General features: G+C 36.5%; 2 protein-coding genes across 2 annotated transcripts; one reads left to right on the top strand and one right to left on the bottom strand.

Moving 5' to 3' along the window:
• Positions 1–35846: 35846 nt before the first annotated feature.
• Positions 35847–45827, top strand: LOC114357224 (uncharacterized). Its single transcript, XM_028310741.1, has 5 exons — positions 35847–35915; positions 37689–37880; positions 39348–39492; positions 44795–44928; positions 45357–45827. The coding sequence occupies exons 1-5, from the start codon at positions 35859–35861 to the stop codon at positions 45570–45572; spliced, it is 744 nt and encodes a 247-aa protein (XP_028166542.1). The 5' UTR covers positions 35847–35858; the 3' UTR covers positions 45573–45827.
• Positions 45828–54901: 9074 nt separating this feature from the next.
• Positions 54902–122390, bottom strand: LOC114357243 (uncharacterized). The gene is made up of 19 exons (XM_028310766.1): positions 122381–122390; positions 121938–121967; positions 121502–121604; positions 108438–108552; positions 100892–101018; positions 69654–69767; positions 68205–68320; positions 66267–66370; positions 65517–65602; positions 63573–63669; positions 62623–62845; positions 61027–61111; positions 59796–59966; positions 59440–59598; positions 58123–58240; positions 57865–57929; positions 56348–57580; positions 55571–55923; positions 54902–54937 (listed from the first exon to the last, which is right to left on the bottom strand). Exons 1-19 carry the CDS (start codon positions 122388–122390, stop codon positions 54902–54904), a joined length of 3345 nt encoding a protein of 1114 aa, XP_028166567.1.
• Positions 122391–144179: the final 21789 nt, after the last annotated feature.

Raw genomic sequence — 144179 nt, 5'->3', positions numbered from 1 at the left:
AATCAGGGGTATAATTCTGTAGCAATACCACCAATGTAACATTGTCGCATTTTTGCCGGTTACATTACTATGCACAGCGCAAACATGGCTCGGAACGTCCAATGAGGTGGCATACGTGATCCGAATGATGGCCAGGGGACATTAAACTTTCTTTTGTTTAACTGGCACTGCCTTAATGACCCATTTCCTTTGTGGATAATTGTAATCCGTGATGCTACAGCTCCATATTAAGGAAGATGCTCGGCGGGATTTAATTGGATTTTTTTTCGGAGTAAGGTCAGATTCATTTTGAATACACGAGCGCTAGGTAAAGAATCAATTGCTACAGAGACAGTTGAAATGATCCTCGGTGTGCCCGTATCTCATGCAAATGACGCTCGTCCAATACACGCCCTAAATCAATCTGAAGTCCCTTTAAAATGAATGTGCTGGTGCAGTGCAGTAATCAGCATGCACGAAGTACGTGTATATGGTTTTAGGCGTGAAAAGGTAACACAGAAAGAGTTACTTTCACAGACGGATCACTTCTATAATAATTTTTTTTTTAAACTATTATGTTGCATTTTTTACTATAAAATTATCACTTCACGGGATTTATTGCAACAATATCTATTTTAACCGAGCCGAAACGTCGGGAGGGTAAATATTATTTACCGTTAAAATAGATATTGTTGCAATAAATCCCGTGAAGTGATAATTCTATAATAAAGTCTCGTGTCACAGTGTTTATAACAAAACTCCGAAACGGCTTGACCGATTCTTGTATATATTCAGTCAGTTGAGTAAAATCGGCTGAGAATAGAACCTGAACTATTTTTCATACCCCTTTAACATACGAGTAGTATCGTATGTGATAAGGGGTTTTTCACGCGTACGAAGTCGCGGGCAGACCTAGTATTAGTATTATGTAATCACAATGAACTACAGCTCATCAATCTATACATTTTCATTTCAAATAGGTGTTCTATTATAACTGCTTAAGGTGCCTGTTTACCTTGACGAGCCGTCGGCTGTACCATTCATAATTGGCAGATGATATCCGAGGCGGTACAGGTCCATTGTCTCGCGGCAAGTTGCGATAAGCTGGAGTTGGCCCAACCAATGAATAGCGACTGTACTAATCAAGTTTAAACTTTTACCTGATAGTGGCTGAATTGTGGCTGTATTTTGAACTTTATTGAGATAACATAAGATTGTACCAAACCATACCAATGAAAAAATTTTACTCTATACCGGTTGCAGGGTTATACCGTGAGAACTTTTGATCATGGATAACACTGATAACGGGTGCCGTTTTGGGAATGGTAATAATGCTTGGAAAATTAATACCATAACATCCGATAAATAAATCCAAGACAGTAAAAAACACTTCCTAATGAAGGCGCAAACCCAAAAAGTAATGAATACTCTAAACAAATTAGAGACGTCACAGTTTCTTATTGCTTAAAAATTCTTCAAGGAAATCGTTTTGACAGCTCATATTTTCCAGAAAATTGTTAAGGGAGATATTAGTGCCAGCTTGTAGAACATTGTATTTGAACACCATGAGTTTTCCCATAAAAACTTTTTACGTAATAAAAGGATTGAATTATTAAACCAGGGTTTCTAAACCCCACTTTAGCGGTGCTAGTGTTAAAACAGCGTATAAACTGTGCAAAGTTTACGACACGTCCCTGTCCTGGTTTTAGAGTATAAAACGTATGTGTAACTATCCGACAAGATGCAGTTAACGAAAAAAGGATAAAAGCAGCACTTGGTGTAAAATAAGCTTCAAGGTATTATGTGTGACTGCTCTCTCTCTCAAGTTATGAAGTGGTTCTGCTCTAAGGCTAAGAAAAGCTGTGCCACATGACCGCACATGAAAATGCATAGGTGCACAGACCGCATTTACAATTTTAAAATTGTCAGTTGATGGGAGTAGAGAAACTAAATGTAAATTACTACCGTATAATTATATGCACAAGCTAACAATGACACGCAACTTGACTGACACTGTGACACTGTGCACAAACAATATTTGACAGAAAAAAATTGCGCAACATGTTGTCCTTAAAATATAGCCTACTAAGCACTTGACTCTAAGAAGCGAAGCGAATATCATTGCCATTCCATCTAAATCTTTGTTTCCTATATTAGAAACAATGGTGCTAATGCAAAAATAGCACAGTATAAACACTGTATAACCAAATAAACTCACGAGTTGACGTTTCGACGCTGCGCTGTTCTAAATAATCCGTTAGGTTTTCTCATTTCACCGATTCCAGATAGAAATGGCCAGAAAAGGTCACTTTATGACACCGAAATAGCAAACTATTTGGGCTACACGAATCCACCGTCCTATAATCCTAACATATTTGTAGGAAGAAGTTTCAGATCTGGAAAGGTTCTATGCTATTGCTTAGTTTCCTAGGCTTTTGCCAAAAATGTGAATAGTTATTGGGGAATATAATATTGCAGAGTCCTACGTGGTCTATCACTGAGGTCAAAACCATGGTGTAAGTATTATGATACACCATAGGCATCTGACATCTCTCTTAACATGCCCTTCGGAGCATAGAAAAATGTTTTCGAGTAAGTTGATTAAACCTGCAATGTGTTAACAATTAGTCCGGGAACAACCAAAGTATTTTTTTATTTTCTCGCTTATCTAGAAATAGAACCCTGGGCTTCTATTTGTAAGGGATTTTACCATCTTAATCTATACGATACTAAACTCACACAACGATCACATTATTCTCTACAGCTGAGGATTCTAAAAGCATTTGTTTTTTTACATCCTAACTACAACCGGCTCCAAAACTTTCTACGTATGCTAAAAATTCTAAAACTCTCCACATATTTGCATCTAACTGTATCAAACTGTATAATCCTATATACCAAATGCTAGTACATACATCACGCTCATAGGATTCGTTGGAAATCCACTGTTTGCGCCTAAAACTGACGAGAGAAGCTTTTCGCTGTTTACACTCATATTTCATGTTTTTTTAGCGCGAACCATTTTAAAAGGCCATGTTTCACTGCCAGCTTTGATATGTGGCTTATATTTCAGGAAAACATCGCTGCGAATGCCATTATGGCGTTTGTAGGCTTGTAGATAGGATGGTAATGTTTTTTTATATAATAAAGCAAAGCTAAAATTCAAATCTTTCATTAGTATGCCCTTTTCAGGTCACTTTTATACTTGTCCTAAATATAGCTCACACTATCACTTAATATTATTAAACGGTTTAACCAATTCATCTATTGGGCCCTAATAAGTAAATGTATGTGACTAGTTTTAGTAATACATAGACTAGTCTAACGTATTGGCATATTGTTTTTTTACGCAAAGAATTCTAGTTTTAATCCTGAATGAGCCGCTATACCTAACATTAATGAATCCAAACACCATAATATTTTGGCTTTCAAATAAGTCAAACAAACAATCTCCCTACAAAAGTATTTAAAAATAATAATCTAAGGCAGGTAATTAATACATTTTCAAGTAACAACTATAATAATATTAGAGCAAATTATCTTAAAAATGATTAATTTGATGGTCTACAGCTGACAGAAACACTGCCTCTTATAGAAACTCACGTCCCTTACAGGCTGGATATTATCTTTGTTCGAAGAAATGTAGGTCGCTGAAAATATTTACAGCGTGCGTGCTGTGTTACTTTGTTGCAAGACCAGAAGGAAAATGGGTTAATCAAATTTATTTTATGGGATAGCGAACACACCACAGCTGTGTTAAAACTAAGGACGGTCCTTAACATTACCAGTATTACAAAAACAACGCTCAAAATGAAATTCCATTTCAGTTACATATTTTGTCCTAGCTAGAGTACATATTATCTCAATCAGTCCAGCCGTTTCACGTCAATAGTTACGATAAAACATGAAATAACAGTTAATTACGAAGTTTGATCAAAATCGGTTCAGTAGTTTCAGAGTTTATCCCTAACATGCATTGAGACACGAGATTTTATAAAGTATAAAATTTTCAATAAAACTAAATACCTAATGCGCAATGCAATTCAAAATCCACTAAGCTAGACCGACGCAGTCATAAAAAATAAACTAACTAATAAACGGCAAGTCACAAAATTATAGTCATAAATAACGGACTGTTAACTTTATTACCATAACAGCATTCAATTAACTTTCAGTTAAATAAACGAGTTATTTCGCGGTAATACTCATGACTGGGAAACGTTCGAGAAGGTCTTCGCCGAAAACAAGTAGGTATCTAACATGTTTATCCGTACTAACTTTCTACGGAAATTGCTTACAGTTTTAGATACCTACTTTTATACGTGGAAAATACATTTTTCTCTGAATAGCAACTAACTTTTCTTCATCTTGATAAAGACAACAATTTTAATATGTCTTTCTAGTCAATACAATTATTTTTTCTAAACTCATTTGTTGAAACATATTTTGCACCAGATCCTACACTACTTATAGACAAAATATTCTTCCTATGTCTATTGAAGAGAGTTATTTTCTAGTAAATAATACCCCAATTTCAGGGTAAATTTACTTAGCAAGGGTAAATCCACGCAGGCTAAAGACAAATCAGTCTTTCAAACTTAGGAACCGCTTCTTTTTCAAATTTGTTATTTAAAACAATCGCTGCTTGTGAATTATTCATGAGATTCCTTGAAAATTTGCGTCCCTCATTACGAAATTATATTGCGAAGCGTAAAGGTGAGCATAGACTAGAGCATTTCTATGTAATGTAACGTTCTTTCGAATGGTAGGTACAACTTAATAGGGAAAAGCTCAGTTTTCTGGGGGCGTAGTGTGAGTTTACGTCAAGCGCATTCGATATCGACTGCGTAAAAAAGTGACATTAAATGTGCAGCACCCCTACAAACTTAAACCGCTTCGGCATGAATGAGCCGGCTCGACCGGAGTGATACCACGGCCTCACAGAAAACCGGCGTGAAGCAGCGCTTGCGCTGTGTTTCGCCGAGTGAGTGAGGGTACCGGAGGCCCAATTGGGGGGGAAAGGGATTTAAAAGGTTAACTTGGTTATATTTATTTATTTTATTTATTATTCATTATTGAGCAATTACATATTTGATCCAAATAGCGTCCTAAATCCTCTTTAGGTTTGTCTAGACGCTATTTAGGTCGGCAGCGCACTTGTGACTTCACTGATGTTGCGGGTAAACATGGGCGACGGCAATTGCTTACCATCAGGTGATCCGTCTGCTCGTTTGCCTCCAGTCACATAAAAAAAAATTCAAGAACTAAAATATACATAATATTTTTAATGTAGTCGATATCGAATGCGTTTGATGTAAACTCGCACTACACCCCCTGTTCTATTGATGGCTCGGTGCTCTTTTCGGCGTAGATGATGCTTGCAGCGTGAGCATTGTCCGTAACACTTCGTTGTACCTTTCGTTCACTTTTTATTGAAATGTGTATTTATAATTGTGTATCGCCCGCGCTCGTGCAGAGGCTCGATGAAATATTAGTACACCAATACGCTCGCTGGTTTGTACAATTAGGTTGTAACAAAACGGCGAGCATTTTCAACGGTTAGCCCTTGAAAGAGCGATACACTAGAACATAAAGAGCGGCTCCTTGTTCCGTTACCAGTAATAGCTCTAGCTAGTCTATACTCACCTTTAAGAAAATTATGTTGCGAAGTCTAACCTTAGTTTTAATTACCAACAATTTGCATAGTCGCTACTTTCTTGCGTTAAATAACTTTAGATTTATTTAAAACGCTTTCATCAAATCCTTTTTATTTAAATCACTAATGAGCTCCTGTTTTTCTCGAGTATCTTTTTTGAAAAATAAATTCCTTTTTAACTTGATGTTGTACGAGTATAACATAATTTGAAAACTTGTTTAGTTTTTAGAAAATAGGTATTACGTTGTAAATCTTGTAAAAAATATTCTCGTTTTTATTCTTACTCATATTATAAAAAACGCTAAAGTAGATTTTTAATTATGAAAATTACTGTATTTTTTTGAAATTACAAATTAAGAATAGCCTTTTAGAGTAAGTACTAGTAAATATCGCAATACCCGGAAAAGATAACAACGAAACAAAAACTTTGATAAAACAAAACAGAACATTGAACAAATGAATTAAGTTTTGTTTGAAAATATTGCTCAAATCATTTCTTAATCTGTTGAAATAATTCGCTATTATCTGACACTGCATACTGTAAACTAAGTAGTATCCAATGCTTACGCCAATGACACGAAATCTTGCCGGCTCCAAAGAAATGGACCAAACATTTTATACGTTTTGGGATCATAATTATTATGCCTTGAATAAAAAATAACATTGTTGAAAGTCTCCAATTTAATCCAAATCATAAACCTTCCACAGAAATATTATACCTTGATTTTTTAGAATCCAGCAGAGATGTAAACAAACACTTTCATACACAATTACACCATAATCACTTACGTGTTCATAATATCATACACATTAATTAACAAGCCCATGAAACCAACTTTATTTTCACGTTTATACAAGTTTGAAATCAATCTTTGAAACAAATTATTTTAGCAAAATACGTGGACGATGAAAATTTGTGACATTGTCAAATTGACTTGACGTTTAAAATCATGTGTTATCTCCATATTGTCTATGACTTGTCTCTGACACATCAGTGCCGTAACCTGTGAGTCATAGACAATAATCTGTAAATTTAATCGATATTATTTTAAGTATTCACTTATTCCGATTACTGATTAATTTTAAATAAAAAATATACGATACTTTGTTTAGTTTTCCAGCGATAACTTTGACAATATTGGAGATATAGCCTGACCAGGAACATAAAAACCCTCGCCATGTTGCGGAAAACTAATGGTAACTACTAATTTCTTTTAATGGCAACAGTCAGTCAGTTTATTGCTGTCAAAGTGTAAACAAACTTTATTTTAAATGTGCGCAATTGATTTTGTGAATTAAATTGCTAAAATCTTTTTATAGTCGTGAAAGAAAAGTGGTTTGCATTGTGTCAAAGTATATGTGGAAGAGAAATACTAAGGGTTCGGACAATATTTTCATTGAATAATGTTTCCGACAAAGGTTGTCAAATTGACTGACATGTTTATCGTATAGTACAGTCCACTATGAAAATTAGCTGTGTTAAAATTGTTTCAACAACCTATTTTAAAGATTTTTGTCACTTTCTAAGTGTTGAATTTTATGGAATTGGGAAAGAAATACCGAGTTTAAAGCGTTCATGAGCAGACATTGCAGTTGAATATTCAAGTTCTGAATTTGATTATTGATGAATAATAAAATAAATCGTACTATCTCGATTGATGGTTTCATTTAATTTATTTAAACCAGGTTACCTATAATAATATTTTTTCGTTAATTTATGAAAATAACAAATTAGCCCGTAATTCTGAATCCTGATACATAAAGTTAGTCTATTAATTTAACACAGGACACAGGTACGACTGTACTCAGTGTTGCTCTATCAAATGCAATTGACGCGCCTCTATGCCAGGGTTTTTATGTTCCTGGTCAGGCTATAACGTAAATTTATTTTTCTACTTTTAGTGTTTACTTTTTCGGAGTCAGTTTAATTTTTAGTCAGTTTTATTTAAACGAGATTTTTTACTTTTTTATGCAATTATGCTTACGTATTGTTCCATTGTTTATTTTTAAGAAAATAAAAAACTTCTTTCAATGAGGGTTTTCGCGATTGAAAAATCCGCCAGATGGCAATACGTAGACGCGAGGTCCAAATGCTGCATGATTGGTTATTTTTGACATGACATTGACAGATATGTCAAAATCCACCAATCACGCAGCAAGCAACAGCAAGCAACAGAAGTTTAATAACTTTACGGATATCATTGATTGTTTTACTGTCCAGTGTGCTTTTTGATTACATCTGTGCATACAGTTTGTTTCCTGTTCTCGAAAATTTCATGATCAGTTCACATTCAATGTTGCGACTTTGTTGCATATTTTTAGTATTTTGACGATCACCCGGCGATGATACGCAAGTACTACAACATTTCACTTCGCGATTAACGAGAGGTTTTGTCGCATCACTAGTTCACAGACTAAAAATATTTTTATGTCAGTTGGCCATATTTGATGACATTTCTGCTGATTTCTAAAAAATTAGACTGTAGTAGAAGTGGTATTTAATTTAATTTTACTTCGTTCACCCAGGTTCACATGTCAATGGCGTTATCGTTGTGATTCATTGCCTACTCGTAATAATGGAATATTCTGAATTCAAAAATCGTAACGAGTTCAATGACTCGTGAAAACGCGCGACTACAAATGGCAATGCCAGATTTTGTATGGAAAGTGGCGTCTTTTTTTTTTCGCGCGGCCATCGACCAAACTTTGTTTTTTGATTACAAAATAGTGAAATAAACCAAACTTACTATGGCATGTATACCTCTAAACGCAGTCTGAACTGAGTTACGAGCATTAGAAGTTTGATGATTTTCATACTAGATTTGCTTTTTGTGCGCAAGTTTTGTAAGAAATTGCAACAAAATATCCCCAGTAAATACTGAAGACTCAGGGGGTAATTTTATCATTTGATGAATTTTATACTGATGGTGAAAAACACCTACTCCAACAGGACCATCCTGGTGATGTTTTGAAGCATCGCAATATAAATGATGCCAATCAAACCAGTTATTTTCTAATACTAGATTGAACTTTGTATTAGCATATCTGTCCATCTTAGATATATTAATATCGAAGTAAATATTAAGGGATAATACTAATGAATCATAATCTGAAGAGAATATTGGGAGATAAAGTGATCTATGAGTAGGTGCTTGAAGAGATTTAAATTTTTGAAAGCTAATTATCAGACACGGAGGATTTTTATGTGTCCAATACGGAGAAGATTGAATATATTCGGATAAAGTTAGTAATCTGTGATAAAGGGGGTGTTGGGATAATTGCAAAGCACGAAATAAAAATTTATCACTAAGAAACTGTCGCCGGAGTCTTAAAGGAGGATCCACGCATTCTAGTTGTAAAGCATTATTGGGACTTGATTTCATTGCACCTACCACAGTGCGTAGTGCTTTTGTTTGAATGACGTCTAGTTTTCGTAGACCAACAACGCTGCATGGTTCCAGGAATTGCGTTCCATAATCAAGAATGCTTCTGATAATTGCATTATAGAGAAGTTTTAGTGAAANCATGTATACCTCTAAACGCAGTCTGAACTGAGTTACGAGCATTAGAAGTTTGATGATTTTCATACTAGATTTGCTTTTTGTGCGCAAGTTTTGTAAGAAATTGCAACAAAATATTGCGCTATTTTTTTGTTGCGCTGATTCTGCTCCATACTGATGTCTGGAGCCTTTAATGGATGGTACTGTTTGTTTATACATACAATCTCACTATTTTGTTGCAATTTCTTACAAAACTTTGCGCGCAAAAAGCAAATCTAGTATGAAAATCATTAAACTTCTAATGCTCGTAACTCAGTTCAGACTGAGTTTAGAGGTATACATGTCATAGTAAGTTTGGTTTATTATACTATTTTGTAATCAAAAAACAAAGTTTGGTGGATGGCCGCGCGAAAAAAAAAGACGCCAATTTCCGGCATTGTCTTTTGTTTCTATTTTTTTTTTCAACTTACTTTATGTCCTTGCCGCCGATTTCTTTTTACCCGACTACGGCAAAGCAAAAGGAGGGTTATGATTTTTGACAGGCTATGTATGTATGTATGTTCATGTGTACCCTCGTAACTTCTAAACTACTTATCAGAATTCGAGAAATGACATATCATTAGAAGCGTCTTAATTGTCCGCTGGTTATAGGCTATATGGGGTTTCACAAAATCTAATGTGGCGCCCTCTAGCGGACAAAACATACAGAGTAAAAAAATAAAGTTAAGATAAATATGCCGTGTTTGGTATCATTTGAAAGCGCTTTACTTGTACATTTTGAATATATATAATTTTACTAGCATTTGCTTGTGACTTTACCTGTATTCATGGGCTAATTGAATATAATTCACATCTTTTCGTTCATAGCTTCTTTACTACTTATTAGTTCATCAATTTAACTTTTGTTAATATTATGCGCCACAAATACACTTTATCACCAAAATAGTACAAATAATAAAAAGTAAAAAAACTAAAACCCAACTACGACAAAAATACATATACCTACCTACCGTAGCACTTTGACAACGTGTGACTGCGGTTTTCCAAACATGAAAATTACTATGCAACTACATTAGCAACTTTGTTCAGTTTAGTATTCTGAAAATCTTGTTTTATACTTTTTCAGCGTCGTTTTTTGTCGTAGTTGGGTTTTAGTTTTTTGTCATAGAAGTGGGCTTTGTATTTTTTATTTAAAACAGTGTTACTTATGCATACGGCTTTTACTTGGAATCTTAAAATAGGGCAATTGCGAAGCGGGAAGGCTTATTTCGTAAATTCCTATCGAGAAACTCCCTGTGTATTACACAGGGAGGCTTCTAGTTACACAGTGTGTAACTAGAAGCCAACATAAAAAGAATAAAGTGGTCTACACATACTCTCTATCACCTAATTTCCACACTGAAGCTTTTATAGAAAACCATTAACCAGGTGCAAACCTACGTCTGCACAACACATAAAACGTAAGTAGAACAGTCCACACAATATCCACTATAAACCTTTCAAAGGATCCGCTTGCAACGCGTAAACATAAGTGCCTAATAAATCTCCTTAGATAAAAGGTGGAAACTAGTTATTGGGACAATCTTGGCTGTTTATAGTGACTACATTGTTAGTGATATAAAAGTGTATGTATCTTTTCAGCCTTTTTATGGTAAACTCATGGTAAGCAGTGTTAGGTGTGCTCGCTAGCGACTACGTAAAAAAATGACATTAAATATATGATAGATTGTACAGCGCCCCTAGCGGCTACTTTCAAGAACTAAAATCTTCATAGAATGTTTTGACGCACTCTCTAGCGAGCACACCTAACGTAAACTCATGGTAGGCACACTGGTCTTTTTACCCGTCTGCATAAAAAGAGGTAATGCTTTGTCTAAGCTGTTTTGCTGTGAAACTTTTCCACAGTGGAATATTGAGAAAGCCGTCTCATGAAAACGAAACCTTTCATTGATTGAGACAATAACCTTGGGAAAGTTTGTGAATTGCTATAGAAATCAACGCTCTACCTTGAATAATGTTTTACAAAAGTGTTTTGAGTTGGTACTAGAGTACTACCTATGGAAATAAAAAATGAAAACTCCTTTTCAGGAACAAAAAAGAATCATTATCAATAGAGCAATATAAAAAAATTAATTAATATAACTCCATCGACTCTTAAGTATTAAAAAGACTATGTTTAGTTGATTTGATTAAAATATGACGCCTTTACAACCTTCCACTTGCCATTAGAAAAGTCATAGAGAATAACGACCACATGTTACAATCCAACTAGCACTCAAAAGAGAGTGGAAAGGGTCAGCTCATCTAAACTCAGCCTATAAAGTCGAGTGTGCAATAAATCCGCTTGATAAAAAGGTGGCAACACTTTATCGACTGACGGTTCAACGAAATCCGGAGAATTCCCGAGTTTTCGTGTGAAATTCACGGCGTTTTCCGAACTTGTCGATGTAACTGCAGTTGAGTTGAAATAATTGAACTAATGCATGAATTCTCAATGGATTCAGTTTTGTTTGAATAACGTTGGATTTGTATAGGTACTATAGGTTTCACGATTTTTTTATTCAGAATAAAAAATCGCCTCAAAAATTAAGAACAGATTATGATATGGAGTAAATTTACCCAACGCTAAGTCATTTAAATAGGTACACAATCTTCGTATGTGTATAATTTTCAAAGAATTTAAAGTCTAAAGTACGGCCAACAATAAGCGATACCAAATGTAAACAAACCTAATGTCATTGTCATTTGGAATAGCAGGGGTTTGACTTTGACATAATATTTTGGCGGGAGAACGAGACATAACGACAAAATACACAACATGGGAAGAGACAGAATGGATTGTCAGTTCGACAGTCGAATCGACCTTTTGTATCGCTGCTAGTTGGCCATACTTTACATAGTAGAACAGGTTGTGCATTACTATAAGCTCGCACAAAAGTATAAAAACAAAAATTAATGCTCCAAGGATTATCATAAGCACTCAAGTTTCATAGCACAGCGTTTATCTCAACTCTTTTTCATTGCACTCGACTACTAAAGATACACTAGCCTTGAGTGTTATTATTTTCATAACAAGTTAAACTTTACAAGCGCCACTGAAACTTTCAGATAAAGTTATAAAGAAACTAAGACGAGAATCCTTGTATTTCATAAGCGCATAGTTAAAACTTTACCCATTTTTGCTTAAAGCTTGCAGCTTCAACTAGTCGGGCAGTTCTGATCCTGCGGTTTAGAAATTGTACTCATTAGTGGTACCCATTTCTCTGGGACTGCCCTAACTTTTCATGTAGGTAAGGTCAGTTGGAAATCCTCTTTTCTATGTTACGTAGGTAGTAACTCGTTGTTACTTTTTGTCAATACTGGCTGAACACAATTTCTTTTTTATTCAAACCTTACGATGATTTTCGAATCATAGGACGTAAGATTTGAATTATTAGGAAAATTATTTTGTTTTAATCGAAAAAAATCATAAAGGTGACGTTAAAAAAATAAAGAAAAAAATACGGAATTATTACTGGCTGCAAATAGGTTAACATTTTATCGACTACAAATAAATAATAGAGACATATTGTTTTTGTCCGAACCTATCAAATTATCTACTTGATTAATATCAGTGAAGGCGACAGTCAATTTCGAGCAGTATAAATCAAAGTCAGTGGGCGGAAATTACCATTCCTGAATCGATATTTTAAATATTAAACTAAGTATCACCAGTAGGGTGGTCCTTATTTTTCGACTTTTGAATTATCCCCGGGGCACTTTCTCATTCGATTATATACCTCTAAATATGAAATTAGCTTTTTTTGTTTTTTTTTTAGTTAAGATTTAGAGGTCGACCAGCTGTCAAAATATTTACAAAAGCTTTGAACATAAGACGGGACAGGAACAGAGAGCTCGTAAATAGACCTTAATTATTCGCACTTAGAGGCGGTTTTAATCATAGTATTTAATCATCGTAAGCGCAACCCCGCATTCCCTGAAATGGAACGGCACACCCTTGTTTTTAACTCTAACAAGAGTACATAGAGTCCATTTCTGATTACACCCTTGGGAAAAGACATCGTCAGAGGAATATGCGTGTGTGGTGCTCGGTAATCCAAAGTCGTAACGTCTACTTTGGCGTGGCAAGGATTGTATAAGGCTAAAACTGACATGTACCTTGTTTGCGATAGTTGCTGCAATTTAAGTTGGTATGTTGCTTCGTTCCAGCTTTTATCTGTGGGTTTTAACACTGATCGGCGTGAAAGAGGATTTGATCGTCTGGCGAACGTGCAGGAATTCGCTTTATTTGGCAGATCAAGGTTAGAAAGTCACGATGTTTACTTTGTTAGTAGCAAATAACTATTGCTAGACTAGCTATTATGTGGGTATAATATGTAGAGCTAGATGACCCTGAAGAAATTATGATATGCTGAGAAAACAATGTATTAGGCAGACACTTTCCTACTCAAATAAACTTACTTACGAAATAGATGCTCAACAAATAGAAAAATTTGTACAAGTAAGTAGCTCACTGTAAATAAGAATCTAGTTTTCTCAAACAAAGTTAGCTCTCAAACTAAATTGCAGTATTATAATAATTACCTTAGGAAATATGATGCAAAATCTAACCAACATTTTCTAGCAAAAATCAGCTTAAAGACGTTTGAAGCTGCACTATTATGTTTTATAATAACGACATGAATGCACTCAGAGTACGCTCCACTATCGAAAATAGTTTCAGTAACGACTTCTCGACATTTTCTGTAGTCGTACCTAAACGCTGGATTTCTTCGCTAGACATTTTAATGGTAATAAAACTAGAATGAGCGTTGTTTCCTCAATTTCAGCACTAAAACTTGAGCTTTCGTAGCATTTAAGACTTACGATTTCACTTAATCTTAACATTTTTAAGTTTTGCTGAAAACATTTTGATATTAAAAAAAGCAATAAAAAAAAGTTTGGATGTCTTAATAAAGGAAACAAATGAGCATCACATTGAATGGTTAATTCTTTTTAGCCCCGAAATATAGAACAAAGCCCGCAACGCGCATAACAATAGACGGTTATAAGCCAAAATGTTGTACAATTTAAAATTAAATTTTCTGGCGTGCTGTTATAGCTGTCCAGAAGTATAGCATATTCCCCTAACAACAACGAAAAGGTGGAACTTTTCAAATAAAGTCGAGGGTACACGTAGCAACTCTCAGAAGGTTAGAGATCAAGTAGGTGGTATTCAATAATGGCTTTTAGCCATTGGACAGAAGAGTCAAAAGTTAAGGTGCTTCTGAAGGCACATTGAAGATATTGAAAATGCCTGGTGAGCGAACGTCACCGATCGCAATGGGATCGGATGAATTTCTTCGCATGCAGACTTACAAAGAAAGAATGTAACCTTCGGGAAGCCGAGAAAAGCGGTTTTGTTCTTTTGTAGCTGATTCCTTTGCTACAAAGACATAAAATAGTGTAAAATACTGCTACAAGAAAACAATAGGAACTGAAATTGAAATGAACGCCTGAAATATACGACTGAATACTCAGTAGAGTGTGGTAGAGTTTTATTGAATTCTTGACTATGTTCAACCATTGTTTGTTCTTATGGGAAAACTTTGCACTTTAACCGTAACATATACAGGGTGGAATTTTGTAATGCCACCTGGAGGGAAAGTACCTACTCTTAATATTGTAGATAGATTTTTTTTCTCAAAGAAAACATTCCTTTATTTTTGAAAAGAAATAGAACTGCATTCATAGATTTTCAAAAATTTGCTTGCCACACCCGGGAATCGAACCAACTAAAACCTGTTAAAAATGACACCCTGTATTTTTATTACATCGATCGTTAGGGTTAAGTATAAGGATGAAATCTCCCTAACAATCTTGATAAATCAAATGAAAGGAAAACCATGAAATCTTAAATTATTTTAATTATGTTACAGAAAATCGTATGGCATGGTAGTGAATTTTCGAAAAAAAATCGAAAATTTTTGAATGCAGTTCTCTTTCTTTTCAAAAATAAAGGAATGTTTTCTTTCAATAAAATTTTCTATCTAAAGTATTAAGAGTACTTTCCCTCCAGGTGGCATTACAAAATTCCACCCTGTATACCAACCTAGGTATTTAATAATGTCGAGATTTTTAAAATCAGTAATTTAAAACTGATAAGGTGTACATGCTAAAACAAGCAAATCTTACGTCATGTTTTTGCATCATCACCATCTCTTAAAATCTTAACTTGACAAAAAGATAAACTTAACGCGTTTAAAAAAAATATGGCTTTGCATTTTCAATAATACGTTACAGCTTATAGAACCCGGGCCATGATACCGGGACGAACGTTCAGAAGCATCCTTTGTTTTATTTAGGGACGTAAATTCTCGGTATGTATAAAACGCAGGAGGTGAAATACTAAACCAAAACTATCTCCCCAGCTAGAGTAATCTGCGTAAAACAGACTCCATCTGTACTATCGTTAGATCCCTCGTAAAGCATATGGAAATGGGAGGAAATTTAGCACCAGTGCTGGATAGAATAGAAAACTGCAGGTTGAGTAAAAGTAAATGTCATATTTTTATAACTGCTGGATATGTTATATTACGTTGGGGCAGAAAAGTTCTCGAGTGGCGACCACGGGCTGGAAGACGTAGCGTGGGCAGGCCTCCTACTAGGTGGACCGACGATATCGTAAAGGTCGCGGGAAGAGCCTGGATGCGGGCAGCGCAGGACCGTGCATTGTGGAAAACCTTGGAGGAGGCCTTTGTCCAGCAGTGGACGTCATTTGGCTGAAACGAACGAACGAACAATGTTACATTTGCAAAAAAAACCTTAAGTTCTACTAAGATGCAATTAAGATACAGCTACAATTTATGAACTACGTACCTATACATATAGATTTAATATTTACAAATAAAAAATATGTCCTAAATCGCTGTCCAAACAACACGACATGGTATCCAGAATGCTGGCTGCATTTCCGCGCTTTGTAGAAAAACTATTTAAATATGAAACTAGGTACTACAGCCACTTCTCAAAGTACACAATAAATTGACGTGCTGTCGTCTGTATAAAAAAAAAATATGCCTAAAACAACACCTAGTCCTATTCTTGTATCATACTGTATTACGAAGTACTACTGTATCATACTGTATTAATACAATAAAGCAAGTTCTTTATGTCAAAGTTCATATTACAATCCAAAGTAAATCCAGGTGTACACAATGTCACGAAACAAAAGTTGCAGCACTAAAGAGAACTATAATACTTGAAAGCTAAAAACTTAATCCCGTGAAATATATAGCTGAAAGCGCTTGCCCGCTGTAATTCAAAGGTGCAGCTAAATTAAAATCTCATCAGCCGAGTCTTAAACCCCTCAAGTCCTTTGTAATGCCAAACTAATCTCGCTAGAGGAAGAATAGTACAATATTACATTTCTCTAAGGCAGCCTCAATTTTTTATCGTCTTTCAGCTTGACTTGGCGGAGTAAACACAATTCGAACGCGGTTTCTCAAAAATCTTTTAATTACCTGGTACGGCTGGTACTAGCACATAAATGTATACTTTTGCCTTTGATCTTTGCTTCTCTTATGATTACAAAACAAATGACGAGAAAATCCTGGTATCAAGACTTTAAGATGTCTGACAAGGCTTAACAGGACTGACGTATCCGCATGCCTTTTGAAGTACGGAAATTAGTCCTTTTCAATTTGTTCCTCTTGAATATTAAAGCCCATTATCTTTGTAACATGCTTATATCATTATTATGCATCAGTATATAATTTTTTTATTAGTATCATCAGAATGAGAGCCAGAAAAGTACTTATCAACGAAAAAGTACTCAAACGTAGAAACATGGTACTTTAGACGTACTTTAGTAAAATAAAACCAGATAAAACACTTAAGCTAAAAGTTCGCGATCTTAAAGGAGTTTTATGTAAGTAGTACCTACCTACAAATAGTAACTATTACCCACGGATCTAGCTAGCTTCATGGTTCGAAGTTAGGTCCTACTTAGCGTTTGCTCGTACCTACCTACCAGATTTTCAAGGACTGCGAGTATTATGTAATGTTCTATGTAGTTCAAGTTGTTTCGAAAAAAGGAATAATTTTCTTATCTAAATGCTAGCTTTTAGTACAGGGCTTCACTAGCTTAAGAGAAAGCCTTATAAACTGAACTGAAAATTAGCCTATTTAAACTTTAGATCTGGAAGTTTTTGTAGCTTGTTTTCAACGCGGTCGATAAATTTAGGCACATGCAAAGCAAAAGTAGATAATTATTTTAGTTTCTTGCATACTTGTGGTTGGGATTAAAATTAATACATAATTCAACATAATACAAAGGGTTGAAAATAACCTTCTAGTTTTTAATGAGGAGTCTGCTTTAATAACAACATGCATGTCCTAGCAGCCTTTAATAAAGCCTTTTATTATGTTTTGTTATGAGGTATTGCTTGATGACTGTCTTTTAATAAAATGAGTGATTAAAAAGCTTTCCACGGTGGCCTCAATTCACACGTCCATAGAAATATAGATAAATGTAGGTGCAAATAAACACACTCACTACATGTACTGTACTGTACATGTACTGTGTTTTGTACATTTTTGTTACAAAATAGCTCTTATATCAACTACATAAGATTGCACAGTATTTAGCTGATGTACTGGTGTTCGAACTCACAATATCCTCCTCGTTTTTATTAACTTAAATATTCCCAATAACCCCTAATGAGCACAGAACAAACATTGTACCAAATTGGAGTAAACAAGTACAGGCCACTTTGTAACAGCGCCGTTTTGTACTGCAGAAACAGACTGGGACATAAAAAGCTATTTGAGAGATCAATGAAAGATACAATTTTAGTGTTCATCTGGCAAAATTACGGGCCTTAAATAAATACATTAAATAAATTAACTCTACAATGTAAAATTGTTGCGTATTCCTTTTGTGAGTCAATAAAAAGCATTTTATTTAGAGACAGGGAAGTATTACATTTTATAAAGAATTATCACATTAGAGAGTATATTTACTGAATTTACTATTAACGACTGTAAAGAGTAAAATTGCTAAGTATTTACGTATACAACCAGAACTAACAATGCGCATTATCACAAGGAAATACAAAGTTAAGCGGCGGACCGATGTTTTATCAAAAAGAACACGGCGAATACGTGACTCGCGGTAATGTGTACTGTGGGGCGGTGCATCCTTATTCATCCCAGCCTTGGTTACGAGCGGGTGCGGCGCGAATAACTACAAGATGGTATTGTGTAAGATATGAGATGAAGCGATTTATTAAATTCCTTTAAAGGAACAATTTTACTGTAAAAGATTTTATCCAATAGAACACGGCGAATACGTGACTCGTGGTAATGTGGACTGTGGGGCGGTGCATCCTTATTCATCCCAGCCTTGGTTACGAGCGGGCGCGGCGCGAATAACTACGAGATGGTATTGTGTAAGACGGGAGATGAACCGATTTCTAGTCTATAATGCAAACGCCATAGTTATTTTTCAGTTTCTACCACTGAAACGTAACGTGTGCGAGACGAGCCCTACAAGAGACATAACCTATGCTAAGGTAGGCCTTTTTGCGGTCTAGCACATAATAAAAATACTCAAGTAATACGCCTCGTCACATTATCTGAGCAACGCTACCGCTTGCCATTTACACTGAAAAGCTTTGTTCTTTAAATGCAACAGCGGGAGCAACATAACAAAACTTTATGACGTCATATATTCGGTATTTGTGAGTATCGCCTCGTCTTCTGACGAGCACAGATTCGTATTCCGCTACATTTCCGAAGTCATAAGTATAAAGTTATTATTGTTTTCGCATTTATTTCAAAAGTAGCGACGTCTTTTACAAAGAAGTTCAAAAAAAGCACTGATAAGTTACCAACTATGTCAGGTGAAACTAGACAAAAATACAGCTAATAATAATAACGAAATATTTATCAATTAGAAACAGATTAGACAGCGCGTACTTAATAATTAACGTGCCAATAAAAACACTCGCCCAACGCGGCGTTTCAGCGAAATAACGACAAAAAACTCGATTAATCCATACTTCGAAGAGGAACGCTCCGCATAGAACCTAAGTATTGTCCCAAAACAATGACAAAATATTTCTATAGGGAAAAATGTTCAGCGCCGCGAAACAATGACTTTGCAGAAACAAAACACGGCCGAATAAAATTAATGAATGACACTGCAGATATCTTTGTACAATCTTTTCCAATTGGAAATCTTTACTTAGATTGATGTAAGTGATTACATTATTATCAGCAATTGGATTGAAGGCTATGCTTTTATTGGATAGAACAGACCATTTAACCGATGACTCTATGGCACATTTTTCTGAAAAACTACATTTAGTAACGTTGAAATGCCAACTAGTTTCCAACGAATGGTATTTAATATTTTGATACTTTGAAATCAATAATTCTTTATACGAAACACAACATCAAGTCCTAATTAATACATAAATGTATAGTGAATCACGTTTTCACACTCTACATATTACTCGTACCTCCTTAAAATTATACCTTTTATAAAACTTGACATAACAATAAACTCATTCAAGCGCTCCATATAAAATATTTGTATACCTGGATAACGCTACAATTCCTAGCTCTGAGCTGACTTGTATAATGTCCCATGAACATTAAAATTTTATTCATTCACAGCACAGAGATTTGCTTTAACTCCGCTTAATAACTTAATACCTAACTAAACAATACCATTGTTTATTACAAAAATAGTGCGGCAAACGCCTTTGTGGGAACTTTATTGTTTCTGAGCCAAAGCCGCTTGCGGTTAGAAAGACTACTGATGCATTTAATATTAGACTTTAATGCGGGAGGTTTAGAATGTGATTTAGGTTGGTTGTAACAAGAGAAGCTTTGTGTCCAGACGAGTGAGCCTTTTGAGCAGGTGGGCTATTGGTTACTGGCTTCCGTGTGACGTATTTGCGTTTAAAATTATCCGCCTTGACTTGTTGGGAAATACAAAAGTAATTCAATGATCCTTGAATCAAGAAAATGTATACGACGAAAGCTCTTTCTATTTTCCTGGGGAAGTATTCTGACGAAATGTTTATCAAAATAGAGAATGTGAGTACCTAACTCACATTTTTTGATTATAATAGAAAATTATTTGTTTGCGATAACCCCAATGGTTAAGGTTGAAATGCCTAGAGGTCACTGGTTTGATCCCCGTCATTCGTTACTCTTGAGAGTCATAAGTTACACAAACCATTTTACTGATCATGTTTATTGTTCAATGCAAACATCAGTCACTCATTCATACTTACTCATTCGTTCCTTTTTGACATTCTATTCTATTGGAGAGAATCGGACGGATTGCTCGTTGGAGTCTATAACCTCCACCCCAAAATTGTTTGTAATCATTTAACGTGTGTCCTGAGGCAATAAACACAATTTAGAATTCACCAAAGTGTTTCCATAAACATTTATTTTTAAATTACTTTAAAAACTGTTTCTATTACAAAGTTATTTCTAAGTAACATCCAATAAACACTTTTAACAGCATCGCTGTGTAAATATTTGATCTGCAGTTGACTTTTCAAGTGCAGAATCCAATCGTAGCCAGTCCCGTGCAGGCCCGATCAATCACAACTGTAATATTATATCGATAACTAGCTACATCGACTGCTTTGTATTGATAACTAACCCGAGCTCACTTTTCGTATCCAATTTATTTGCCAAGGCCGTCCTGAGCATTTAAATTAAATTTACTACTTTAAGCTCAATTTATTTGACAAAATGGTTTTATTTAGAAATCATTTTTTTATTATTCAAACTTCATTAAAAACCGTTTAGCCGGCGAACAGCTGTTTATCGTAAAAATTAAAAAAGTTAGTGGTGGTCAGTCACATTTGGTGAAGGTCGCGGGAAGCGCCTGGACGCGGGTAACACAGGACCGACCGTTGTGGAAATCCTTAGGGAAAGCCTTTGTCCAGCTGTGGACGTTATTTGCTTAAAACGAACCCACAAACGTTTGCCAGTTACATACAATTTGCTACTTACAAATAGGTAAGTATTTGCTTCAATAGTAAGGTTAGGTAACTCAGAGTTCAAGGATGCCATAACTTATTGCTCGATTACGTCTAGCCAATGATTGACACATTCAATTTATTGCTCTGTATAGACTCCTACATTCAATAGCATACGATTATTACCTCATTTTCAATATTTGAAACGAAAAAAAATTTTGATCCATCAAGAAGTGTTGAGTTCAATCAGTCTGATTGACGGTTAAAGCCCAAGGATCAACGTAAAAACACTTTTTACTTCGAATTTAAACATTAAAGTTTCAAATTGATTTATTCGATGTGGTAATCCGGCGTTAATGTTTTATGGCGCACCGAATTGACCACTAAAGCCTTTTTACGGCAATAATGAAATTGAAAAATAAAAAGTTCTCACTTGAGTTCCTGGTGGTAGAGAATGAAAAAATAAAAGCTTTATTTTACTGAGAAACAAGAAAGCACTTCTTTTAAATCTGCGAATTTATTATCAATTCAAGTGTCGACGTGAGTCGGTAATAAATGCTTCTTCTATACTGTAACTGTGTTCGTATACTTATACTTTTTGATTTCTATTTCGACAGTTAACGAATATGGACAACTACATCAAGCTAAGTTACGAGTAGGTAGGTACCTACTTACTCAGTAATAAACGTAATAGCTTGCTTGATCTACGATCTTACAGAATTACAATTTCAAAACACCTGACGTTTTTTTTTGTTACTTAAAGCATACCGTCTTGCTATTTAAAGCCCTCTATTGAACAAAGAGTAAGTTTCGCGTTTGCGAATGCAATAACTCAAATGGAAAGCAGTATAATCTTACAAAGCTGAAACAAAACTATCAACTTCCAACAAGGTAACACTACCCGCTAAAAAGATAACGAAGTGAAACTAAGTCCGTTCCGCTTTGTGTTCCTGATACCCAACATTATCCTATTGCAATTAATCCTGACAGTGGCTAACTCCTCTGCCAATAGACAGGGTTCCTCTGCGAAACAGCTAAAACCGTTTTTACGGAGTCCTAGCCTAGGGTTGCCAGCAAATTAATTTAATTAACCGCGTCTCTCCATGGCAAACGTATTCCTAACGACGATTGCTTCTAGACCAGCTTATCTTTCTTATTTTGTTTTTGTTTTATTATTTCTATTTACATTTATTCTTAGATTATTTGTCGGTGAGTGGTATGGATTAGTAGCGAACTTGTAAGGTATTACGATTACTCGTCCTTTGAATAAAAATACTTATGAAACAATTTATCCCACATTCTATGTTTAGCACTTGACTGACGAGCACTTTACTTACTACCCAATATTATCTACGTTTTTCTCTAAATTCCTTCTGCTAAGTTTCACAATAATCAAACTAATTAGTAGACGAAATAGAAAGTCAAAGAATATTGAGTTCAAATTCAACGAGCTTAAAGATCTTTGCCTCCAATGTTGCCACGGTCAGTCTACTCGCTATTTCACCCACATTTTCGGGTGAACTGGATCGTTGGCAACCCTGCTCAGCTTAGCCTAAGTGCAGATAAGGCGAAAGATTAACTTTGCGCTTTCACAATTCAGCCGGGCTAGTGGCGTTAGGATTTCGTGCAAAATTAAAGGGTGGCTCTGGTGCAGAGAACTGATGGATGAAGGGAATTGTGCCAAGGTTGTTAGGTGCTCTACTTTCAAAAGAGCGAGGGGAGTTTCTGAGCAGGATTAGAGAAATGAGATAGTATAACTTATACATTGCGGTTTTTAGATATGTATGTGAAATATGTTAACAGTAAAACTTAACAATGAACTCAAAATTACTAACCCGAATTCAATATCATTTTTTTTCCGCTTAAAACTAAAATAAATTTTCGTTTTTCTGGATACAAATTCTTTGATAGAAGTTTTAATCGAAAAACACCTTTGGTCCATAATCTCCTAGCTCCTGTATATTTTAGGTTAGGCCAGTAGAATTAAACACAAAAATTGATTAAATCGGAAATAATTCCTACAAAAGATTTTTTTGCTTTAATGGCTTCATTGGTTGCCCATTAAGATTCTCCTAAGTTTTCGACTTCGACGAAGTTGTGCTTATTTGGTGGGGGCCCCCGAAAGGGGCGTTTTTTCGGTTTTCCGGTTATACCGCGTATTTGTATTTGGTAGAGCATACATTTATTCAAATAGACCCGATTCATCTTCCTTTAGCAATATGTTTAGAATGCTAAATTGCTCAGCATCATACCGATATTTCCTCGGTGTAAGCTATAATATTTCATCTTATAAAGAACTATTACATTACTCCACAACAGTGCTGGTAACATGAAAAGTCTGTTCGCACTTTCTCTCCCTCAGTTTTAAGTAGCCCTTGTAATGCATTTTTCATCCACTTTCACCGGGTAAGTCGGGGAATTCCTCACAAGGAAATATACAGTCGGAATAAAATCATCTTCTACCCGAGAGAAATGCACAGCGAATTCTTTTTAGTTAATATACTATTGTAAGATGAATTTCAAGTGGAGAGCTGGCGACGGTTTTTGTCTATCAGATGAATTTATTCCGCGTGACATTTTATTTCACACATTTTTAAGCAATTTTTACTTATTGAAAGTAGTTAGGTACCTATTTTAAACCTACAATAATACAAATAGGCTAATATGGACTTTTAATAATAATATGCTGATAAACAATTCACTTAATTTTAATAAGGATACCGAATCTAAACTATCTTTTAATTAATGTATTTGATGATTAATTTTATCAATGTTAGGGATGGATTTTCCTTTTTCAATTCCTGACGGATTTCAGTTGAAGAATTAGTAAGGTACTACGTAGAAAGTAGATTTTCTTTCTCCTTAGAAACTTATGGGTCCAAACTGAACGAAATCGACAATAACTTGAAAATAGAGATATATTTCTTCGATTCCGTTCAAAAGGCATTGTGGTCTAAATATTTGATAAACGTCTCAAACCAACTTCACCTTCACCTACTAATTTACTCGTAAAATACAGAAAATATTATATTCTGCAGCCATTTTGTGTGAAAAATTGAGTCTGATGTCTGTTGTATGCTCTGAGACGTTGATTTATACCAGAGGGAGGGAGGCGTTCGTCGCCATGTGTCGAGACACGGTGATTTCGCCGGAATTTATCACTGAAATGTACCAGATTATATTAAAACATAATTCACACCTTCAAGAGTTTGAAATTTTGTGGAATTGAATTCTGCTGTAGACATAAATGGTGAAAAATCGTTTGTGACTGCAGTTGAAAATCGGTCACTGTTATGCAGTTAAAAAATTTAGGGTTAGTTGCACCACCTAACTTTGACCGTAACTATAACGATAACCGGTTTAATTACGGTCAAAGTTAGGTTTTATGTAAGGAGTTTGACAGATTTTTGACGTTTGTCAAAGTTAAAGTAAGATGGTGCAACCCAGCCAGTGTTTTGTTTTAGGAGTAATTTACTACGAGCTGGGACATGAAATTTTCGGTAAACGTCTGTTTTAGTTTTAAATAATTTTAGGATTGTCTGTGTAGTATTGAAACACAACCTAAGATGACAATTAGACCAGAATTGAAATCCTTCTCGAGTCTTCACAATAACTTAAAATAGCAAGAATCCTCTGTTTCGCGCCTAATATTTATCTACCCAACGTGGAAATGATGCCAGTGTATTTTTTCCTAGGTAAAAAATACAGCTAAATCGCAGCCTAGACTCTCCGGCCCAGATTTATTGCGTATAGGTGTCGAGCTGTCGGCTCATATGTCCTTATCAAAGTGAAACATTTTTTAGCTGCCCGGTGGGACCAAGACTGTTTCTGTGTGTATTTTTAGACTAAATTACAATTTTTTTTTGTTGGCAACCGGCGGCCATCGGCAATTTGTTACATTTTTCACGTATAAAAACCACAAAGATTTCGATCGGTCTTTTGACGCTAGTAACAATCAGTTTATAGGTTTTTTTAACAAGATTTTTTTTAAAGAATGTAGCATACATCATGAATTTATTAATATAACCTGGGATTCCCATTCAGATAACTGCTTTTAAGGCAACTCGATAAATACTCTGTTTTTATAAGCTCCAGAGATAAAAGTCTCCTTTTAGCTTTTTTGGAATTTTCTTCGTTTCAATCGGCATCAAGTTAAAAAAACAACTCTGACTTGATCCAAGGTTATACCCAATTCGTTTGACCTTTCCCGTTTGAAAATCTAATCCCACTCTCACCTAATTCAAGGTAATTTAGTCGCGAATTAATATACTCAATGCTTAGAAATTCTGCTAATTACTGGCTCTTTTGCCACACTTGTTAATGAAATCGCTTGAGATATCTCAAGGATACTCGAAAAGCAATCACATTGAGGTTGAGGTAGATAACGGTACATCAAGCATAGCACTATAACCTCATAAGTATTATTATTTACAAGCGGCCGCCCGCGACTTCGTACGCGTGGATCCCGTTTTACCCCCTTAGAGGTGGAGTTTCGTAAAATCCTTTCTTAGCGGATGCCTACGTCATAACATCTACTGCATGCCAAATTTCAACTCAATCCGTCCAGTGGTTTGGGCTGTGCGTTGATAGATCACTATGTCAGTCAGTCACCTTTGAGTTATATATTTAGATAATAGGGGCTATTTTGCAGAAAAAAGGTGTGTGCTTTTGTCAGTTACAATTGATATCATTACGTTTAAGTTGGACAGGTAAAGAAGGTATTTGCCTAAAATACGCCATACTTTTTGTGGAACATAAATACTTAGGGACATATACCAGTACGATGCTTAAAACTCAGGTTCTTTAAATATAGATTGAAACCCATCATAGGGCAGAAACTATGGCTGAGAATGAATCTAGTTTTAGCGTTGCTTTATAATAGGATCCTTTTAGGGAGAGACCTTTAGCTCACTGGATTTTATCTATCATATTCAGCAGTTCACTTATGATTTATCGAAATACCCTTATTTTAAGAAGTCATAGCCTAAGAACAGCTTATTCAGTTTCTTTGCTCGTTTCTTAGTCATAAAAGTCACCCTTACGTGTTATCCATACGAGAAATGATTTTCCAATATTCCTAAAACCTACGCTTATAAAAAGTCGTAAGAGGATCCTATTAGTGACGAAAGATCTCAAAATTAGAAATTGACAGAAAATAAAACTACAGTAAGAGACTCTACGAAACTAAAAACAGTAGTTATAGACTACAGCAAGTCAACCTTTCCAAATGTGTCGTTCTTTTTTTTTAATGCTTTTACACCTGATGAAACTCATATTCAAGGAATCTAATCACACACATATTATGCAGCCATATTAATACGAGGCATTTAACATACATTTTTACGAAAAAATTTATAACAAATCATGCGAAACCACGCCGTCAAGAGAATAAACAAAACACGACCAAGTAACGTCACAAATGCTCCTAATTAAGGCTGAGTTGCACCACCTAACTTTGAGGGTAACTATAACGATAACCGGTGTATTTTGTACGGAGTTTGACAGATTTTTGACGTGTGTCAAAGTTAAAGTAAGATGGTGCAACCCAGCCTATTTATCTCTATCTTCGATCTTCTTTTAAATCTCTTTTTCCTGCAGTTAGCGACCACATTCCTAGCTTCTCTGTTCTTATGCAACGCTTTCAGTTTTCAGTTCAACTCGTATTTCTAAAACCATTAGGCACTTGCGGTCTCCCGGATTAAGCGTGCGCTCAGGCAAACAGCCGACTATAAAGGAACCGGTTTAACTTAGATTAGAATTCCGCAAATACTAATGTCTAAGCCTTACATTAAGGCACGTCTATTGTACCATAGTTCTACTTAGTTCTAAACAAACGCTTCACTAATAAACGAAAAACAAACATGTTGCTAATTTTAGAATATAATGTACCTAATCAACTAAAAGCCTCACTACTCGTATGTCGTCATACTCGTAGATTTAGGTAGAGTAGTTAAAGTCAAAGTCAAAGTCAAAATTTCTTTATTTGTTTAGACTAATAAATAGTTCTTACAAATCGTCATTTTGCTCTTAAGATTAATTTTTATGAATTTATAAATTTAATGATTAAATATCGGAGTATACTTGGCCATTGACCAGCAGTGGACGTCATTCGGCTGAAACCAATGAACAAAGTGTATTCTAAAAAGGTTCAAAATAAGTTGCGATTGAAACTGAAGAAGCGTGAGAGAAGAGAGTACTAGGTCACAGGTAGGTACAGTCAGCGTCAAATATTTCGTGACACCCAAAGTGGCCAATAAGTTAATAACGCAACTTTATTTCAATGAGGGCTATCGTTTTTATACTTAACAGTTGGCACCCCTGGCGATTGACAGGACCTTACTCTACAGTGGCGCCATCTTGATGAGTGCAAATGCGATAGTCCCCCTACCACTTTAGCACTCACCAGATGGTGCCACTGTCCTCGCTACTAGCAAGTGACAGGACCTTACTCTACAGTGGCGCAAACTGGTGAGCGCTAAAACGATAGCCCTCATTGTAACAAAGACGCGTTGTGAACTTATTGACTGACTACTTTGAGTGTAGCGAACTATTTGACGCTGACTGTACCTATTCTGAAGTATCGAGGTGATATCGAGGTGAAGTATACAGGTTACCTAAGTGGACCTGGTCGTTAGGGGCGTATAAATACCTACCTATCATAGCCCTTTTGGTACGGCTTTCCGATACGTTTACCAAGCTGCGGCTTCTGCCCGAAAACACGTATCATCCAAACTCCACGCGTACCAAAACCCGTAAAAGCCGTGTTTATTCGAACTAAATGTACTAGACCAAGGCTATTAAATAAAAAAAGATAATTTTAATTATTTAATATTACAAGGGTTCATGAAGGTTTCGGATTTAAAGTAATGTTATGTCACTGTTAATTAGTTTTCAGCGTTTGTGAGATTTATGAGGGTTCGTTTTTATTCATATCTTGATTACTTTAAAGCTTCAACTAAACCGACCATAGGCTAATGACAGGACGTGCGACTAATGACAGGAAGCGCGACCAATGACAAGACGTGCGACCAATGACAGGACACGCGACCAATGAAAGGACGCGCGACCTGTCATTGGCCTATGATCGCGTCGGCGATGGCGATCTGCACGCGTTGGTTTGGTTAAAGCTTAAAAGTTGAACGATGCTATACTCCAAGATTTTGCAATCACTCGTCAATCGTTCGTACACACGCAATCACACGTAATGTTTATGCCATATGCCATTACACTATACGAAATATCGGGAAAATCTAACTTCGCTTTTACAATTCATGCATAAATCGTTTATGAAACAGTCATAAAGTTGAAAACCGAGAGTGGCGAGAGCAGTGATGTATAGAAATTGTTGTCGATAGTTTTCACCGAATAGAGGCGATTTTACTCAATGTGGTGTGAATCTGGATAGGATTAAACGGAACTATTCCCACCTCTCGTCCCCACCGCTGCATGTCCTGTGTAGCTATTATTTACAGCTTGACCGCCAGTAAAAACTCAACCTGTTTATGATTAGTATGAAACACGAATGAAACGATTTACTTGTAGGTATATTCATAATGTAAAACGGCAAGGGAAGGAATTCCCTTCATACTCCAGTATTCCTCCTCGATAGCTTGACCACTACAGCTATGATACTCCTGGATTTTTTATTTCGTGTTCGTTTGACGTTAAAAACGGGGATTGTTGATAAGAACAAATTTTATCTTTGCGGACATCTACGGCTAAATTACAGAGCGAAACGCGCTTCCACATTTCACTGCGAACCAAAATGCCAAAAATACGCAGCTCTTGTGGTCACCACAACCTATGATACACCCTATGGTCACCCGTCATCCGCGTTGCAATAGAGGAAAGTCGAACCTTAACTTCGAACTCTTCCTATGTTCTTCTGATTAATTTCATTGCGGGTTCAAGAACAATTAACTTTCCCAAGGGACAAACTTGGCCTTCACTGGTTGGGTTTTTATTGGCGGTCAAGCTGTCCTGCGCCGCTCGCACGCAGGCGCCTCCCGCGACCTTCACCAGATCGTCGGTCCACCTAGTGGGAGGCCTGCCTACGCTACGACTTCCGGCTCGACGCAGGACCGGTCTTTGTGGAAATTCTTGGGGGAGGCCTTTGTCCAGCAGTGGTCGTCTTTCGGCTGAAACGAACAAGCTGTAGATCCTGTTTCTGGCTACACAGGAGTTGAAGCGGAGGAACGAGAGGTGGGAATAGTCCCGTAACCTATGCTACAATTACCTCAAAAGGCGAGATCAAGTTGATCGTAGACTCAGTTCAATTTAATCGATATAGACTTTTGGAAGCTTTATGCCCCACACGGCACACCGACAGTGGTATTGCCAACTTAATCTGGATAACTCGTTCAACAAACTTTGGGATCACGTTCAGAGTGCAGACATTGTATACAAATGGCATTATTGCACTTTGTATTTCAAATCTATGTTATCTTAACTGCGTCCTAACTCCGTGATTTACTATGGGAGTATTAGTTTATAGGTTAATTTATGGTTTCAACTTCTTTTAGTAATGTAGTGTTCATAGATTAAAATTTAGTGAAACGAAGATTTTAGGTCAGGTTTTAAACGATGCCGTAAAAACGTATAGATTGATGAACTAGCGAGTGTACTTTGCCAGGTAAGTTCCCAAGCTTGTCAAGGTGGAATAAATTATCTTACAGGAGCTACATGTAACAAGGACTATTCATATTTTTATTCTAAAAAACAATGATACAAAATAACAATGGTGACCTACACATATACCGCATTGACTCGTCTTCCATTTCTCAAATAAAATATATTCACGCTCCAACCATTCTTCAGTGCGAAACACAGTGGTAGTGAATTTATTCATTCCATTTAAAGCAGTCCAGTTTTATTAAAAGCGGTATTTGCTTAGCCGACTGTATAATATCTAATGCTTGGGAGCCGAGAGTTCTTAGGTGATTGCATTTTCAAGTACTCGTTGCTAATAGAGTTAATTTTAATTTTATGCTTTCTTACCGCTATATTTTACGAGGTCATTTTGCAGTTGGTTTATCTAGGTCTTTAATAAAGGGCATAAAACATAAGATAGTTAAGTATAACTTCAACGGCCAACTAATATCAGTACTGCAAAACATCGTTAAAGATTGGGGTTTTTTATCTTTTTTTTTTCTGCAGTAAATGGCCCTATAAGTACTCTATTCATAAGATACTGCACTATTATTTGCATAGCCCTTTAAATCTGCAATTTCGACTTCAATTTACTTCAGTTGCGACCTGAAAATGTGCCATAAATCAAAGAATGGCCAATCCAGTAAACGTCGATTCAGAAACTCGTCCAACTTTATCATTGCCTATTAGTTTTTAAAGTTAGTCTGTGTATTCGGATAATGAAAATTCAAATTCAAATTCCTCAGTATAACACTTGTGTTTTCTGCAATCACAAAGCGTGTTAGCACAAAATATGTTCAAGTAAATTCCAGCTGGTACAAAGCGAGGCCACGAATAAAAAACTAAATAAAACTGAGCTTAATTGCCTGCTGCTGTATACCACAGTTTGTTTTTGTTTGCTATTTAAATCAGGATGTGCTGAATTGTGAATTGAAATATGCTTTCATTTCCCTTACATACTTTTTTTAAGGGATTCGCGCTGGTAGCTTGAAGAGCTTTTCCAGCTTCACCGGGCAGAGTGGCGAGTACAGATGGTACTCTAGCCGTTTGGCGATCGTCGGTGCGCGTGCCGCCGAAGCCCAGGCTCGTCCGCGTAGGTCGCAGACCGACGTTTCGAGATCGGGCCGTATCGAGCGCATAAGGCGCCCGATCAGTGGGGAACCCGAAGTCCAGCCTACGGCGGGCTCACTCTAGTGGGCCCGATCGAGGGGACTACGGACGCGGCCTGAGGGCGCCACACGGTAGGCTCGGACCTCGGCTCCCTTACATATTATATGTAGTATAGTAGTGACCTTTAGGGTACTTTTAGGGTCAGGCATTAAGTATTTATTTCAACCTGACTTCAATTACGGATATGATGAATAGAGAAAGCATAATTATTTCAGTGCTTTCATTTTCTTTAACACTAAAGTGCTAACTTTTAAGTGCACATTGTTAATTTAGCTCGGGAGTTCCGTAAGAAGATAATTTTAAGCATTAAGAACAAACTTATGGAGATATGAGGGCGCGTATATTATGCGATAACCGTGAGCTCGTGGGTTAATTTGTAGCTCCATACTCTTGAAATATTGTTGTAGTAAAACAATATGACAAAATTGTCCCTTAAATACGACCAAAAACGTAGGTATTCATGTCAAAGCGACAAACCTCAAAACAATTAGACTGGACAGCAATAATAGGCTGAAAGCTGATGGAATTCCTAGCATAGACCTGTCTGATGCGTAGTCACTATTCCGCAAACAATGCGGTTTTAACTGTCTTCATTTCATTCTTGTGTGAATGTGATAGAAAGAGAGGGATGTTGTGAAACTGTCTTGCAAGGTAGACCACTGATCACTGCAGCGTTTGTGTATGTGTACCAGAATAGTTTTAGTGCTAGAAATCGTTTGCAAAGTGACGTTGTTGCAGTTGGTTAAAATGCAAAGTCATTAAGCATTAGTTTAAGCAAAAGTACTTTTGAACTTTATAATTGATTGACCATTAAAAAACATATCAATACTTATATTGAATAGCACTACATAGGTTTAAGTGACATCTCTTCTATATACAGGGTGTTAGGTAAATGGGTATATGAGCCGACACTAGCCCATGTTAACATGGGCATATAAATGATATGGTGAAGTCAGAAAATTGATATCTTCATTTTAATTATTTTAATTTTCATAAAAATCGGATTTTATAAAATTTATTTTGTATGAAAATTTAAAAAAATAAAATGATGATATCAAATTTCTGACTTCACCATACCATTTATATGCCCACGTTAACATGGGCTAGTGTCGGCTCATATAGGTACCCATTTACCTAACACCCAGTATAGAGTATATTGAGGTCATGCCAATTAAGCCAATCAGAGGTAGAAACATTAATTTCCTCAATTTGATTCCTCCCGCCTGAATCGTCTGAGCATTCCGCTAAACTAATTTCCTAAAGTTATATGACAATATCATAGTTATTAATCAAAATTAGTACCGTATATAATTTTCGCATACTGCCCGTTATTGTCAACTGATTACACTGTAATCTAACCAGCCATTGATTGCTGACACCCCGTGGCAGCGGCCGATAATCGCTGCAATTTCATTAACGTAGTTACAAACAGATCGAGCTAAGCGAGCTAACCGCGTAATTACAAACTGTTAATCGAATGCACAGCCCGTGGTAGACTTTGGCTATGCGCAATTATGTGTTTTGCAACAGTAACTAAATTGGGTAGGAAGGGAAAAAAATGGTGCTTTTTGTATTGCTCTATAATTTTGTATTCAATTGAATGTAAGATCTTAAGCTCCTGTTATATTTAAAACTGAAAGCAACAAAGACCCAAATGCGATATTTATTATGTATGTAGAACCTACATGAGTATTTACAGTTTGACCTTTGAGCTATGCTTTTACTTAAATATATCCATCACCAAGACCAAAATGTATGCCATTTGATTGAACTCAGTTTTAAATTCAATTAAATGACCAGGATCTGATTTAACTACAAAAATTAAAGCCAGACTCAAAAGGAATAATCATACCGCTTTTCCAAATCCAATGTCATCGAATAAGAGCGTTCGCGCCAAACACATTCAGAAACTCTAGATGCAATTCGTTCCTTTTCGTTATCCGCACTTTCTTTGAGTAGTTTCGGAAACAAGTTTGCATAGAAACGGTTTAAACTGAAAAGCTAGATTGCGAGAAAAAGAAATGAGAGACGGTAAGTGAGAAATATATTATTTACCCTTTTTGGATAAAAAACCAGCTTCAACACAAAATTCACTCTCTCGTAATGACTAAAACCTTTTTAAAAACAACTTTTTATCAGATATCTGGAAAAGCACTAAATGTTGAATGACCTAAATTGGATTTGGGTCATTTATAGGCGTGGGAAAATAACAATGAATACGTTTTAATTTTTATTTATTTGTAGAACTCATCCCGCTACACCAGGCAGAATAATTCAGTTCAGTTGTGTCCTACTCGTACAGTCATAGCAAAAAGAGGATCGTAAAATTTATTTTCCATTCACACAAGCGTGGGTTTACGTGTGTTCTCAATCGGTGTTAGTTTTAATATTCCCTTTACTATGTTACAGCTGATCTGATAATCCATTTGAGTGGTTTTTTTCTATGTACTTTTTGTAATAAGTGTAAAATCCCTGGACTTTCAGATAGTGAAACAATCGTTACCTACAGATCAGATATGCTTAGTTTCGTGATTGCTGTGTTAGGTATTAGATAACTACTTAAATAACTTTAACTCTATCACTTTCGGGACAATAAAGTGGACCAGTGTTCAGAAGAAGCAGCGCAAGAATCTCAGTCACCTTTGTCAGCCGCTTTTTCAAAGGTTTACAATAAGCAGTACTAGTGCCTGGATGCAAGCGGCGCAGGACCGATCTTTGTGGTGATCCTTGGAGGAGGCCTTTATGTCGATTTTTAGGACTATTAGCTTCATACATTACAGGTGAACTATATCAACGTTATAATAACAGATAGTGTAGAGAGAATTTTACTACTATCGACCGACGTGACTACGAAAGAGAATAAGAGATTACTCTAAATTGGAAACACCATCAACCACAACACGTTACGTAAAAGCCTGTATTCCCACTTATAGATTTTCAGTGAAACTAAAACGTAGATTAGTGGGGATTACGACACAGAGGCGTCTACGAGGAGACCTTGCGGCTTACTTAGACGCCGTCTAATCGACTCATCAATCTAACTAATCCGACAGTCAATACAGGATTACCTAATTAATAGAAAATTTTGGGCGAAATTACTATCTTGATTTAGTTAGCTCTTTTTAATTTGTCAGCTGGTTGAATCTAGATTCAAATAATGTATAATCATTTTACGCAGCTTACTGGGATGTCCACCCACAAGGTGGACCGACGACCTGATAAAGGTCGGGAAGGGATGCAGGCCGCTACCAACCGTGCGATGTGGTTAAGCCATTGGAGGAGGCCTATGTTCAGCAGTGGACGTCCTGTGGCTGAAATGATGATGATGATAATAATTTTACAACTGTGCAAGAAAGTTTGATTTCTTTTAAGCACCACCCAAAATGTGAGACTTTTATCCCAACTAATATTATAAATGCGAAAGTAACTCTGTCTGTCTGTCTGTCTGTCTGTCTGTCTGTCTGTCTGTCTGTCTGTCTGTTACGCTTTCCCGCTTAAACCTCGCAACCGATTTTGATGAAATTTGGCATAGAGATAGTTTGAGTCCCGGGAAAGAACATAGGATAGTTTTTATCCCGGTTTTTGAAACAGGGACGCGCGCGATAAAGTTTTTCTGTGACAGACAAAATTCCACGCGGGCGAAGCCGCGGGCGGAAAGCTAGTATCCAATAAAATCTGTTCAAACATAGTTAAATATTGCAGTAACTTAAATCACAATTATGTCATGCATTTTTAAGGCATGGACTTAATATTAGTCAATGCTTTAGAGGATAGCTAAACTTTGAAAGAGAACTAATAGCGACCTCTTCAATGATAAATTAAGAGCAGCATTTAATCTTAAAAGTTACCAATTATGAGAGAATACTTGCTGTATTGAACAGATGGCTCTGGAATCTAAGGAAAATCTGTTTTTTACAATAAATTGTATTATATTAAGTTTGTTTTTTTTTTAGTTTTTTTAGACGTTTACTTGTCTTTTCATCTTTGAGGGCTTGAATATTAAATACATGATAATATTTCACCAATATAATTCATAACAAAATATTTAACTGTGTCGCTATTGTCACTAACGATCATGAATGAATGGCAGGTACATTCATAGTTTTCCTATATTATTGTCAACATTAGTCGTACTCTATAATGTTTTGAAATAATACATTTAGTTCTGTGGTTCCGTAGCACGTTATAATAATTTTGCCTAGAACGAAAAATATCTAATTCCTGCTGCAAAAATGTCCGTAGCGACCCCTATGGATTTCCCCGGGATACTCCTGAAAAGGCGTGGAGTATTGGTTCAATGCATTGCTCATAGATGGCGCTTTCATAGGGTGGGTTTTCTTTCAGCGGGACTTCATTCATTTTATTTTTTGCACAAATAATATAATCTAACTTGTTTCTGTGCCATAATCTTTTTAATGTTATCAGATTAAACACTGTTAGTTAGTTTTTAACTTAATTATAAACCGAAACCTTTGTTATTTATGGCTTCAAATATTTTTGAGGACAATACACTTTCTTACAATGTTTTAATCGAAATTGAACGGACCATTTTCGTAGTTTATTTTCTCTTCTAGCATCTCAATAAAATATATTTTTATATTATTTAGCCCGTCTCACTCGCGCACCGCGGAACACTAAAACCGCATGACGCTAACTGAAAACAATTTAACACCGATCATAAACTGCATCAATGCGGCTGCCACAGTCATCATATCGGCAGTCGCATTTTGAACAAACATAACAAACCGTGTTTCGACTTGTTCAAATCTAAACAAACCTCGTACCAAACATCCAGTCGCTCTACTGTTAGCGTGCAGGCAACACGGGTGGTGATCAAAAAGAAAAATAAAAGGTTTTGTTTTGAAAATGCTGAACGCAACATGCTGATATGGGAAGTGAAAGCAAAGCAGGGAGATGAGTCGCTACGCCATATTCGCCGTTCTCTCCATTTTCACTGTTGTGACGTTGCAAGTAAGTTCCCTTTGTGCGATTGTGCTGTTCAACAAATAGTTGCCTCAAGCAGTTCATTGCTGACTAAAGTTATTTTTATTTAAGAGCAGTTTTACCCATTTTTCGCGCGTAAAAACGTGTTTTTAATACAATATCATTGATTTTTTTTTTAACTAACGAGAAACGAAGGATTTAAAATACGGTACTTATTTGAAATGTTATTTTTTTATTAGTTTTAGCTGTGCGTGACATCTCAATCAGTCGGCATTATCGAATCTTTTCAAACATTTTCAAAACTTAATTCATATTTTTGTTATTACAATTATTATTTATACATTCATATTGCTAAACAAATCAAACGATTTGAAAACTCATGATTGTCTGAGTGCTGTCAATAAACGGATCATTTTTTTTTTTCTAAATTGAAGAGCAAGTACAATCTATGCATGATTGATGAAGCACACTAAAAGATTTTACCTAGGCATATAGGTAATAAATGCCTTCGCTGGAAAAAAAAAACGCAGACCATGCGTAAATATATCGAATGATGAACAGATTTCATGCTTAACGAAGTGGGCGCGCTCTACAAAAACCAGCAATAACAAACTCTGGTACAAACTGCATTACGTTTAAAAATCTAAAACAATATATTCAACAACTTTGACTGCAACTCTAATTAGCGCGGTTTTTCAAAGGAAGTTTCGCCACGAACCATAAATAAAATAAGTTTTTCTACGAAAAGTCCAAGGAACAATTTATTTTTGCAAGGAAATGTTTTGTCACCACTTTTCCTCTTTATGGTTTTACCTTTAAAATCTTTGGTCGTAAAGTTTTTGCCGCCCTACTAAGCATTTTTGTATTCTCTAAAACGTTTATAGGGAAAATTTAGCCCATCAAACGTCGCCCAGGGCGGCATTTGCCACGCTCAATTTAACAAATCATTAATTAAAGATTTAAGAGTTGTTGGAACTTCGTTCTTATTTATGTTTTTGAAATTATACAAATATTTTATTAGCTTATCGCTTTAATTGCCAATTAGTGAAGGTATTCATGACTACTTTAGTTAATAGGCTAGCTTAATTTAATGGGTCTTAAGTTTGGTATGAAATACTAGGTCCAATCGGAATGTGACACCTGAATATTCCGGGCTGGTGTCAACTGCAAAGCATTGCGAACATTATCAACCGCAGTCGCAGTATCACGAGAAAACTACACTGAACAGATTCATGCCAATGTTTAGTCCAAATATTGCAACAAAATCAATCAAAGACTTGAATTTATTCTTGAGTTTGATTTAAGTTTTTGCCATTTTAGTTTCACTGTCTGTACATAAAGATATTTACTGAGTAATTTAAGAATGAAAAGAAATATTTCAAGCTTATGTGCTACGAGTATTTAGCAAGAGCTGACTGAAAATCAGTGTTTTGCTCTTTTTAGGGCACTGATCTCTTTACTATGCAGCAGCACTCATCAGAGTAACGCAGGAAACATTATTCTAATCCTAACCAATACTTTCGTTTTTTATATTGGTTTCGGTGTTTGCTTAGCGCTCCAGCACACGACGCCGCCGCTGCGCCGCCGCCGCGCGCCTTTGCACTGCACTGTTCATACGCGCTGCGCCGCGCCGCCACCGCGCCGCCACCGCGCCGTCAAAGCATAATTTCGCCTGCGGCGCGGCGCGCCAGCGGCGCGGCGGCGGCGTCGTATGCAGGAGTGCTTATTATGTATATTCACTAATTGTATGTTAAAGTGTTTGCAAAAAATAATTTATTTATACAATTTTATCTTTCGTAGACTACAGATTTCCAAGACAACCTAATAAATGGCTACCGTGCCCTCATTGCGGACATCCAAGTGCGGACCCAAAAGTCTAGGGAAGACATGGACACGCTGGTCTCGCAGATCAAGCTGCTTATGAAGAACGAAGCTGACAAAGCTATCAACTACATGACAGTGTATTTGGAGCAGATATCTTTATATTTCCAGGTAAGATAATGTATAAGTCATCATGAAATTGTGAACTCCGTCGGTTTATAATATAATGCGTGATATTGTAAACTAACAGTGGTTAGGTTAGTTTAGATCAGTCTTTCCCAAAGTGGGCGATAACACCCCCTTGTGGGCGCTGCAGGCNCTATTTTTCTTTCTTTTTATTAACCTTCAAGCGGGCGCGCGGCGTCGAATCGACCGCGCCTAACACATTTTCGTTCATAACTTTTTTTTTACTTGTTACACATATTTCTCATTTTTAGTAGCCTGTCACTTGCTCATTGTGAGTGAAATAAAGAGCTTACCTCAGCTCTCCGCGCTTTTCCCAAACCATGGCTTGCTATTGTTTCAGTCGCGGCGCCGGCGTCGAAAGCACGCCACGCGCCTGTCGTCGAAAAGGTTACGCGCGACTCTCTATGCGATATAACATTTCTTCGGCTATCACCCAATATTATTGAATTAAGCTTGCAATACTCTTTTTTCTTATTAAATAAGTCGTAGACTGCTAGTACAAAGTGAAATAACAGAAGCATTACTAAGAAAAGATGAAAAAGAGAGTGAATCGGAGCTGAGAGACCAAGCTAAACTGAACCAAAATTATAAAATTATGTTTTATCATTATTTTGCCATTTTTATCGTTTTTACCAGGTATATAAACCATTCTGAGGTATTTTAAAAGATTTTGTGTTCCAAAATTGGTTTTTGATCCAAATTATATTTGCGTTATGTTAATTGATTAAATAATTGTTTCTTTAACTTAATTAAAATTATTTATGACTTTAATACAATCACAATATATCGGCGTACAAAATAATAAATGATTATTGGAAAACAAGTGCTTTATTTCTCTACTAGACCCTATAGGTCTTTTCGTTTACGCGCGACCGCTGCCGTTACAAAAGACCGCGCGCCCGCTTGAAGGTTAAAGGGGGGCGGTAAGAGACCCAGAAAAAAAATCGGAACGTTGTGTAGAGGCTTGGGAGGCGTCATCTACTAGGAGGACTCTTAGATACCGACTGAGCTCGACTCTTGACTACAAAAATGGGGGGCGCTAAAAAATAATTTATTCTCAAAGTGGGCAGTAGACTAAATAAGTTTGGGAACCGCTGGTTTAGATTGTAATCTAACTACATCAGATTATAATTTAACGGTATTCACAATTTAACGGTGACATAATATATAGGAAATCAATTACACAATTAAGTATATAATTGACTAGATGCTAGTACATACTTAACATTCATATAAAGCATAAAAGTTATTTTTTTAAATTACAAAAAAAATGCTAGGGAAATTGGAGTAATGAACTAACTTCACTAGATAGTAATGTTTCATTTATAACATAATAATATGGTCTGCATAATACCCAACAAATGAGCATCGTATATTATTAAGTAGAATCTTAAATGAAAAATCTGACAATCGGTTCAAATTTTCATGAATGAAAATGCCTATTTGTTTCAGGTAATAATCCACGACAGAAAGCCACGCAACGGCACATACTGCAAAGAGAGCATAGTGAAGTTACTTGGCGAAAACCTGCAGCTGGCAGACGAGAATGTGACCCTATGCCTCGCCTTGGGGTACCAGAGAGTACAGAGATTACCAGGTAATAAAAAAAACTCATAGGGGCTTTTGCAAGCATTTGTGAGGAAACCGACACTCGATTATACAAAGCGACAAACTTTAAGCTGCAGAGTTGCATCATCTTATTTTAACAGTAACTATAACGATAACCAGTGTTTTTTGTATGGATTTTGACAGACTTTTGACGTTTCCTAAAGATAAAGTAAGATGACCCAACCTAAGAAACTTTACGTATGCGTATTACGCTTTGATCTAAAATATTTAGTAGACTTTTGGTATTATTATTTTTATGCAAACATTTGTGGCTTAAAAGCTTTTTAAATGTATAATCTGGTTATTTATACCAAGATGATAAAACTGTAATAATCAAAGTTTTTTCATTTTCGCGAGAAAGTAAGATTTTAAACATTTTGTACTCCATACCATATAATTAGTTTTTTTACTGTCGATTATAAAAAAGCATTATCGTTACGATCCGATAAAAATACATAGACACAAGGAAACGTACCCACCATTGTAATAGATAACAAAAGGACATTGTCAGAAACCGCCTAAAAAACCGCCCAAAAACATTAACCCATCATAATTATTTTCTATTTTTTTTAATACATTAAGCACCCTTTCATTCTAATGGACACTTAAGCATTGAAAAATTAAATAAATAAGTCTTTTAACGTTTATTCTATAATACTATTACAACTTCCGGACGTTTTGGTGCGTGGCATNTATTCTATAATACTATTACAACTTCCGGACGTTTTGGTGCGTGGCATGGTCTAAAACCTATCAAGTTCCATAATTTTTGCCGATAAAATCTGTACGAGGCATTACCGTACTTATTGGGGTTAGTCCCAACGGCCCCGGTGGATCTGCCCCGTCAACGGGGTGGATGGGAAAAAGTGTTTCAACGTCCCCGGTAGTCATAGTCTTAGCGTTCAACGGGGTGGTTGGAACACATCAAGTGTCAACCACCCCGGTATATCGTTTAACGGGGCGGATGGATCAAATCAAGTTTCAACCACCCCGGTATTTCACTAATCGTGGCGGATGACACAGATCTAAAAGGTTCCACTTCGGTATTGCATACCGAAAATAAAACCTGGTAATAAAATCTATACTTATAATAAATCTGTAGAGAGGTCAATTCTGTACATGAAATATATTTTCAAAATAACTATCAGGGGGTGATTAGTGATCGATACTGATGCCAAAAATGCAATCAGTAAAATTTTTGTCTGTCTGTCTGTCTGTCTGTATGTTCCTTATAGAAACAAAAACTACTCGACGGATTTTAACGAAACTTGGTACAATTATTCTTCATACTCCTGGGCAGGTTATAGTCTGTTATTTCACTTTGTACTAGCAGTCTACGACTTATTTAATAAGAAAAAAGAGTATTGCAAGCTTAATTCAATAATATTGGGTGATAGCCGAAGAAATGTTATATCGCATAGAGAGTCGCGCGTAACCTTTTCGACGACAGGCGCGTGGCGTGCTTTCGACGCCGGCGCCGCGACTGAAACAATAGCAAGCCATGGTTTGGGAAAAGCGCGGAGAGCTGAGGTAAGCTCTTTATTTCACTCACAATGAGCAAGTGACAGGCTACTAAAAATGAGAAATATGTGTAAAAAGTAAAAAAAAAGTTATGAACGAAAATGTGTTAGGCGCGGTCGATTCGACGCCGCGCGCCCGCTTGAAGGTTAAAATATGTAGGTATTTTATAAAAGTGGAACCCCGAGTGATCTCCAAAACCCATTCTATTATTATATACGATTCGGCTTCGATATCTATAATACAATAGGAGTTTATTTCATGTGTCAGATGACAAGGGTGGAAACAACCTACGATTCATGTTGTTTATTTACGTGCAATATGTGGGCATATTGTAAAAGTGGAATGCCGAGTTGTATTTCTAAAACTTGTTCTATTATTTTATACTATTTGGCTGCGACTCGGCGTGACGACAATACAAAACATTTTTCGCGAATCGGTGTTCATACATTCACACAATACATTAGACGCCATGTTGTCATAAACGACATATTATAAAATCGCTGTGATTTAATATTCTTAATCATTAATTTTATGGCAAGTGTCCATCAGGAATCATTGTTCTTACACACAGAATCGTATTATTTCGCTTTCGGGTAGTAATATGTCAAAATTGTTGGTTCTTTAGGCGAACAATGTATGGAGAACGAACATTGTCCTTTCACATAAAGTTAAATTATAACAAAGTACCCCCACGGTTACCGCAACACGGGAGCTTTATTTACCTTCAATTATAATCCATTTCCAGCATTAAAAAGGTTCCATAAAAACAAATTTAAATGCCAGCCCGTAAGTTTATCTTCCTACGCGTGTTTACTAAAACCGTTCTGTTTACGGTGTACTCGGAAAACGTGAAAATACATCATTTTCACGTACGTTAATGTTTAAAATAACAACCGGTGAGTCGGCACCGGATCCGGTGGCGGATCCGGTAAAGCAAAAAATACGCGAACGTGAACTGGGAAACTCGAGCGCGCGCGCATTTGCCAGATCGCTAGACGTGCCGCGACACTACATTGTATTTTCCTTTGCAAAAAATAAATGCTTCTTGTTTTATTGTTTCTTAGGAGTCAGATTGTTTCTTAAAAAGAACTGAAGTTGAATTTATAGGTACAAATTTAAAAGACTGTTTTGTTGATTTAAGTCTGTGTACCTAGATTATTAATAAGAGTTTAATAGTATTATTACTTAAGTACTTTCAGATACTTACATACATCAATAAGTGAGAGTCAGACTGATTACTAACTTTATTATTTAGAATTTTCATAATTTTATTAGTACAAATTAGTACTTACCAAAAATTACAAAATACCGAAAAATATAAATAAAAGTGACTTTATTTTGCATAAATACGTATTTCCTTTTTATTTTTATGTACTATTATCAAAACTAAAAATCACTAAATACTAGACCAAGTTACTTTGCAATCCGGCCGGATCCGTCCGGATCCAGCCGGATTAGCGTCAATCCGGTGAAATCCGGCCGGATTGAAAATGATACCGGATTGCAATCCCTAGTACTGAGCACGAAGAAATAATATCAGCTCGTAAGTCTCCAATTCGCTTACTTCTTGGCGCATATCATTTCTTTTTTGACCCACCAAAGAGATTTCTCTGCCTTCCCAGAATAACACACCCTATGTGCAAACATCTCCAAGAACTTTCCTTGTAAATTAAATTGCAAGGCATAACATTTCTTGTTTACGCACGACTGTTTGCTACGTCCATTGTCACCGCGGCCCATTTTTATTTGCAGTTCACTTCCTTGTTTGGACTCGGCGAGTTTCCTTTGGCTGTGTCCAAAACAAACCGTAATTATAAACAACGTTAGAATTTGTGTTTAGTATTTAGACATGTATGCAGGCAACTGTATAATGTATTATATAAATTATAATACAGGATTGTTTGACAAACAAAGTTCCTTCCTACACGCGACGATGTAAAAGGTCATGATAAGGAGGGAAGTGATATTCTTTTATTCGGATTTTTTATGTCTTGAAGCTTAAGGTACAGTTTGAGGATTACATGATCAAAGTCGGTGACTTTTACATAATGTGAACTTAAGCTCAGTTCTTTTTGACTTATTTTTTCATTTTTATGCTAGACAAGGCAGGTATTTGACCGCAATCGCACCTGGTGTTAAGTGAGATGCAGTCTAATGGGACCAATTTGATGACAATATCCTAACGGTTCAAGATTCTGACTGCCGTGACTGATGACTCTCTCCACTCCTAACACCATTTTGTTTAGAATAGCTGGTTAGATTAAGCTTCGGATATTAATCATTTAATAAAAACACGACAATAGTATGTATAGCAATACGAAAAACTGCAGTTTCTGTCGCCGGTGGATTCAACAAACCTATAGGAGCTTGAAAAACCAAACTTAGACGTTCGAAGCGATCACAGATATTTTGGCGCAACGTCAGTCCTAATTTTTAATTGCTTTGTTTAAGGCTTGGTATTTCTTCTAAAGTAGGTATTTCGCGCTGTCAAAATCTGCGCGCGCAATTCTTCGCCGAAAACAGCGCGTCAAAGAGCTCCCGCCACAATTTCCAGCTACACAGTATAGAAATACGCAGTTGGTTAAGTTAGGTTGACTTCCTTCCCTTCAAGCGTCACACTCACAATTCGAAAGGGTAATTTGACGGTGTTTGGGGAATTCTAGGAATAAATACAGAGTCTCCTCATTGAGATTGAGACATTTCAATTTGAGATTTCACTTGACATTGAACACAATCTGAAATGGATTTTTCAAACACTTGTAAAAATAAAAAGTAATTAAATCAAAGGCACTAAGTAGTATTGATATCAACTTCGAAGAAAATGACTGCCAAAATTACTTTCTACCCGTTCCACACGTCTTTCATGAATTATATTAAGGTATTGTTAAACTAAATTTCAAGTAGATTGAACCAAGGAATCACTTTGTCCCATACAAACTTTGCCCCCTTTTTTCACCCCCTTCATTTCATGACCCCATTTCGGAAAATCTTTTCTTATGAGATGCCTACGTCATAAAAAGAACACACCTTCCAACTTTCAGGTCTCTACGATATCCGTCAGTCATTTAGGACAAAGCATTTTTATTAGTTGTTCAAAACTCTATCGTTCCAGGTATGTCATTGACAGGAGGGCGCTACTATCTTAATGGGTTATTCATTAGTCCACTTGACATTTCAGAATCGTTTGACTTTAGATACCTAAGCGATTTGATATTCGGAGTTATCAAAAATTTTAGCTTTCTCCAGTAACACTGGTATTATTATACTGTGACTCATCAAAGTCATCATTGTCAAAAATATTGACAAATCGAGAACTGTCACGGCCAAAAAACTGGCACGCGTCCGTCCTCCGTAAGCGCCACCGCGCGACTGATTGAGATTGTCCAAGCCGTCATGGGCGATTTTTTCCACATTTTTTAACATAGTAACTAAATAAGACGCAATATAAAAATTTCATCCGTTAAAAGCCCTCAAGTTATTTCTGAACTTTAGTTTAGTAAAAGATTCAGAATCTCAAATCGCTTATTTTAAAAATAAAACCATAATTAGAAAACGAATAGAGGTAACTTTGGGAATTTATTCTATCGAGTCAACTTCATCAAATCGTGTTTCCATCCGTTAATAGCCCTAGAAAATATCCTCAACTATGCCCAAAAAAAATCTTAGCCTTTTATTTTACTGTTTAGTACCTCAAAAATGAAAAATGAAAACCTCATTTTCGCCATTTTCTCTGTTACCTGGCCTTAAGATCCTTCTTTGTTTTCCTGCAGAGAAACTCCAAGTCCACTTCGAGACGTTGGAAAATTTGAAGAAGTACTCGGCTTCGAAGCTGTTCGAATGCCAGAAGCAACAGCAGGTGGGCGGAAACTGCTCCCACGAAAGCCAGGACTTGGAAAGGACTGTCGTAAGTTGAATTAATATTACTATTTTAGAGTTTAGTAGCAGACGAACTGCGCTTCATGCAAATAGTTAATCATTTTTACGACACAATCTGGAAATTCTCACATTAAAACCTAGTAAAGTACCCTTCATTACATTAAATTTTGCAACCCTAAGCAATACGCCAGCACAGTCTTATAGAACTAAAACCAATGAGATTAAAGTTAATCTAACTCAACGTATGAACTAACTAGTAAGAAAAAGTAAATTGAAGAACTTCCACAGCTAATTGTAGCAAAATTAAATAAGAGAACTTCCCATTGTCATACATTTAAGGAAAGCGTCAACAGATAACGAGGCTTCAACGAAATTTCAAAGCCTTTTGATCTCTACCCAAAAAGCCAGCCAACGTCATCATTTCATCGACTATATTATATTATACTATTATTTCAGTTCCTGTACGAAACTTCGCCATTCCCAGTGGTGATGGCAGAAATAGCCATCCATGGATTCAAAGAGGTGTCAGACCTCAGTGTGTGCCTCAAAGACATCATCTCCAGGATGATGACGCACTCAGTCAAGGTCATAGGAGACTTCAACAGATGCATTCATAACATAGAAATGCCTAAGCTTAAGTATCTTCTCAAGTTCATGAAAAAGTATGCCTGATTTGTAATGTTTTAAGTTTCGATGGAAAATCTACAGTACTAAATAATTTTACAATCTAACTAAATTTCCCTTGTGTAAAATAAATCGAAAATATAAGTTGTAGGAAAGTTATCTTTCAAACTAAGTGTAACAGGCGTCTCGCGTGAATTAAAATAACTCTAATTGCGACTTGAGTTTAAAATAAGTGTAAATAAAACAAAATTAATTAATATCTTAAGTTGTGAATGACAAGAGAACCGCTTGAGGATACTTAACCAATGCCTAAAGTTCTATTTTACGTGTTTGATATAAAGTTAAACTATGTTTTATAAATAAATGTATTTGTAATTTAGTGTTTTATTTACGTCCCTTGTGCTTTGCGAATAAGTTTTAATTGAAAATTATGACGAAAGTTGTTTACCCAAATGAATGAGGAAAATGCTAACTTAAAAGAATTGTAATTACATTTTATAATAAGAAGCACTTAAAAAGTTCATTGCTTTGAATTAGAGGAACATAAAACGCAGGAGACGTCACTTGCAAAATGAGTTTACGAGAAACAAAAGAATTCGCACAATTAAAAAACACTGTTTTCGTTTTTATATCAATGTCGTTAACATTCGCCTCCCAGGAAATTCCTAATTAAGAACGGTATTAAACGTTTGTGTTTTGTAGCGTCTTGAATTAATAATTAAAGGTATTCCAAATGGTATCAAAATACTAGAAACTTCGGGCGTATACAGGGTGTTTTTAATTAAGACAAAAACTGAAATAGTTTTTTTGTAAGTTTAGGCTATTCCAGCAAAATTAAATGTAAGTTCAAGTCAAGCAGTGGATGGGATCGAACTACTTAACCTCTACTAAACATTCCGATATCAACACCGTTGATCTGGCTTGATTTTCGCCTCGATTACCAAACTCTTTTTTGTCACCTAAAGTTAATTAATCATTTTCTTAATTATTAATTATTTTATTTTCAAATTAACACAAAGTTAAAGAAACAAACGCTACTTGTATTCCTTTGTTGTAATTTACACCCTGTACTTAGCCCGAGGTTACACACAAACCAAACGTGCCGGAATGTCTCCAAACGTTAGTTTTCCCTTCAAAGGAACACAAATCTAATTAATATTCCGAGATCTTAATATTGAAACGTATTGTTCTCATGCGTAGATCCCGTAGATTAATTTATTAAAGCCGGTCAAAAGGTAAACGAATATTTAAAGGTATATTCACATTTTTATGGGGCATGCGCGGGGTATACGTTGTAAGTAGTTTCAGACCGCATAGACCCAGGTAAGTATCGGTTCATGCCTAAAAAATTACCAAAGTCCCGCTTATTGTTTGTCAATCAATTGACCATTTCGATTTTATCGACTGATGAATCAATCTGTATTAAGATATATTCGCTAGAACTCGCCTATCGCTGCTGAATAAAATCAGAATCGGAACCAAAATCTAGATGTTTACTTAAAGACGCACGCAGTCTATCAATGATGCACGCAAATGGAAAAATATTTTTAAATGACAACAGCAAACGTTTATTGTAAACAGGAGCAATCACAAAATCCACAATGCAAGAACTTCTATTTAAATATGAATTTGAATGCATTGAAATATGTCATGTGCAGCTCTTTCTTTATGCATTGCGTCCTACTCTTTCGGAGTCAAGTGTAAGGATAGCAAATAAAATGTCAAGTAGAATCGATATTGTAATAGTGACTATTTTGCTTAGTTCTGAAAACTTTGGAGCCTGCAAAGTTCTTATAGTAGTTTAATTGAAATGTCTGAAAGTTTCAGAGTGATTTGCTTTGTTACGTGTCAGTCGTTAACTAACAGATTGACGATACATAATTTAGTTTATAGTCTTGTACCTACAGAATGCCAAAAATTCATGACAAATTATAGAACAACTCAAATATTTAGTACAAAGCAGAAAACTTAAATTCATCGTTAACAACTATTTATTACTTCTTGTACTTATTTAAAATATACTTCGTTAAATTAAATAAGTTGGAAAAGTTTGTATTTAAAACTGTCTTTGTACGTGCAAGAATTTAATTAATCCTTTTATTTCTCGCCGTAAGAAGTTTCAGAGCTTTGTTGTTCTAGTAAAGTCTCACCACAGTGAGCAGTTGAACCTTGATATGGTGTACAAAATATTTTCTTAGTACCTCTAGGAAAAAGGAAAGTGCACACCAATCCAAGACATTTTTCTTAGAAAAAATGTTATTAAAATGAGTGGATTCTGGATTCAAATTAGGCTGTTCAATTTTTTTTTACAACCTATTTATAAAATTAAGCTTATATTTTTTGACGCACCTGAATCGAATGTATTTTTGTTTCTCATCGTTATTATATTCCTGTATTGGATTCCTAGGGTAATAAATAATCGAATACCAAGTTTATCAAACCTAAGCCAGAATTTCAGTACTAATTGCAGACGAGAGACAAGTTTATAGACAAAATTAAATATTCAACGAGCAGATAGAGCTAAAACCAACTACAGTCGGACTAAAACTAACTTAACTAATCCCACTAATCTTATTCTACTGAAGGATATTTAGTTTATAGTTATATTCAGCTGGAGGAGGTGATTTTTGTAGTGAAATATATTTTATTACTGCGATAAGAAAAGGTCAAATCCAATAGGGACTGAAGAGCTCATTTGAGACTGAATGTATCTTTATATCCTATTTAGTTTCGATTCATGTCAATTTGGGGTATTTTTGTTGAGTCGGCACAAAAAATAAAGTAGGTAGGTACCTGCCTTTTTCTTAGCTTGTACTTGTATAATTATAATAATTTGCTGATTTCACAACCTTTTATGCCAAAACGCTTCTGAAAATGTTTGAAGGTATATTCATATTAAGCTATGTTTTTGGGTGAAATCGCGACTCGTGTTTCATACAAACGTCCCACGCCCCGCGCACGCCACGTACATCAATGTGAACATACCTTTATAAGTCTATGGTTAGGTAGTCTTGAGAGCTGTTTTGGCGATAGGTGTATAAGTAAGTATATTGGTAGTATCAGACTTAGTAGGTAGTTACTTGATGTTTTTTTTTTTTTTTTTTTATGCTAGCCAAGGCAGGTATTTGACCGCAATCGCACCTGGATGGAACAATGTATACTTATTACTAGTGAAAAATCTCTTGGGATGTGTATCTAATATAATATTCATGATAAGTAAATGTGGATAACAACATGATGGGTTATTATAATGTTCCATTAAGAGCTTATGGTTATTTAACAGATATGGCAGGCCTATCTACTTGATGACATAATACTTATGTTAAAATATTCTATCATAGCAATTTGCTGTTAACATTTCGATGAACTACATGAAAGTTTAATGCATAATCATTTAAAAACGGACTCAAATTCAGCTCAGACACAAATCTTAATTATTTAATTTTCATAAAGTCAACCCGTTTCGTGTCAATAATACATGTTTAATGGCGAGTATGGAGCGCACAGTAATTGCCATTTGCGGTTTAATTACAACACTTAAGTACCACCTAACAGCGTTCAGTAAAACCGATAGAGTTTCCATAATTTGCATGTATTAGCACACATTTCTTATCTGCATACGGTTTAGTACCTAACTCTTATTGCCTGGAAATGAAACGGTCGCAAGCGGAATGTCTACAGAAAACCATGCAACTCATTTGAATACTAAATTCCTCAATGATTGGGTATGATTTACAGTGTAAGTACGACATGAAAAAAAATCACGACATTTCACTCAAACATTTCGCGAATAAAAGAGTAAGTGAAACCACTTACCAAACTTATGGCAATATCCGCAGAGCAAGGTTGATATTTGAGCAGTCTACTAAATCTAAGAGTCCTTTGAGCCATCGTCAAGGGCCCGACGGGGCGGGACACGTGGATGAGCGGAGAGGGCAGCGGGTGGGCGGGCGGACTCGCCACGGGCGGCATAGTCCGGCGCACAGTCTCCAACGGAACCGTCCGAGCGATCAACGTATCACTACCCACCGAGTTAGCACTACCACTGAACATGTTCATCAAATCGCCTATAGAACCGCCACCGCTCGACCCACCACCACATCTCAACTTGTCCAAATCGGTCAAGCTCGAACCGCGGCGGACTCTCAAACGCGATCCGCTCGCATTCGACCGGCTCTGAAAGTTTTGGTCGCGACGAACGTCCGCCTCGCTCGCCGCCTGCACTTTCCTACTTCGCACCATTTTGAACATTACTTCCACAACATAACACCACCGGATCCACACGATTACTGAAAGTTAGCAGTTAACACCTGCGGCGAAAGAAATTTGCATACAAATGGCTAATAGGTGCGCTCGCGTCGCAATCAATAGGGCCACGGTCGCCCGCAGGATGCCACTATCGCGTCCTCGCGCGTTTCCGCCGCCATCGCTTGCGCAATGTTTTCGACTGATCGAAAAAAGTTTGAATTTCGAATTTTTCTAAGTTCAATCACCCAGTTGAGGGGTGTTCACTGTACGAAGGCCGTAAACGTACTGAGAAGAGAATGCGTAGCTCAGTGTGTGCGTGGATAGAGCAACTCAACTGAACTAATGAGGTGATCGGGTTCAAAGGCGCTCGCAGGACTCCACAGGCTACTTAGCGACCAGACAGCGGGATACCAGCGGGTATTTAATAAGAAAAAAAACAACGCTTATTTATTTTATATCACAGATGGAAATTACACGTTTCAGAGTACGGTTACCAAGGAATAAACGAGTATTGTTACGCTTTTAACAGAACCAACAAAAGCGGAATATTGTTGTTTGCGAAATTACAAGAGGGCCCAATTGAGTCCCTACGATACTTATGATAAATTGACGAAAATGTATCGGTCTTAGGGCTACGTGAAGCTGTTGTTTGTAAGGTTTGAATAAATGTGTATTTTGACGTGATATAAATAAAGTTGAAATTATTACGAGTAAGACTAAATCTACAAGACGGAACCACAGTCAAAGTGTAGTCTTTGATAGGCTGCTATTTCAGAATTCAGCCACTTTGCGTTTCTCGTTATGGTGAAGATTAAGCCGCAAATTATATTATGTTTATAAGATTTACATGAAGCAATTTGGTGCGATGACGGGAGATCGAATACACCAACTTATTTTTGGTGTAATTACTTTATGGCATGGTATTTGTAATATTATAAATAAATTACTTTTAATTTGTCGGCCGTTTGGTGTAGTGGTTCGAATCGGACTACTATTCCGGAGGTTGCGGGTTCGATTCCCGCACAGTACAAACATTTGTGTGCATGAACATATTTGTTTGTATTGGACTGGGTGTTTTCTATGTATAATATGTATGTATTTACAAAAAAAAAAAAGTATTTAAGTATGTTCATATCCGTTGTCTAGTACCCATAGTACAAGCTTTGCTTAGTTTGGGGCTAGCGGCGCAGTGTAAAATGTCCAAGGATATTTATTATTATTTATTTATAAATAAAAATCGGAAAATGTGTTGCTAGGGACAAAATATGAAACGGCTAAACCAATTCAATTTTTTTATATTTCTAGAAGTACGAGGGAGGTTCTCATGAAGAGAAAGATTTGAAAAGATTCCCGGAAACACTTGACATTCGGGAAAACTGAACGTGACTTTTCCTATGAAATATGGATTTCTGTGAGCATATTATTTAAAAACAGGACGATGTCTATGAGTTTATAATGAAAATAAAGAGAGTTGCGAAGTTGAATAATTTATATCAGGTGTACCCACAAAAGAAAATTCAAATATGAACCTCAGACTAAGGTAATCAAAACTTCAAAAATAGTATGATTATGGTAAACTACATTTTCTTCTAATTAAGAAAAAGTTTTTATATTTACATAAATCTAATTTGTCTCCTTTACTATAAAGAGCATAAAAAGTTTGAGCTTTCTGCTAAGTAATTGAAGCCAAATAATACAGTAGTCAAAGAAGTCAAAGCTTTTAAAATAACTAACAGTTAAAAAAGTTTTAAAAAATTGAAACTATCTCGAAAACGTGTTTCTAAGCTTATAAGTAATTGTCTCCTCCCTAAATATTGTCACTTCCCAACAGACGAACGAGGGTGGACACTAATCTATAAGACATAAAGATCAATTAAGCAGTTTACCCATTTATTAGTAGAGTCTGGCCATTATAGATGATTATATGTCTGTATCGGCCTGCAATGTACCTATACCTATTACTAGTAATTTCTTTTAGAAAATCGTATTTACTTCCAGAATTCTGCTATTTCAAAGATAATATTAAAGGAGACGTGGACGTCTATAATTGAAGTTTAATATTTTATGATAAGGTACTTGNTAGGTAGGCCTTATTTGTATCAAGTACCTTATTTCGTGTTCTTTACGGGTAAAAATACTTTGTATCATTTTGTCCACGTATAAATAATTAAAGAAAGTAGCAAACGATTGAAATATTCAATTTCCAACAAATTATAACCAAGCAAGATTCCATAACAACATTTGCCACCCACATTGATAACAATATACTCGTAGTAAGCAATATAAAAAATAAAATATTTTAACAATTAAAGTTCGAAATCACGTAAGAGAGAGCAACGCGCCGCGCACTCTCTGAACTTCAAAATGTTTAAATTAAAAAAATAATAATTTAAATATGTAGAATTACATATTTTAACAAGCAAAGTTATTAAGACAAGTTTACATAAGAATTGGGCTTGTTTGTAACTTGATTTGTTTAAGAACACTCAAGTTAAATTAGGCAGTACACAATTAAGTAAATTGGGCATACGAGAAAAAACATTTTATGTATTTAGACAGAAAAAAGCCTAAATACAGAAAAAAATGTGATTGTACTTTTGTAAGCTTTCGACTTAATTAAAAATGTTAATTTTACCTAGGACTTCTTAAATAGTACGTTTACATTCCTCAGACAGTTTTAAATAGGTTCCGCCTAAAATTAATAACAAAGACCGAATATATTAAATTTAAATACATAACAATTAAATCGGTTTTTTTTTTCTAAGAAAAATCTCAAAGTAAAATGTTTCGTTACACCATAAAATCGTCTGTAAAAAACACACTACAAACATAGGTACAAATCTATATCTCTGTAACGCGTCCGCCATTTATGATCGTCCAACCAATTAAGTCCGTACGATGTGCTTATTAAATAAATTTATAGTGGCGTGAAATCGTACCCCTTAGTGGTAGTTAAAACCACTACTGGATATTGAGCTTCAAGTAAATACTAAACTAAACCGGACTAAATTCTATTTTAATACAAGGTTATGTTTCTCCGGGTGAGAAGTTTAGGTAATGCCCATTTACACCATCAATCCCTAATTTTTAAGTGACCCCTATGGTAACACTTAATATTAATTTTGTTTTCATAGGGGTCACTTAAAACTTAGTGATTGATGGCGAAAACGGGCATGAGGCTTTTATTACAATCTGAGAGGTTAAAGTTTTAATAGAAGCAAGTTTTTCCAATACCTACTCAATAAACCTAAGAAAAGAAGTTAACTTATAAAAGCAGCCTAATTCAACCTTCAAATACCTAGACAACGCAAAACGATTCATTCAATGTCGATGCAACTAGTTAAAAAGACACTTTGAAACTATAGTTAATCTAATTTAACTATAAATTGAGTGCAAATAACAACCACTTTGTTGAAGCCTTTCAGGCGACAAAGTTAAGTCCAATTATAGCGAGAATTGGACGTCTTTCTCGAATGTATCCTTTACGTCAAACTATTAATTGGTGACCAATTCAGATGGAACTGGTTGGATACATCTTAAAGGACGTCGCACATTTATCAACTCGGAAAGGGATCGTAACCGTATCAACTCGTGGGCGGTCTGTATTATTTGTATGAAACTCCATACTGTAAAGCTAAGCGTCCACTTGTCGGTATCGTAAGCATCGGACTTATCGCACGCAACGGATCGTAGGTATTATTTATATGGAAACTCATATAAGTGCGTCCACTTGTCCGCATCGTACGCATCGCACATCCGATACGATTTGTTTCGTACGATGCGTCCGTTGCGTACGATACCGACAAGTGGACGCTTAGCTTAATACATACTTATCCGCACCGTAACGTAGACGTCTCGCCTCACAATTGACAGCGCGCGAAAGGTGATACGGTGTTAATCCCTTTCCGAGTCCATAAGTCTGCTAGACACCCCGCAGAATACAGATTTTTTGTTAGCCGATAGTTGGGCCCGACTTTCATACCTGTCCTTACTGATTAACAGCCTGACTTACCGATTTGGTATTAGCCGATTCCTACAAACCGACCCAACTATCAACCAACAAAAAAAATATTCATTTCAGTAAACCTTTTACAATAAAGTTGATGGGGCCTCCCAGAAAGTAATCGTAAGATACTTGTGTTGGGAGTACCTCGCTCTTCCACCATAATTACAAAAAGTCTGTGGTCTAAGACACCCTGACTTTCTATTGGCCGATAGTGGGGTCGGTTTGTAGGAATCGGCTGATACCAAATCGGTATAGTGTCCGCACTTCTACAACTTCATACTGATCAACAGCAAACTATCGGCCGACTAAAAGTCTTTAGACTACGGGGTGTCTTAATGTAGTCTTTTTATAGCTTTCCATAGATAACATCAAAATATCCGAACGACGGAAACGAACTCAAATACACAAACGAGAGAATCGCCCTCATAAGTTGGAATTATTCTCCATTTCCATTCAATTTGTCTTATCTTTTGGTATTTCTAAATGTTCGAAAAACTAGAGAACTTTTTAGGACAAGCTATTATAGAGACGTATCGTATAGTATAGATACTCATGTACCTATGGGGATTAATACTACACGCGTACGTGCATTAACCATATCTTCTTTTTATTTGGCAGTAGACTATGCACAAAGGAATAATTCTCTCTATGCCTCGCCAGCCAAGGTCGACACATTAAGGGGTCAGCAGACCACTTACAGCACTTTCGCATTTTGCACTTACGCCGCCCAGCGGGGCAGGCGTGTAACTATATGCGATTGTGTTGTTCGTTCAACTGGAGAGTTTTCGATGAATCGGCATTAACGAATTTGCATCGTCAGTAGTGATTGTTGATAAAGTTTTGTTACAGTTACTCTTCTAGATATCGATGATTAAGTACCTAATTATATTTTATATGCATATTATTTGTTGTTTAAGTAAGAAGGGATACGGGAGTTGCGTTTGCTGATCAAAAGATCTCAACAACGAAGACGCATCTACCTATTTTATACATAGTGCCTGCTTTATTTAAGTAACTATGTATAGACAAATGTTGAGTTCCATACGAAAAAAAATTACCAGCTCATAAAAAATTACGTTTTTTTTATGTTGGACTATGATGTATTTAATAATATATAGGCCTTTCAACCCTTTTGTATAAATAACAGATCTACTTCTAACTATAATTGAACAACGCATTAAATAATATTGTATACGAAGAATTTCAGTGTGGTGATTGTTATAAACGATCAACATAAATTATTATTATTAAGGTACTTACCCAATTTGAATGTGCACGCAGGTAAGCGATGAAAATCAGTCTTGATTCGCAGTTATTGTTCATTAGATAATAACAACGGTAACAGATGACCCACGAACAATTGAAGTCAATACGTATATCCGTAAACAAGTTAAACTTGACGTAATAGTTCAGTAAAATTGAAGCAAAATTATTAATTCTCCATTTTCCTAAACCCTAAACTGTCAAAATACATAAACAATAAAAAACATCATACAAATTGACAGTAGAAGCAGATAAAAGTATCCATAAAAACTGTTTTAAATTTAATAAAATAAATAATGTTAAATAAAATAAAATACCGATCTTATTGAAATATAAGTAATTAAATAAAAAAAAGAAAGAAAATTCATGAAATAATAAAAAAAATAAGAAACCGTAAGTATGGACTCAATTCAAAACTTATCAAATGTAACAGTAAGAAAACTTATACTCCCGTGAAATAAATCAAAATATAAAATTATGTCCAGAAAAAAATATCTGCTTTTACCGTTAAAATAAAAAAGTTACTCACGTTTAGCTGCATCACGACTTTGTTATACGCCCGATGCCACCACTGCTTTGGAGTCAGCTTCGGCTGTTCAGGCTGGAACTCTATCCTTTCCTCTTCATCTCTATGCTCCTCATTGAATACACTATCCTCTTGCTGATACTCCTCATCACCTTCATTGAACTGCTCCTGGTCATCGAACTTCTCGTCTTCCTCGTGATATGTTTCGTCCTGCTCGTGGTAAGGCTCTCGCTCATCCTGGTATTCGTCAGGATGGTCATCGTACGGCTCTTCGTGGAACCCGTTCGTCTGTTCGGGCACCTCGTGGTAAGTTGTGCGATCGTCTTGGAATTTCACTTTGGATTTGTCGATAGCTTCTGCAGAAAATAGAACTAATTAGCGTCTAAAGCTTCAACCACACCAACGCGTGGTGCAGATCGCCATCGCCGGCGCAATCAAAGGCCAATGACAGGTCGCGCGACCCATGACAGTTCACGCAACCTGTCATTTCCTTATGATCGCGCCGTGATCGTGCCGGTGATGGCAATCTACACGCGTTGGTGTGGTTGAAGCATTAAAGATTTATCTCCTCTGATATGCTGAATTTGACTGATCTTAGAATTTATTGGAGTAACAATAGGAAAAATGTTCTGACACGTGCTGTACATGTTGTGATGGTGTATTGCGTCAAAAATACAAGTACAAAATCTGTATCTCTTTCTACTACTCCTGTATTTTTTTAAAACTATCAATGCATATTGTACACAATTTAAATTTATTTTCATGAAAAAATACACGTACCTTCTTGTGTCGTCGGAACGGTGATTTTCTCTTGATGAAAAGAACTTTGTGAGGTTCTTCGATCGATGATTGAAGGCGCTTGACTGTGGTAGCTGTCCACCGAGGGCTTCCTCATCAGAGTGCCATTTCTCGTGGGCGATGCAGTCTTTTGTATTCCAGCACTTGGCTCCTCCGACAAGCGCCGTTCTTCCGTGACGTCCTCATGAATGGTATCATGCGCGTACTCGTCATCATGATACCTGTCCAATGACGTCCTGTCACGGTCAACAGATTGATCGAATTCAGTCTTATGATACTCGTCCTCGTAGGCACTTTCGTCGTAACCCGACGGGGGTAAGTCCTCCGGCGCGTCAGGTAAAGTCCGAGTCCGACGCACTGAAGGTCTTTGTATAGACTCCTGTCTTCTCAGAGACGGAGTCCGCGGTAAGGCGACAGGGGCAGATGACGTAACTGTAGACACTGGCACTGCTGGTGATACATCTGGGACGGATGCGGAGATCGGTACTGTAGTCGTACTTGTAAATGGAGTTACGGGGGCAACGGTTGAGGTGAACTGGCTGCTTGGTACAGAAGCAATCGCTGCGGATGCAGGAGGTTGACTCACAGCTGGAGCAACAGCGGCTGCGGCGGCGCCAAAGAAGCTGCCGAGCTTCTTAGCGCCACCTGCCATTAGCGACCCCAAAGTCGCTGCGCCAGTCATAACACTAGCTTGCAGTTGTTGTGCTGGCAGCTTTTGCTGCTGTTGTTGCTGCTGCTGCTGCAATTGCTGTTGATTAAACTGCTGCTGATTAAACTGCTGTTGCTGCAATGGTGGCTGCGGCAAAAGCGGCTGCTGCTGCAACAGCGGCGGCTGTGGCTGCTGATACTGCTGTTGGTATTGCTGCTCCGGCATTTGTTGTTGAGTTTGCTGATCCTGATACTGCTGATCGTAGTGCTGCTGATACTGATAATCTTGATTCTCCTGGTACTGATCCTGTTGATATTGGCTCGACTCAACCTGATACTGTTGTTCTTGTTGATCGTATTGTTGATACTGCTGTTGTTCGTCAAACTGTACGTCGTACTGTTGATAACTATCTTGATATATGTCTTGTTGTCTACTAACAGGCGGTTGAGGTAGATAGGACGAAATAGTACTTGGCACAGATTTTGATAACAAAGTATCTTCAGCACTAGTCACTGGATATGTAAACTGTGTAGTCTCCGTGTCGATCCACGTTGACTTTTGGTGAGCTGTAATGGTAAACAAAACACGAAATATGTTAAAAGAGAACTCTTCACACAGAGAGTAAATAAATTGACACGACATTGCTTAAACGAGACGCAATAAATTACTGAAGCGAATCACAACAATGCGAATCCAGTCAAACGGAAATTCTTATCAGTTTATGTAATTTTGCTGAATGTCAAATGTAAATTATCTATCACGCAACAGTTATAATTAGCAAAGTTAAAATTAGAATGCAAAAACAACATGACCAATTAAATGTGAATTTACTTATAGTGAAAATAGTTACCAGCGGCAGGCGGAGTAGCGTGTGGAGTTTCGTCGAAGAATGGTTGCATCCCATCTTCATCGTAACTAGAAAATAAAAGAAAAATATTAATATTGTTTTTAAAATTATAACTTAAATATTGATTTTGGTTTTGGCTAATGTGGCTAATCTAATACTTTGTCTTATTAAGTTTCAAATATAATGAACATTTTTAATTTGCCCAAAAAGGAGCTGATTTTTTTTAACTAGAATGGAAAGAAAGTTAATGGCTTTAATTACCTCGTATTATAATTAGTATCCTGATACTGATCCGCAGCTGCGGTGTCCTGATACTCCGTCTGGTATGCGTAGCTACTGCTATACCCGTAACTCACATCAGGGACTACCTTTTCGGGTTCTGGCAAATAAAATCAAACGTTGAATTGACAATACACAACTACATACTTGAGAAAATGCACAGATACATGATTCTTAGAGATGTTTATCCAAAATAATTTTTATTAGAGGCAGAAAATGTATTGAGTTCCTGAAGTTCTTGAGGATTATTTTATGCTAGCCGTGTGGTTCCAGCAGAGTAGAATAGGGCCACCCCTATTCTTCACCTGAATGTTGTGAGAAGTGACTAAGGAAGAAATGCCAACATCAAGCCTCCTGTTTGACCAGCGTGGGGAGTGTAAGACAAATCTTCCATTTGCTTCTGGTAAATTAGAGTCAGTCATGTTCCTGCACTGTAAACTAAATGACCAGGATTATTCTAAATTAAAATACGAGTATGTATATAGATCCTAGCCTTCCTCGACCGCAGAACTCATCTCGCTTAGTATAAGGAGTGAAACGGCAGCGAGAGTTGTTGCTACACTTTCAGTGACACCTAGCTTCAGTCAAGACTCCTCTATTACCTCCTCCTTCAGGGACCGGAGTGTGTTGCCAGTGATGACTTAAGGATCTGAGACGTGGTCACTTACTATGGGCCTCATATACAGATTCAAGGTCACCCAAAGGGAAATCTAGCGTGCTCCTTCATTAACTCACCAGGAATGTAAGGCACGTGCGTGTGCGCGGGCGCGACGTAAGCAGCCCGTCTCACTTACTATTAACAGTATTCTATCTACATCGAGAGGTCTTACTACGCCTTTGGAGACACCTAGCTTCAATGAAGTCTTCTCTATTACCTCCTTGTCTCCTCTATTAGGTACCTCCTTGTTTCCTCTATTACCTCCTTGTCTCCTCTATTACCTCCTTGTCTCCTCTATTAGTTCCTTGTCTCCTCTATTACCTCCTTGTCTCCTCTATAACCTCCTTGTCTCCTCTATTACCTCCTTGTCTCCTCTATTACCTTCTTGTCTCCTCTATTACCTCCTTATCTACTCTATTACCTCCTTCTCTCCTCTATTACCTCCTTATCTACTCTATTACCTCCTTGTCTCTTTTATTAGCAATAGGCAGTAGAGGAGACAAGGTAATAGCTCGTTTATAACTCACCAGGAGCTCTTGCTACACCTTCGGCGACAACTAGTTTTAATCAAGCCTTCTCTATTACCTCCTTGTCTCCTCTATTACCTCCTTGTCTCCTCTATTACCCCCTTTATAACTCACCAGGAATGTAAGGCACGTGCGTGTGCGCGGGCGCGACGGGCAGCGCGGGGAGGGCGGCGGCGAGCGGGGGGCGGGGCAGGCGGCGCCCGCGCCCTGACCGCAGGGAGCCCGTCTCACTTAAAGAGAGCAATAGAGTGGCAGCGAATGCTCTTTCTACACCTCCCGCGATAACTAATAGTTTCAGTGAAGCCTTCTCATTACCTCCTTCTCTCCTCTATTACCTCTTATCCCCTCTATTACCTCCATGTCTCCTCTATTACTTCCTTGTCTCCTCTATTACCTGCTTGTCTCCTCTATTACCTCCTTGTCTCCTCTATTACCTCCTTGTCTCCTCTATTACCCCCTTTATAACTCACCAGGAATGTAAGGCACGTGCGTGTGCGCGGGCGCGACGGGCAGCGCGGGGAGGGCGGCGGCGAGCGGGGGGCGGGGCAGGCGGCGCCCGCGCCCTGACCGCAGGGAGCCCGTCTCGCTGCCGGGCGGGACTGGGAGCGCGCGCCCGCGTTTGGGGGTTGATGATGGCGTCGCTGTTAAAGAAATTAATTCATCAGTATTTTCGGGACTATTCCCACCTCTCGTTCCCACCACTGCAACTCCTGTGTAGCCAGGATCTACAGCTTGACCGCCACAAAAACCCAACCAATGAAGGTCAAGTTTGTCCCGGGGGAAAGTTAAACTGTCATCGGACCCGCAACGAAATTAATCAGAAGAACATAGGAGGAGTTCGAAATTAAGGTTCGACTTCCCTCCATTGCAAAGCGGATGACAGGTGACAAACAAAGGTTGAAAACCTTTAAGAAAAGATTATTATGCACCACGGACAATAAATTAAATTAAGGGGGCCTATCTTATGAGCAATTAGCAATCACCTGCCAATAATATTTTTCACAAAATCGCTTAAAAGCACGGAAATTTTTCCTTGTCGCAACAAGATCGGTGTAATAAATTGCAGAAACAGATGTATGTTGTATTGAATTAAGCATTATATCACGTTCATGTTTCCAAAGATCACACTCCCACAATTCATCAGTAGTACTCATAGTCTAGAAATCTTCCTGAAATTGTTCTGATTATTATATTCCTTGGCTTTCTATTATAGGAAGATTAAGAATATATCCCTGGGACTACTCAACCTTCTGGGTGGGTTCTGTTGACAGACAAATACAAACTCCTATTTTTAGTGTTATAGCCAGAATCTATTTAGCTATACAGGAGTTGCAATACTGTCCCCGATAGTTGAAAAGGCGCATCTTAAACTTTTTTCGGATACCTATAAGTTAAGCTCAAGGACAGCTAAGAATTACTCATTTCAATTACATATTTGAAACTTTTTATCCCCGTTTTGATTTGGTGTTAGATGCGCCCTCAGATCATAGATGATCTGAGGATGCACCCTTTTTACTATTGGGGGTAGAATAGAGGAAATGAGAAGTGATGATAGAAATATTGCGCCAATTTTGAATTTATTTTTAGCAGTATTGCACGTTTACCTATACAAGTGTCAGAAATATCTTAGAAATATTTTCATATCCATTGTATCGAATTTAAATTTCAATTACTAAAAAAAACATAATATTTATGTCTTACCAGGGAGACTTGCCGCTGTACGACGCGGCCGCGGTCTATACGGCGCCATTTCATTGCAATCCGAGTACCGAGATGACGGTGGCAGCTGCAAAGAAATATTAATTTAGATGACAATTCATAATTAATCAAAATTCAAGCATAACAAATTGATTATGTTAACTTAGTTTATACAATAGTAAGAGATCAGCAGTGATGAGCGAGATTTTCTCACTTATGGTTCGGACAAACCAACGCGATCACACCGCGATCAGCCGGCGTGCAGCGATGGCGACCAGACCTAAATGCATTGATCGCCATCGCTGCACGCCGGTTGATCGCGTTGGTTTGGCCGAACCTTTAGTGGAAGAAGTGAGCTTGTAGGTAGTCAATCGTTGAAGAAGTACTGCTCTCTACTGTCCTACTTCCGCGAGTCGTCGCCCACGTACGTCTACTGCTGAGCGAGAACTCACTTTAGGACTCTATTCGCGTGCCTCACCTGCTTATTTGGTATCTGCGGTAACTGCACAACCGACGAGCGCCGTTTGTTGACGATATTCTCGTACTCGGTGGGCGTGAGCCCGTAGCCGTCATCGAAGAAGTACTGCCCCCCACTGTCCCATTGTCGTGAGTGGTCGCCCACGTACGACGTCTACTGCTGAGCGAGAACTTACTTTGAGACTCTATCGCGTGCCTTACCACGTATTCTGCTGCCGTTCTACTAAAGACTGACCTGCTTATTTGGTATCTGCGGTAACTGCACAACGGATGAGCGCCGTTTGTTGACGATATTCTCGTACTCGGTGGGCGTGAGCCCGTAACCGTCATCGAAGAAGTACTGCCCCCCACTGTCCCATTGTCGTGAGTCGTCGCCCACGTACGACGTCTGGTAGGGGTAGCGACCAACGTCGACTAATGTAGGTAACATTGCTGTCTAATGAGGGTTTTCGCGTATGAAAAATCCACTAGATGGCAAGACGTAGATATGAGGTCTAACTGCTACGTGATTGGTGAATTTTTACAATCTGTCAATGTCATGTCAAAAATAACCAATCATGCAGCATTTAGACCTCACGTCTACGTATTGCCATCTAGCAGATTTTTCATACGCGAAAACCCTCATTCTGATGCATTGAGAAGTAATAGTCGTACCTGCTTAGTGGGTATTTGTGGCAGCTGCACAACCGACGAGCGCCGTTTGTTGACGATATTCTCGTACTCGGTGGGCGTGAGCCCGTAGCCGTCATCGAAGAAGTACTGCCCCCCACTGTCCCATTGTCGTGAGTCGTCGCCCACGTACGACGTCTACTGCTGAGCGAGAACTTACTTTGGGACTCTATCGCGTGCCTTACCACGTATTCTGCTGCCGTTCTACTAAAGACTGACCTGCTTATTTGGTATCTGCGGTAACTGCACGACCGACGAGCGCCGTTTGTTGACGATGTTTTCGTACTCGGTGGGCGTGAGTCCGTAGCCGTCATCGAAGAAGTACTGCCCCCCACTGTCCCACTGTCGTGAGTCGTCGCCCACGTACGTAGTCTGGTAGGAGTAGCGACCAAGGTCGACTAATGTAGGTGACATTGCTGTCTAATTCTGATTCATTGAGAAGTAGAAGCGTACCTGCTTAGTCGGTATCTGCGGTAACTGCACAACCGACGAGCGCCGTTTGTTGACGATGTTCTCGTACTCGGTGGGCGTGAGCCCGTAGCCATCATCGAAGAAGTACTGCCCCCCACTGTCCCATTGTCGTGAGTCGTCGCCCACATACGACGTCTGGTAGGGGTAGCTGCTCGAGTCATAGTACTCCTCGTAGCTGGCCTGCTGCGATAAATGTGAGTGGTCCCTGAAATAGACGAAGGTTTTTCATTATGGATTCCGCGATCTTATATTAGGTACCTACTCATATTTATTTATGTTTTCTTCTAATCGTTTTCTTTTTACCAACTGAAAAATATATGATGTAGGGCATGGGGGCTGTTTGTTTTCCCAATAAAATAAAATAATATTGCAAACTTGGTTTATAAATTCAGACAACTTTCAGGAGCTGACCGAGTTGATCACCAGAGGAATATATTATGAAGATTGACTAAAGAACACAATTTTGTTACAAATACCTCGGATATAAAACACGTCGTATAAATTTTAACTAAAACAACATAATTACCACCGTTTTTTTCATACGACCCAACTCGATCGAGCGGGCACTAAAATGCAAATGTGTAACTTTAGTTTAAAGCTACCATTGGTGGCGCTAGTGTCGGTTGGCTGTGGCAGTGGGAGTAACCAGACGGAAGTCACGTGGCCAAACTGTACGACTAGTATTCAAACCGGAAACGAATTCTTCTCTCATTATTGATTGCAAAGAACGGTACACGACTTCGTACACGTGGATCCCGTTTTACTCCCTTAGGGGTGGAGTTACGTAAAATCCGTTCCTAGTGAGCACCTACGTTCTAAAAGAAACCCCCATGCAGAGACTCCTAGCACTTTTAGTTTCTGAGATTACATGATGAGTGAGTCAGTCAATGAGTGTCGCCTTTCTCTTTTATAGATGGTATAATATTCCTTACCTAATGTGCGTACTAGTTGTGTAGGCATCAAACCCGTAGCCTAATCCGTCGTCGTACAGAGTATTCTGTCGCTCGAGACTTGGTCGCCGCTGGTCCTCTGGAACAAATTAAAAAAGTGTTGTTAGCTTTGACTGAACTAGATGGAATCACATGCTAGAATATATTCTTTAAAATCTGGTTCTGAAGTCAGTAGACTATACAGATCCAGTAGTCCACAAGCATCAGTGTTTAAAGCTTAGGACAGGTCAAAAGTCACAAAAATAACCATGTGTCCATAACTTTACAAAAGTCCATAACTTTTAAGTTCCATTCTACTATAGTCCTAAAGGAGTGATATTACAGAGTTGACTATGGAATTATGAGGATAATTTAGGGATGCTGACAAGTTTCAACAAGTAGGCTTATACAGGATGTTAGGTAAATTGGTATATGAGCCGACACTAGCCCATGTTAACATGGTCATATAAATGGTATGGTGAAGTCAGAAAATTGATATCTACATTTTAATTATTTTAATTTTCATACAAATCGGATTTTATAAAATTTATTTCGTATGAAAATTAAAAAAATTAAAATGATGATAACAAATTTCTGACTTCACCATACCATTTATATGACCATGTTAACAGTGGCTAGTGTCGGCTCATATTTATTTATTTATTTTATTTATTTATATTAGGGAAACAAACAATTTTGATATACAGACAAATAATCACACAAAAAAATAGGACAGAAATCAGCAAAGTTTCCACAGTTAAAATTAATACAGAGTGCAGACTAAAAATTAATTAAATAGTAATAAATTATACATTAATTTCTAAATGTCAAATAAATACAATGTCAATTTTATAAAATGTCAAACAGTACATAATATACCCATTTACCTAACACCCTGTATAGTGAATTTAACGAATATTTATTATTTAGGTATTAATTAGAACTCTATCATTACAGTATGATATTTCACTTTATCCGTCGAGCTGGCGCTCATAGCCCGTGCAGCTTCTCGACTGGCTACTGCCTACTGGGACGTCGCGTTGGCGACGGACTGACCTGTAGCTTCTACCTGGCACCACTGTCCCGCCCTCGGCGCGGTACTAGCCCACCGGGTGAGTCGATGGTCGAGGCCCAGTAAACGACCAGCAAGCGTGCGGTTCCTAGATGCCAAGGGAGCTTGCAGGTAGATTCAGCCAAGGGAAGGTAGTTGTAGGTAGTCATTCATGGCTCTCCGGCGGGGAATTACATTACGGCACGTATTACGCATACGCATATTCGTGGCTCAACTACGGAGTAATTATGTGGGGAAGTAGTACAGATGCCCAAGATCTCCTGATCCTCCAAAAAAAACTTATTAGAATAATATTTGACGATTACTCAATATACGAGAACACAATATACTCACCCTACCTAGCATATACATATTAGAGACGTGTAAATTTGTCAAAAAATACCCAGAATTTTATAAAAAACGAGGAGACATCGACAGTACATACAATTTACGACATCGACAAAAACTCATAACACCTCCATCCCGCCTTGAACTGTACTCATCGGGTCCACTTTCCATGTCAATCAAAATTTTTAATAAGCTTCCACTTTCAATAAAAAATACACCCAAAGAATCAATATTCGTAAAAAAACTTAAAGAACTTTTAATTTCCAAACACTTTTATGCTTTAAGCGAGTATCTCAATGATAAATTACTGGGCTCTAACTTCTGATACATCTTTCGGTTGATCTGGGGTGGTCCTCCTCTCTCCTAATTGCAGTGCCCTACAGGGTCCATAATGTTCTAATTTTAAGTACATAATGGATGCAATAAAATATTGAGTATTGAGTATTGAATCAAACCCCGGTTTCCCGCGTGACAGGCGGGGATACCGACCACTATACTACCGAAACTAAACTGAAGTACATCAAACGGTGGAAATATGAAGTAAGTACCTGCGGACTGCCAGTCGGCGGCGGTCCGCCAAGAGATGGCAGACTCGACGCTCGCCTGTGCATGCAGCTGGGACCAGGTCTCTATCCTGGAAAAAAATAGTAAAAAAAATAATTGAAAACCATTTAGCTAACATTATGCTGTCCATGACCCTGTCCCGTCGGCCGTGTGGTGACGGCAGAGTAGAATACATTTGTCACCAACCCCTACTCTTCCCGCGGGTGTCGTAAGAGGCGACTTAGGGACTACACATCAAACAGAGAACGGGCAGCAACGCTCTCTGACAAACATAAATCTTTTAAACTGCGATCTCCAACCCGCCTTCCAAGCGTGGGGATTATGGCAAAACCCTCTACCATAGTGGAGGAGGCTCATAGTCCAGCAGTGGACTGTAAAGGGCTGTTGATGATGATGCTGTCCATGAGTTTACGTTAGGTGTGCTCGCTAGCGAGTGCGTCAAAAATATTATGAAAATTTCAGATTGAAAGTATCCGCTAGCGGCGCTGTACAATCTGTCATGCATTTTATGTCATTTTTTACGTAGTCGCTAGCGAGCACACTTAATGTAAACTTATGGTAAAGCACACTGAAACTAAAGCAATACTTTAGGAAAAGCTTTTTAAGTATTTTTAAAGTTTAATCTAATCTGCACCATCTTACTTTAACTTTGACAAACGTCAAAAGTCTGTAAAACTCCATACAAAAAGCACCGGTTATCCTTATAGTTGCGGTAAAATTGTATAATTTCATACCTATTTGTTCTCGGCTGACTGTTATAATACAAGGGGTCCGTGTCGCCGTGTATGTGGTACTCATCTCTCTCGTAAGAATTCTCTCGGGACACCTCCAGTGATCTCTGAAACGGATAAAACATGAACATAAGTGTCAACGGTCTAATTTAATCCAGCATTAAAATTACTTAACATAGAATGTAAAATAGCTACCTAAATATGTGATTTAAAAGATACTAAATAAAGGTAGATTTTGGTTTTCTTTATAGATTTTAGTTTCTAATTTTAGCGGTTATGAACCGCCTATTTCTTACCCTTCAGTTTTCAGTGTGTCATTAAAATTTTTTCCTAAAATATCAATAATGTCTACTCTACTAGTAACCCTATCAAGTGGTGTAGAACCTAAATTTCATATTTTTAGTTCGGTTCGAATTATCTCAAAATATAGAGATGCAGATTTATCACAATCAAGACTCAAGTCTAACTGGCCAACCAAAGACGCTTGAAAATTTCAGCGTGTTGTTTATTACGAATGAATGAATGAATCTAAACTGGCTTTCATACCAGTTTAGACCGCTCATTTAATGAAAATAAACCTGTCTAAAGAGTCCATTATAACGTGTTGCTCATATTTCGTAAATCATCATCAGAGGAACCACATCCGTGAGTGAACACGGGACTTGGTATTATGTGAAGTTGTTAACACAGAAACGCAATGCGGATTTGATAGCATTATGAACATTCGGCTGAGCATCCCAAAATGTATTCAGTACGTTAACTAACTTAATGTTGGTTATGTAAACGAGCCGACAACAATGTTCACGGGATGTACAGTGTACAGACAGGGCATCAAGTGGCACTGTGACTTATGAGTTGGTAATAGGTGGTATTTTGGAACAAATATATTTATGTGTGATGTACTGAGGACTGAGTGTGAGTTGCATCAAACGTCCTCACTAGTGAGCGTGTTAAAAAAATATGAAAATTTTAGTTCTAGTTCTAGTCTAAAGTTTCCGCTAGGGGCGCTGTACAATCCGTCATACATTAAGGGTGAGTTGCACCACCTAATTTTTACGGTAACTATAACGATAACCGGTGTGTTTTGTATGAAATTTGACAGATTGTTGACGTTTGTCAAAGTTAAAGCACATGTTAAAGTAAGATGGTACAACCCAGCCTCAATGTCATTTTTTACGCGCTCACTAGTGAGGACGTTTGACATAAACTCACACTAAGCCCTCTTTTGACTGTACATTCAGCCCCCCTAGTCAAAACGCACTTTTTGATCGAATCGAAAATCGAATCCGTCAAAACTCCATACAAAAAAGGGGCTTTTCGACCACTTTTCGACTGGTTTGCGATTATAATTTGCACTTTGTCTAGACCCACAGTTACCAACTTGCAGCGAGCGTGTTGTTATGGCATCTTATTACGTTATGACATGCTTTTAGTCAAGCTAGACAAAGTATAATATTGTAGTTATATGGTAAAGTCCTGACCAGTGCTGGGTAGACAATGATAAATTCACTATCGATTATTTTGTTACAATTTATAATCTGTGAATTTTGAAGAAGTTTGTATCCTACCTACAGGTTCCGAGGTAAACTTGAGAAAACTCTTCAGACCCACAAAATTAAATATTTATTCATTTATTGTTGAAGATTTACCAACAACATATCATTTCACATACATCGTTACATTATTAGAAAGCTAGAATCTAAAAAATATGCCTTTACAGGTAAATATAGCAATCAAAGAAAATAAGTCTAAAGAAAAAAGAACAGATTTTAAGGAAATAATCTAATAAATATAATGAAAATAAATAAGGAAATATTTTGTAGCTAAAAATAAAACAGTCTTTTGAAGTCAAACAAAAGTATTATTTTCTCTGTACGTATTAGGTAAAGGCAGTCGACAATATTCGAGTAATGAGGAAGTGAATCCAAAATTGAATGTTACCTGTGGCGTGTGCATCTGGTGTGCGGCACTCCTGAATTGCGATGCGCTGCAGTTTGCGTGCTGGCCCACTGGATAATTGAGGTCTGAGGTGTAGTCAGAGTCCTCTGAGTACCCAGCTGCAATATAAATAAATAAATAAATAAATCTTTGGACAATTTCACACAGCGCCAGCTAGCCCCAAAGTAAGCAACTTAATGCTTGTGTTATGGGTGCTAGCTTAACGGATATACTACTTGAAATGAAAATAGGATATTTAGTTGTAAGTTTTTTTTTATGTGACATGAGGCAAACGAGCAGACGGATCACCTGATGGTAAGTGATTACCGTCGCCCATAGACACCCGCAGACCCAGGGGCGTTACAAGTGCGTTGCCGGCCTAATCAGCTCTACTATACTGTAAGAGGGTGTAAGAAAGGTTGAAGTCTGATTGTAGCAAAATAGCCCCTATTAAATAAAACAATATGCCAATGTCTGGCTGTAACATGCCGTTACCGAAAAAAAAAACATAATGAACAATTAAAAGAATAACCCTGGTATAAATCCTAATCATTCGCAATGTACTCATTAAAATTGCATAGTAATAGAAAAAAAATACTTAACACTATGCACGACCAAACGATAAAACATGGCTGCTGTCAAACGAAAGCCAAATGAAATCGTATGCTTTTCCAAATTTTAACGTTCAATCAGATTCTATGCTTTATCGGAACAAATGTACATCACTACGATAATATTCAGAGGAAAAGGCACTCTGTCACAAAGAACCACTATTCAAACAAACGTTTTAGTCGTCGACGCAAGGCGTAAAATTAGTTCCTAGAGATTGCATGTAATGCATCTGGCTTCAGTTTGAGCTTACTCAACTTCAAGCAAGTATAGTTGAGAAGACTTAGGACTAAAAGACTTGATGAGTAATTGAGGCTCGTATCGTATTACAAAACAACGCTAAAACTCGAAACAATATCAATTTATAGAGTCTGTCCATTCTAAATCATCTGAAATTACAATAAAATTGCGACTGAAATTTTATTGCTTTTATTTTTAAGTAAAATAGGTATTCTAGGCAATGATCAATCGGATTTAGAAGAATAGAAAGATGTAGTCTGTCTCGTCAAGTTTACATCAATCATGTATTTTATTTTAACCGACGTAATTATTTCAAGAAATGACCATTTTTCTCATGGCTTCCTTTTTTCTTCATAGTGTTTTTGTGATGAGATAAAGTGAGTCACGATCTCGACAGAAGAAATTAGTTCAGCAATATGTGTAGGCACAAAACGCAACAATCAAACGTATTTTCTCATAATATTACTCAAGACTCAATACTTTATTGCACACCACATTAGCGCATAGATCTTACAATTTAAGCAGTTATACTATATGGACCCAATTAGGGCACAGCAACTTTTGGAAAGAGGCAGTCTAGTCTAGATATATTCTTTTACATACAGTGGGCTATATACTGCATCTGCCTGCGAGCTTGTTCTGCCCTCTCGGCGTCCAACGCGCCGTTGAGCAGGTCAAGCTTACGCTGGAGGTCGGCACCGCCCGTGCCTTCCGCATCTGTAAGCAATAATGAACTTTATGTTATTGACATGTAAAATCAGGGTTTCTTAACACTAATACTTTTTTTAAGGATTTAGTGATTTATAAATACAAATTACTAATAGTCTCGTTAACCCCTCATGGTAGGCTAATTATGCTTGTGTTCACCAAAATAGTCGAGTGACAGCGGGGCGCGTTCCTCGGATCACGAGTCGGCTAGTCCAACACCTTCACCGTTCGGCTTCGTCGCTTCAACTTTAAAGTGTACATTATAGTAGACTTCAAGTCCTATTGTTATTGTTTTGTTAGTGTGTGTCGGTCGAAGACTGTGAAAGCGTTAAGCTGGGGTAGGACAAAACCTCATGACTCACCACAAGATTTAACATAAGACAGGCGACAGGTTACTGGACTGATTAGTTGTTAGCCAGAGAAGAACAAGAAACCAGATCAGCCGTCACATAATCTAATAATATACCACATCTCTTTTGTATGTACCTACCTATTTTTTTGTACATTATGAAACACTTGACTATATTTTATTTTGAGAAAAGAACGAATTTCCTTTGATTACTTACTGAAAAGCGACTCAAAATGCGTATCCCAATTATCTCCTCATCTTTTATGTAGAGACCTACTTAAATTCTATCAGGCTGTCTTTACAAATAACATGGTAAAAGAAAACACAAAAGAAAAAGCAAACAGTTTTCTTCTCAGTGTACTTTTTATAAAACTTTTATGTTGCCAAGCCAATGCCAGTCATTGGCCTGCTCCAAATACGGCGCGCTGCTCTGGCGGGCCAATTTATTATTAACTAAATTGATTCCCAGTGACTTCCGAGAATAGCGTGAACAACCTGTATAATAGGGATGTGCGATTTTTCGTATATGACCCGAATTCTCGGATCACTTTATATGGAGTAGTGTAAAGAGAGCATAGATTTCGCGATTTGGCAAGCGACTTTCAAAAATAGGTACTACAACGTATAAAATGTAATAAAAGAATACAAAAATAAAGGATAATCATTCACGCCTAAATATTTGTGTCTGATGTGGTTGTTGCATGAGAGACAATGCCTCTAAGAATGAAGTCCAGCAATTATAAATACTTACATTATTTGGTGCATTAAACAAAGTAATACGTAGGTAAGGCACGCACTCTCATGTTTTTTTCCGTAGGTGAATTTTTACATGATAGTTTCCCTTAAACTTAATCATTTCTATTTTCAGAACGATCTGCTAAACATCATTTGGCTTTGAATCGATTAAACAGACCGAATACTCACCATACAAACTTTGAACTGGCACATCTCTAGTACGACACGTAGTACGTTTGTTTACCCTTTCCGATTTAGTTAATTGGTTAAATATTAACGTGGTTGGATGACGCTATACATATTAAGCACTTGCGCTAAAGTGCTTACGTGGCTAAATTAAATCGGCAAAGTTGAACCACTGAAAATTGGACGTTATTACCTATCCAATTTGGTTATTTTCAGAATGCCTGTACCGTATTCAGACGAATATGCAACCTTTGCATTGTACTATACGTACGAATAAGCCCTTTTTGCTCTCAAGGTACAAAATAATATGTACCTTTTCTATGAACTCATACGGTTAGATATAACCATCTCGGATAATGTGATTGGTTTACATTATTACATCAAACTATACAATATTAACCAATTATTAATTATCCGTAAGAAATAAAATACGGGAGATTTTGACGAGAATTTCATTAGGAGATCAGATATTAGAAATCAGCACAAAAAAATAGGTAAAGTAAGAAATTGTGATTAAAAACCCTGACATACTGGAATCCACGTGCATGAAACATCAGCAGAGAAAACTTTCACTTAATATTTACCTCCTCAAGGTTAATAGATTTATAAAATTATAATAACACTTTTAAAGTTTTTGAAACGAAGTTTTTCAAACGTGGTCGACCCAGGCAAACATGGCGGCGCACTGTAGCGGACGAGGCGAAGAAGATCGGCAAGACCTGGAGCGAGATCAAGTGGGCAGCTCAAGACCGAACGAGATGGAGGACTGTTGTGGACGCCCTCTGCCCCATCTAGGGGACATAGGACCATAAGTCAAAGTTTAAAGTTTTTACGTATATTTTGTAGTGAATTATTCACCACAACAAATTAATTCACAACATATTCACACTGGTGGCCGTCGCTACTCACGAGATACGTCGACCAAACAGCAGGCACAATATAATATTTTTATGTAAAGAATGTAATTTAAAAATATACCAGCGCTAAACTTTAAAATATGGCGACAGAGTAGCATTAGTTGATGAATAGCCCCATTTATGGGCAGAGCAAATAACCTCCATGGCTAGCAGAGCACGCAAGCATTTTTCACAAGGCACAGTATGTACATGGTGTGCAGGTTACAATTTGCATGCTAAGAGCGACATTGGTTCAGTCCATGACGTCATTGCTTAACGCTTGAAAAATGTATGTGAAACTTCATAAACCTATTTTTAACTACTAGCTCAAGTACATTGTAAGCTTGCTTTAAAAGCTAATTAAAAATATGTCTTACTTTCACTGCTCGGTAATTACTTGAGTAATTTCAACAGCTATTTTAATTGGTGCCAAAAATAAGTATTTTTATATACCCTGGGGCGATATAACTTACGAGTACCAGTAGTTACCATAAAATCACGATCGAAATCTTTTCTTTTTGTTGGTTTAGTTAGACTAATTAACTTAGTTTACTAAAGCACTCACAGATAATTTCTGTTGTTTGCCCCTAACAAAAAACTATCTACCTATTTACTTGTTCCACTATGGATATTTGGGATTTTAATTCTAATCATGTTTTTAAATACTAAAGTTAACCTGAATTCATGATCATTATAGTTTCACATATGCCAAGAAAACCCACGAAAAGTTTTTAACTGCCCGAACTTTCTTACTATTTTATCCTCAAACAAACCCACGAAGTATGCATACTTTATCTAGATTTCGCCGCGATTAAAAGTGAGTTAAGTTGTAAAAATATAAGGCGTAGTCGCGTGACAAGCTTACCATGTCATGACCCTAAGTAGAGTCGGTAAATTAATCATAAGGCCTTCAGAAGTAGGTTGTAGCTTTGACAACCATACGTAACACGTCTGCGAAAAGCAAAAATAGTATGGGAATAATAAGCTATGAAACAAAGTATGCAAGCACAATGGTTGGAGTGAACTAAATGGGTTGTCCTCACCAGAATTGTCCCTACAGGGGGCAACTGGGAATTTAGTTACTTATAAAGTAATGAACAAATTATGAAAACCGTTTTGTAGTTTTTGAGTAAAGCGTTCAAATAAACGCTAAATTCTTTTATAATTTGTAGTGATTTAATACCGTTTATTCACAAGGTAAGGAGGAGAGACTGGAAAATTTTTGTAAATAAGTTCCCATTTGTCCCCAGTTGGGATGATACTGGTGAAGACAATTGAGATTAACCGTCATTTTTCCGCTGGAGTCATATTCTGAAAGAACTATATTCGACCTCAAGTATAGATTCAAGGCTATGATTGGTTGAATTTCATTATTGAGACCAATCACACGGTTGGATTCGAACTTGAGTGCAAATTCATACTTGAATCGGGCTATAGATTCAACGACGGTCTTTTGTGCGTAAGGCCTTGATTTTTCACTCGGGTCAAGGACAGAAAAAATATAATACACGTCGTGAAGTTTTTCATCTATGTAGTATATCTATACTTCTGTACTAATATTATAATATGCAAAAGTAGCTCTGTCTGTCTGTCTGTCTTGCTTTCACGCCTAAACCAATGAACCGATTTTTGTGAAATTTGGCATAGAGATAGTTAGAGTCCCGGGAAAGGACATACATAGGTTTTTGAAACAGGTACGCACGCGATAAAGTTTTTCTGTGACAGACAAAATTCCACGCGGGCGAAGCCGCGGGCGGAAAGCTAGTAGTAAATAAAGTTTAAATTATACTGTATGCATCTGCTGGCTATGGTGAAATAAAAAGTCTAACATCAGTTGTTACAGCTTACACAAAAGAAAAAGTCGTAAGAAGCGAGCTGTAACCTTGTACATAGAGTTCAAAATTAGTATCACATCTTTCATAAGGCATATTAGATTGATTGCGTCCCTGTAAAAAGTAATAACCACACTAGAAAGGGAATAAAGAGGGATTTTCCGAAGGTAATCATTTTATCTCGCGACGAAGTGGATTACATTTACCAGTAAACGACAAAGGAGCTAGTAATGTCCTGTCTTATGTCTACGACGCGGTAGGGTCGGGCCATTTTGTTAGCGGGAAGAAAAACTCTCCAATTTTGACTATAATAAACGTCCAAAGTCTGTTACATCTCCGCAAAAAAAAACATCGGTTATGGATATTGTAACAGTTAAAGTATGGTGATACATGTCAGCCTTAGTAATAAACTCGTACCTGAAAGGTACACAAGTTAAAAAATAAGCTGTTGATGACCGCGGCGTAGACCACTGTACCGGCAATTTAGTGGACTGGCAGTTGAGAAAATCCTTAGGGGAAGCTTTGGTCCAGCAGTGGACGTTCTTTGGTTGAAATAAACAAACGCGACGTAGTATAAAACCTTTATACAATTAAAACAAACTAAAAGTCACTTGGGTAAAGCGACGCACTAAAACTAAATAGCATCTTTCAGGCGGATTTAACTTAGTATCAAAATACTCATTTCACCACCTCAACGGGCTGTAGAATTTTCCAGGCAAAATAAGAAAGCAAAGGTTTGTTATAATCACCGTAGACGCGCCAAACTTCACAATTCAACATTATTTATAACCTCAATTTTAATTTTTCGTCTAAAATTTTATGCAACGTCTCAGACGAAGAGACTTCGAAAACTTTTCGTGGAAAAAATATCGACGTGAGAAAAAATATTATATTACAATTTAACGGCATCATTAATATCCAGAGGGTGATTTGTACCTAGGGCACTATTTAAGTTGTGAGCCTCGACAACATAACGTGTTATTAGACGACATCTGATACTTTTAATGAAAAGTTTGACATTTTTGACTACAACCTTATTCAAAACTTTTTATCATTTGAGCACGTTTTGTATTATTAATATTGAATTGAAAATTATCTTTACTACAAAAACATGGAATTGACTTGCGGAAATTTTCGCGCGAAGATTTATTATGATTTTCGACGTGGTTAATCAATACAAAACTGAAGCGGTCAGCTATATTTCTCTTTTGGTAATAAAGATCTGTTCTTTACCATTGTAAAACGCTAGTTTAAGAAGTATAATATTGTATGTCATTGGCTCACCAGTGAACTTTGCGAAAGTCGTCCAAAATGACTAATAGTGGCGGAAAACATTGATGTTGTCAGAAAAATGGAAGAGAAACCTCGTCATGTGATATATCGTAGGATTGAGATAATCCTAGGCATTAATTCCACTAGCAGTAATAAAATATTGTATGACCATATTATGGTTAATACGTTTTTTTCTCGCTGGATGTCCCAAAAATTTTCAAACGCTCAATAGGACGCTTGAGTCGTTTAGTCCTTGAAAATGTTTGATAAATACGTTTAAAAAGCTTTAAAAGCCGTTTTTAAAATTGTGACAGTTGACGAATTAAGGATCTATGCATAATGATCCTGAAAATAAACAGCTATCGACTATGGAGGTGTTTTAAGATGAACCATTTCCAACAAAAGTCCCATGCGCTCGGAACACTTTGAAACTTACGGTCGCCTATTTTTCCGAAATATCCGATTATATGACAGAAACGTTACTAGAGAAATTTAGCATGGTTACTTCTTAATAGTAAACAGCCACTTTTTTTCCAAAAGTCTTCAGTTTAATAAGGGAAACTGACCAGCATAGTCGAATCGCCATTCGTGACGAAAATGTGAGCTTTTACACGTCTCGTCAACAACTGACTATTTGAACACTCAAAATATGAAATAAACAGGTCCAACGCTACAAAATTCTTAATTGGAATCTAGGCACTTCTTTTGGTACCCATATATTAAAATTAAGTGCGTGAACAGCGATTTATGTAGCCAGAAGCAACTGTCGGTGCGGTCAAAAACCATGCTTTGGAGGTGCCTCAAGCTGAGTGGAAAAAATGCTATGAAAAGTGTTTCGGACACATTAAAAAGTACATAAATCATGAAAGACAATACCAATAAACGCAATCAATACCATTTTAATAATAAACTACTTTGTTTTCATAGTTAGGCTCACAACTTAAATAGTGTCCCACGTATTAACGTTACAAAAAGCATAAAATGGCTAACGATCTTCCATAGGGCCTACCTAAAGCGGGCAAAAGTGGAAGTGATTGACCGAAAAACGGGCCTTGGCAAATACGCGTTGTAATGTTTACCAGGGATGTTATGGATAAAAAGTTTCGGTTATGGATACGGTTTCGGATATTAGAATAATATCATACCGGTTTCGGTTACGGTAACGGATAGTAAATCATTTCGTGTGTCGCGCAGCATTTTGCTATTTGAATTTTACCTTTTTAAAATTCGAATAGCAAAATGCTGCGCGACCCACATAGCCACTTTATGTACTGTGCTTTTGCCCGCGGCCTCACCCGCGTTGAATTTAGTTTGTCACAAATCGTCATAAATTATAGCCTATATGTTAATCTGGATTATAAACAATAATACTGTAAAGTTTCAATAAAATCCGTTCAGTAGTTTTTGCGTGAAAGACTAACAAACATCCAGACATCCACACAAACTTTCGCATTTAAAATATTAGTAGGATGAGCCTATGACAGTACCTACCTATGATAAAGGTAAAACAAGCGGGTATATCAGAATGGTGCCAGGGGATGCCAGACAAGTAACAAATATTTAAAACAAAACTTTTGAATTTCTGATATCCGATAGTTTCGGTTACGGTTACGGATATCCATAACATCCCTGATGTTGACACGAAAATCGTTTGGGTCGAAGTTCTATATTTAGTTAGTGTATTGGATGTATGCTGATGTACCACTTTTCTTGGATTTAGGACCCCATGTCGCTCATAAGTGTCAGGAGCTAGTGACGGATTTTGTTGAGTTGAGTTGAGCTCAAGTGTTGAATGTCCCACTTCAAAGACATTGGTTACTTTATTTTTATTGGTAAAAAAGTCATACAAAGGTAAAGTCTTATAATAACCTTAAATTACATTCAATCGGCATTTTCTTTATTACTAAACTATTACTTTTTTCACAAAAAAGCCTCGTAGTTGAACAGCGATTTTAAAATCTCAAGTCATATCACCGACACAGAAATTCGTTATTAATGTTCGATAAGGGTATAGTTCAATCAATAGGTCAATTTAATTTGACATACTCAGGTCTAAATATTTCACTATCGTATCTTACGAGATGGGCTGAAATAAACTAAAATGCAAAATCCCTGTAATCCTAAACCTTGAATTTTCCTAAGCTCCCAGGCGACCTAGACCATCCAAAACGAAGCATCGCCAAAGAAATCTCTATTTTCCTTTGAAAACTATTCCGTCACAGGCCAATAAATAAATGTTAACACGTTGAGTGCGAAACCAGGTCTATAGACCTTGTGTACGTCTCGCTTACCGTGCGGCTAAGAAAATTATAGTCTTCCTTGTCGTGCGAAAGGCATAACTTCAATTGGGTCCGGTGTAGGAAAGTGATGAATATATATCTATGATGTATTCTTAAAATAGAATCTAATGATGTACCTACCTTAATACCAGGTTTTTAGACCTGGTACCGCACGGAAGTAATAAAATGTCTTCACAATGCGAAACCAGGTCGAAGCACCTTGTACCCTGCGCACCTGGTACCGCACCCCACGCTAGCTTCGTGCAGCCAGTGTTGCCTCGCATTCGTAAGAAACGCACATGTCGACATGGCGTCAAGAGAAACAAACAAAATCAAAACTGCAAATTGATTATAATTTAATTTGCTACACGATTGATAATTTAAATAATGTTTTTCGTGACAAACATTTGAAGTTGTAACTAAATGTTATTAAATAATATGTTTTCTTTAAATATAGCTTATTTAAGTATTTATGCACGTATGTCTTATTTGTAAAATATTTAGACTAAATTATTAAAACATCTTTGTTTGTTACTTTTTTAAATTTTTATTAAAACTTAATTTAAACTATCGATATTTGTATTTCACATCCCTAGAATACCCACCAGACTTCCCTACTTCAGTGCGGCACAGGGTGCATAAGCCTTGTATTTTGAATATAGCTATAATTTTTATACTAAACAAGTTATTCACGAACGCCTTCAGGTGTATGTCAATAAATGCATTATTAATAATATTCAAAGAAAAAAAACACAATATCTATTAACATGAAGCCAAAAATAAAATTAATATATCTTAAATATTACAAGGTCTTTAAGCCTTGTGCCGCCACAATGTAAGTTTTAATACCAGGTTTAATGACCTTGTACCGAAGGAATGGAAAGTATTAGAAAGTTACTGCCGCAGCAAAGGTGTTAAGGTACCAAACCAAGCCAGAAACTTCGAAATATATTACCGGAATAGCCTTTTATTGAGATAGCATCAAGCAAATTCAAGAATATTTACGGCAACGATGAAGATTTTCTACGGAATGCTTACACGGGCGCCATATTTTTAACTGGAATAATGTCCTAAGAAAATGTAACGTTACGACTTTGTAATAAATAGCAAAACAGTGAACACATCGCATTGTAGACAGCACATAAGATTACACAGTTTTGGAGCAAAATCGCTCCTATTACAATAACATTAGATGCTACAGTGTTTTACTCGATATGCCGCCGTCTGTGTCGCCGTCTTGTACAAGGATACAACGTTGCCTTCACTCTGTGTGTCTACAGTTTCAATTGAATGAGATCCGAGAAGAATACGGCGTTTTATTTTTAAATTCAGACACTCTTTGGATGATAAAACAGCCGCTTTTAGGCCTGGAACATGTACAAAGTTAGGCTTGATTTTCCACCCTTTGTAGATTCATAATATCAGTTGAAGTTTATTAACATAATTATGTCAATTTATTTAAACAAACTTAATTGTGTTGCTAATTATATGCTATTGTCAATAAAACAACTGTCACATCTATAACAATAAACTCTTGACTGAAATACAAATAAACAAAGAGAAACAAGCCGCAAACATAAGAGTATGAATTAGTGCTTCACAGTAAATAACACTCGTAGTCACCTTCACAATGTTCACTAAACATTCAACAGCTGAGTGTGTTCAGCTTGATTTGTTAGATGGAGCTACTTGACTTAAAACGGGACTATTCCCACCTCTCGTTCCCACCGCTTCAACTCCTGTGTAGCCAGGATCTACAGCTTGACCGCCAATAAAAACCCAACCAGTGAAAGTCAAGTTTGTCCCTGGGGAAAGTCAAACTGTCATTGGACCCGCCATGAACTTAATCAGAAGAACAGGAGTTCGAAGTTAAGTTTCGACTTCCCTCCAATGCAAAGTGGATGACAGGTGAAAAAACAAAGGTTTGGTAACTTGTAAAAAAAATAGTAAAGAGTTACGTGACTACAGTGCTACGACGTAGCTGCTACGAATCTTGTAGATGAATGTCTCCGAGACTACGATCTTAAACAAGTTGTAAAGACACTCCTGGCTGAATTAAACTTTTTAAACGAAAAAACAACTTGTTTTTTTTTGTTCTGAAAGTAGTACTCCTTGGTACTTACTTGGAAGCTGTAAGCTGCTGCTATGAATATATCACTGCTATTTTTCATTCAAAACACTCAACTTGTCATTTTCAAACCTTTTAATTACACAACCAGCGATTTCAAGAGATGGAAAAATTGCAAGAGAACAACTGAATCTTTTCTACGCCTGCACAATGGTTATACGTCGTAGACTCCGTAGCACAGCTTTTAGAACAGTATTATTAGACGGGTCAACTGACGACTCGGAAGATGCCCCCGTTTCATCATAAAGCACCCGGCTGCTCTAACTCGGCCCGGGAAAACTAACATTGGACCCTATTACAACAGACTTACTAACGTGTTTCCAACTAACACAGCTCACGTTATTCTGGTCAGATGTAAAAGAGCGGGGATAAGTAAAGGTTTTTTCACTTTAGTTTACATGGCGTAAAACCACGTTACTTTTATTGAACTTTGTTTTTTAATGACCGCTATTAGTGGATGTTTGGTATGAAACCGCATCCTCAGAGCCTTTAGTCGAAAATAATTGTGGTTAACTAAACTAGCGGCCGCCCGCGACTTCGTACGCGTGGATCCCATTTTACCCCCTTAGGGGTGGAGTTTCGTAAAATCCTTTCTTAGCGGATACCTACTTCATAACATCTACCTGCATGCCAAATTTCAGCCCGATCCGTCCAGTGGTTTTGGCTGTGCGTTGATAGACCACTCTGTCAGTTAGTCAGTCCTTTGAGTTATAATATTTAGATTATGCTACACTGTTAAATTGTTTTAATCCAATTCATAATTTTAACGTGTGCTTATTTTGTTTTTCTACACCCAAATAATATGTTTAAGTCTGGGAATATTTTTAAACCATGCATAAAATTTAAAAAAGGTTTTCACGATGTAACATGCAAAAAAACATTTTTAACGCGTTCCATTCCACAAGAGTATAAGAAAGATGAAACTTCTAAAGTATTCTGTAACAATCAAAAATACATTTTCAACTGTGACATTTTCTTGGATTTCTTTTGTATTCTACAACTTAAAGTTTGTAGAAATTGTTCTTATATCGTAAAGAATGTTGTTGTATGAGGAATTGTTTATCTGATTATTATCCCAGTTTAAAAATTTAACAAAAAAAAATAAAGTAATCCTTTTCCTAATTGTCCTAAAAATAAAACAATCCATCCTTTTTTATTATAATACACCTTATATTATTCATTATCCTTTAATCTTCAAAAACAAGATAAGTAGTCTTTATAATACTCAAACAACAAAAAAGAAACAAAAACGTGAGCGCGTAGCCTGCTTCTTTTTTAACCAGTTACTACGTGAGTAGTTATTAGTATTTAATATAACTCATAATTATTTGTTAACAAATCTACTACTTAAAAAACCTACTGTTACGGACTGACTTGGCCTGTTAACTGCCAAGTTGTGAACTTTAAATCACTGTATTCTGTAACTCAAAGTTGTTGTAAGTCCCTGGTACCTAATTTGAACTAAGGTGACGCAAAGTTGAAACGCTTATAAAGTTTCAAGCCAATTTCAAGTTGTAATGTTGTTATATTGCTGCTTACTAAGTATTGCATTTAAAATATTTTTAACCACTAAATTATTATAGTAGAGCTAATAGCATTTAATTTAGCAATTAATTAATAATAGTAGGTTATTATAAAATAGCAAATGTGTAAACAAATGAAATATGTACTCGTAGCTGGGTGAAAAAAGGCATTTAAAACATTTTTGTGAATTCTATAACTAAATATTCCTTTCGATCAAATGCAAAGATAACGATCATTCTCAAAAATAAAACTATGTATTACAACTTAAATTCCATTTTTTTATATCTAAAAGTTATGTTAAGTCCGGGATGTTATAGTTCTGTTACATTACCACACAACTCGAACAGAAAGAATTTAGCCCCTACATTACCATGTATTTACGAGAACAAGATTATGTTCCTAATAGTATTCAGAAACGTTGTTTTTAAAATAAAGTCTCCCGGGATAACTGAATTGCAAGTGTGACCTATCATATCTTTCTGGTTAATAAACCGTATCGACCTACTTTCAGTCTCCAGGGTAGAAGCAAAATGGAGTTAAGGCCTTCAACCTCCCAGTTAACAAGCAATAAGGAAGTAAATAACCTGTAAATTAATGCGATTATGGCCCGCAACTACAGGGTTAACGGCGATACTGAACCGAAAAATAAATCAGGACCAACGATCTATGTAGAACGATATCTTTGCTAAAATGAATCCCACAGAAAATCGAAGCTAACAGACAGTGAACGAGTTTAGAAAGTACCAAAACTTGGAAGCTTCTAACCATACACAAAACAAATAAAGATTCTTAGGAATTAGTCTATACCTACTTGAAGCAAATAGCTGATTTTCAGCTACAGTCTGAAGAGGACAATCGCAACATGATGCGGTGTAAAAGATCAGATAATTTTTTCACGATTTAATATTATGTAATCATGGAATTGCTACAGTGAAATCCAGAGCAAGGTATTTTTCGGAATATTCACGCTTTCACTGAAAATAAAAATATATTATAATTAAAATAAAGTGTGGCTGGCGAAGAAATATCAACATACCTACCCGGTAAACAGAGATAAATAATAAATTAATGAGTTTACTTATTATATTTTTTAAATCTTGTCGTTCTATCGTGAAATGACTCTAAGGCTGGGTTGCACCATCTTACTTTAACTTTGACAAACGGTCGTCATTATCGTCAAAGTTACGGTCAAAGTTAGGTGTTGCAACTCAACCTAAGTTTGCGAGGCTTAATTTTGTGAAACGAATATAAACAAACGGTTAATTGCAGCCATTAAACCATTTGAAACACACTTGACGAATGACACTTAAAAATAAAACAGACACACGCTCTCTTGAGTACCAAGAATTAATAAGTCTATAAACATTTTAGCAGCAATTATTTCGAGCTCTTGTGTATATTATATTACTGTCTACAGCACATAAGACTATACATTTTTATTCCAAAATGACTCTTATTACTTTGTATATAGATGCCACAGTGTTAAACTTAATGAGCCATTGTTTTTACGAGGGCTATGACATGCAAACATACAATTTGCTACCATGATTTAGGGGTTACACTCCCCTATTTATCTAGGCTATGATAAGGTAATCAACACGACACGATAACCGGCAAAACCGTGATATAGGTATTCACTAAGGCTGGGTTGCACCATGATTCTGTAACTTTGACAAACGTCAAAAGTCTGTCAAACTCCATAAAAAAAACACCGGTTATCGTTACAGTTACTGTTAAAGTTAGGTAGTGCAACTTAGCCTTAGTATTCGGATATTTGTGGGAGCCGTGGGAGGAACACAGGTGTCAACCTCCATCAGGGTTGAATATAGACCACATTAGACTATGCGGGGGATCTTATTAATAATTTCTAACGGTAAGTCTACCTTCTACACGTACCTTCTTCACGTCAAATTACTCCTCAATCATCTACCAAGTATGTACCTACATAAACTGTTAAACTACACACATGCTGCCCGCGGATATTGAATCCTCAACCAAAACTAACGTTCCGATACGTAAACCGCTAACCCTACCATAATTTATAACAAAATAAATGGTTTTAAGAAATCCTAAATATGGGGGAATGAAATCCTACTTTTATTGGTCATAATACCTTCACAGAAATGAGCTGAGATTTTATTTAGTCAGCAACACATCAGATTATAATTTCTGTAGCAAAATAGCACTTATTATGAGCACAAAAGACCCTACGAGTACAGTTAACTTCTCTACATTGGGCAGAGCCTCAAATAAAATCGTCGACAGAAATCCTTACAAATAACACTTAAGAATAAGCTTGTAAAAATACATAAACCTTTAAGTTGCCATTGCAATAATTCGTTTTCCTCCCTTTGTGAATATTTTAATTGGCATTAGACTCACAATAAAAGGACTCGGCCGAAAGCTATTTTCAGTTGGAATCATGTCTTGAATGCTGAGTAGCAACCGCGGCCTTCTGAATTAACCATCGAATTTGCCCTTAAATATACACAAAGTATTGTATGCTGGAAGCGTTGACATAGGCGTGTATTTCACAATAAACCGTATATACCCACATCATTGGTAAAGCGCTAATACTTGGACAACACCGTGAAAGCCGCTGGCTCAATTTGGCTAACGTAGGTATACTAATGTTTGAGTAAGTACTGTGAGACCTAGAAAATATAACTAAAATAGAAAGACACGGGTTAACGCAACGTTTTGAATGAGTTACAATATAAAAATTTAGACTTGTAGTTATACTATAAGCAATATTATGTTTTATAGCGCTCTACGGTTATTGAACTGAATTGTTTTATATAAAAATGACAAGACTTTCTATAAAAGTTACGCCAAACAATAATTATGCAATGTAGGTACCTACGAGTATGTTTCAATTTATGCGCTGGCGTTGAATTTATATCAATTATAATTTATGCCCAGGGTGTGCATTGATATGTTAATACAGAATAATAATATACGATGTAATTATGTGCAATAAATGATTAAATAAACAAGTTGCAAGCAAGTAGTTGCTTACAAGTAACTTAAGATATAAGGCATTGCAAATTTCCCAGCTCTATAACGGAAAATTTGAAATTCCTATGTAAAGAAAACTAATATTATGGTAATAGAAAGGGAAACGAATATTTTGAAAGTATTTGAATATATTTATGTTTAACTATGAAACTTTAAACACCTAATAATAAAATGGCATAAAACGGAGTGCTCATAAGTCTGTTTACTCCAATATTTTTCATGTAAATAGGTTTGCCTGTACTGTAATTAAAACAAAAAGGTTTTACGTTTAATTTGTGGAGCTCGTTCAACAACACAAACACAAACTTAACCTCAATAGAGGCTTAACATTAAATTAATGTTGCCATATTTTGATTTACGAATTTTGAGAGATATTTAAGTACTTAATTATTGCATGATAAGGTACATTACTTAGATCGCTGGTCTTCAGCTAATATTTTATTCAGAACACGATAGTTGGATGAAATAAGTTTTTATTTAGTCGCTACAAGTCAACCTTTCCTTAAATGATGAACTTCCTCAATCTTTATTTCTTTAGCATAAGGTCCAAATTGATATTTACGTGTTACTACACTACACATACCTTTTACGTAAACTCATTTTAGGAGCTGAATAAAACGACCATAATCCTCAAGCAAATAAAAAAACAAATAAAATGCGTCCATAAAAGGACCGTTTGCTGCATTCGCTATAATTACTTACTCGTAGAAATTAAATAAGGGCACGTGGATGTTGTTTTGAGTTCACATTAGCCTCTGGGGCAGAAAAGTTCTCAAGTGGCAACTACGAGCTGGAAGACGTATGTAGTGTGGGCAACCCTCATACTAGGTGGACCAACGATCTGTTGAAGTACCGGGCAGTGCAAGACTGGTTGTGGAAATCCTTGAGTGATGCCTTTGTCCAACCAAGGACGTCATTTGGCTGAAATTAACGAACAATTGTCGTCAAGTTCAGATTACAATAGTTTGTATTCTGGACATCACAAACAATATAAAAGCAGGCATATTATGTTTGTCTATGCATATTACTCGTATATGCCCCACATAAACATCAAAGGCTCCCACATCACGCTCTGTCGCACAATTGAATGTGAAAACACGCCGTGGAAACTGCATGGTGTTGTACAGTCGAGAGCACATCAGGCCATACATTTTTGTTGCAAAATCGAACCTAATACAAACTACATAAGATGCCACAGTATTTAACTCAATGTACCGTTGCCTGTACTATACAGCCTACGGATTCAAATATAGATTTGTGAGAGCATTTAATTTATGTAGAATGCACATGTTCGTCAATCGGAGAATCTAAACGAATGTATCGTACAATATAAAACAAATTGAAATGAATGCTTGGATGAAATTGAGTGACTTGACGTGATGATGATGAGATGAAAGTTATTCACTCAATAAGAATAGACATAATTTTAAGAGTGTGGAAAGATAGACGTCGGGAGAGAATTTTATACTTTGTAATTCGTTTGTACAAATCGTTTGTTATAATGATTGCTACGATTTTGAGACTTTCAAAAAAGTTACAAGTTCTCTTGTTACAAATGTAATAATGTATCAACAAAATCAATGGTAAAAAATAGGTAAGTCATATGTCGAGAGTGGACTTATACAGGTTATTATAATGGGGTTAATTCAAGAGGTAAAGATTAATAAGGTAGGTTTCAAGAAAATAGGTCAATGTTTTTAATATTACCATAATTAACATGTACTGCTGTAAAACAGATGCTGTATTAATTCCAAAGCAAAAATATCTAACAATACAAAAGGAAATTCTTGTAAGATTTCAAAAGGCAATTCTTTTGGTTTTAACAAAGATGTCTTTTGTCAAAAATACTCCGTCTGAGAATAAGATAATTAAAAGGCAAAACAAATACCGCGGCCTAGCTGACATTGAAACCTTGAAAAAGTTCTTCATTAGGCTGAAATATTTTTCCGCCGTTCTGGATAAATTATTCGTAAACGTAATACAGGTGTTTATTTGGAGTCATATTTACAGAGGCGAATATTAAAATTGCGAAAGAAACTGTTTTATCCTTCTTTAGAAAACCTTCTTTCATGTCGAAGTGTCCATTTTTTTCATAATTACAATATCGGTCTCGCAGAAACGTGAATATGGGCTAGTATGTAAGTTATGAATGGAAATACCCATTGATTTGCCTTGGAAATTCGTCAGTAAGCCATACATCTATAAGTATCTATTTACTTGGAACCCCTTATAACCCTCAATGCTTATAAGATGTCGAACACGTGCGTGCTAGGGTTGTCATCTGTAACTTCTCAACAAAAATGCTTTTTCAACATTTTTGTACAACACAAATTAGTGCAAACAACACAAACTTTGCTTGTTTATAATGTCATAACATTGTTCTACTCGTATCTATTCTATTTTAGTTTTGTTATCCAGCATGGTAATGCTGTATTTGCTAAAATGCTTGCCAAGTATTTGTATCGAAGCGTTGGTATAGCAAAAAATAATGTAAAGGCGCTCCATAAGGGCATTTGACTATTTGTAAGAACTAATTTATTTTCTCTTAACAAAAAATGTGTTTTTATTTTGTTTTTGAAAATACAGCAATCTTCACTGCGAATATTAAAATCCAACGAGAATTAAATTCGCCACCCCTAATTTGAGCGCCTTATTTCCTTTAGAGGGTATCGACGGGAAACGGAGACGCGACACGGAGGTAGACCCGTCTCTATATCTTCCTGTAGGTGTAGATATACACTGGCAGAACGAAAAACGTGAATGTATAGGCCTGTAGAAACTGGCAATTTTGTAAGTATATTATGATACAAATCGAGCTATTCAGGGACTTAACTGTCATAATATTATAGGTACTAAAGATTACTTCAGGAATCAAAGATAGGGTCACTGAATACGTAGGTCAATGTGATTTCTTTTCTTTTATTACAATTGTCAGTTTCTGTTAGCGTGGACTATACTACTCGTGTTAGGTTTTTTAAATTCTTCACGTTTCCCACCACACACCAAACCCGTTCGTATTTTCTTAAGATAACAGCCAAAACAGAGAGACAGGAAGATAAAATTATGGTAGTAGCGTTCTAAGGCTGGGTTGCACTATCTTACTTTGACTTTAACAAACGTCAAAAATCTGTCAAACTCCATACAAAATACGCCGGTTATCGTTATAGTTACGGTCAAAGTTAGGTGGTGCAACTCAGCCAAAGATTCCATGTTCAAACAAACCTTTATAAGAGATATTGCTTTCCATTTGCCATTTACATCCCTCCTTCGAGGTGAAATTACTTTTAATTTTGCTCCCATTGCTCGGAGACGTTTTTCAATTTGGCACCCTTATTCCCTTTGACAGGCTAAAAATGTACTTATACGTTCGGCGAATTATGTAAATGTCATTATTCCACTGAAAGGTAATGCTTTGACGGTGTTGTTTTAAATAAAATAATCCCTTGAAGGACAACAGAGCCGGGAAATATCATTACCGACTGTCTACAAGATAATACAATAAACATTGTTGATAAAATCAATTTGTTAAAAGTGACAATCTAATGTTTTTCTAATGCTTCTCTTGACAAACGTGAGAGTTAGGTACGTATTAGCTGTGATTTACCAGAAAAAAATTAGTAAGGTTTATAGTAACTGTGGCAAAAATCTCACACCCTCACAAACGATGCTTGCATAAGTGACGCAGCAAATCGAACGCACAGCGTTGAATAGAGCTCTGTGATTAGTTCGCGTGTGACCCTGTGCATCCACGCGCACTGTGAGACCTCATAGTGTTTGTGAATACGGGCGTTACCGTCATAAGCTCAGGCAGCACGCAAAATACTGAAAAATATCCTTACTCACCAATTTCCTTAAACTGGAACCAGTTAATCGAAATTTTTATTTCATTGTATAGTAGTGTCTGAAAACTCTGAAATGAAAGCATGACCTCTGTTTCTGAAGACTATTCTTCATATCATAATAACACATAACAATATGTCATAGTGTTTTATCATTTTGAATTTTAACAATAACTTTGAAAGGTACGAGTAACCGAGGATTTTTTACTTTAATACCTACTCGTACTTTTCCGTCTTTCAATTTTACATTGCCATGACTTTTGAAGTCAATTACGAAGTAATTATTTTATTATTACTTATTTCATAGCAGTAATAATAAAATACAAAACCCGATTGTTTTATCTGACAAAGGCATAATTTGATAATAATGAAGATTTAAGCGGGTTATGGAGACGGGAACCTCAATTTGTCCCAAGTATCACAACAAAATGAGCAACAATTTTCTTTAAATTAATAACTTTTATTGTGTTTTACGTAGGTCAATCTTCTGTGCTTAATGAAATAGAATTAGGACTGGAAACAATAAATTGTGGAAAATTTTACCCTACATTATTAGAGGCTAAGAAACAGTGGACAATAATCTCAGTGAATATACACTGAACCGCAAGGATTATAAAGCTAGGTCAGGTAGTCAGGTACAGTTACCTACTTTTGAAGATATTGAAAAAATTCTGACTCTTTTTCTTTGCGGTCCACTGTAGATTGCGTATAGCAGTGAAAGTTTCTACAAAATAGCTACTTTTTCTCTTTATATTTTTTTAAATATCCCCATTATTATGTTACCCCCTTAATATTACGGACTTCCTTTATTTTACGACTAGATGGCGCTGTTAAAATTGGACGACAAATTAAAGTAAGCAGTTTAATAACGCTATTCGGCATAATAATTACTTATTTAACTTAGTTGATAATGTTCCAAAGCGGCTAGAGTCCAAAAGCTCCTCAAGCCAATTTTTAATTAATTTTGAGGTCAAACTGTAATGCCACATTTTTTAACGAAATTGCAAGCAAAGATCGAGGAATAAGGTTTTAAGAATACGAAAATCATCAGCAGAATTAATAGGTCGAGATGCATTACCTTAACTTTATTTACGCGTGATTATAACTTCAATCGGTGTTTAATAGATTTTTGATGTTAAAGTAAGATGGTACAATATACGAAATGTTCAATTCCTACCTGGAGCTTCGATTTTGTCAGTTTCAAAACATTTAAATTAGCTCAGCGCCTATTCCCAAAAAACTTAAGGTGGATTCGACCAAACAAGAGTAAATATTAATCTCAGAATACATCGTCAGTTCTGAAATATTTCCTATACTGAAACTGTCAATGTGCCAATTATACCAGGAGTTCATTCATCAACAGCCCTTTACAGTCCACTGCTGGACTATGAGCCTCCTCCACTATAGTGGAGGGTTTTGCCATAATCTCCACGCTTGGCAGGCGGGTTGGAGATCGCAGTTTAAAAGATTGATGTTTTTCAGAGAGCGCTGCTGCCCATTCTCTGTTTGATGTGTAGTCCCTAAGTCGCCTCTTACGACACCCGCGGGAAGAGTAGGGGTTGGTGACAAATGTATTCTACTCTGCCGTCACCACACGGCCATCCATACCAGGAGTTATTCTCGGATAAAAGTTTGGTCGAATCGGGCCTTATAATCACAACACTTGACGGCTTCCGTAATGCCAGTTCCTATTAATCCCGATAAGGCAAGGGTCCATTTATCATGAGCTGTAAAAATTGCCGGCCCAGCACATAATCCATCACCGGCGTCCATGCCCAGTACCTCTAGCACGAAAAAGTTCAGACTTCGAATCGTTGGCGTATTCGAATCGCCATCAAAAGAAGGGGCGCCCGACTAAGGGGGTTCACAGGAACGTGACGTAAAGTGAACTTAGTATGCGAAATGTGTTCTTACCATGAGTTTACTTTAGGTATACCTACTAGCTAGCTACTGCGTAAAAAAATGACATTAAATGTATTACAAATTGTACAGCGCCCCTAGTGGATACTTTCAAGAACTAAAATCTTCATATAGATTTTTTGACGCACTCGTCAAGCACACCTAACGGAAACTCATGGTATGCACAATGGAAGCACGAAACTAATTTTGACAATCGAGATCGTCACGTTATTGTTGAATTCGAAGCTGGTGGCTGGGTATTGTATTTTGTCGAATACGCAAACGATTCGAAGACGAAAGTTGTTCGTGCTAGAGGTACTGATATGTTGTAAATGTCGTTATATCGGGGTCGGGACTCTCCTATTATAATTTGCATAATTCCCCCCATTTATGGGTATAACTAAGCCTGCTTATCTCAAGTTATACGTAGGAGTATATTTATGGGCGTAATAACTAGAGGTTTCCTTAGTTTGGAGCTGGAAGCAGGAACAAAATTTTGGACTTAGAGCAACAATGAAAAATAAATACACCAAATGTAGGTAATAGATTTATTTTTCAGTGTACACACGGCCACAGTGTTAACTATCCATATCCGTTTTTGCTCTCGCTCTCATCAAATGGTGACTCTTTGCGATATAACGAGACGACATGACCGTCAATGGGCAGTTAACACTGTTGCCGATAGTACGCCATATTGGAACATCAGAATCATCATTTATTTACTGCAAGTTTTTATTTTTAGTTTTGTTTTTGTTGTTCAAACGATAACGTCACCGAATATACTAAAGAATAGTAGATTAAATATCTCTTTAGAAACGCACAATTTATTCACGTTTCATCCAACATAAGAAAAAATCCCTGAAAGACAGATGTGGAGTTATTGTATTATTTTACAATGCGACCATTAAACCAGTTAAACGGAAAAAACAATTTTAAACCCTCATGTGGTAGGTAATTTTAGTTAATTGGTCGTCAGGTCTAAGGGCTTGAAGGTTCAGAGGTCAACACACGTCTCAACCATTGACCTTTCTTAACACGGAGGGAATGCTCACGCGGGCTGTTTTATAGCAAGTTATGGGACCTTTGACGAATGATGACGCTATCCGCCATCTATGTTAGGCGTAGAATAAGTATTTATCCTTGCGAGTTCAAATTTTATCCGCAGATTAATAAGAACACAGGACTTCTGGCAATAAATAAAGAGACGACCTCATGGTAACAGGAAGGCGCTGGATGCAGGCCGCTACCGACCGTCCAATCTGAAAACCGACTCCAAAAAACCTACACTAAAAAGTAGTAATTATTAGGTAATTAGTAATTATTATTCTACTTTTTAGTGTAGGTTTTTTGGAGTCGGTTTTTTTTTTATAAAATTTAACTTATTTCTTGCTTTTTAGTTNATAAAACACTATTTAGAAGGCTATAAGTCCAGACAGCAAAAACACAATTTTAAATGTTGTATTATTTAAGGCACTAAAACTTAAAGTAGGTAAGTAAAGTTAATTTAATTTTAACATACCAAATACTCGCCATAGATGCTTGTTCATCAGATTCTTCCTTGAAATCATGAGCAGCGCGCCAAACTTTTCCAAGGGACTTACTATTCATTAAATCTTTGTCGTAAAACATAATTCATAAAACCTGATGGCAAAATATTTGCCCTATTTATTACTGTAATACCAGACTTTAGAACAATATTTGTTTAAAATATTATTTTCACAATATTAACCTCTAAAAATTAATTAATTTCGTAGGTAATTGTAAAAAATGTAGGACGAGCGCCACCTAAGCGCCACAGACTAAAAAACGATACTCTCTTCTTTTTTAATTTTCCTCATGGCTTCGAGAAATATGCGCATTTAGCCAGTGTCAAGTAAATAAGTTGCATTTCAAGTAAATATAAAAAATCTTTGCAATGTATAGTGATTGTGGAATGTAACAATGGTAGGTATTCCTTTCTTAAAGTTTCAGTAAATATGCTTTTCTACTGAGACCTCACACAGACTTCTTGCACGTTCAAGAACACTAATGTTAGTTAATTCCACCATTATTATACGCATTTAAAAAAAAAAGAAAACTAAATTGACATGACGTTTTACTTTCCCGCCAAAAAGTCCCACGAAATTCCCGCATAGGTTTTATGCACAGATAAAAAAGCTCTTTCATATTTTTAAGTGGCAAAGGAATTCAGACTTTTAAATGACATCCAGCAATATACAGGCAAGATCGGTTACATCATTTTGATTTAGGTATTTATTCAAGTCACATAAGTACATAATGTTACCAGTGATGACTTATGGCTTGAAAACGTGACCTTATACAGAAGCAATAAACGTATTGAGTATTGAAGCTCAAAGTTGCACAGCGTGCTATGGAGTGGGCTATGCTTGGTGTTTCTTTACGAGATCGAATCAGAAATGAGGAGATCCGTAAACAAACTAAAGTCGCTGACATAGCCCGACGGATTATCAAGCTCAAGTGGCAATGGGCAGGGCACATAGTACGCAGAACTGACGGCCGATGGGGCAGCAAGGTTCTGGAATTGAGGCTGCGTACCGGAAAACGCAGAGTGGGACGTCCACCTATAAGGTGGACCGACCACATCGTAAAGGTAGCGGGGAAGCGCTGGACGCAGGCCGCTACCAATCGATCAACATGGAAAGCTTTGGGGGAGGCCTATGTTCAGCAGTGGACGTCCTATGGCTGAAATGATGATGATGATGATGATGAAGTACATAATTATACTATTTAAAATCAAACAACATTTTTTTTCTTAATTGGTTTAGATACTAGACTTAATGTACCGTGACAAAATTGATATAACTTAACCCTAATCTCACCATGTTTGCATCATTATTTTAGTCACTATGCGAATAAAATTATTCGCAATTAAATTATTAAATAACGTACCTACTATTTGTTAAACGTGCTATTATTAAACCAAAAGTTGGCGTCAGTAAATCTATGATTTTGCTTTTTGCTCTTACTTGTTTAAAGGTAATTTTAGAAAAATACAAGTCACGTGTTTTTGAGTGAGTGAGGATGGGGAAGATAGAGATTTAGGAAGTTGAAGTGGAGGCCACGTACCTACCAGAAAACGGAGCGTAAGACGTCCACCCACAAGGTGGACCGACGACCTCTTAAAGGTAGCAGGGAGGCGCTGGATGCAGGCCGATACCAACCGGGCGTTATGGAAATCATTGGGGGAGGCCTATGTTCAGCAGTTGACGTCCTGTGGCTGAAATGATGAGAGTGGGAAGTGAATAATAAACGACCCCATAGGCCAACAATTCCCCAAATTGTCCTATTTCTACAGATAATAGTTATGTGGTCTAGAATGGGTCCATATTGGCTCACCTAAAGTTATTTACCCGAAATTGTTCTTCCTAACGATTTTAAATCCGAATGATCACTCTTCCTAAAATTTTTCATCCTAAAGTTTTCTCTCATACTATTTGTAGTGCTACCGGCGAGGTTCATAACACTCATGTTTCCGAAAATTTTAATTAATAATATCATTTATGTAAATATATTTAAACTCCTACTGTTTTTTATCATAACACTTTTATCCCTAAACATTACCATAATATTTTCACTCATACCATAGAATAATAATAAATACTACGTACAGAAGTACGTTCCGAGCGAATAAAACGTAAGGCCACAGTTCTAACCTAACCTAAACCAATAATAATGAATAGACCGATTCGTTTCTGGAACTTAACTGAATGACTGGAGCGGGACTCTGGCTTCGCTCGCTCGGCTCGTGCGTTGTGGTTGTGGTTGTGGTCACAGTTCTAACCTAACCTAAACCAATAATTATAAATAGGACCGATTCGTTTCTGGAACTTGACTGAATAACTGGAGCGGGACTCTGGCTTCGCTCGCTCGGCTCGTGCGTAGTGGTCACAGTTCTAANATAATAGTGTAAAATATGGTTATGTTTAGAAAATCTAGGAGAACAAATAAAAGTGTAATAGATGTTTATTGCTAATGACATTATGAAGTTGAATGATTCGGAATTATGAACATTAGAGACAGAGTAGTTAGGAATTGTAATTGTTAGGATGAAAAATTTTAGGAAGAACATTTTCGGACTTCCAATTTTCGGAGTTGAAAATTTAGGTGAACTTTGGCGCACCCACGAAAACTGCCTGCAGCGTGCTGCAACCGTCACTTACAATCAAACGAATGTTAACCTCTTTATAAAAATTTAAATATGTGTTGTCTAGACTAAAGAAATCATTTTCTTGCAGGCAAAATTTACATAATTACAGCGAAAATTGTGGTCTTGCACTTCGGCTAGCTGTCTTTGAAGGGTTGAGTATGTGATATAGTTAAATTTTTATACACATGTACATACAGTTATATTGGCAACTATTACGAGTATAGATAAACAGTCGTTTGCAGCTCAAAAAGTTACTTAGAAAGCAAAAATGATTTCAAAGATTGCATCATAGTTCTTTCGATATTACCAAGGAAAGCATCAAAACCAATGATATTAAAGAACTATAGATATGTTACGTTCATAGAAATTACGATTTGAATCCGTGCCGAGCTATTCCAAATTGCACACATTGACAAATGTAACTGATAAGTGAAACAAAAGATACGAAATAGCACGCAAATGAAAGAGATAGCTATAGTTTTAACGATTCTGCACTAACTAATCTCGCATAAAGCACGCATCCTTATCGCTCTAACGTCAAAACAAGATCGCTTTCTCTTTCTTAACTTGAACATGGCGCATGGCGTCTTGATTGTTTGCATAAATAATTGAAAATATAAATACTAAATAATTTTGCATAATCACATGTGGTAAGAGATCCCTTGTATTTTGTTTACTTTAGAGTCATAATTGGTACACTTTCGAAACACACACGATGGCATTTTTTATTTATTTTGGTAAGAACAGGAACTTACGGTGTGGTACGCACGCGATTGCGCACGACGCAGGCCACACGAAGACTAAACACAAGACGTCCCAATTGGGACGTATTTGAGTATTCACAGCGCGAGCGCTTATAACATATCTGCTTTTGTTTTTATATAATATCATTGATCAAAACTGTCCAGTTTGTTATAACATATTAAGTTCTAGAGAAACTACCCTTCAATATCGCATTCTCCTCAAACTGCTTCGTTTAAAAAGATGTTAAGATCTTTTTAATGGTTTCGTTATATGGTGTCCTGCCCACGCTGCAAGCTATTTTAAATCTTCATTTCTAAGAAGCCCATTACTACTCAAGATAAATTCCTTTGGCTATGCCGACTTATTTTGCATGGCTTCCTTCAACTGCGTTTCTAATGCGATGCCATTTCGTTGTGTATTATGCAATACAAGTCTTATTATTTGTAAGGAATATTTATACAGAAATGTCAGTTTTTAAAAAATATTTTGTATCATCTAATTCTAATTGTAGCTTCTAGCCGTTTTAATAATCATGTAAGTAGACTCCAATGTGTCCATACTCCAGGAGCTAGTGTCAGTCAGCGTTTATCAACCGTACCTAGTACAGTCCCGCATACTGCAATACTTCGGGCATGTCTCAAGGCGGGATGACAACTCCATAGAACGACTGGTTGTCCAAGGATAAGTCGAAGGAACCCGATCGCGTGGCAGGACACCAATGCGCTGGACCGACCAAGTGAAATCGGCAGTGGGAGACGGAGTATGTAACTGCACCAGACAGAGAGAGATGCATGGTGGGAGATCGTGCGGAGAGTTGTATCCGCCTCTACAACCGATGTGAACAACGCCTCAACGTGACCACGACCGCTCTGCCAAGAGCGTAACGAATAAGAAGAAGAAGTAGACTCCGATATTAATAACTTACATAAGATTAGACAAGATTGTGAATGCCATATTAGTAATACACTAAGAAGTCCAATATATAAGGAAACTATATTTTAGTAGTACTTAGTCGTTACAGAAAGCTTAGTACAGAAGTAGTTTCAGCAGTAATAGTGCAGAATTACGAGTTTTTAAGATAGACAGACTACCAAGAAGAAAATTCGCAGTTCCACCCTTATTTAGGTGCCTAACTGTGATGGATATTGATAGATGTGTGTAGTTCCAGTGTAATGAGAAACGATATTCATTACAAGTTAGTTCTCAGAAATAGTTCCAGCAACATCATCTATCGGCACAAAGTTTTAGGGACAAACACCTTTTTACCACTAAAGCAAATTAAGTACCGAAACAAGGCAGGAATAATATGAAAAGTGCTCGAAAATTTATCATAATTTCTATGAAATCAAGTTCATAAATAACCCTCAGTTGCACCAAACTTAACTTTAACCGTAACTATGTAATATGTATAACTACTCGTATAACCGGTTATATTTGTAGAGAATTTGTCAGACTTTTGACGTTTGTTATAAATAAGGTAAGTTGGTGCAACCCAAACTAAGGCTGAGTTGCAACTTGCAACATCTTACTTTAACTTGAACAAACGAAAAAATATCAAGTTTAAAGTTAGATGGTGCAACTCAGACTAAGTCGTGTAAAAACTTTACTCCTTTTATTTTCAATTAAATCACCATATTAGTTAACAGCTTATTGCATTACAATAGCTCTTAATAAAGCTACATAAGAGGCCACAGTGTTAACCCTGACATACCGTCATTTATACATTCGAATTGGCTAGACTAGGCATTGCGTAACTTTGACCTAAACAAAAATCACAACCACCATAAAATGGCGCATAAATCATTTTGGATTCGGCACATCGCCGTTATGGTGCTTCCTTTCAGCGTCATGAGGATATAAAAGCGGTCAAGCGTGAACTGGACGTTGACAAGAATTCCATACAAGTCCATTTAATGTAATGTAGTAAGTTTTGAATAAAATAAGTGCGTAGTTTTGTATTCAGTTGGCGGCTTCCCAGAGAAGGTTAATTTGTGATAGCACTTACTTAAGTCATAGATATATTTAAGAATGTTCTCCTTTTAAGTTAGATACCTCCGCTTGCACATAGCAAAAATTACTTTTGTACGTGGCATGCATACTTATTATAACTCAAACTAAGTGTCTTATCTTTTATATTTTCTGCAATTTTCCAAGGAAAAGTACTTGTTAGCTTTATATTATTCGTTTCCCATAGTATCTTTTTATAAGCAAGCTGTCATCTCTTAGTTCTCCTATCTTAATGTCATCATCATCATCATCTCTAGCATCAATCAAAGTTTAAGTTACTTCTACCAAAGATTACTTCTTCTTCTTCTTGTCGTGTCGACAACAAACCTACACAGTGTCAGCCCAAAACTCCGCCACAAGAGTGGCGTTGTCAGAAAGATTACTAATAAGTTACTACGTAATTCACGAACGTGTGAAACAAATGAATAACTTACGCAACGTAACAAAGCCTAAAGCCAAGAGATCCTTAAAGTCAAGGGTTCTTCTCTGGCCACTGAATCCTAAAAATAGGCAAGGCCGAGTCGGCAGACGTGGCGCCTCCCGACACACTTGAGACCTCTGCCAAGTGACCCGGCTATATGTCTCTCACTTTATCTGTGGTTCGGATTCAACATCTATACTAATATTATAAATGCGAAAGTAACTGTCTGTCTGTCTGTCTTGCTTTCACGCCTAAACCACTGAACTGATTTTGATGAAATTCGGCATAGAGATAGTTTGAGTCCCGGGAAAGGACATAGGATAGTTTTTACCCCGGTTTTTGAAACAGGGACGCGCGCGATAAAGTTTTTCTGTGACAGACAAAATTCCACGCGGGCGAGGCCGCGGGCGGAAAGCTAGTTCAACATATTCAAGAAATAGAACGAAGCTTGTTGTTCACTAATAAATTGTGTCAGGTTGTACAGTCTACAATACGTCTACACATTTTTGGACAATATCGGTCTTATTACTACTATGTAAGAGGCTACAAAGTTTAGCCACAGGTTTGGCTTAATCTGCTACCTGTACCAAGCGGAACACGCGAGTACTAGATGCGTAGATATTGTTTCCTACATAAACGAAAAATCTAGATGAATTTCAAAGAGTCGGGTTGACTTTCCAAGTTTGATTTCAAGGAAATCTACGTATTCATATAGCAGTTAATTTTCAAATCAACCTTAGTGTTATCGTAAAAAAAGAATCATATCACAAAATTAGATTCTTGATGTACAGCAATAATCTATCAATAGTAAACAAGATACTAAATAACAGGTGTGCAAACACTTACAAAAAAAGCTGTGGCTTTAAAGGAAGAAAAAACTAGGTCAAGATGACTTAAATAAAGATAATTGAAACATGAATTATAAATTATTGGTAGTGACTAGTATAATATTTTAAAAATATTATTACTAGCAGGTTTCCAACGAAATCGACTTTTTTCAATTTAATAGCCTCCTAATGAACTCTACCTAATACGGTAGATACTCGTACCTATAAGTGAGTACATACTACACTCTACATCAAATAAATCGCATCTCCCGCGACAAGCACTTTCAAAAGTATGCATCCCCACTTCCCACCAATATTGGCACCATTTAAAAGCCTAGTTCTAAACTTCATTTCATTAAAGGAAAGGTTTTCACCCCAAAAATGAGTCTTTAGAAGGAACCAGACTCCAGTCACTTCTTCAAAAAATAGGTAGTTACGCTTGAGCCAACTGTTATGGCTATAAAACTGTTTAGTTGGGATTAATCGCTATCCATCTGTTAAAGAGGACACGTGAGATCATTATTTGGTTTTATAACCATAAAAATATATGTTAATATCATTTAAAAAATAAATAAAAATCTTTAAAGTTTGCGTCGCGGAGCCACGTGTAAAGCTTCTGATAAACGAAGCGTATAATGCAGTTATCAAGTTAACAACTTTAAAAGCTTTCGTGCCGGATATAAACACGCTTCACTGTAAACTGCGACTTATATTACAAGTTTTGTTTGTACCTCTAAAGTTAGTTTATTTACGAGAAATTCTGAACTCTATACCTTTGAACTTAACGAAAACACCTACATAATACGTGGATAAATTATTTACAAGTCCATCTAAACTACTATACAAAACAGTGTTGCCAGAAGGTTACTTTTGTAACCTTTTTGGTTACTTTTGAACTGGCTGTGGTTACTTTTAGGTTACACTAATGAAAAGGTTACTTTTAGGTGATTTTTCAGAAATTGTAGAATTAACTTTACAGGTTATTCAGTAAAAAATATTAATAGTGACAATTTAAAAATTATGTCATAAAGTGCATTTAAACTTGAATTTGATTTATTATTTGTTAAGAAAAATGAGTTTTGGCGAATGTTTTTCGATAATAAAACGCAAATCCATGAAACTTTTTTATACGACTGGTCACTTTTCGTATTTAGATGATCAATTGTATTCATTTTCCATCCATGAACATCCCCCCCCCCCCGTATAAAGGTTACTTTTTTTTATATTTCTGGTAATTTCTGACTAGACCCGACTGGCAACACTGATACAAAATAATAAATAATATTTCATTAATGGTAATTAAAAAGTATGTTTGCATCGGTTATCTCTCAAAAAAATCAAAAAATATGCACGAAAAAAATTACTTCACCACTCAAACAATTTTAACTCGTTTAGGTACTGTTAATGACTGTACATCAATCTCTACTATGCCCTACGTACTGTCGTAATGAAACTTGAGATTCTTAATTAAAGAGTTAATCAACATTACTATCGGGTGTGTGGGACAGGATGCGAGTGTCGGAGGGTAGCCCTTCGTGGCGTAATGAGAAAAGTGCTCACACGTCAGGATGAGATAGAGACCACCGTAGACGTATACATCATTTGGAGTCTTGAGGGCTCCCTAATGATTTCAATAACAACAAATAAGTAGGCTAGTTTCCTATAAAAAAATAATTTAGTCCGTCAATTACATTATCAAAAAATATTGGACACGTATATTTTTATTTGTCAATCAAATAAGTAATTACGAAGTTATGATGCGTTGAAGTTCCGCGTGACGTCACAAAGTCTGACACTTTTAAGCACGCCTTGACCTCATGGTCCTGTTCATTAGAACTTTGGCGCGCTTTATCTCTTTAAAAAGTACTACATATATTTATAAAAAGCAAAACTGAATGACTGACAAATCAACGCACAGCTCAAACCGCTGGGTTTAGACTGAAAATTTACCCGGGGTCCAAAGTTTGTATGGGGAAAGTTAGAGAGATAGAAAGTTTAACTAGATAATATTTTATTCGAAACGCAGAAGTACTCCTATCGATACCGGTAAAACAAAGATGATTATTTTGATAACACTTGTAGAATCTGAAGTCGATTCAAACTTAAGCATAGATTGGGCCTGATTGGTCGAATTTGAATATTTTGATCAAACTGGCTTGTATAATCTTGAGTGTACTCGATTTAAATTTAATTGTCATTAGCCTCATTTCTTAGGCTGAGTTGCACCACCTAACTTTAACGGTAACTATAACAATAACCGGAGCTTTTTGTATGGAGTTTGACAGATTTTTGACGTTTGTTAAAGGTAAAATCAGATGGTGCAACCCAGCCTTAGTCCTTTGTACCTCTTAAATCTTCCCTATCGATACGCATCAACTCTAATCAATCGTGGAGATATTCAAAATGAGACAATAGCCGAGTTTCGTCGGCATTGAACTGCCGAATGTTGTTAGCTTATTTGGAGGCATTAACACTATACAATCTTGTGACTTTGCAATCAGTATCCAAATATTTTAATAAGTACTACAGAACAATTTAAAAATAGAATTAACTTAATTATTTTTAATCGTGGTAATTTTCGCGTACCATTATGTCTAGCTTTGTAGTTAAGTGTGTGTACGTATTTTCCAATGAACGAAATAAATCCACGTGTGCCAATTTTGAAACCGCGCGCAGCTGATAAAAATAATTCAATATGAAAAACAATTATTTTTTTACATTAATCGAATAAGTTACTGATTCTGAGTCGCCTAAAAATTTGGGCACTAATTGCAAAATCATCCTGTATTTAAGAAACAATATTTAGATAGTTAAATAGTAGATGACCGACGACATCGTAAAGGTAGCAGGGAAGCGTTGGATGCAGGCCGCTACCAATCGATCAACATGGAAAGCATTAGGGGAGGCCTATGTTCAGCAGTGGACGTCCTATGGCTGACATGATGATGATGATGAAATAGTAGGCCTAATTTGAAGTCAAAAAGACGTGTTCTATTCTACGGTACTCACCGAACGGAGGTTCGAACCGGCAGTCCAGCAGCAAGGCATGGCCCGTAGGCCCGGTGGTGCCGACCACTGCGCCGCCGCGCATCATGAGCTGTGCCTCCAGCTCGATCCAGCGCCCGCCACACTCCTGCTGTATAACATTACAGGTTAGGACCCAGAAACCTCTTACAACACTTTGGTGGACAGCACAAGTTATGATTTCTTCGATATACACTTAGCGGCACGGAATTTGGCCCAAGCCTAAACTACCAGTTATGAGGCCAAATAGGCGTTGTATACCTAAGTTTTGTGTGATATGTTAACAGAACATTTGTTTTTGTTAATTTAAGAGGCTAGATTCATAAAAATTCTACATAAATAAATTGAAAGTTTCAGCCATCTCCCGCTGCATATGCCCTTGACTTCTAAGCAACACTATTTGAGCAACTTGAGCTGGAGTAATGGGCATTATTCTCAAATTATTGAAACGAGAATAACCCTAAGATTAATTTAAAAACAAAAAACAAAACGCCAAACCCTTTGCAACATTTAATATCGAATTTAAACTTGCCCGTACTCTTTGCGCTCCAACTACGAAATGCGTTTCGAGAGTCAAAAAAGTTAAACAGACGCATTTTTTTATGAATCTAGCTTCTTAAATTAACAAAAACAAATGTTCTGTTAACATATCATACAAAACTTAGGTATACAACACCTATTTGGCCTCCTATCTGGTTGTTTAGGCTTGGGCCAAATTCCGTGCCGCTGAGTGTATTTGCATGCTATTGTTGATGGCTGAATAGGTGATCATATTTTGTTTTTTTCGACCTTTCTGTACACCCTATTCAAAGACAAATAAATATGTATATTTCTATATTTCTATTTCAACCACACCAACGCGTGCAGAGCGCCTTCGCCGGCGTGATCATAGGGAAATGACAGGTCGCGTGAACTGGCATGGGTCGCGCGACCTGTCATTGGCCTTTGATCGCGCCGGCGATAGCGATCTGCACGCGTTGGTGTGGTTGAAGCTTTAAGAATTACTTCCCAATACGACACTACTTATTCACATACATTTCCTATGGGAGTAGTGTCAATGTGAAACGAGTAAAAACGACGACGTTTATAGGCGTTCTGTCGTATCAGCCTACCTGAACGCCGGAGGACGTTACTGTCCATCAATGTGTTAACATGCAACTTGTTACAAGTAAGGTCACAAGCCAAGTGTAGGTAAGAGTAAATGGGGCACCAGCCCGATGGCTCTATCGGAGCAAAAGCTTAAAGTAAATTTTGAAGTACCTACTAATTCATATTTAGATTGCAATGATCAGACGTGCAATATTACGACAAAAATCACAGATTCGATTTCTATTATTTTCTATGAATCTTTCTATTTGCTACCTAATAATTAGATGTGTTCATTAAATTGCTAAAAATCTTGTCTACGAGTGATTAATATCGGTATTAAAAAGCTACTGCAGCAACTTCACGCCTTTGGTTTCAAATGATACTAATGTGTTATCAAGGAAATAATATCGAATAAATCTAAGATGGAATAAACAAAATATTGTCGTAGTTATGATACTGCTCAATAAAGACAAAAGCTGTAATCTTTTATCTCAGAAGTATTTAATAAAACCAATTTTACCGATCACAATGTAAACTGTATTAACATTGCAAACCCATTAATCGTCGAAATATTCTCAAGTCTCAACCAAATTAACATTATTCAATAACCCTCGGAGACGTCACCGAACACGAATGCGCCAGACGAGCAATAAAACACATTCCTATGCAAATCCCTGGAGACAGCGATGCATCAGCATTGATCAGCGCTTGGCCTTAGAATCGTGATGCTAAGTAAATGTTTAATTAATTAAATTGAAGTCTGCAATCTCTTGAAATTCACTAGCAATACCGTGGAAGGTCAAGAAATGAAAGGCAAACAATATCGTGTTCTGATTAAGAGCAAGAAAGCTTTAAAACACCAAAATTAATATTCAAATATAACGAATGCTTGGAATTTACCTACTTAAAGGATGAGTTGCACCATCTTACTTTACAAACGTCAAAAATCTACCAAACTCCATACAAAAAGCGCCGGTTATCATTATTGTTACGGTTAAAATAAGGTGGTGCAACTCAGCCTTTATGTTTAAAAATACATAATAAGACTTTTAATTAAATTGAGTAAATTTTCAATTTAGTACCAAACTAGGGACGCTGCAAAGTGGTCCCAACTCAAATAATGACAGGCCCAGTCTACAATTAAAAATAATCATAAATACCTACATAAACTGGACTAGACAGAAATAGGAATTAAAAGCGTTCAGCCACACATAAAACATTCACACTGTTCCACAACCGAGTGATGGTATAAATGAGAAAGTTTGTTTATAGGCTAATGTTAGCAACTCTTATTCGGAATGAAAGTACCCGTACAAATGAAACACCGGGCTTTAGCTGAAAACAGAACTTTTGGACATACAGAAACCTCAGTCGAATACATCTCAAAATACTATTTACGAATAATATACTCGTAACATAAGTGGACTTACTCAAGCATAGATTCATTCAGTCTGTGATTTGGTTCAGTCGTGTTTTGAGTTTTAAGCTAGAAAACATCGTAATGAAAATTTTTGAAAGAGAAAATGCAGCGCACACTTAATATAAAATCATTACTTTTCTTATTTGTTATTCAAGACTCGGCCATGCAGCGACCTGTCTTAGATAAGCAGGTGCTCACTCACGAACAGTGCATCAATATAAGACGTACTACAGACATTTTGTCAGCCCATTAGTTCGGCCGGCCGGCCTGTTAATCAAACATGTATGGAAATACGCACATACCAATCGGCCGATTTCTCAGACAAATTAATTAGAAGCCGACCAAAAATGCCGGCCGACAAAAAGTGTATAGTTGTATGAAGGTGTTTGCAACGGAACGTCACGTACAGTCGGTGTCAAATAGTTACTGACATTTAAAGTAGCCAAAAATTTTGCAACACTTTTGTTACAATTGGAATAAGGTGGTGTTGTCAACTTTTTGGCCATTTTGGGTGTCACCAACTATTTGACGTTGACTGTAATGATACCTGTAGCTACTCAGTGCGTCATTATGTTCCTATAAGGGTGTGTATAGACTAGCTAGAGCATTTACTTGTAACAGAACAACGAGTCGCTTTATGATATGTTCTAGTTTATCACCCTTTCACGAACCAAACGTCATACCTTTTTACCTATATCGTACCATTCGCAAGAAGTTTACATTACACAGAAATGCTCGAGAAAATGCGTTACTCTAAAGCCTCGTCCGTGAGTACGTAGAATTTTGTCCAATGACCCCAAGCTACCCATCCTTATCGCTCGCGCTTAATTATGTTGCTGTCGCGACTGTGCGAAGGGCGGCCGCAGTGAGTTACGTCTATAAATTATTAAAATATCTCAACTTTAAGCAAATACCATCAACCAATTAATCAGTTTGCCTTTCCGCGGCACATTTGCCGGCATTCAAAGGAGGCAATCAATCAGGAGACTTCATTACCCGTCTGCAGCCCGCATTAATGTTCCAGATATAATCGAATCAATTGCCGATGTACTGAGTAATGATAGGTTTAAACACAGCCTGGCAATAACAGACAGCTCACTCTGAATAAAAATTAAGATTATGATTTGGATTTGAACGGTGTTGATCAAACAATATGAGCCACATTGTCATCTAAAGTTGATCAGAAACAAATATTCTTTCCTAATTTTTACGTAAATTCAAATTCATACATTTCTATATGAGCACAGATATGAGATACGATTCAGTGAAGGGCCGTGCCTCTACGCGGGCAAACATAAATTCACATAGCAATGTATAAATATTCTTTCTATTCAGGGAGGATACGATAAGTGATCTCACTCGATTATTTCTGATATACACAAGATACTTATTGAAAAACTGGATACTGATCCTGAAAGTGCTTCACGAGCTCTATCAAACGATATGAATAATAGGTGACATATTAAACTGGATCCATCCGAAAAGTCAATGTTTCCTGCTTCCATACATTTAGTACAGCCACAGAGATTAAATAATATATGATTCAAGTAGGTAGGTATTAAAATCCTTTAAGGTGTTCCGTGTTACCGTCTTACAATTAGGTTGGCTGTTTTATATTGTCTACGAAGCCTAGCTCTCAAATTAATTCTTGGACCGAAGTTAATTCTTGCTATTAAGGTACAGGTCTTAGTAATTGAATCAGACATGCACTTAAAGTTATCGAACATAGGTAACTGTATCAGCTTTTAGTCTATATTTTAAAAAGTATTCTTGGTAAGCTTATTATCCTTCACAAAAATACGTTAAAATTGACCTACGAATTGTTTAAAATATCTAAAATCTAAAGTGCCGCTTAAAATCTTTAACTTTATTAAAACAAAGACTTCATTACGAAATAATGATCATCACATCTTAAATACAAAACAAGCAAAAACTCTAGAGCTCAAATCTTAAAATATTGGAAATTTGTTAATTGGGGCCATATTACAACAGATTTATTATAGCGAACAATAACAATGATCTTAAGTAAATTCTTCTTCATTTTAATAATCAAAATCTTCTTAAGAATCGTTTTTAAATATGAAACTCAATACTGAAAGCTTATAAATTTTAAATACTTGTGAAATAAGCCTCTCTCAGTCTAAGCGTATTATTTCTTAGGACTCCAATTTACTTTCAATGTTACTCCAGAGACTGGGGATGAAATTGTAGAAAGAATCACAATTTCGTGCCGGCTGAGTGGTTGCTAGTGGTGGAGAAAATGAACAATAAATGCATTATGTTAAGAGAAACAATGTGGAGACATGAAAAAACATGGTTGGACATGGTTGTACATACGACAGGCGAGACCTTTCTTTAATAATTCACAACCTACTATCGCCTGGTTGTACTACAGTGAGTATACGAGTTCTATTCATTAATCATAGCTTTTCACGCTTCAAGCTCAGCCCAATTGGGATGATGACTGGGTAATCGAAATTCTATTTAGTCCGTCAGACAGATAATCAAAAAATATTGGACATGTATTTTTTCATAATCGAATCATAACAGTATTGTATCGAGTTGAAATGTCGCCTGAAGTCACTTCTAAGTAAAAAATCTACATAGGCGTGACGTAACGCGCCTTTTCAACTCGATGTAGCACTGTTATTATTTAATTATGAAAGAAAATAAAAAAACGAGTCTAATATTTTCTAATTATCGCTCTAACGGACAAATAATTGTCATCTAGCCTATTTTCTTGTTGCCCTACACGGTTATCATGCGTTAACCATTAATAACACTATTTTATTTGATTCGTAGAGATCTGAGACGGAAAACAGCCCTAGCAGTAGCTTCTATTTCTTACTATCTAACCTAACAGAAGTATACCCATATCTGTATCTTTATAACGGCTTTATTAAATTTTAATCTGCCGATTACGTAACTAATTAAACATAATCGTTAGGCCATTTGACACGAAAACGAATAATTAAAAATCTGTGGAGAGCGCGTCAATTAAAGCAGCATTGTTCAGCGCTACTTGACTACGCGGGGTCACAGAAGTACCTAAATATAGCAAGTTCACTGTCCACTAATTAAAAAACACAGTCAAATCCAAACCATGATAAAAACACTTAGATACGGTCCAATAAAATAAAGACTGCTTACTATAGCGTATACCTAATTTATGATGTCTACGCTGGGTCACAGAAGTACTTGAATATAGTAGCAAGTTCACTGTCTACTAATTAAAAAACGCAGTCAAATCTAGACCATGATAAAAACTCTTAACATACAGTACAATCCTAGCACAAAGACTGCTTACTACATCGCATAATATGACCGTATCAAATTAATACTTCTATGAAGGAATAGGTAGGTATCGCTGTTCCATCCAACTTATCCTAATAAATACAGTAGTTTATACATTATATTATGATATGCCGTTTGGCTATTATATACCAGCGGCTTATGTAGTAGCTTTTTGTCCTGTATCTACATTATATACCATTTCTATTAGGACTTCAATAAAATATGAATTCGGAATACTTTATCAATGTCTCGATTCTCGGACAAATCGTTACGTACCTACTCGACACGTTCCTATTATTGTAATGCTACACGAGGGAAGACCTTTTAACAAGCAAGATACACGGCACAGGCCAATTTAAATTACAAGGAAAAATTTCGCTTTGTGCCTGCTTACAATATGGTAATAAGCACACCATATAGTTAAGATCCTACTCGATAGAAACGTGGAAAAGATTGTTATTGATTTATATTAATATTGAAATTTTTTTTCCATCTAAATGACTCTTTCGCATTCATATGTAGGTATAATGTTATACGAGTACACAGAAGGTACACTACATCAAACGTGTTGAAAATATTATTCCCAAAAGATTTCTTACTGCTCATTGAACTAACTTCTAGTCTAGACTCTTACGAATTGTTCGTTTGAGAAATTTCTTTTAGTAAGTAGTTTTCGATGTAGAAATGAACATTCCATGTAAACCCAAAGGACATAGTGCGTAAAATTGGCTCTTAAAATGTCAGCATCAGGCAGACGTCTAGGAAAGACAGATTTACGAGTACATGTGGCTTTACCCATAAAATAAATAAATAAATAAATAAATCTTTGGACAATTTCACACAGCGCCAGCTAGCCCCAAAGTAAGCAACTTAATGCTTGTGTTATGGGTGCTAGCTTAACGGATATACTACTTATATACTTTTTTTTTTAAATACATAAATATTATACATAGTCACACCTAGACCCGTCACAGAAATTAAAATTCATCATTTCAATTTCTGCCCGGCCGGGAATCGAACCCGGGACCTCTCGGCATAGTAGTCCGTTCTGAACCACTACACCAAACGGCCGACAATAAAAGTACTTACCTACCAAATTAAATCTTACCTGTCTTTCTCTTAGACTCACTCGTGCATTTAGTTGGGCTTTAAAGAGCAAAAGAAATATGATTGAAGCCTGAAATAAATATGATTGAGGCCCGATTCGACCAAACTATTATCCGAGAATAACTCATGGTATAACTGGCACATTGACAGTTTCAGTATGGGAAATATTATGTCAAAATGTCGAATAACTGACGATTTATTCTGAGCTTAATATTTAGGTACTCTTGTTTTGTCGAATCCACCAATATTTTAGGTGGTAAGTTATGCCGTCGGGGGATATTATTGAGCTATGTCAAACGCCTATCTGTATCTAAATGGGTACACGTTACAACACAACTCGTTAGAAAAAATGCAACTTGCAAATCCATTTCAAGTCACTGTGATAGTGGAAAAAGATTTACTAGGACTTAGGAAGTGACTAGGACTAGTTTAGTGCAAAGTTAAATAAAATTTAACAAAACCGTAACAAAATTAAAGTCAATCACAAGCAATAATTGGTTGAAGTATTAAAAGTAGGCTTGAGTTTTGGAACGTCCGCGTCCCTTCAAAGTACTAGTCAAAGAGAAACCACCAAGTATATTTTCAAATTAATAAGTATGTGTTTATCCTGCTCTAACTTACCTCGGTGTAAGCCACTGAAGTGAGAGGCAAGTAGTGGTACCCGAGGGCACGGTCCCAGATCACTCCTTTGTTCCACACCTCTACCAAGAGGCCCAGGTTGATGTCGTTAATTTCACTGTGGACAAAAAAAAGAGTGAGTACACAAGTAACGATGTTTACAACATTTTTAAGTATGCCTATAGTATAGGGAACAAACAGACTCTACGTTGAAAACCATTTGAGCTTCTTTCCGGAAAAACGAGTTTTTTATTACTTTTATTATTTTTCTAGTGCCTACTTTTTATGATTTTTCTACTTTAATATCGTCTAAGCTTCTTGATAAAAAATGTCGCCCAGATTTTGAGCTAATGTTCAATAACATAAAATTCACTCAGTGTAGTTGCAAAAACGTCATACAGCGGAAAGGAATAATGTTAATTGTAATTTAATTATTTGCCACAGTTTTCAGCTGATAACTGAAATCGTATGCTATCTACAAACATTTTATAGGCACTTATTATATTGTAAGTAAATTTACGAAAACGTTTACTAACATTTTATTTTAAGAACAGTTACGTGTGATCACTCGTTACAATAACAAAAACAATCGACACATTTTCGATCGGTTTTCAGAATAAGTCACACAGGGGAAGGGAACTAAATGTTTCCGATATCAAAGCGGGTGTTTTGTTTATGTCCCTGGGGACCTTCCCGGATTTTTATATCTTTCCATTCACGAGCCTATATGTTTTATGTGGGGAACTGATTTCCTGGACTGCTGCGTGGCCCGATTTTAGAGTGACATGGACGGGTCAAGGAGTTTTAAGCTTTATTTTATTGCCCTAAGTTATAAAATTGTATTTCGATAACGTGACAGGATTTTTTGGTTAAAGTGGCAAGATAATATTATTATTTCGTTTTCAAACTGAAAGTGAACGTAATAGAATTTAGAGCTTGTTTATTAATAGATTTTGAGGAATTTCCTTTAGCTGTCGGCAATAAAATAACAATTATTTTTGGGCATAATAAAAACAGGTTCCGTGTGTTTTTCTTTATCAGAATAGCTATGGTAATATTTTGTGAAGTGTAGGCTGTGTAACATAACAATTAATAATTCATGACTGATAGCTTTGAAGAAGGTAAAAAATGTCTTAAAATATTCGGTTTTCTTAGTAATTTTCCGTTTATAGTTTACGTATACGTTTATAGTAAAATCTCTGCTTGAGCCTGAAAAATGCGCTTACTCAAATATAGACGATGCTTTTTTTAGTAAATAACTACTCATAAGTTACACTTAAGTCGATTTTAAGGATTGAAATCGTGCTTACAAAGCTGCAATAACGTAAGAAGCGAATAAAGTGTACGCTTAAATTACAAATCCTCGCTTTGTTTTATTGCAAATCCGCACAAAACGTTAGCATACCGACTCTACCCGTCTCTTTCAGCCACCGCGAGAACCTGCCATGAGAGTAAGAGACATATAGCTGGCTATCGTTTTGGTTTTCAATTTTCAGTCAGCATCCAGCGAAACGAACAATAAATTGGACTGGATCGACTTATAAATTTCGCGATACAGACCATAAAGATGGTGGTCTCGTTATAAATCTGTCAGAATAATGGAAGCTTTAGCTGTTGATAAGCATTCAACATTAAAATATTTATAATATTTTTATTTGTTTTAATATTATTTTTATTATTTTAAGATACATATTGCTCAGAACTGCATGCATGCTAATTGCTACCTGAGTCTATTGGCTGACTTTTTAGAAAACCAATACTTATCTATAAATGAATAAATAAATATCCTTGGACACTGCGCCTCTAGTCTCAAACTGAAAAAAGCTTGTACTATGGGTAAATAAATACTTTTTTTTGTAAATACAAAACATATTAAGTATGGGTAGAATAGACGCGGAAGAATACGAACATTAATATGGTAATGTATGTACACAAATGTTTGTACTGAGCGGGAATCGTACCCGCGACCAAACTACACCAAACAGCCAATAATGTAGTGTGTAATAGGTACATAAATGGCAACAGCCCTACTCAGACCATACTTTATGGGGTAACTAAGTTAATTGAGCACAACTTAAGTTGATTGTTCGACCTTTGCCCGAAACATGGAACCCTCTTAGGTAGCGTGTCCTGTTGATCGAATTTATTATGTGTAGTTCTTACTTTATTTGTTGTGTAGTTTTACACCGTGTTTAGGGTTGCCAGGTGTCCGACTTCAGCCGGACATGTTTGGCTTTACCTACTTGTCCGGCCAAATAATCTCATGTTGGGTCTGTCCGGCTTTTCATGTGGGCTGCCACGCCAGTCGAAAGTTGAGCCACAGAATTATATCGAGCACACACGATTTGAAGGTAATAATTGTTAATTGTATCAGTGATAAGGCATGTTAGCTATTAAAAGAGTTCATCATCATCATCGTCTCAGCCATAGGACGTCCACTGCTGAACATAGGCCTCCCCCAATGCTTTCCATGTTGCCCGGTTGGTAGCAGCCTGCGTCCAGCCCCTTGCTGACACCTTTATGATGTCGTCGGTCCACCTTCTGGGTGTTGGTTAAAAAAGTCATGCCCGGCTTTTAGAGTTAAATAATTTTGTGTTTTTGGACCTGGCAACCCTAACCGTTTTGCCCTTTATTTTACGAACAAGCCATTGGACGCGACACGCTTGAACATTTGTATGACATCCAATTCAATTTATTTTCAAGAATAATGTTGAAACTAGTGCTGTTCCGTGAATGTTCCAAGATAGGACTTTTTTATTCCTAAGTAAGTATGTGAGAGTTTCACTTTTACTATACGGTTACACTGCATGGTAATGACTTGTTAACTTTGCAGTTAACTGTGTTTGCGTATTTTATATGAACGAAGTAATTATCCACGTGTGTTATTTATAAATAGCGCGCATCGGATATGTAATAATTATCACTAGAATTCACGCGCGGCCTACTATGGTAGACCAGTCATCCTGTATAGCTTTCAATAGTGTACCGCGGAAAAAAGCGAGTATTGGTTTTATTTCGAGTCTCTTATGTCTTTTGAACCAATGAATTTAACCTTAAACACCTTTTGCCAGAAAATCACTGTCCGTTAGGTATACACTGCACACCCATAGCTATCGACATAAGTATTTTAATGGCGAGATTTGCAAGCCAAAAGGTACTGCATAGTAAGCCCATCATAGTCATTATCACCCTATGCCTACAATTCCCCTTAACCCTTGTCAGTGATAACTCTGCATTATTCGCATACATTCTACTCAAACTACGATATAGTTTGTCACATCAGCACGGTCACTCGGTCATTATTGCAACTACACCTAGAGCTGGCGTGATGCCAAACTATAACGCGTGGCCCTTCACGCCAGCTATGTACAGGCCGCATATTAAGCTAAATTACAAGTCACTTATGTCGTGCTGATAAGTACTATTTCGCAACAAAATGTATGTATCATGTTTTGTTGACTGTACAAATAGTCGCGCTGTTACATCAAAATTAATAATAAGCCGCACAGTTCACTGCTGGCTAACAATGCTTGGGCAAACTAAAAATAATTATAAAATATTTAGTTTCATGCTGTATGTACAGTACAGTAAACATTGACAAGTTCTTTTTTTCACTAAAATTTGCATCATTTAAAAAAATATATGGTAATTCTCTATGTAGAGTACTATGCAATGTATGTTGCGTATAGTTTGTTTTATTTTGTTCCGGTACTTCCGTTCCCACAGGATCTTAGTGGTGTATTGTTTACAATACAATATGGATCTGTCCATAGATAATGTAAATAGATGTTTGCTGTACTCCAGTTTTAGATCGAACGAGGAAAATGGCGACTGTCAATCCATCAGGCCACCCATATTTCCCATTTAGAAAATGATCCGTAAAAATCAAAAGTAATCCAATGTTTACCGACTCAGATAAAATCCTGAGGTGATTAACTAAAATTTATTGTGGTGTTTTGATAGCAGCCTTGGCTATTAACTCGGCAAAATATTATTCTAATGAGCAACTATGTTTTCCCACGAAGGTGAGTCAAGTTCCGATGCGGCGCTCCCACTGCCTCCACTGGAAGTTATCACAACAAACAAATATTTGCCCAAGCACCGAAGGATGAATGTTTTTCTTTTAAAATTCACTACGCCGTAGTCAAATTAGATGAAGCATACGATAAGTAAGTAAGTAAATGAAATTCTTGTAAAAAGTTTGGAATTCAGCGATAATGTTTTCCTTATTTTCGTAATTTCAATTCGTGTGTATTGTATGGCATATCATATAATGGGCACCTTTTACTCACTTTGACCAAGTCACCAAGGGATGCTAGTTCATTAAAATCAATCTTTGTTTGGACTTATTTCAATTACCTAGTACCTACAAATCGTCAGATTTTGCTTTTAAAGAGCCTCATACTCTCATAATCCTTTTGCCCTATCCGCACCGAGACATGCATTTGACAAGTGCTGATAAGAAGCGCCACCGGTTTTGATATCATTGTGTTTGCTAATAAAGCTAGCATTTTCTTAGCTACAAGCATTTTAAATTGCGAAATTATGTATGCTCATCGTTTTTTACTACGATACCTTTGATAAAAATACCGATTTAATGAAAAACAAAATTGTGAAACCCGAAAGTATTCACGCACAAGGCTTACGCACGATTCACCGGATATTACAAATTGTCGCTGTTTTTCAAAATAATTTCACGCGGATTGCTCTCTCATGTGCGGCTGATTCAAAATTTACATAAACAACTTTATTTTCCTAACAATTTGGCTACTAACATGAAATACGTGGAAATTGCGTGGAAAGCCTAGAGTTAAATTTATGATTTTAATGCTTCATGTTTTTGTTTTTATCTGATGTATATGTATATGTATGTATATTATGTTACCACGCGAGATCAGAGATAAAACACCTTAGAATAGCATTTTGTATGATTAATTTTATTATAATATTTCATCGTTTGTGTTAATTACGACGATGATTTCTAATTCTTGTAGATTAATGACTGAATACTTGTTTTCCACTTATTTTGATATTTAGTCGTCTATTATACAGGGTGTTAGGTAAATGGGTATATGAGCCGACACTAGCCTATGTTAACATGGTCATATAAATGGTATGGTGAAGTCAGAAATTTGATATCATTTTTATTTATTTTTATTTTCATACAAAATAAATTCGCTTTAAGTCTTAAAGTATAAAAGATATCTTAAAGTATAAAACTGTAAAATAATGTTTTTTAGAAAAAAGTAACCCAATATCAAAGTCTAATGGATAAAAAGAAATAATTGCATTTGAAACCTTTTATCTGAAGTAACTTTAAACCCTGTATAAAGTCATTCCACCCACGCCACTTAAATAATATTGATAAGCTGTTAACTTAAGAGCTCTAGCGGGTTGAAACAAAGAGGGTTTAATGCAGAGGCGCCCAACCTTTTCTGGACCAAGGACCACTACATTGTTACTTAAAATCAAATTAAAATCAAATCTTTTTTTAATTAAAATCTAGGTAGGAAGTTCTTTGCCAGCACCTCGCCTAATGGAAAGTAATGATGGAAGCTAGCTTTACCCAGAATCCTCAACCACAGAGGTACTGGATCTTACCTCTAACTGCCGAAATACATTGTTATTACTACAATATTCTGTTAAAATTAAATAAAAAATCTTGGGACATTAACAATAATATTTTAGTAATCCTTGGGCCAATATTAGATACTTAGGTAAGTGACACGCGGAGATATTATACCAACTAGAAAATTTTAAATCGGTCGCGGACCATAATAATATCTTGACTCCTGCGAACTACCTGCGGTCCGCTACCATTATAAATAGTTGGGAACCACTGGCTTAATACGAACCACCTGCGGTTCGCTTACCAATGTTTGAGAACCACTGGTTTAATGCAACTTTTTGTTCCACCCGATGACTTTGAGGGATTTATTTGACGGCTTATTGCAGCGTAGACCCAGGCTAAAATATTTTAACCATTCTATGAACTATACGATTTATGAGAGGCCATCCAGAGTTCACATGTCCCCTAAATAAATAAGTCTTAATTGATCAATGTGTAGCGTACAAAGTAACAATGAACAGTAATTTGCGAGGGCATTAGTAAAAACCCATTCTACGTTTTTCCATAATAGTAATAACAATTAGAGCATGTAATTCCTAGATCGCACAGGGTTTCGTCAGTAAGCACACAGTAAATCTTGGGTCTAATCAAGTAGGCAGCCTCTGTTCCCTACACTATTTTAGAGTAATATTACGAGTTAACATGCTGATGATATTCATGACAAAAAGTCTTCGAACTAGATTACTCTATGATCTCTAATTTTCCCAACTCACACTATTTCATTTTCTCCAGTTACCCTTCCTAACTCTTCCATTTTGTCATTATACACACCTACGCAATCTGAATCTGTCATAATAATGAATTTACGGTAGAAAATACTCTTAATCTGAATACAAATAACAACGGCTTACCCCGGTTACGGCGGCTCCGCAACCGGCCTACCCCAATAGGTATACAGTTCACAAGAACGTAGTTTCGATTCTATCTGTCACTGTCGCTCATGCGTGCTTCTCGCTTTGCGTGAGAAGGATGGAGACATTTGAAACTTTGGATTACAGGCTTTCAGGCCTCGATCAACTCTGGATTAATATTGCTTACGCGTTATGCCGAGACGAGCTACATTGAGCGTCTCAAGACAAAATGGATTTAGCATCTTTATATGGAACCATAATTGGTTTACCGTGTGCGTGTTAAAATAATCCTACCTATACAGGGTGTAAAACGGGTTCGTACAAAATTTTACACTAAAAATAAATAAATTGTCACACTTATAATACCAAGCCCTAAAATAGCAGAACTTGTATGTATTGTATTAGCATTCGTGAGAATGGTTGTCGTACACATAATATGAGCGTTTGTATAACAAGCATAATTAAACTGGTAATATAAGAGGTTTAACAAATAACTGTTGTGCTACCTGCTGAAAACCTGCACGTTGTTGTTTTTTTATGGGACAGGAGTCAAACGAGCGGATCGCATTATGGTAAATGATTACCGTCGCCCATAGACACCCGCAGGCCCGGGGGCGTTGTTGTAAAAGAGTATTTATAAGTAGATACTACTGAATTGTATTCTGTGGTTGTGTCTTTAAATAAATAAATAAATACATCCTCTCTGGTCACACGATACGTCAGTGTGTTTGAAGGGCGTAACTACGTTGAACGTTATTACGAAGGCGTTATACCGGGCTTAGTGCGCACGGTTTGTGAATTCTAAGTCCGGAGACAAATAGTTCTCAGAATCGGATTCATTCGACTTGGATAAAGGATGGGTTTACTAACGAATCCTTACATCGCTTTTCATAAAGAACACCTAGTCATTTATTTCTTATTACAACTTAAATTGAATCTTAATATCTTGCTTTTGCAGAACCTGTATTAAAATGAACTGTTTACAAACACATCCCAAAGTACAATAGATGTTGAGTAATATCCAGTAAAAATTTAAATTAATTTGGAAAACACCCCGTATAACTTCGAACCAATCTGGACCATACTAGGTATACACAAGCAACAATGCTATCAAGCTAAGCATTGGTGCCATGTCGTTGGCACTATGTGCAACAAAAATATATGGATAGTCTAACAAATGAATATAGGTCGTAAATCAGCCCCCAAAAAGTAAACATTATACCATTAGTTCATACCAAATAGCGTAAGTTTTCCTCGGTTTTTAGGGCCTTATATGAGCCAGTCAATCTCGCGCTTATCTGCTAATAGCTTTGCCGTCTCGTACTCGTCATTACTCATCCAAGAGAACCATAAAGAATAGCAATATTTTTTTTATATTTAACCTCAGCAAGACATGATAAAGATGAGAACTATGATAATCCCAACATATTTTTTCACGTATCTTTTCATTTTTTATTTGGTATCTTAAAACTTTCATCATCATCATCATCATCTCACCCTTAGAACGTCCACTGCTGAACATAGGCCTCCCCCAATGCTTTCCATGCTGCCCGGTTGGTAGCGGCCTGCGTCCAGCGCCTTAAAAACTTATTGGATTTATTGATCTTAAAACTTTATTGAACTTTAAAAAATAATGAACAAAATGCGACCTTAATGACATAAACTTTTGCCATTTCAAGGGCACTGGGCTAAAAATAATTTAGACTAAGTAGTCCATAAACTATTTATAAACTATGGAATCGTAGAGATTCACCATCAAGGGTCTGAAACAAACTAAACATTAATGAGAGTACGAACGTTTCGTTTGTTCTAAAATGTAATTAAATTAAGGGTATCATCAATCTTCATCTTGCATTCCACACAAACGAAGTTGGACATAAATCAAAACCCCAACGCTCATTGAATATTTATTTTTCTCTTGCTTTTAAGAAAATAACTTACAAACGTTATTTGTAAAAGTATCTTGGATTTGGTTTGCCCGTCGCCTCGTTTAGGTCTGGAGCATTAAAGATGTTAAATCCCAATGAATATAGGTATTAAAACAAGAGTTTAGTGCATTTTTTCTGTGATGCGGATTTCAGCAGTGCGGATCTGATCTCTCTAATCTGTGGCGTGTGTATATACCTAATAATCACGCTGCTAATTGCGTACTTGTGCTTAATAGGAAAAACATAATATACATTTAAAATAATGATGATGAACCCGAATCACTGAATGCGGACCAGATCCGTACGTGTGTCGAAACCCGCATCACAGAAAAAAGGCACTAGTTAATAACACGAGTTTTACAGAAATAAGTCTCACTTTACATCATAGCAATGTCACATTAAGGATAATATTTGTTTACGTCGAAGAGAGAGCTTTAAAAGCTTTTAATATGCACCTAGATAATACGCTGTTAAACACAACAACGCAAACAGCGGCATTATCTAAGCACTACGGTAGATATAATACCTATCTGATAAAAACTGCAAATCGTAAATCGATATGGCCTCATTATGCAATCTACTCGGTGATATAAAGCAAAAAGCAGCAGTATTTTATATAATTTCTTGCGCAGAAAGAAATGCGAAATACTCGTATAAATTATACCCCAGAAAGCATTAAAGGAAACATTTTAAAAACTTAGAGACTCACAGGAGGAGAAAAGAGAATCTTTTTCGCAAATAAGGATCTGAAATACCTACCTAGACATTTTGAAAAATCCCTAACTTTAAATGAAGCAGACTTAATTAAATACGAGAGCAAAAACTCTTCATTTGATAAAACAGTGTTCATTAATGCGATTAGCACCCACAGATTTAATAAAGGTAGAATAAATACTAAGCTTTTTTTTATAAATATTAGTGCATTCTGGAAAAGCTACAACTGCAGAGAAGCTTTCGGATATCGTTTGTTGAAGTCCATATAAAAACTTTTTGAAAATAGGTATGTACATTGTAGGTAAATACACATACACACTCGTATATTGAAAATTACATTTAATTAAAATGATATCTATAAAGTTATATCGAACATGAATTTTGCTCTTGGTTGTCAAATACCAAACACCACCTGCGAGTACTTACTCTAGTTCCCTGCTATAACTATTACTTCATCATCATCATCATCATTTCAGGCATAGGACGGACGGCTGAACATAGGCCTCCCCTAATTATTTCCACAATAGTCGGTTAGTGGCGGCTTACATCCAGCGCCTTCCTGCTACCTTTATGAGGTACCGGAAAGCGCAGCGTAGGACGTCCACCCACCCACAAGGTGAACCGACGACCTCATAATGGTAACTATTACATACAAAATGTATGACATTATACTGTCTAAGTACTTGCAAACCCACTGTACATGTACATTGATCGAATAGAAAGGAAATACATTATAATACTTAGTTATTTATTTAATAGAAACTTGTTTCCAGCAAATGGCATAGCTCTCACCATCCGTCATGGACACTTGAAAGTAGGACGGATGGAAAAGTTCAATGCACAACAATTCCTATGACAGCTATATAAATGCACTGAAATTATAAGTGAGAGAACGCCCACATGCTACAATAAAGGGCAATTCTGAATACGGCTGAATGAAGGGGAAAAGGGGCACCTGCGCGAAAAATTTTATTTTAGGCTCGGATTGTCCGATTAGTATCGAATTGTGCGATGCCCATTACTGGATTACAAGTGAAGCTTACTTACAAGTCAACTTATATTGTGCCGGTATGCACAATACTTAATCTCTGCATATCTTAACTTGATCACGTTCACAGTGTCAGCACATTTATCACGTATAGTGCTGATGCTGTGACGTCATTTACCTTTAATCTATATCGTATAAATTCACGTTAATAAACAGACTAATAACAGAGACTAACAACAACTCTTGTCTCATTCATACGGTCTCTACCATGGCACATAATTATATCAATAAGTCTGTGATTGGTTATATTTTAATACTTTCACCATACAACATGGTATTAACTTTTAACATACCCATCTATTAGAAATCAAGCTGTAGATCCTGGCTACACAGGAGTTGCAGCAGTGGGAACGAGAGGTGGGAATATCCCGATACCCACCTATTACTGTATGTATATTCAAAACACACTGTTCTTCTAACAGAAAAATATTATAGGTAGGTATTTCTCTCTACTACACGAATAAAAAATGTTTCTTTCTTTTCAATTACAATTGACAGATTCGACAGACAGATATATCGACGCTATTGATGGATAGAATAGTACTAAAACAAAATAGGCACTTAAAATAATTCAGTAAATTAATTCGTTAGACACAGACATAACGTACTATGAACAATATTGAGACGACTTATTACTGACTCTACCATCATAAAAGAAGTCGTCATTCACATCCGTATTCACAAACGATGTTTGCTTAAGTGAAGCAGCAAATCGAACGCACAGCGTTGAATAGACCTCTGTGATTGGTTCGTGTGTGACCCTGTGCGTCCACGCACACTGTGAGACCTCACAGTAATGTTTGTGAATACCGGCGTCAATCTCTCTTTTCAAAATTGTTTGATTTCATTAAAAAATCTTGACATAGTACGTTGTTCTCTACCAGCACAAACTCCACGATCGTAAACGCCAGAGGGCACGCCCACCTAGGGTTGCCAGGTCCAAAAACATGGACATTTACCCTAAAAACCGGACATTGGTGGCGTACACACCGTCGTTTATTCCAAAAAAAAAAGTATTATGTGATAGCAAATTATATTGTATTCTTTTTGGTGCGTGATGCCCTAAGCAATTGCTGAATTTCTTTATGAGTTAATCCTACATTAGGTATATTAGCAAGTAAGGCCCTGCAGCCACATAAAAAGCCTAACAAAAGCCGGACAGGCCGGATGAGAGAATATTTGGCCGGACACGTCCCTAAAAGCCAAACATGTCCGGCTAAAACCGGACACCTGGCAGCCCTACGCCCACCGCGTTACCCGCAGTTTATTTAACAATTTGCCGCCGTTCCCGACAGATTATGAAAATGATCAATGTCATGCCCCCTATTTATTCGTGGATGAGTGTCACTTATTTAACTGAAGCGGTGGGGCGGGGAGGGCAACGAGTGTGGCTATTAATTTAAGAGCAAACTTGGACGCGGTTTTTTATTACAGTTTTTCCGGGAACTTTAAATCTAAACATATATGACTCAAAGGTGACTGACTGACTGACATAGTGATGTATCAACGCACAACCTTAACCACTGGACGGATCGGGCTGAAATTTGTCATGCAGGTAGATGTTATGACGTAGGCATCCGCTAAGAAAGGATTTTACGAAACTTCACCCCTAAAACGGGATCCACGCGTACGAAGTCGCGGGCGGCCGCTAGTAAACATTATACTGTGTCATTTCAAAATCCTGCTGCTTGTCAGTTATGTGTGATATACACTAATATGTAATGTCTATCTTCTTCACGTATTCGTAGTATGCGAATACATAATATTTATCCTCCAAATTTTTACATAATGTCGATTTATGAATGCGGGTGGCGCAGGACCGGTCTTTGTGGAAATCCTTGGGGGAGGCCTTTGTCCAGCAGTGGACTTCATTGGGCTGAAACGAACGAACGACTTGTGGTTTTTTGATCCGAGAGAGATAAATAATTATAAACTCTGGCCGACCCATTCTGTGGGCACAATTAAAAATTCATTCAAGCTTTGAATTCTGGGACTGAATTTTGGGACAATACTTACAGGGGAGGAGAGTAACATTTAATATAAACAATGGTTCGTATTCTCCTTTCTTTCTTGTTACAGGATGACTCCCAGAACGACTAACGTTATCGTTTTGTTGGTTTAAAATCAAATCAGTCATCAACAATGTTTCTTATTACTTATTACTGTAATTAGGCTCTAGATAATAATATAATTGGCACTACACCGGTTGAAATACCGCAATTATAATAACTGGGCGCCGGCAGTTCCATATGTTATAATTAATGATATGCCTCGCCGTAGCGTGGTACGGACGTAACTGCTGATTTTGTAAGATATTTATTTATACATTGCTACTATTGTTAACTTTTGGGTTCAAAATAATATAATACTAGAAGTTATAGCACTGTCACGACAGTAAATAATTAATTACTTTAACTAGTGTGAAGAATGAAGGGATAAGATAATAATCATCTTAACTAACTGAATGATTAACATTTAAAGAAGTGTTTTGAAAACATAAAGGTAAATAGAAATACCTAATTTAATGTGCTAAACATTAAGGACTTAAGTATCAAATCAATTCTATTTATAATTTGGTACTTACAACTTCCAGATCAATTAACCAAACCCTAGGAGAATTATAGCAACCAGATATGGATGAATTTACTTAAATAGATACGCATCCATCTACATATTTACAATAACCATATACATTATACAAATGCTCATGCACATCACATTAATATTTACCCCCACCAGGATTCGAATCCAAACCTTTCACCCGAACGAATACATAACCGATCTAAACCAGTAAGGTCCCGGTACTTATATTTATAAAACATCGACCAAACTGGCCGTGTCTGAAACTACGCAATTTCATGCGGAAAACTAACTAAAGTTAGACAAGTTATACTCACAAAAGGAAGTCTTGCTCCCAGCATGGTGTCGGGCCCTTCACTGTCACCGTCGTCGACTTGACATTCTGTAGTTTGAGTGTCACGTATGTGTTGAATTGTGTTGCTGCAAATGAAAACGAGCCTTAGCAACTAGATTTAAAGTGGAAAATTACTTGAAAGGCTGCACATAGGCGTCTTTGGAGAGGTCTGTTTTTGTGTGAATTTACGTTACAAAGAGTAGGGTAAAGTTACCTTAGGGGCGATTTTTCAATCACCAGATAACTTTTATCTGTAGAATAAGTTTGGCGTTTTGACAGTTCGTGTATGGGAAATTGTGTCAAAACGTCAATTTCATTCTTTAGGGTCAAAGATAATAATGTCATTGGTCCTATAATTAGATAAGATAAACTCAAGTTTTAGATAATAAAAACATATAAGTTTTTGTAAAAATGCTTACCTTGTATACCAACATAGCGCGCTTTTTTTACTGAAACAAAAAAATACTCTATTAGTAATTTGTAAATCAAATCAATTTTCAATTCAAACCTTGATGCAATCTATTCAGTATTGTACAAGTATAATGGTGGTTGGTTTATTCTTAATTAAATATATTATAGTAACTCATTTAAATGAATTCATTTAAAACGTAGTTGATTACCAATTTCGATGTACCTATCTCTAATGTAATTTAAAATCTTAGTTTCAGTGTGCTTACCATAAGTTTACGTTACGTGTGCTCGCTAGCGACTGCGTAAAAAAATGTCAATAAATGTGTGACAGAGTGTACAGCGCCCCTAGCGCAACTTTTATGAACTAAAATCTTCATATATTTTTTACGTAATCGCTAGCGAGCACACCTAATGTAAACTCATGGTAAGCACACAGAACATTTTTTCATACCTATCGGCATAAGAACTTTTTTGACAGAAATCTGAATACATATAAATGTCTTTATTCTCACAATATACATAATGTCGTCACTACAAGACGCAGGTTGAAGAAACCATGACGCTTCTCCAATCCAGCACTATATCAACAGGTATTTATGAGGGTACAAAGGGTGGACGGACGCGCAATCTATATCAATTTATAACTCCCGAGGGCGGCTTATCTGCCCAACCTGCGCAAGTTGGGCGGCGACAAAAACTTTAAACTTATAACGGCCCAGGTTACAGATGATTAGCGAGTTGACTAACTTCTGCTTAATGAAGATACAGCTGTTACACAGGTCATTAAACTGACATTCAATTTAGTTTGACGTAAAATAAAAGGTAATTATTATTTTAGAAAAGTGTTCAAGTTTTTAAGATTAATTAGGTTACCTTTACTTAGTTTCAAAACTACAAGAAATAAGGATTTAAACGCTAGGTATACTAACAATAAATTATTGATTTGAAAATGAAATTTAAGACTCTCTAAAAAGAAAAAAAAAAAGAAATTATAAAAACTTTGTAACAGAAAAAATAATTGAGTTCGTTATTGAATCGATATTTAGCTAGCAGTGCTTACTTCTATTAATTGTGTCTTTATTTTACCATAAGTATTAAAGGGTTATGTTGTACAAAGCTGTTTCAGAAACGCTTGTATTTAGACCACATTAAACACACAGTTCAAGATAACTCAAAGTTTCTGACTCCATCAAGCGAACTTGCAGATTTTGTTAATCTTATTTATTTGAGCAAATGCCCAACTTTTGTTCTGTTTATAAGAGAACATTAAAATATAACGTTTTCAACGAATTGCAAAGTGAATTATGTTTCTCTTTGACTTAAACTCGATTGTCCCAGTGGATTCGTCTGAGTGGATTTCGATTTAACACAAAAAGTATTTGTCATGCGTGTTTAAATCAAAACCTTTTAGAATGTAAATTCACTAACACCATTTTCTAGTTTTGTCTCATGGTGATAAAACTTACCTTTTTTATGTGAAAGGAGGCAAACGAACAGATGGATCACCTGATGGTAAGTGATTAGATTACCTAGTAGGTATTATATTCTTCTCCGTCTAGTAAAATCTCCATCCTAAAAATTTTTCTTTATTTATATTTCTTATTATTATATCTGTACTTATTGTTGTCGCAACAGGAAAAAACTTCCGTGCTCACAGGCAATTTGCCCACGCCTATTACTGGCAGACAGTTTGCAACAGCTCACGTGAAAGATCTGTTTTATTTATATCATATTTTCTACTTTATTCTTAGTAAATATTTACATTTTTTTAGGATAAATTATGTCTTCCACAATTGGAAATATTGGACTTCTCAGATCTTGAAATTAAATTCGTCGCAGGTTCTAAGATGGTTAATTTTAATAGTTAAGTTATCCCTCGAGACAACCTTCAATGATTGAGTTTCACATAAATATTAGTGTGAACGAAAGGTAACAATAGTTTGCTAGAATGCATCAAGCTGAACACTTTCTATTGCACCTTATAATGGTGATAATGGTAAGTACTATCCGTTCGCTTTAAGTTTGCCGCTGGCGATATGACGTCACTCGAAGGGAAAGCGTCTATAACTATAACAAACTATATTTAAAATATTTTTTATTTAATAATATTGATAAAAATAGTGTATTTGCGTAAAATAAGACACATCAATTGCGTTTAATCACTAACTAATTGCGTTAAATCGCGGTTGAGGGAGGGGACGCGCATTCCACGGACCGGCAAACTTAGCGCGAACGGGTAGTAATAGTTGCGATTTTAATAACAAAGTACCTATTACCTACAGTCTATAGATTTTATGTGCGGTAGACTGTACAAAACAAAAAGTACTCGACAGCAAAATTTTAAATATAAGCTTACTACGACATACCCGTAAAAATTACCGCAAAAAAGCCAGCTCAAAGGGTGAGCCAGCAAGGTATGCAGATTCGCCCTTTCGGTACAAAGTCAGGATAAATAGGGGCTGAAATGTTAAATATCCTCGGACATTTTGCGGGTAGGATAATAATATGTGAAAATAACAAACTCACACTGCTACGTGAAATAGCACTCAGCTTTTTCGTATTTAAATACGTGCTTAGACCCCTCTTACTTGTTTAAAATAACTGCTCATATTTATATGAGTAGGGAAGAAAGCTTTTCAGAAACGATTAGATTGATGATAATGTTAAAATAACTTAGTTTTAAATGTAATATTTAGAGACCACATTAATTTATTATTTAATTTACAACTACATACACACATAGCCGCTTGTCTACAAACTAGGTAGTTCTTTGTATATTTTTTTGTTCAATTTTACATATTTTTAAATAGATACATAGTTTTAAAAAAACTATACAAAATTCATTATTTAAACAATTTGCCACGCCCTGTATTTCAGTTTCATCCGATTCAGCTTTGAAATATTTAATTGCGTGTAGACTAAATGCCTGAACAAACACTGGCGCAAAAGAGGAAGCATTTTAGTGGCAAGAACATGGACTCACCACACGCTGGAATGCGAGAACGTCGGCCTTATACATTTTGCCAAATAAAATAACTAAGGAAAACCGTTATATTAATGACTAGCTTTCCGCCCGCGGCTTCGCCCGCGTGGAATTTTTCGGTTTTTTATATAACTCATGACACTCGGCAATAATGTGGCTTTCTATTGGTGAAAGAATTTTTAAAATCGGTTCAGTAGATCCCGAGATTACCCCTTACAATTTAACAAATATACAAACATACAAACTTTAGTTTATCTTTATCTTTACATCTTTATAATATTAGTATAGATTATTAAACAACATTAGAATAAAAACATAACTTGCCTTGTATTAATCTAACTTTTAACTGAAACCTAATTCCGTTGACTGCGATGCGACGTGGGTGCGACGTGGGCGCGACGTTAGCGCAAAGTGGGCGCAACGTGACATTTCCACAATTAACAAATAGATATTTAATTTTCGCAACAAAACTGAGAGCAAACGACATGTAGCGAAGTGTGCCAAAGGATCAGAAAAGTGTATTAGTTTAGTAAAATTATTCGGAGTGAAGTCCCTTGTATTATTTAAACCTTTATGATATCACTGCCATTTCTGCCTTTAGGCCATCCTTCAATACTAATGTGCCTTAATAAAAGGACGCCCTTTCAAGATTTGCGACTATTAAGGCCTTTCTGAACCTTTTGTTCTTTTATAAACAACATTAGCGGCGGTTTCTCCCCCATTACTTGATTGATGGACTTCATACGTTTTGTTTTACGTATATGCTGGGTTCGATTCAGTATACGGCTAATTCAGAAACATAGCTTTTTGGTTTAACCTTGTAAGCACTCTCACTTACATTTAGATTACACCTACGTGAGTATTTTTACGGAAATCTGAGATTGGATATGGAATAAGTAATATTCCTTTAGCTGTTTTCGTATTTCTATAACAAAACACTATTAGGTACCTACATAAACTTTGAGATAATCCGTTCAATATCTGGCTTGTATCAGGTCTACCACAAACTTGTATTAGTACGAGGACACGGGTAAATGTATAGCATCATCACACTTAATAAACTGCACATTCGTTTGCTAACAATTATTATTGTGTGAACACAAAGAGACTCTTGTTTCATTTCACGTAATGTTCACGATCCTTGGCAATAAAGGACAAGGATTTTGGTTAAAATAACCAAAAAAAGTAATAGAATGACAGGTCACACGTTTCATAAAACGAGTGCTGTCCAAACACAAAAAGAGAAAAAATAAAAATAATCAAAGAAATAAATTTTAAACGCCAGGTACCTATTTGAAAAGAGGATCCCAAAAATTAAACAATTTTTTCGGCGAAATGTATTCCGATTGCGAATAAAATTAAACAGAATCAGCGAACATCTTTCAAGATAATCTTGAGGGAGGGCGGAGGGCGATCCCAGATTTTATACAAACAGGCCATTCCGGTAATGAGATGGCCGACACGTCTCAAAGATTTATCTTGGTGAATATAAGCGAACTGTTTTAAATAACTACAAAAGCGTTCAATTCGTTACGATATTATATCTGATTTTATACCGTCATTAAGACATGAAAATTTAAGGCTGGATTGCACTAAAGTGAGTTTAACTTTAACATACGTCAAAAATCTCAAACTCTGTACAAAAAACACCGGTTATTGTAATAGTTACGGTTAAAATTATATGGTGAAACTCAGCCTTATTTGCAATACTTACTTCAAAATTAATTAAGTATAACGACTTGATATTTATTACATAGCGATATTAGGTATTTCGATTGCCCTTTTCTAATTAAGTAATATTAGATCAGGTGTTGAAAATTTAGACTCAATAGTCCTAGGTTCGATTGCCAAGTGGTGCCAAAATTGAGCAAAATCAATTGAGCAATCAACAAACATTTAAGTATGAACAAATGACGAAATTAAATCGAAGGTTCACAATATGACGATATGAACGTTAAATCGATTGTACAATAAAATGCTGAAAAGAAAATAAACTTTTGCAAATTCAAAGAGATTTTGTAGCATTGTGGAAATAATTTCGCTCCATTTTACGAGCTACGCGCCTGTACATATTTCGTGCTTAAGGCTGAATTATTGAAAAACCCTTTTCGATGGGCGTTACAAATAACAGGTTTCCAAATAAATTTTGCGCCTCGACACTTTCGTCCAATTGATTATTTAGATTAGAAGATAAGAAGATGACAAGAGAAATAATCTTCAAAAGATCCATAACCAATTGCAAACTATTATTGGACATAAACCTCTAAGGCTGGCTTGCGTCATCTTACTTTGACTTTAACAAACGTCAAAATTTTGTTAAACTCCGTACAAAAAACGCCAATTATTGTTATAATTATGGTTAAAGTAAGATGGTGCAACTCAGCCTAGCGAGATCTCTCGCTGTATTCATTACTGAAGCAAGTAAAAAATATCAAAAAATCAAACAATACATTGCCCTACATTTTAAACTATATTTAGAAAGAGTAAATTTTAAAGAGTAATTAGTGGTTTTCTGAATAAAGAAAATAAAATAAAATAAAATAAAAATTTCCTCTGCACTGGTTAAAGAATAAAATAATTTAGCAAGTGTTTGTGAAAGCAACAGCGAGTTTCACCAAAACGCTATTCTCACTTGCACCGACCAAAAACGGGTGCCTTGTTTTTGGTGCTATGCTTTATTACCAAAACTTTCTGGCGAATTTGGTCGACCGGCAAAAGTTTTAGCCAATCCTTTTCCTCTTCTCGTTTGGAACTTATTTCAAACCTCAGAACCAGAACTTGTATCACGTGAGTTTTCCCAAAATTAAGAAGAAAAAACTGGATGTAAGAAAAAATACTGTAAAATAAGCTAAACTAACACAATATATCAACTTAGCCAGTTAACTTATTTGATGTAACAGTTTCCAATCCCCGAACTAAAAAAGTCTTCAATAGAGGTACTTAGTAGTTTTTAGTAGGTTGAAAGATCATGTTAATATTTTGAATGCTTATTAGTTACATCATGATCGCTTATGGAATAAGTAAATCTTTTAATAAGGGTGGATTCGACCAAACAAGAGTAAATATTGATCTCAGAATAAATCAGTCAGTCAGTTTTGAAATATTTCCCATACTGAAACTGTCAATGTGCCATTTATACCAGGAGTTATTCTCGGATAAAAGTTTGGTCGAATCGGGCCTAAATCATAAAGCAATCAAACTCGTTAAGGTATCATCAAGTCCAACTGCTTATCCAAACCCCTATGTCGTGGCTTTTTTCTAACCTCAACCTCGAGACACAAGAACATAACATGTGGCTATGTCATAGAACATGTGAGCATAAATGTCACCATAACTCATGACGTTTAATCTACCAATTTGCCGCGATGTGACAGTGAATTCATTAAACAAAGGTTAAAGGGAAACAGATGTCGTGCTGGCGACGTCTGGCCAGTACGAAACGTCTGGCTGGCCTCTCTGACTAGCTAGGACGGTAATTTGACTAGGAACAGTATTTCCAACTTAGATAAATAGAATAGAAGTTCGCAAAGAAGCTACCTTAGTAGAGAACTAAAGGGAATCCCAGAAAACAAATGGGAGTGACTGTGTTAACGCTTACGCTAAGCTAAATTCAATCATCTCAGTTATAATTTCTATAGAAACTATAGAATGAAACAAAAAAGTTCCCTTGACATAGAAGTAGTCAACATTGTGACTCACTACCAATGCTGCCAAAACTTGACGCACATGAATTGGGGGTCTTCCCAAAAAAATGTATGACACATAATTATGAAAATACTTACTTGTTGTTTCAGAATAGTGCAACAAATAAAATAGTATTATAATGAGCACACGGTCCTCACTACACTACAACCAACGTTTGTTTTATCCACAATCTAATTCGCTTAAGTACCAGCTAAATTAAACAATGTCTGCTGTGATTTGTGGATAAGCAAAATGCTTTAACATGCCATTATTTTCATCAGCGCAGTACAGTAATCTGTTTCTTTCACTTTAGGTCAAAGTAACATTTACAGCGGTATCGTATGAAACAGCAATCAAAAGTAAATTAATTCTCAATAAAAGATTATATCTGTGACTGGCCTAAAATTTCTCAGTGAGATTGAATCAAGTATTCACATCATTTATATAATACGAACCTGTTAGTATTGTCACCAAGCAAAAGTTTACTGTTTTGTAACGTCCATTCTGTTTAAAGGCTCTGCATTATTTATTTGATAACAAATGTCTGCAGCAGGCCCGCTGACGCCCCGACGGCTGAGCCAAAATTAGAGCGATTGTCCCGACCCCGGGGTAGACCGGGACAAATTGGAGCAGGCCACTCGCAAAAAGCCACTGTTTTTGTCGACACCACAAGTTATTTGCGTCAGAAATGGAACAGAACTAAAGCAGCTGAAAAAGCACTCCCAATACGTTAAGCTGGATTACTTTAAAACTAAACTCTGAAACAACACCGTATCCGTGAAGTAAAGTTTGATCTAGAGAAAATTTTAGAATCTACGAGTATCTCCACATCTAGCCAGCTGCCGGGGACTTCACAATAGATTTTCTCTTGTTTGCTTTCCAAACACAGACATTCAAAAGTCGTATCTGGGGGCACGGCAGTGCCCCCGCCAAGTCGAGCGCGAAGCAAACACTGCCGTACCATCTTTACTGGAACCATTTCGCCGCATTTTCAGGCCTCTATTTGAGAACCTCTGGATAAGACCAGAACGCAGAAATTTTTGTCATCTAGTAAGCTATAATCACATACTTAAAATCCAAAATTTCAAGTTTGTAGGTCATTTAGTTCCGAAGTTAAGCGAAAGCAAAGTTTCGCATTTACGACACTCACTCACTCACTCACTGATGATCATCAAAATAGAACTAGTACTTCCCATTAACTCAGAGAGCTGAAATTTGGTACAGAGTTAGGGTTTAATGACTACATAAAGGGAAAACTATAAAAACTAGGAAAATCGAAGATCTGGAGTAACACCACATTCATAATCAATACTACTAGTGCCACACCGGCACCGTGGTGTTCGCCTGTACCGCTCATCGCTAGATGGCGTGGCACTTGTTATTAAAACAAGTTCTGATTCATTGTCCATTTTAAAGGTCGTTGAGTTTATTTGTGTTTAATATCGTAAAAAAAATGTCGATGATATTAAAAGAAAAGACGCCGACGTTAAATAATTATGCCACTTTCTACAAAAAGAAGTGAAATCCCACCAAAAACATTCTGTAAAAAATTAGCCAAGTCTCGATGGAGCTGCCTGTTTATCTCTAAAAAGTAATGAAATCTAGACAAAGTCGTGCCAAGTCTATGGTTCCTTACTGCGATTTCTTTAATATTATATTTAATGTTGTGTGACTTGGCCGTTGAACAATCTTTATTAAGATTATCATACATAAGTATTATTGAAATACGCAGCTTTATTAAGCCTACAATTGACTGGTTATTGAATCAACGTTTTCCAAGTGCAATTTATTTTCCATCGTCAATGGGTAGTGGTTTTGGCGACAGATTGGTGCAATGGTGTCATGGAGCATCTGGTTGGTTTCAACGGCCAAGTCACACAACATTAAATATAATATTAAAGAAATCGCAGTAAGGAACCATAGACTTGGCACGACTTTGTCTAGATTTCATTACTTTTTAGAGATAAACAGGCAGCTCCATCGAGACTTGGCTAATTTTTTACAGAATGTTTTTGGTGGGATAACTTTTAACCAACAAGTTTATGTTTTCTTTCCTTTTTGAACATCTTAAAGAATTTATAAATGGTTCAATACTTATCGTGTTCCTGCTACCTCGACGCCAATATAATTTAGCAATCTTGCGAGAAAGCCGGCTGATATTAAACGGATCGATTTGATTTTGCTTTACTTTACAATGCTATATTATATTAGCGCAAACTACGTTCTGTGCTTTCATTTGCCAAATCTCCTTAACCGCAAATTGCCATCTGGTAGAGTTCTAAATAAACGAGGATTTTTCATAGAAAGAGATCACGAATGTCAACGGCACGAACCGAGGCGACGTCTCGTCTGCCCGCGACGTTCGCGATCATCTTATTATTGGGATCCGCAGGCTAATATACAAACCACCATTACCGCTAAGTAATTGGGTGGGATTTTGTTAGCTAAATAAAAGCGCTTTCCAATAGTTCGTCCAATCACAAGATTAGTTTTCTCTTATTTCCGTGTGTAATATATTAGTGAAGTAAGTGGTTCTTGAGAATATGTCTGTGTGTTATTTAGTTTATTTATTTACTTAATTTCTTTATTTGTGAAACATATTACAGCTCATATTAAATTCCGATGAATAATAAACATTTTAGACTTAAAGTTTTCACTACTAACTCAAATTTTAAGTCGAAAAGACGGATAGAATGAGTGGCAGAACAAAATAGCTACAAAACATAACCATTTAGCATACAAATTATCATAAGCTCTTAAATGTCTGCGTAGGTTTTTCATGAAGAATTTTCCTTTTTCCTGGCTCTAATAACAAAGCAGTTAAGTGCTTGGTGTCATAAAAGTTAATTTCATGCTAAATTAAATCTCATTCTCGACTGCAAATTGTTGACTTGATCTTGAAGCACTTTCTCACGTATAAAATAAAACTATTCGATTTTAAACCTCCATATCATTCAAGATGACACTTCTAAAATTCAATTTCACGAGCGTATAACAAAATATTCTGCAGAACCCGACAGGTGTCTCCGATTTACTCTTGGCAGGTATTTAATATCACTGTTCGAGCTAGGGTTGCCAGATGGGCAGGATTTGGTGGGATTCCCCCGACTTTTTGTATGTCCTCCCGACTCCCAATAAAGTACAAAATCTCCCAACAAACAACTTCATTTTAATCTGTGACAATAATATTGAATTTTATCGTTTTTAATTTTTTTTTTATCCTGGCCAGTCCCAAAATCCCGAAAACATTTCTTCTCCCGATAAATGGGGTCATTCGATCTGGCAACCCTACTATCCCGACAGGAATCGAGATGGTATCGGCCGCCAATGAAATATTATGATTCCGCGATCATGCCGAATGTAGAGTAATGGCTAACGAGCGTCTGAACATCGTGTGAAATGATCGTGATAAGAGGTCAGGCACTGGGAAAGATAGCAAAAATATTGATATTCAAAAAAATTTATATCTACAAACATATATTACAGTCCAAAAAGTTGGTTCCTAGAATTTAAGTCTGTCATAAATGTTTGTTTAGTATGTGAACAAAAAGTATTGAATGTCCCTGCATTAGATTGTCTCGTGAAATTAAGAGGTATTTGTATTTCAATGCAAGCTAAGTCGAGGGTACAGCTAGTTAACACACTTCGAAATTCCTCATCTTTTTCAGTCCGTGAAAAGCACACTCATACATAAATCATAGCATAGTTGCTTCCAACATACTTCAGTTCAATTTCTCCAGAGAACATTCATCTATTGTGGCAAAGTTTCATAGCACGTGATTGAATATTGAGCAACAATGGCGGCCACTTTGAATTGATTCTTGGAATGTAAACAATGATACAAATGACAGTCTACACTGTGTACATGATGAATAAAGGTTCGACAGAGCTCCTTTTGGGTACGCACCGGTATTAATGGGCCCCGAACACGCAACATCTAGTCCAAGCTTACGATTTGTTACTCTAAATCGAGTCGGACTCGTAATTACTCACGATAAATCTAAAAAATACGAGTCAGGAGACCTTTTTTCGTTTCACCTTTTAAAACTGAATGAATACAGTCGACGGTGCTTCAGACATTTTGTAACAAAATAGCCCTTTTTATACTCTATACTTACAACAAGTTAGGTTATAAAATACGAGTACTAGTGTTCAACTATAATGGATGGATACATTTGAAAAAACAATCGAGTTCTGTTCACATAAAACCTTATTGTCTGGCGTTTATTGCAATCGCCATCAAATATTCTGGATCTCCGCGAATCAAAACACCCACATTCATAAACCAACCTCCTAAATCCTCGTTAATTTTCTTCAAAACGTTGCGGGCCAAATGCGAAATTATTTCAACACTGAATACATTAGGTAGGTACATCGAATCCGGGCAGATTCGTCAAATCGTCAGCGCCGAAGGGTTAACAAAGGCGTACAAATGGGCTGCATCGTTATAGGGGCCGCCAATTTCGGCCTTCGCGCCTTTACCGATTGTTTAACTTCCGCGTTATTGAATTCAGTTAGTTTTAAGTAGACTTAACGAAAAGGTTATTTCATTTTTTAAACTCTTTAAAAATCGGTTTTATTTGCCAGTAGACTTGAACTTGTTATTAAAATTAAAATACTACACTCAGCATCAAATAAACCGCACTTTCCGCGACGCGAACTTTAAAGATTTTCTTCTGACACAATCATGGTACCCCAACAATATTGGTGTTATTTGAAAGCCCAATAAATATCCTTAAAGAAAAATACATTTCATTTCTAAATAAATGATTAACATATACCATAAATGTGACTTGAAAATAGACCTCACTTTGGGCTCACCTCTGGGATCAATTAGACCATTTTTTATGGTTATAAAACCAAATAAAGATCTCACGTGTCCTCTTTAACAGATGGATAGCGATTAATCCCAACTTAACAGTTTTATAGTCATAAAAAATGGCTATCGTGTAACTACCTATTTTTTGAAGAAGTGACTCCTTGTAAAGACACATTTTTGGGATAAAAACCTTTCCTTTAATGAAATGAAGTTCAGAACTAGGCTTTCAAATGGTACCAATGTTGGTGGGAAGTGGGGATGCATACGTTTGATAAGTGCTTGTCGCGGGAGGTGCGATTTATTTGATGCCGAGTGTATTTATACTGAAAAAAATCGATGTCATTTTCACGCGCTTATTATAAGGGCCCTCTCCCACGGCGAATTTTTGTAGCGATGCAGTCGCGCTGCTGTAGCGCGTTAGTAGCGCGTTGGCATCACTTCTGTAGTGAGTTGCAAATGCGACTAACGCCGTCGGCGAGGACCCTAAGGCCTCAGCCTCGAACTTAGCGGGCAGCGGGGCGGGAGCGGCGGCGGCGCGGGAGCGGGGCGGGCAACGCAGACCCGTTCTCGAAACAAGCGGGCAGCTCGCGCGGCGCTTTAGCGGCGAAATGTTGTGTTCGGGGTTATGTTGTCGAGATATTTGTTTTTATTCGCAAACGAAATGTCTGAACAACGGCGACAATTTTATTTCGATTTAAATTTATTCCTAACGCTCGATTTATTGTGGGCAAAAGAAGGAGTGCGCTGCCCGCTCGTTGCCCGCTCCCTCGCCGCTGCCCGCTCGTTGCCCGCTCCGGCGCCGCTCCCGCGCCGCTGTTTTCGAGAACCGGTCTATTTGATTTTACGCATAAGATCCTGCCGCTCCCGCGCCGCCGCCGCCGCCGCCCCGCTGCCCGCTAAGTTCGAGGCTGAGGCCTAATAGATAAGTTAAATTATAAATTGTTACAATAAAAATCCAGGTCATAAAGGTAAATGTAACTAAAATATCACTGTCCGGCTGATCCAGCGTCCTAACCAAACAGGGAATATTGACACAAAGTGATTTCCACCAGGAAAATGCACACAGGACCTTTAGATTTAAGTCTCTTACTTTCTAATCACTACATCAACACGTTCTTTAAAACAGACAAAAGAAACTTCCGAAGTTACAACTTTATGGAGGAGGCGTTTTATATGATAATATGAAACGTAAACTTCAGTTACGAGCAGGATCAGAACATTCCTTAAATCACCCAACTTTCGGATTCACAGTTAATGCGGTAAGGATCCACGATGTCCGACACAAGTGTTATAAATCCGACCCAAATTCCATCTATAGGGAAGTTTATGACCGAATTTGATTACGTTCAAAGTTTCAAGCACCAATGTTGTTAATTTCCTCAAATAAATAGGACTAATCTGATGAGAGCACAGATTACACAAATTAAATATTTTCATAGTGCGATCCTTAAACAAGTGCATGCGCTGCATGTTCAATCGTGATTATTATTTTGTATTGCACGGTTGAGCATGCAACGCTTGGTACCTGATAAATGTAATATGTACGAACTTATTGAAGCAGCTAGGAAACTCTTTAATTGGCTTAGATTTGATGCTCCTCAAACTAACACGAATACTGTAAAACAACTGTAATAACAAAATACAGCAAACAATTGTTATAAAATTGGGACTTTTCACTCATAATATTTACCTATATTATGAGTGAAAATTGTTAGAGTAACAAAGAAGCAAAAGAAATTTTTAGAGAAATTCCTTTCGTCCTAGTTACAGGTTGTCAAGAACGGGATAAAGTTTGTAGTAAATATAATTTGTTTTTCAAAGAGAATAGAAGAGTCGGTTCCAACGGTATTCTATAGCTTATGTAAAATTTTGTTACTTATAAGTATTATCTCGCGTCTTTTTATTTGTGTGATGCCCATTGTAATAAATATATCTTTCTTTCTTTTTGTTTGAGATCTATTTTTTTTTAAATTATGTATAATGACCAATATTTATGACGAAGTATGGTTTTCCACATGAGTCACAGCACAGTCCGGATAGCAGAATTTGCTTTAATTGATTTTTAGAATCACGGTGACGGATTTTAGTATTATTCCGAGGTGGACAGTTTCATTTTATTTCATTTTAACAGTGAAAGATAATTAAAATTACAAACTAATTCGTAGACATATGAATCTCATACTTCTATAAATAAATCGAATGTATGTGTGTGACTTATGCCCGTTTTCACCATCAATCCCAAATTTTTACGTGACCCCTATGTTAACACATAACGGTAATTTTATTTTCATAGGGTCACTTAAAAATTAGGGATTGATGGTGAAAACGGGCATTATACAGCTGCCGATTTAAGTTTGTATTAAACATTCATAACCTCAGCTCGCGATCAGCATCACCCCCATTCTTCGAAACCAACTAAGTGCCTTTCTTGGAAAAAAAAATTTGTGTTGAAACAGCTTACCGCCTACAAGATGCTCAAGCAGATTTGCTAATGGAGTAGAATAATAAATGAAAAATAAACATAAATATTGTAACAAGATAAAGGTCACCAAAACCTATGAGTGAACCAAATGTCAAAGGTAAGTGAGGAACTTTACTTGATTCTATTGTGATACTCGTGTGGGATGCTACCGCCCGTAATACTTTGTATGTTTGGGCGTCTGAGGGCGATCATTACAAAAATAAGTAAGTCTCTAAGGTATCAGTATCAGTATTCGTTATTGGAATATGGTGAAAACGTAGTATACCTAGATTATATCTCGCTAACCTAAATGTGAAAATATGGCATTTTTTGTTTATAATATAAGCTGAAAATTGCAATACAAATAGTAAGTACTAGCGGCCGCCCGCGACTTCGTACGCGTGGATCCCGTTTTACCCCCTTCATCAATCTTACGCGGTTTAGATTTTTTCATACAAATGTTTTTTCCCGCTAACTCCCGTTCCCGTGGGAATTTTGCAATATCCTGTTACCTGCATGCCAAATTTCAAGCGTCTTAACTTAAGCGGTTTAGATTTTTCATACAAAAGGATTTTCCCGGTAATTCCCGATTCCGTGGGAATTTCGGGAATTCCTTGTTGTAACTAAGCTTATAGTTTATTAAGGTACCTACATGCCAAATTTCAAGCGTCTAACTTAAGCGGTTTAGATTTTTCATACAAAAGGATTTTTCCGCTAATTCCTGTTCCCGTGAGAATTCCTAAGTGTACTATAACCTGCCCAGGAGTATGAAGAATAATTGTACCAAGTTTCGTTAAAATCCGTCAAGTAGTTTTTGTTTCTATAAGGAACATACAGACGGACAGACAGACAGACAGACAGACAGACAGACAGACAAAAATTTTACTGATAACATTTTTGGCATCAGTATCGATCACTAATCACCCCCTGATAGTTATTTTGAAAATATATTTCATGTACAGAATTGACCTCTCTACAGATTTATTATAAGTATAGATGTTAGGCTCATACGAGTATTATTGTCAGCCACTTAATTGACTTACTAATTCATTTCAAATCAAATGTTGCTGATTGAAAAAGAATTTGTTTTCAGGACTATTTTGTACTTGCATCGAATAAATACTTTTTCTTTCTTTCTTTCTTTTTAAATGCACGTGCCTAATACAAAACTAAAAAATTTCCCATTTGAAAAGCCTAAAATATATTTTGGTCGTTAAAAATTCTGGTCACTGAAAATAAAATATTTCTTTGTTACACGATCTGCACAGCCGGAATTGTAGCTTTGGCACAAAGGCATAAAAATAGGCTTCAAATAATAGAATACAAAACTCAACGTAGCCGGGAAAATATTCACCGCGAAACGGCACGAGTAAGGCCCGGGTTCCATCAAGGCAGAGCGGAGCGGAGATGAGAGATGTGCGGCGAATCTGGCAGGCTATTACCACCAAAGTGGAGCGGAGAAGAGCGGAGAGGAGACGAGATGTGTGATCTGTACGTAGCCGTCAGCTGTCAGTCTATTTGCTGTCTTTGAAACACCGCACAGCTCTTCACAGCGCCCCGCCGCCGTCAAATTCTATAGGAAAATGAGTCCGCCCGACACTTCCCGGCTCTTCTCCGCTCCAATGAAATCAGAATGATTCAAAACACTTCTCTGCTCCGCTCCGATTTGGTGGAAACGGACCTAACTTTTACGGGAAAAGTTTTTGCTCATTTCTAGCCGAACCATACCAATGAATACTAGTCAATCGGAAGATTTGGTTCTGTTAGGCAATAACAAATGTTAACTTGTGTTTCTGACTTAACAGGTTTATTTGCTCTGATGCTGTTATATGAACTTTGAAATTTACTTCGCTAAGTATTTCAGAAAATGAGATTTAAGAACTTGTATAAAGAGTTCTCTTTCCTTTAAAAATGTTCTTTTTAAGGTAGCTGGGAAGAGTTTTGCTTTAAGAAATAAAACCATCTTGTACTGTTTTGAGTGTCTTAAGTACAGACTATACATACATATTCGCTACTATCTGGGGGCACGGCAGTGCCCCCACCAAGTCGAGCAAAAAAGCGGCACGGCCGTACCATCCTTTTCTCGAAGCAATTCAGGCCATTTTCGACCGCCTGTAACTTCGTTGTGGATAAAACTAGAAGGCTGAATTTTCATTAGCTATGCAGGCATTGTAAAGACACGGTATATTTAAAATTTCATTCAATTTGAACCAGTAGTTTAAGAATTATAACGGGTCAAAGTTACTTAATTTTGTCACTCACTGACTTGCGATGGCCAAGTCAATATATTTATGTAAAACGTTAAAGATTTCCTGGCCTGGACTTGGTATTACATGGATCTCACAACTTTTTACCGTAGAACAACTGAGTTGCGAGACTTGGTTTTTTTGACAAGTATTGTTTTTGATGGGATTACAATTTCAAGACATGCCACCGTTTTGTTTGATATGCCTTCTTACAAGTTATGTTGGTATATTTTTTTTGAAAATGCTATATTTTGGTATAGGCACATTGTAGAAAGAAAATATAATTAAAGAATTGACACAAACCTATTCATCTTCACAAAAGACTTTATCTAATACGTAATTGAATTAAATTTTTCCCCCGCTTCAAATCTATCTAAAACTTATTCTGTACCCAAGACCCAAACCGCTAAGGGTGAAAATCGAACAACTACATCTCTGTTTCAATGTTTCAATAGTCTAGCAGAGCCAGCTCTGAGTGAAACACGTCATTAATTACTAAACGACTATGACGGCACTATTTCCGAGTGAGCGACGAATTACTAATTCAAGCCCAAACTTGGTCCGAGACTACGTCCGATTGAGGTTGAATTTTAAAGTGGTCAATCCCTTATTACGGATCTGGTTAGAGATTTTGCTACGTCACTGTTTTAAAAGAGTGAAACTTAGTTTTAAAGACTTTTATTTCTCATTAAAAGACTTACGATACCTTTTAATCAGATTGTCTAATGCCCGTTTTCACCATCAATCCCTAATTTTTAAGTGACCCGTAAGGTAACACATAACAGGATTTTTTAAAAGGGGTCTCTTAAAAGTTAAGGTTTGATGGTGAAAACGCTTAAGGTTCGACCAAACCATGGCGATGGCGATCAGGAAAAAACAGTAGGTACATAATATCGCTATCGCGCACGCGAGCTGCACGCGTTGATTTGGTCGAACTATCCCACTTGTGAACGACAGATTAAAAAGAAACCCCACTGAATGATTTAGTTTAAACGTTGGGAAATATATTCAAAAACAATAAGGTTCCAAACGTGACATTTTAGTGATATCTTCAATATCTTGGTCATAATGCCTACCCACATCACTTTGATGGCTGGCAATCAATGGGGTACGGTTCACAAGAAATATCCTAGCAAGTAACATGTTTGCGAAATGACCTACCTCTACAGATTCAGTGTGCCTACCGAATAAAATATTGAAGTCTTTTAAGAAATGAGTGTGCCACTAACACAATTCTTTTATTTTCTTTTGGTGTTGCAAATGCCAATGTAGCCAAATTATATGAGTGTGACATTCCATTTCGTGATAGCTTCACGTTGTGATGTAATTACGTATTTAGAAAAACGTAGTACAGCGTTTACACAATTGCATCTTCCTTCGGCTAAAAGCTCAGGCGACCAGTAGGTAAGCATTATATCGTTTTCTATAAAATTTAAATTATCCTTCTTTCCTTTTTTATTTACACTTAAATATTTATTTTTAGCGCACCTAAACATAACATTGAACATTCGTGTGGTACATAGAAGTGCGATATTATGCCGACTGCGGCTATGAAACATAAAATGCCAGGCTCATTTCCTCTAAAAGAGCGCTCCCATTTTGCCTATTACAATGTTGGTCTGAGACGTGAACTATTATGAATATAAAAGTGAAAGCTCTCTTATTTTTTTATAAAGAAAAGTTAAATAATATTGTTAGGTAAAGCATAGGTAGTTTAGGTAGGAATCACTCTCGAACGCTTTTATATCGTTAGCCAACAAAAGAACAAAAATCATATTGAATTCAAATACTCTCTCCTTGTCGAGACAGTCAGAATTTTAAAACTGCCTACAAAAAATAGAATAGGAGCGTCGTATAATTAAGGTTGAACGTCGCTTATAGATAAGCTAGTTTAATCTCATAATTTTCTTAATCTTAATAAAGTGGGAATTGTTACAATATGAATAATTTGTGAGCATTAATTTGCTTTAACGTTACTAATTTCTCGGGAAGCACGAAGTCTAAGCTTATATTTCGCCCATCCTTATTCCTGACATCACGCTCACGTCAAGTCAAGAATGCTGAAATTTGGAATATATCTTTATTTTACACTGGAAACATCTCAGAAAGGTTTGTTAGAAATTTCAACTTTACGGAGTGGACCCAAATTGCATGAAAGCCTTTGTTCTTTGAACGTAGAAAGGTGAAAATTTGACATTGCACCTCGCGTGTACAGACCTGTGTGCCTACCATGAGTTTACGTTAGGTGTGCTCGCTAGCGACTGCGTAAAAAAATGACATTTAAATGTATGACATATTGTGCAGAGCCCCTAGCGGCTACTTTCAAGAAATAAAATCTTCATAGAATTTTTGGACGTATTCGCTAGCGAGCTCACCTAACGTAAACTCATGGTAGGCACACTGTGGGCTGAGTGTGAATTTACATCAAACTCACTAATGAGCGCGTTAAAAAACTGTATGAAAATTTTAGTTCTTGAACGTTTCCGCTAGGGGCGCTGTACAATCCGTCATACATTTAATATCACTTTTTTACGCGGTTGATATCGAATGCGTTTGACGTAAACTCACACTAGGCCCCCTGGACAACGAGTTACTAATGTGAAGCATAAACGCCTCTAAGCGGTTCCATTACATTGTTGTGCAAAACGTACGAACGTTGTCGTTCCGATTTACGACATACGCGTCGTTACATGGTGCTTATTGCTAATGTCACCTTTATCACGCTGACGTGGGAAGAATCACGCCCGTATTCACACACATTACTATGAACTCTCACAGTGCGCGTGGACGCACAGGGTCACACACGAACCATCACAGAGCTCTATTTAACTCTGTGCGTTCGATGTGCTGCTTCACTTAAGCAAGCATCGTTTGTGAATACGGGTGTCAGATCAGGGACATCTACCTATTATTTGTGAATGTTGAAATGTGTGGAGATTTTGAGGATGAATGAAAAGTTTTACAATTTTTTCAGTCAGAATTGTACTACGTATTATTTATCCATGCGGGTAAACCCACGGGCAGAAACTAATAAACAGTAATCTGAGGAATACAAATACGAAAATTAAACCTTTTATAGAGGTTGCGGTGATCAAAGGGCTTAAATATGAATAATATTAAAAGCTATCTTTAAGTACTGTTTTATTGCAGAGATAGCCAAAATCATTGGTTTTATTAAACCACAAAATTATATGCTGATATAGAAAAAATATTTCTTTTGTATTTTGCTGAATAATTTGGGAGGTAAGTATTGCAAATTTTGAAAACCCCGGATTAAAAAGTTCTGGAGGAGTTAGAGGCTCGCAAAAACCAGTAACTATTTGTCATTCGTTTTATTACATGTCTAGGTAATTTTAGTCCACGCAAATATGATTAAAATTTTGATTTAATTTTGATTTTAACGAGTGGGCGCGACGCGTTTACGGCCTAACTTGGAAAAAGTACGGCCCTCTGGCGACATTCCAAATTATTCCACATACACGGCCGCTTTAATAAAAACCAGAACATACCGCCTAACAAAGATTTTAGAGAAACATAAAAAGCGTAGTGAAACCGAAATTTTGCATCCAGATTTGTTTTTGCCAGTGAAACTGAGCGTATTTCATTTTTCATGAAAACACCAGCAGTGCCTGGCATGACGCTGAAAAACCAATCAGATCTGAAGTACTTTATGTCGCATGTAACTGTAAAAATTAAATTTAAAACGAAAGATTAAAGATTCGTGAATGAGTTTTGTAACTGTTTTTAGTAGGTTGTACAAGTCACCAAAAACCTATTAAAAACTTGTGACGGGACGCTCATTTTGTGCCTACAAAGCTTTTAACAATACCATATTTTATGTAAGTATTCACAACATGATTATTTTATTTTTATTTTATTTTATTTAGGATAACAAACAATTGTACAATTCAGATATGCAGTAAAGTTATACATAGACATTTAGTTATTGTACAACCCGCACCGCTATCCCCATCTTAAGATTATGGTCAACAACCAGCTTTTTCTCGAGACTTTGTATGATTTCAATATAATAAGTGGACGTCCAATAGTTTTTTGTAAGTAACAAACACAGTCACAACTTTCGCATTGAATTAAGCGAGAGCATCTACATTTTCGTTTCAAATTATGCTCGTGCTTTGTCCTCGAGATTAGAAATAAGAACTATGTAGTATCACGTACGGTGATGCCAGTTTACGCACTGTTAGTTGAGGATATTTTTTTTTTTTTTTGTCGTCTAAATAGTTAATTGAGAAAATATTGCGATTAGTTTAGTATTTAAGAATTCTATCAAGATAAGTCCACACAGGTTTTTTAAATTTCCACTTTAGCGTCAGTTTACAAGCTGAATTTTTTATAAAAATACTGTGAAAACGATTTAAAAAACATTTATATCCTATAGCATAGATCCTTGGGCAAATAGTTATCTGAGAACATTTTTAGATTTAAGCATTTTACAATAAGAAATCACAAATTAAAAGAACGTGAAATACCCAAAAATCAAAGTGATTTTTTCACCAATATTCTTCCTTTATTCAACATAAAAATAGCTTAATATAATAAAACAACATCTTCTTTAAAATATTTACTTTGAAACTATATTTAATTCATTGTTATTGTTTTGCTATAAACATTTGAAAACTATTAGAAAACGCCGCGCGCGAATCATTTCCAATGATGCCCCTTGAAACGCCGCGCTTCGCGTAAACGCTCTTAATTGCTACATTAAATACTTTGCTTAATTATAACGAAGCATTATCATTATTTTAATAAGTTACTTTATGTAATCAGTATTATGGTGTGAGTGTGAAGAGAGTTTAAAAGATAAATGGGATATTTCTTTTATTTTAACTGTCTCAAATTGTATGCACTGAAATTCATGACATTATTTTATTCGTATCAAAGTAATTGTTTCATGATAAATAACATTTAGATATACAGGTGTTTGGCGCATCGTGTGCCAAAATGATTTGGCGGATAGAATGGGTCATTTCCTATATTTTCAACCCCCATAACACGTTCCATGCCAGGCGGCTATTTTTATATTAATTTTTAGCAATTTCACCAAAATACCCAAATCGCATCATTTAATTTCAATTAAAAAAAGAACTACTAGGCGTAGCCTCAAAGTAAATATTTTGTGAAGTTTTTACCTGCTTTGAACTTATTGTAAAGTAAAAAAAAGGTTCAAAATTCAAAATTAGAATATCAGTCCGAGTAGAGTCAATGCACTAATTTAAGGAATTTGTGAAGTTGTTGTTATTATTTAAACAAGATTAGTATACCGTTTGAATGGGGATAGACTAGAGAAGTTTTGATAAAATCCGAAGATCGCTATCTCTTTTAATTTTTTTTATTATAGCCATGTAAACTTAATTGTTCAGTCCATTTTTTACTTTTCGGAAAACTTCAAAGCTGAATTTAAAAAAACTAGATGATATTTGCCAGTAAATTTAGATTTGATGCAACCCTACATCAATGCACGTCAAAACAGAATATTTACTTTGAGGCTACGCCTAGTAGTTTTTTTTAAATCGAAATTAAATGATGCGATTTGGGTATTTTGGTGAAATTACTAAAAAAATTCATATTTAAGTAGCCGCCTGGCATGGAACGTGTTATGGGGGCTGAAAATATAGGAAATGACCCATTTTATCGGCCAATTAATTTTGGCACACCATGCGCCAAACACCCTGTATTATATTATGCATATAGCGTTCCAACTATTTGTTACATTTAACAATACAAATATTATGTGACCCCATTTCTGCAATAATTAAAATCATCTCACCACCCAACCTCCCTAATTACATATCATCATTTTATTATTACTTCAATCTCGTATCACAATGATGGGCGCATTGTCACGTGTTATTAAATCTATTACGAGGTTCGGTCGAAACGACCCCGGATTATCCGAGGCTTACCACAGGTTGGGGACTGCTTGGAAATCCTCGGTGCAAAGCTAAAGGGGCAAAAGATAGGAGAGGAGCGGATCACATTTTAAAATGGCATTTATGAAACATTTTTAAAGTCACTGATGTCCGCAATACCTACATG

Source organism: Ostrinia furnacalis, unplaced genomic scaffold (genome assembly GCF_004193835.3).
Source record: "Ostrinia furnacalis isolate ACB-3 unplaced genomic scaffold, ASM419383v2 OfSCF3085, whole genome shotgun sequence".
Taxonomy (NCBI): domain Eukaryota; kingdom Metazoa; phylum Arthropoda; class Insecta; order Lepidoptera; family Crambidae; genus Ostrinia; species Ostrinia furnacalis.
The sequence above is the reverse complement of the archived record's forward strand: the minus strand, read 5'-3'. Positions and strand labels throughout refer to the sequence as shown.

What these genes read in the sequence shown, in the direction of transcription:
- LOC114357224 (XM_028310741.1), top strand. Translation starts at nt 35,859, where the DNA reads ATGAGTCGCTACGCCATATTCGCCGTTCTCTCCATTTTCACTGTTGTG. An exon ending in TCACTGTTGTGACGTTGCAA is followed by an intron (nt 35,916 to 37,688) that starts GTAAGTTCCCTT and finishes TATCTTTCGTAG; the next exon opens with ACTACAGATTTCCAAGACAA. An exon ending in AGATATCTTTATATTTCCAG is followed by an intron (nt 37,881 to 39,347) that starts GTAAGATAATGT and finishes TATTTGTTTCAG; the next exon opens with GTAATAATCCACGACAGAAA.
- LOC114357243 (XM_028310766.1), bottom strand. An exon ending in TGGGAGCAAGACTTCCTTTT is followed by an intron (nt 108,553 to 121,501) that starts GTGAGTATAACT and finishes TTTTGTCCACAG; the next exon opens with TGAAATTAACGACATCAACC. An exon ending in GCACGTGCCTTACATTCCTG is followed by an intron (nt 58,241 to 59,439) that starts GTGAGTTATAAA and finishes TTTATTTGCCAG; the next exon opens with AACCCGAAAAGGTAGTCCCT.